The sequence below is a fragment of the Microtus oregoni genome, unplaced genomic scaffold, assembly GCF_018167655.1.
Source record: "Microtus oregoni isolate MIOR12 unplaced genomic scaffold, Mior012 000049F_ref0000343, whole genome shotgun sequence".
Taxonomy (NCBI): Eukaryota; Metazoa; Chordata; class Mammalia; order Rodentia; family Cricetidae; genus Microtus; species Microtus oregoni.
The window spans coordinates 411,372-539,366 of record NW_024543223.1 but is presented as its reverse complement, the minus strand read 5'-3'; the positions used below and the strand labels follow the sequence as shown (position 1 = coordinate 539,366).

The following is a 127,995-nucleotide window of genomic DNA, read 5'->3' as shown; positions in this document are numbered from 1 at the left end:
ATTGTGCCAGTAGACCCAAACAACAGTCATTTATTCTTACTTTAGCCAGTTATGAGTCTCTGCTGTAAGCATTGCCCATTTCAAAAAGCAGCTTCCCTGACCAAGGCCTACAGCTAGGACTTCCGTAGCACAGACGTTTAGAACAGACTGAGGGCTCCCTGCTGGGGAGCAGGCCTTCAGTCCAGTTAGCAACAGGTGTGCGACTGTTGTATCTCCAGCACATCTTGCCTGGAAGACTGGCGTTAGCATGCTGCCTGTGTACAGTTGAGAAGGATCACTGGTAGCCATTTGTCAGAAGCCTGCAATGCACCTGGTGCCGTGAAAGCCAGCTAATGGGAGGAACCTTCCAGCCCAGCCCTTTCCAGACTTACCAGGCCCCACAACATAGCTTGTGATGTCTTCAGCAATAAGGACTGACATCCAGTTCTAGTTGTGATTTGTAAGGCATCGGGGGTCCCTGGCCATCAGCTACTAGAAAGAGAACTTCTCTCTGTATAACAGCTTCCAGCTATCCTGGAACTCTCTATGTAGACCAGGCTAGCCTCAGACTCCTCTGCCTCCCAAGTGCTGGTATTGAAGGTGTATGCCACCAACACCTGGCTTGTTTTTACATTTATAAACAGTCTGTTATAGAGTTTTCTGTCACCTTATTGGGTATTATCAGCACCTTGACCACAAAATTCCTGCGAGCTCTCCAGCTGTGCCTGGACCCTGGTAGACTTATTCCTGCGAGCTCTCCAGCTGTGCCTGGACCCTCGTAACTTATTTTCATCCTAGGAAGTTATTTCAGGGGCTGCTCTAATTTGTAAGAGACTCGGAGGTTAATATACAATCAAACTTTTTTTTTTTTGGACACGGTATCAATAACTTTATTTTTGGTTTTGGTTTTTCGAGACAGGGTTTCTTTTTTTAAAAAAAATATTTTATTTATTTATTATGTATACAATATTCTGTCTTTGTGTGTATGTCTGCAGGCCATAAGAGGGCACCAGGCCCCATTACAGATGGTTGTGAGCCACCATGTGGTTGCTGGGAATTGAACTCAGGACCTTTGGAAGAGCAGGCAGTGCTATCTCTCCAGCCCAACAGGGTTTCTCTGTAGCTTTTGGAGCCTGTCCTGGAACTAGCTCTTGTAGACCAGGCTGACCTTGAACTTATAGAGCTCCATCTGCCTCTGTCTCCTGAGTGCTGGAATTAAAGGCATGCACTATCACTGTCTTTAACAGTTACCACTAATAACTTTTTAATAGTTTTTTTTTTGTATGCAATATATTCTGATCATGGTTTCCCCTCCTTCATCTCCCACATCTTTCCCACCTACCCAACCCCATGCATTCTTTCTCTCTGTAGAAAGCAAACAGGCAAATTAAAAAATGACCATAGAAAAGAAAAAGGGGGGATTGGAGAGATGGCTCTGCGGTTAAGAGCATTGGGTGCTCTTCCAGAGGAACTGAGTTCAACTCCTAGCACCCACTGTCTGTAACTCTAGTTCAAGGAATCTGACACCATCATAGATAGACATACATGTGCAAGCAAAACACCAATGCACATAAGATAAAAATAAGTTATCTTTTAAAAAAGGAGCATGAATATATGCAAGCACATGAATCAGAAACCATACTGTGTAAGCAAAAGATCAGTGAGGTCAGAAATTCCCAGACAAAACATTGAGACAAAAAAAACCTCCAAAACACCACTGAGTTCATTTTGAGTTGGCTGTCTACTACAGGACATGGGGCCTGCCCTTAAATGTGGTTTGTGTACCCTGTGAGACTCCACTGGGGAAAGTTTTCCTTTGCAAGTGGTTGTCAGTTGGAGATAGCTTCTTGGTTAGGGATGGATCTCGTGTTCCCTTCCCACTCTTCAGTGCAGACCCTGTACATGTTGCCACAGTCTGAGTTCATATGTAGGTTACTCCTGTTGTGGCTAGAAGGCATTGTTCCCTTGGTGTCTTCCATCCCTACTGGCTCTTAAGCCTTCCTACTTCCTCTTCTGTAAAGTTCCCTGAGCCCCAAAGGGAGGAATTTAATGGAGACATCCCAGTTAGGACTGGGTGTTCCAAGGTCTCATTCTCTGCAGTGTCCAGCTGTGGATCTCAGCTTGTTCCCATCTACTGCAGATGGAAGCGTCTCTAATGGTGCCTGCGCACATCACTGATGTATGAGTGCAGCAGTTGGGAGTCATTTTATTGCTACATTCCTTCAGCAGAACAGTAGTGTTTGGTCTTCCCCTACATCCATGGATACCTAGTTCCAGGTTCTTGACCTCCCCAGCAGCGTCAGCATGTGTTCCATCTCGTGGAGTGAGACTTAAATCCAATCAGGTAGTGGTTGGTTACTCCCACAACCTGTGTGCCACTATTGTACCAGTGTATCATGGAGACAGGTCACCATTGTAGATGGAAGGGTTTATAGCTGGTAGCATGCAGCATACCTCCCAGGACTATGAACACTGTTGATTAGGGGTGAAGGTTCTAGTTAGGCACCAGCTCAACTCCCCCCAAAAGTGGACAATCAGGTACGTAGGCACTATCTTCAGCAACAGAACCTTAGCATCAGTTTGTAGAGTAAACAGTAGCCTTGGCTGAAGGCTGAGTTGCCTGGGGTTTCCATGGGCCCCTTTGGCCAATAACCCAATTATATGTAACACATTCCTAGCACTGGAGTTTTCATTGGTGGCGAGAGATGTCTAGTTGAGGCTTTGTTTCCCTGCTAATTGGTGATTTCATTTAGGTTTGTTTTGATTTTTAAAACAGGGTTTCATTGTCTTGAACTCACAGACATTCACCTGCCTCTGCCTCTGTGCCCTGGCTTAGATTTCTTTGGTGTGTGTGTATACATATATATGTATTTATTTATATATGTATATATATATTAAGAATCTTCTACTGTAGCAGGTTTCTATATGCCCTCTCAAATGTCCCTTAGTTTTAGCTGTCCTCCCCTTATTCCCACTTTTCCTCCCTCCCTCTGTTCAATCCTTCTGTTCCAGAACCCCCCATAAATCTCTCCATAAATATATATTCTATTTTTCCTTGCCCAGGAGATTATTCCCTCCACCCTAGTCTTTATACCTAACTTCTAAGGTTATACAGAGTGTGGCAATGTCCATTGAAGGCTTAAAAACGAACATTCACATACATACACATATTTGTCTCCACCCAAAATGATTTTTTCTAGCTTCATCCATTTTCCTGAGGATTTCGTGTTTTTTTAACAACTAAGTAATATTCCATTGTGTAAATGTACCACATTCATCTGTTGTTGTTGGTGTGTGTGTGTGTGTGTGTGTGTGTGTGTGTGTGTGTGTGTAGCTTTGGAGCCTGTCCTGGCACTAGCTCTTGTAGACCAGGCTGGCCTCAAACTCACAGAGATCCGCCTGCCTCTGCCTCCCAAGTGCTGGGATTAAAGGCCGGCGCTACCACCGCCCAGCTCACATTCATCTGTTGGAAATCTAGGCTGTTCCCAACTTCTGGCTATTGTGAATAAAGCAGCAATGAACAAGGTTGAGCAGATGTCTCTGTAGCAGGATGTGGAGTTGTTTGGGTATCTGTCCAGGAGTAGAATAGCAGGATCTTGAGGTAGATCTATACCATCTTTCTGAGGAATCTTCTCACTGATTTCCATGGCGGCTGAACAAATTTTCACTCCCACCAGCAGTAGATGAGTGTTCCCCTTACTCTACATCCTTACCAGTATGAGTTTTCAATTTGTTTTATTGATCTTTGCCAATCTGATGTGTTAAAATGAAATGTCAAAGAAGTTTTGATTTGCATTTCCTTGATGATTAAGAATGTTGAACATTTCTTTAAGTGTTTCTTAGACTTTTTTTGTTTCATCTTTTGAAAAATCTCTGTTTAGCTCTGTACCCCATTTTTTAAAAAATTGGATTGTTTTCTTTTTCTTTTTCTTTTTTTTTTTTTTTTTGGTTTTTCGAGACAGGGTTTCTCTGTAGCTTTGGTGCCTGTCCTGGAACTAGCTCTTGTAGACCAGGCTGACCTCGAACTCACAGAGATCTGCCTGCCTCTGCCTCCCTAGTTCTGGGAATTGGGTTGTTTTCTTGATGTCCACTTTTTGGGTTTTTTTTTTTAGTTCTTTATATACTATAGATATTAACCCAACACTGATGTATAGTTGGTAAAGATCTTTGCCCATTCTTTAGTCTGCCATTTGCCCTAATAACTATCCTTTGCAGTACAGGAACTTTTCAGTTTCATGAGGTCCCATTTAGTAATTGTTGTTTTAGTGCCTGAACTATTGCCATTCTATTCAGGAAGTCTTTTCCTACTGCCATGAGTTCAGTATTATTCCCCATCTCCTTTTCTACCAGATTCAAGGTATCTGACCTTACGTTGAGATCCATACTCTATTCGAGTGAGTTTTGTGCAGGGTGACAATTATGACTCTATTTGCATTCTTGCACATGTAGCCATCCAGTCTGACCACACCATTTGTTAAAGATGCTCTCTTTTTTCCCCAGTGGTCCACAGGTATGTGGACATATGTCTGGATCTTCAGTTTGATTGCATTGATCAATGTGTCTGTTTTTCTGTCAATACCATGTTGTTTTTACTATTGTAGCTCTGTAATACAATTTGAGATCGGAGTGGTGATACCTCCAGCAATTCTTTTATTATTCAGGAGTGTTTTAGATATCTGGGGTTTTTTATGTTTCCCTATGACGCTGATCATTGTCCTTTCAATTTTTGTAAAGAATTGTGTTGGAGTTTTGTTGGGAATTGTGTTGAATTCTATCTATCCATGAGCACGAGTGGTCTTCCATCTTTTGATATCTTTTTAATTTCTTCAATATCTTAAAGTTTTTATTATGTCTTTCACTTGCTTGATTAGAGTTACCCCAAGATATTTTTGAGGCTATTGTGAAAGATGTTTCCCTGATATTTTCTCAGTCCCTTTGTCATTTTATATAGAAAGGCTACTGATTTTTGTGTGTTAATTTTGTATCGTGCTACTTTGCTGAAGGTGTTGGAGTTTCCAAGTGGAGTTTTAGCTTTATTTATGTATACTACCATATCATGTACAAATGAAGATACTTCGACTTCTTCCTTTCCTGTTAGTTTTTTTGTTGTTATTGTTTTTGTTTTGTTTAAGTTTGTTTTGGTTTTTCAAGACAGGGTTTCTCTGTGTTTGCTGTCCTGGAACTTGCCTTGTAGATCAGACTAGCCTTGAACTCAGAGATCTTCCTGTTTCTGCTTCCCCAGTGTTGGGACCAGAGGTGTGCACCACCACCACCCAGCTCTTCCTTTCCTATTCATATTCTCCTGATCTCCTTCAGTTGTCTTTTTGATCTAGCTAAGACTTAAAAGTACTGTGCTGAATAGGTATACAGAGTGTGAAAATCCTTGGCTTGTTCCTGATGTTAGTGGAAATGCTTTGAGTTTCTCTGTTTATGTTGGGTGTGGACTAGCTGTAAGTTGCTTCTGTTATGTTGAAGTATACCCCTATACCCCAGGACTTCTATCATAAGGGGTATTGGATTTTGTCAAAGACCTTCTTTTCTGCATCTGATGATATGACCATGTGTTGTTTGTGTGGTGGGTTACATTTATTCGTCTATGTGTGTTGAACCATCCCTGCATCTCTGAGATGACTGTGTGTGTGTTGGTGGTGTGGTGGGTTACATTTATTGGTTTATGTATGTTAACCATCCCTGCATCTCTGAGATGACGCCTATTTGATCATGGTGGATGTTCTTTTTGAAGTGTTCTTGGATTTGGTTTACAAGTATTTGATTGAGAATTTTTCCATTTTTGTGCATAAGGGAAATTGGTTTTTAATTTTTTTTCTTAGTTGGACCTTTGTGTGCTTTAGGTAGCAGAATAATTGTGGCCTATTAAAAAGAATTGGGCATTGTTCCTTCTGTTTCTATTTTGAGGAATAATCTGAAGCGTACTGATGCCAATTCTTCTTTGGAGGTCTGGTAGAATTCTGTGCTTTTCTTAGTTGGGAAACATTTAATTACTGCCTCTGTTTCACTTGGGGATTATGGGTCTGTTTAAATTGCTTATCTGGTTTTGATTTAACTTTAGCAGGTAGTATCCTCATGATTCTATGGTTTACTTTAGTGTCTGTTGTGATGTCTCCTTTTCATCTCTTAATTTTCTTAATTTTTATTTCCAGTCTTTTTGTTAATTTGGCTTAAGATTTATCAGTCTTATTGGTTTTTCTCAAAGAACCAACTCTTGTTTCATTCTTTGTCATTTTTGTTTCTATTTTATTGATTTCCTACCAGCTACTCTACTTGCCTTTTGAGTGTTAGGGGTTTGTTTTTTTTGTTTTTTTTTTTGTTTTTTTTTTTTTGGTTTTTCGAGACAGGGTTTCTCTGTAGCTTTGGTGCCTGTCCCGGAACTAGCTCTTGTAGACCAGGCTGGCCTCGAACTCCCAGAGATCCGACTGCCTCTGCCTCTCGAGTGCTGGGATTAGAGTGTTAGGTTTTTTTTTAAAATTTTTTCTAGAGCTTTCTGATGTGCTACTAAGTTGCTAGTATAAGATAGATTTCTCCAATCTTTTACATAGGCACTAGTGCTATGAACTTGCCTCTTAGAACTGCCTTCAAAGTCTCCCATAGGTTTGGGTATGTTGTATTTTCATTTTCGTTCAATTCTAAAAACTTTTAAATTTCTGTCTTACCAGTGATGATGGCATACACCATTAATCCCAGCACTCGGGAGGCAGAGGCAGGCAGATCTCTGAGTTCAAAGCCAGGTTGGTCAACACTGTGTGTTCAAGGACAGCCAGGGCTACACAGAGAAACCCTGTCTCAAAGAAAAAATAATAATAATCTGTCTTGTTCCATTCTCCATTCAGTAGTGAGTCATTCAGTTTCCACGAATTTGTAATATTTCTGTTGATATTCAGCTTTAATCTGTGCTGGTCAGATATGATGCTGTGTTTTTTCAACTTTCTTGTATCTGTTGAGGATTACTCTGTGTCCAGGTGTACTGGCTGGTTTTGTGTGTCAACTTGACACAAGCTAGAGTCCTCAGAGGAACGAGCCTCAGCAGAGGGCATGCCTCCATGAGATCCAGCTGTTAGGCATTTTCTCATTTAGTGATCAATAGGGGAGGGACCAGCTCATGGTGGGTGGTGCCATCCCTGGGCTGTTGGCCCTGAGTTCTATGAAAACCTGAGCAAGTGAGGCTGTATTTCAGCTGTGTCTGTGCATGGTTGCTGCTGCCTCACGGACCACTCCTGGGGTGGAAACTGTTCCCACCCCAGCACCCTTTCTTCCAGAGAGCAGTGCGCACAGCTTCTCATCCCTAAGACATGGCATTCCCCTGCACTGCTCCTTTGCCCAGCTGAGAAGACAGATTCTTAAAGCTTCCTTTTTCCACTTCTTCCTTCTGAACTTTATCTTGACACAAATCTTGGCCCGTTTGCTTTCAAGTGGCCCAAACAAGCCCATTTGCTGCCTTTTGCCCCATCCCTTCCCAGTTCCTTTAGCACTTTATGAACATGACTTACCTGTCAGTCTAAATCACTCAGAGCCTCTTTTGCCAAGACCATGAAGCACTGTGGGGCTCAGCAAAGCCACTGAAGCCTCCTACTAGTCCAAAGTTCCTGCTGAATCCACTGGGCTCTCCTGTGTTCACAGTCTTGCCAGACCGGATACCCCGACTATCAGAAGACAGCTTGCACATGGCTGCTTCCTTCAGTAATGCCTGTCCTTCCTCTCTTGTCCTCCAGCCCTGGATATTCTTGGAGACTTCAGCTGGCAATAGGCTGACTGAGTAAACCTAATGTCTGTATAAACCAGTTCTTCAGGGGCTGCTCTCCCTCCAGTAAATCCCTCAGCTCGTATATAGTCTCCATCTTGAGAATGAATGAGCAGGTGCAGCAATCAATGCCCTGCATCCCCATGTCCCGTGGCCTCGAGTCAGACAGAGGTTCATTTCTTGTCTAAAAGTTCCCAGTATTTGGCAAATAGAGGCCAGAGGATCTGGAGTTCAAGGTTAACCTCAGCTATGCAGCAAGTTGGAGGCCACCCTGAACTCCATGAAACCCTTTGTCAGAAAATAACTGGGCTGGAGAGATGGCTTAGTGGTTGAGAACACTGGCTGTTCTCCCAGAAGAACCAGGTTTGATTCCCAGCACTCACATGGCAGCTCACAACTGTAATTCCAATCCCAGAGCTATGATCCCCTCTTCTGGCTTCTGTGAGCACCAGGCAAGTGTGTAGTACACAGACATACATGCAGACAAAGCATCCATACACCTAAGACACAGTTTTATAAAATTCAAAGTGATGGCTTAGTGCTCGAGGGTGCTGCATAGGACTCCCCTTTGGTTCCCAGCGCATACATTAGGCAGCTCCCAACTCCAAAGGGTGTGACACCTGATTCTGTGGACACCTGCATTCAGGGACACATTCCCACACACAGACACCTAATTAAAAAATAAATAAATAAAAACAACCAACAAAAACTGTAATTCAAAGAGTTCAAAGGCAAATGTGTTCCCAGTTCTTGTGCTTTTCTGTGCAGGACCATTATCAAGGACTCTGCATGCTGAATCGTGGGTTTTATTTCTTCCGCTTTCAGTCAGACCTGAGGAGTCCTAACACGCCTACCTCTCCTCACTGTCCAGTTCTTCCCGTGGGTCTAAGCATTTGGATACCAGGAAGTGCTCTTAAGCACAGATTAATTTGTGCTACCCAGGCACACACACAAGCCGCAACAACTGGACAAACCCATCTCACCCTCGCCACCCCCTCCTGCCAATTTAGATAGTGGTGTGGGGACAGCACCTTCATTGTCACGCCTCCCTTAGACAGGCACACTGAGTAGAGTTGAACCTCCAGTGCCTATCTTGTCACCCACTGCACACACAAGAGCCAGCACAGCCTGCTCACAGTCCCATATCCTTTGCCTGACTTTTGTCAACAGCTTAGGGGAGGCATCCCTGAATTCATGTCTTGGACCCCATTCATAAAAGAGGAATAGCAAACTGAAGACAACAGCCATCATAGGAGACTCCCTCTCCATGGACACTCCATCTTCAAACGGAGCAGCCTCAGTGGGTGTCTTATCGCCTACCGCAGGAACAGCGTAGCTGCTTCTCCCAACTTATCTTTGGTTCAGTCATGTTCCTGTTTGGGTAGCAAGTGTTGTGTGTCTTCCTGGGAAGAGTGAACAGTAGACATTCACCCAGATAGGGTACCAGCAATGGAAAGAAAAGAATTCTACCCATGTCTAGCATGGTAAAGCCATGGATTTAAGGAGGATTGCTTACAGGAGCAGACAGTTTACAGCTGCACCAGCTGCTGAGGAAGTGTCCCTTCCTCCCCCAGCAAATGACAACCATTTCTACCATGCACCACCTTCTTGGCTGAGTTATGAGCCCTCCCTCCCTTCAGTGGGGACCAGCCACAGCTGCAACCCAGGGAGGAGTCCACACAGTGACCCACCACCAAGACCTCACAAACCTCACACTAGCTGGTTGCCAGGGAGCTCTTTCGGAGGGTTACCTTCTGGTCCCAGAGGCTAATGTTTCTAGAAGGTTTGCACATGTACTCCATCAGCCCTGCCTCCTGCCCGCCTCAGACACTGCTGCCCACTGGTCTGACCACTGCATAAAGAGAGAAAGTGCCCCTCTCCACTGCTCCAGCTCAATCTGTGTGCCAACAGTGCTGCTCTGGGGACTCCAGCATCCAGAGTCAAAGCCCGTGGGTGCACATACTCCATTGTGTTTTTTTTTAAATATTTATTTATTTATTTGTTATGTATACAATTCTGTCTGTGTGTATGCCTGCAGGCCAGAAGAGGGCACCAGACCTCATTACAGATGGTTGTGAGCCACCATGTGGGTGCTGGGAATTGAACTCAGGACCTTTGGAAGAGCAGGCAATGCTCTTAACCACTGAGCCATCTCTCCAGCCCCCCACATACTCCATTGTTAACAGAAAGTCCGGTCTTGAGAAGCCCCAGGCCAACTGAAGAGAAAGACTGTCACCTACCACTTTCCTCCCCTGACCCAGCTTCCTGAGTACACCCTTGGGGAGCAACTGTGGGGATCGCTACTCCCACAGCCTGCATGTTTGAAGCTCCGAGTGCCTTGTAGGCCCCCTCCAGTTTCCACTCCTTCTCTGCTGAAGCCAGGAGAGTGTAGACACAGGACGACTGTCCTCCATGGAGGATGAGGACTTCAGCAACCTCATCCTTGGTAACTCTCCTCAGCCTACACCTTCCTCTCAGGTGTGGACAGAACCCCACCACAGCTCTGCCTACACCTACAGACACTCAGTAAGAATGGCCCCAGCATGAGGGGAGAAGAGCCTACACCTACAGACACTCAGTAAGAATGGCCCCAGCATGAGGGGAGAAGAGGCCTGAAGGGAACAGGGGAGTCTACACAGAATATGGAAGGATGGAGGGAATCCTAGGGTGGCAGGAGATGCTGTGTGGAGAGTCTGGAGAGATGGCTCAGTGGTTAAGAGCATTTACTGCTTTTCAGAGGACCTAGGTTTGGTTTCCATCACCCACACGGTGGCTCACAACCACCTGTAACTCCAGTTCCAGGGGATCCCTTCTGACCTCTGCAGGCGCCTACACATAGGTGGCACACATACAAACACTAAGACATGCACACAAAATAAATTTTAAATGATAAGAAAAGGGAGAAGAAGGAGGTTAGGGAAAGAGAGGTTAGGTTAACCAAAACTAAAGATGAATAAAAAAAAAAAGAGGAGTGGAGGGAGGGGGAGAAGGGTGGGAGGAGGGGGAGGGAAATGGGAGGCTGGGAGGAGGGGGAAACTTTTTTTTGTCCTTTTCTCAATAAAAAAAAAAAGAAAGAAAAAAAAAGCCGTATGCAAGACCATGCATAGCAGTTGCACGCTTTTGATCCCAACACTTGGGAGGCAAAGGCAGGCAGATCTGAGTTCAAGGCTATCCTAATCTATATAAGAAGTCCTGGACAGCGAAGACAACACAAGAATCAAGAGCCAGGTGGTAGCACACACCTTTAATTCCAGGACTCAGGAGGCAGAGGCAAGCAGATCTCTGTGAGCTCAAGGCTAACCTGGTCTACAGAGTGAGTTCCAGGACAGCTAGAGATGTGATACAGAGAAAGCCTGTCTTGAAATACAAAAAAAGAGGAGGAAGAGGGAAAAGAAGAAGGTGCCAGGTGCCACCATATGGAAAGCCTACTAATTTTAATAATTTTAAAACTAATTTTAATATTTTTAACACTTTTTTTTTTTTTTTTTTTTTTTTTTTTTTTTGCTCTTGGTGGCTCACCCTGTTGCTGAAGACACCACACATCCACACATCTTGGTTACAGGACAAAGAAATCAAGCTGACTGAACTGGAAGCTTCTTCCCTGCTGGCAAATTTTCACTGTGCCAGAAGGTGTTATGCAGGCCACCAGGCAAAGAAAGTCACTGAGGGGGGTTGCCCACCTGCGGATCCTACATTTGTTACTACCAGTCTGTGCAGTGAGGCAGCAGTGCATGATTGTTATGAAGGTGACCAGTTGGTTACAGTTTGAGCTGAGACTCACTCCCCAGGAGGAGTTTGTCCACGGCACAGCTGTCCACGGCGCTGCTGTCCATGGCACAGCTGTCCTTAGCACTGCTGTCCACGGCACAGCTGTCCACGGCACAGCTGTCCATGGCACTGCTGTTCAGGGCACAGCTGTCCACGGCACAGCTGTCCACGGCACTGCTGTTCACGGCACTGCTGTTCAGGGCACAGCTGTCCACGGCACTGCTGTTCAGGGCACAGCTGTCCATGGCACTGCTGTCCACGGCACTGCTGTTCAGGGCACAGCTGTCCATGGCACTGCTGTTCACGGCACAGCTGTCCACGGCACTGCTGTTCAGGGCACAGCTGTCCACGGCACTGCAGTCACGATGCTGCTGTCCATGGCACTGCAGACCTCAGCCCAAAGGCAGAGGAGGTCATAGGCCCTAGGACTGAACCTGCTTTTGTTTTGCTGAGCGGGCATATTGTCAAACTAACTCCTAAATACTTGTGCAGACTTCTGCCTTGATTAGAGAAGCTTGTTGTTTTTACAGCAAACAGCAATTACTGCAGATTCATTGCTGCTCAAGGTGCTGGGAATAATGGCTGTTAAGTGCTCAGCTCTGAGCTCTAAATGGGACATATAAATCCTCATCCCTGTTGCTACTTCCAGTTGATGGTTGTTTCTGGAGCTCATTCCCTGGGCATGAAGATCCACCCACCTCAGGATTTCTGGGCAGTCCCTGTCAGTGGATGAACATGAGGGATGTCTTCCGTGAGTCCCAGTGATGCCGCAGCCACACCCTGCCGCATACTCCCACGACCACTGGCACAATAACGACCTGGGGCCTCACTCCAGGCGCCTTCAATGAAGGGAGTAGGAGGTGTACATCTGAAACTGTGATGGGGCTAGCTGAGGCTAAGCAGACTAGTGTGCTGGATTGCACGACGCCCTGGGTTTCATTACAGCACAAAAGAAAAAAGAGGACACCACTCCTCTCCCCAAAGGAAACCAATATGGTTATCTAGCATCTAATATTTTCCTTTTAGCTTTTTTGAAATGGGACCTTACTATACAGCCTTGGCTGCCCTAGCGCTCACTATGTAGACCAGGCTGTCCTCAAACTCCATCAAGGGTATCTGTCTGCCGGGCTCTAGCTCTCAAGTGCTGGGATTAAAGGTGTACACACCACACCTGGCCTTCTTTCCTCTTTGAGAAAGGGTCTCACTGTGTTTCTCTGAATAGACTGGAACTCTTTATGTAGACCCTACATGCTGCCCTTGAACTCAGAGACTGCCTGACCCTTGCCTTCCAAATGCTGGAATTAAAGGAATGTGCGACCATGCCTGGCTTGATTTTTTTTCTATATTACATACAAATTGTGTTGCTAAAATTCCTTGGACGAGGGAAAGAATATAGACCCCTCCTCCCAAGATCCCATGGCAAACCAAGTGAGGCACAATTCCACCGCAGTTCAATCTGGGGGAAACTAAGTTTATTCCGTTTTTATCTGCAGAGATGGGTCACCTGGCAGGGGTGCCACACTGGAGATCTTTGCTTTCCCATAGCTGCACGGATGGAGGCGTCCCCCAATACTCCCCCACCTATACTCTAGCCTCTCCATGTGCAAAGGAAGAGTTGCAAACAACTGATGGTGAAGGGCACCTGGATACTCAGGGAGGGTCTCCTGACCACGCCCCCCTGCACCTGGATGCTCAAGGGAGGGTCTCCTGACCACGCCCCCCTGCACCTGGATGCTCAGGGAGGGTCTCCCGACCACGCCCCCCCCTGTACCTGGATGCTCAGGGAAGGTCTCCTGACCACGCCCCCCTGCACCTGGATGCTCAGGGAGGGTCTCCTGACCATGCCTCCCGGGGCTGCACCTGGATACTCAGGGAAGGTCTCCTGACCACGCCCCCCCAGGGGCTGCAAACTGCCAGCAAGCCCATCTGGGATGATCCTTTTGCAAAGGGCACAGCTGATCTCCCTGAGGTGGTGGTTGCTTGGCCCAGGTGTCAGTCATATACAAGAAATGGAACACACTGCGGGTGTTTATTTTACTCTTTTGGCTCTTTACTCTTTGTAGGGGGTGTGTGCCACCCAGCTCCCAAATAAATCACACAGAGGCTTATTGTTTCTTATGAATGCCCAGCCTTAGCTCGGCTTGCCTCTAGCCAGCTTTTCTTAATTGAAACTATTCCGTCTACCTTTGGCCTCTGGGCTTTTATCTTTCTCTGTTTCTGTACAGCTTTCTTTCCTTCTTCCTCTGTGTCTGGCTGTGTGACTGGGTGCTTGACCCCTGATGGCCTCTCCTCATTCTCCTTTTCTTGCTCCTCTATCTTTTTATTTCTCCTCCTATTTATTCTCTCTGCCTGCCAGCCCCGCCTATCCTTTCTCTTGACTTGCTATTGGCCGTTCAGCGCTTTATTAGACCATCAGGTGTTTTAGACAGGCAAAGCAGCACAGCTTCACAGAGTTAAACAAATGCAACATAAAAGAATTTGCATCGTGAAACAATTTCCCACAGCATGAGCAAACGTGACACATCTTCAGCTTATAATCTACAACAATGTCCTGCCCCACACCGCACTCCACCTGTTTTCCTGTCACTGAGATGACACAGAGACGTCCCTGTGTCCTACTCCGGGGAAGAGAATCCAGTTAGCACCAGCCTTGGGTGATTCAAATGAACTTGTCATGGGTGTCACCAGTACTATTAGTCAGACATATTTTTTAGAGAAACAACTGATAGAATTAATATATATTAGCCGCAAGGTGGTGGCGGCGCACACCTTCAACCCCAGCACTCAGGAGCGGAGAGGCAGGCAGAGCCCTGTGAGTCCAAGGCCAGCCTGGTCTACAGAGAGAGTTTCAGGATAGCCAGGGCTACAGAGAGAAACCCTGTCTCAAGAAAAAAAAAGTTAAGAGAGAAAAGAAAAAGAATTAATATATATTAAAAGGATTTAGGGACTGGAGAGGTGACTCAACAGTTAAGAGCACTGGTTGCCCAATACTGAGGACCCGGGTTTGATTCCCAGCACCCACATGGCAGCTCACAACCTTCTGTAAGACTGGTTCAAGGGGACCTGGTGCCCTCTCTGATCTCTGTGGTCACCAGGCACTAATAAGGTGCAGAGACAAAACACCCACACCCACACATAAAATAATTTCTGGCCATCCATCCTGGTGCTAACAGCCGAGAGGATTCCTGGGGAGCCACTACTTTTCAGTCCACATCAGAGGACTGAATTTGAGGGAACTGGGCTCTGACGGCGGCAACAGACAGCTGTGGCTGTGGCTGTGTTCGCCAGCAAGAGGCGTGGGCAAGCAGGCAAAATGCGAAAGCTCTCACCCCAACCTCCATACAGCTGGGCCACTGCTGGAAGGCGACACCAGCATTTAGGAGGTCTTCCCAGTTCAGATTTAATCGAGAAAGCCCTCACAGTTGTGCCCAGAGGCTGGCCTCTCAGTTGAAGCCAGATCCAGTCAGGTTGCTAACCAAGATAAACGCTTATCTGCAGAGACAACTTGTTCCTCGTGTGCACAGGCAGATCAGCTCCACTGACAGGAATTTCTGGCTCACAGATAGGTACGTTGGTAATTCTGACAGCTGTAGCTAAATGACCCTCCATTGATACTCCACGCTGGCAGGCGCCAGCTTCCCACATCCCTACAACAAACTGGCCGGTGAAAATCGCTGTCCTCCTGTGTCTGTTTTCATTTAGTTACTTGTTTGATTCATCTGGACAAAACTTTTTCTATTACTCTTGTGTGCCACAGCGCGAGTGTGGAGGACAAAGAACAACTTTCCGGAGTGTTTTCTCTTTACCATGTGGGCAGAACTCAGGTCCTGAGGCTTGGAGTAGGTTACCTTTTCAACCAACTTATCAGCCCTTGTTTTCTTCTTAGGGAGGCAGGGTCTTATACAACCCAGACTAGCCTCAAAGTCCATATGTAGCTGAGAATACCCGAACTTCTGATCCTCCTGCCTCCACATGCCAAGTGCTAAGATTCCAGGTGCATGCTAGCACAACCAGCAATCCTGTGTTTAAAACTTCGTTTAGATTTACTTACCTTTCTTTATGTGTGTAAATGTTTTTCTGCATGTATGTGCACCATGTGGGTACTTCAAAGGTCTGAAGAGGGCGCTGGAGTTACAGATGGTTGTGAGCCCCATGTGGGTGCTGGGAACGGAATCTGGGTCCTCTGCAAGAACAAGTGCTCTTAGCCATCTCTCCAGCCCCAATATTGTATTTTAAGTGGGCCTGCATTCATGTATTTCTAGGCAATCTCCCATTTCTGGGGAGCTGGCTCATCCCTTTTGCCTATTTTTTTTGTTTGTTTTTCGAGACAGGGTTTCTCTGTGGTTTTGGAGCCTGTCCTGGAACTAGCTCTTTTTTTTTTTTTATTTATTATGTATACAATATTCTGTCTGTGTGTATGTCTGCAGGCCAGAAGAGGGCACCAGACCTCATTACAGATGGTTGTGAGCCACCATGTGGTTGCCGGGAATTGAACTCAGGACCTTTGGAAGAGCAGGCAATGCTCTTAACCACTGAGCTATCTCTCCAGCCCCCTGGAACTAGCTCTTGTAGACCAGGCTGGTCTCGAACTCACAGAGATCCGCCTGCCTCTGCCTCCCAAGTGCTGGGATTAAAGGCGTGCGCCACCACTGCCCAGCCCCTTTTGCCTATTTTCTGTGTGGTTGTTGGTTACTTTCTAGTGATTTGTCTTCATTTCTCCGCATTTTGTTTGTTACTCCCATTTCCTCTTCCATGTCAATATTGTGTTTTCTTTCTTCCTTTTTCTGTGTGTGTGTGTGTGTGTGTGCGCGCACGTGCACACAACTCTGGGAATGGTGCTTGGATCCTCTGCAAAAGCAGCCAGTGCTCTCCACCATCTCTGGGTTTTATGTAATTTCTTATATTTCTTTCTAGTACTTGTCTGGTGTGAGCGTTTGCATCTCGCTCCCACTCCATCTGGCCCTGTAGGAATGAGGTAGGGCTCCAACTTCCCCTCCCCCTCACGGTCCCCTAGTCGCCTCCACACCATGTAATGAATATTCATCTTTCCCCACAGATCTGCAACACATTTTTATTATATACTGAACTTCTACATATACTTCGATGTCTTTCTGGACTCCATCCTGTACCAGGAAATTTCACTACTTGCTGTCTTCTGCAAAGTGTGCCTGTCAGAGCTCGAATTAACCCTAGCACTCAGGAGGACTCAGGAGACAGAAACAGGCAGAACTCCGTGAGTTCCAGGTCATCCTGGTCTATAGAGTGAGATCCTGCCAGAAGAAGAAAGAAGGAGGAGGAGGAGGAAGAGGAGGAGGAGAACCGGGGAGGAGGAGGAGGAAAGAAGAAGAAGAAGGAGGAGGAGGAGGAGGAGGAAGGGGAGGAGAAGAGGGGGAGGAGGAGGAGGAGGAAGAAGAAGAAGGAAGAGGAGGAGGAGGAGGAGGAAGGAGGAGGAGGAAGGAAGAGGAGGAGGAAAGAGGAGGAGGAAGGAGGAGGAGGAGGAGAAGAGGGGAGGAAGAGGAGGAGGAGAAGAGGGGGAGGAGGAGGAGGGAGGAGGAGAAGGAGGAGGAAGAGGAGGAGGAGAAGAGGGGGAGGAAGAGGAGGAGAAGAGGGGGAGGAGGAGGAGGAAGGAGGAGGAGAAGGAGGAGGAAGAGGAGGAGGAGAAGAGGGGGAGGAAGAGGAGGAGAAGAGGGGAAGGAGGAGGAGGAAGAGGAGGAGGAGAAGAGGGGGAGGAAGAAGAGGAGAAGAGGGGGAGGAGGAAGGAGGAGGAGGAGAGGGGGAGGAGGAGGAGGAAAAGGAAGAAGAAGAAGGAGGAGGAGGAGGAGGAGGAGGAGGAGAAGGAGAAGGAGAAGAAGAAGAAGAAGAAGAAGAAGAAGAAGAAGAAGAAGAAGAAGAAGAAGCAACAAAACAAAACCCCAAAACCCAAAACACACATACACAAAACAGCACCTGCTTGACCTTCAGAACTGGCTAGTGTTTGGAGGGAAAAAATAGTGTTTTTATTTAGAGTTCATCAACTGTTTACGTTGTTTTTAGAGCTTTGGCATCCTTATAATGATCTCAGTTAACACTGAGGGGTTGAGGAGAGCCAAGGGGTAGGGAACTTATGTAGGTTGTACAAGGCTCTGGCTGTGATCTCCACCACACACGCACACACACACATACACACACTTGTGTTAGTTTCATTGTTTTGCTTCTTAGACAGGTTCTCCTTGTGTAGCCCAGGCTGAACCAGCATTCACAGAGCTCCACCTTCCTCTGCTTCCTGAGTGCCAGGACTAAAGGCATACACCACTATGCTTGACTGCACACATAAAATTTTTTAAATTAAAAATAATAAAATATTTTTTTAAAGAATCATTTAGAGAATGGTAGAGGGGCATCCGACCTCCTCCTCTGGCCTCAGTGCACACATAGGAGGCTCGCGCTAGCATGCATGTGTGTATAACACTCACACAGCACAGGAAAAGGAAACAAACAGATGTGCTTGGTAAAGGCCAGGTTACAGGGACACATCTGGTTATTCCAGAATTCAGATGGCAGAATGATTCCAGAAGTTCAAGGCCAGCCTGGCCTACATCGTTCCAGGCCAGCAAATGTTATACAACAAGACCTGATCTCAAAAGAAAGAAAAACACTTCTTGAATATTCTAGTACATGTATTGATTTCTAACTTCAGGAGGTTACACGACACTTTGGGCTCAAACAAACCAACAAAATAATAACTAAATAAACTTTGTTTATACATTTCTACTGTGCTGGGATTAACAGGACCCTTGCACATGCTGGGCCAGAAATCAAGCTGCCTTGATTTTGCTTCTTTCCTTCCTTCCTTCCCCACTCCCCCAACTCTCTGCACAGGCAGCCCCGGCCTGAACTGGCATCCTCTTCGCGCAGCCTCCCTGGTGCTGGCTGGAGGCCTGAGTCACCGCTATGCTCAGCTTCCTTCTGATTTTCCCTTTGTCCTCCCAGAGCTGGGGATACAGCCAGAACCAGGCTAGACAAGTGCTATGCCACCGAGCCACCCCCAGCCCTAGGCCCCCAGATTCTTCTCTCTGGAAACAAGTCACCGACCCAGGGCTCTGGGAGACAGAACACGGCAGGGGGCGGGGGGAGGGCAGGGTACATACAATCTTTGAAATTCTTCTGAGAGAAAAATAAGTTTATTCTCTTGGGATTGTTTGCATATTCTAGCATTTTCATCAGTGTGGACTTACGGATCAGTTTTTGTGTTTGTTTTTTGGTTGTTATATATTTGTGTGCATGTGTGTGGGGTCAGCATGCACACGTGTGAAAGTCAACTCCATCTTTCTTTTTGAGATGGTATGTCCAAGCCTAGGATCCTCCTGTTCCCCCTCCACATGGGATTACAGGCACACTGCCTCACCCAACTTTTGATGTGGAGCTGGGCATCGCAGCTCAGGTCCTCAGCCTGCAAGCACTTTGCTGACTGAGCCGTCCTCCCAGGCCTTGTTTTGTTCTTGCTATCCAGCCTAGACAGGCCTTGAACTCAGGATCCTCAGCCTCAGGCTCCTGTGTGCTCAGCTCACGAATACCTGAGCAAGCCGGCCACATCATTGTACCTCCGCTGGAAGGGCTCCAGGCCCCAGGAGCCCTTTCCTGCCCTACTCTGTCCCTTTGACACACCATCCTTGTGCTAATTTATTTGTTTTGGCATTTCCTTTTTTTCCTGACTGCCCAAGCTATTCTGGGCTGTGTTTGTCCTGTCCCAGCCTTACAGCAGGTCATTTCTCAAAGAGCCTGGTTCCTGTCACTGAACACAGAGTACGGAACCGAGCCCTGGATCTGAGTGTGCTCCTTACTATTCAGAGTGTCACTTAGGTCCTCACGACTGACAGAACGGGAAAGCCTGGGTGCCCGCTCACCATGTAGACACAGCATCCTGCGGCCGCGTCTTTACTTTACGTATAAGATGGAATTGTTTTCTCTGGGAAGATTTTCGTTCCCTAATCTCATTGTGTCCCACAACTCTATGAGGTCCGGATTAGGAATTTTAATAATTTAAACTTATTTTCCTAAATATTTATTTCGAGACAGGGTCTTGCTATGCAGTTCCTTGTGCTCTGGGGTTACCCATGTGTGTGACCACCATCAGCGGGGTTACCGTCCCTTTGAGAGAGGTGGGAACCGAGGCTCCGAGGGCTTGAGCAGCCTGCAGAGACGACACAGCTCTGGAAGGAAGATCTGCCTGCTGAGGGCTCTTTAGCACCTGAGCTGACTCTTTGTCCCTTCAGGAGGGTGAGGCCACCGTGGATAGGAACATAGTGCCTGATGTCTGAGCAGTAGGGGACCCCCATTTAATGCTCAGGGAGGTGAGTACGAGCTGGGACAGCTGGTGTGGTGTCATGATTGTAGGCAGAACAGTGATGTGGCCTGGGGGAGCCTAGGCCAAAGGCCCCTCAAGCTGATGCAGGCTGAACCCCAGGGAAACACTGGAACTGGGCTCCCCAGAAAGAAACCATATGGTGCAGGTCAATAGGATAGATCTGAAGATATGTCTTAAAAAATCAGAGTGTGACCTTCACATTGCTGCCTGAGAGGCGAGGGCAGCAAACTGGGAAAGGGAAGGGCCTCCCAGCCTGGCTTGCTCAGCTGCTCCCCCAGGCCACTCCACTATCTGGGGCTTTGTTTCTACGGGCTTAGCTTAGGAGACATGACAGCCTCCCTCTGGCTCAGATGGGCAGAGAGCTGAGCTCAGCTCTTCACTACACCAGTCTGGGTAAGTGTGAACTGCTGTTGGTAACTCTGGTGTGCAAGGGATTTGTGGGGTCCTGGGGGCCGTCCCAAGGATAGCATCTTCCACGGTTCTAGGAATACGCAGGCCAGGTATAGCACTGCACACGTGACCCCAGCGCTCAAAAGACTGGCACAGGATTAAAATTTTGAGGCCAGCCAGGCCAAAAACAGACATCTGGGCTGTGGTTGCACATGCCTTTAATCCCCGCCCTTGGAAGGCAAAGGCGGGCAGATCTCTATGAGTTTGAGGCCAGCCTGGTCTACAGAGCTAGTTCCAGGACAGGCTCTAAAGCTACAGAGAAACCCTGTCTTGAAAAACCAAAATCAAACCAAAACAGATAAACACTGGCTTCAACGTCTCACTGGGGGCCAGACGTGCCTCCACAATGTCGCTAGCGACTCCAGAGGAAACCCACCATGGGCACTCAGCCAAAAAAAGGAATCTGACGTTTTAGTTTTAGAGAACTCCAGCGCTGGGCCCTAAGACACACACAGCCCCAAAGACCAGCCTGGTGTCTGCCCTGCTCCCCGCCGTGTGGTAAGAGGAAGGGAATTTATCTACTCGCTTCTTTGTTTCTGGAAGCAGCTCGTAAAATCCTGAAGCCTGAAAACCTTTAAACGGAAGAGGAGTCATTCTAGGGAAACTCAGCAAGAAGGGGAAGGGGGCGGGGAGCCAGCTGTCACTTGTCTGAATGTGAAGGCCTAGACTGTCGCTGCTGTACAGTCCCTAGCGGCTGGAGCAAGAAGGAGCCAGACCAGGCCTAGGTCCGCTCCGGGACAGGAAGATAATCCAGCCTCCAAGCACTACCCCTGGCAGCTGACACCTGCTTCCTGTGGGAGGGTCTGCATTCTCCCCCTTCACAGGTTAGTTTCTCCCGCCCTTTCTTCCGCTAGTGCCTTTAGAGCCCTAGTTCAAAGTACTTCTAGAGCCTTCCGGCTAGACTTGCAGTACTTGTTGAATAGGTGACTGAATGACCGCCTTGGTTAGGGGGAGGTCACGTGTCTGCATTTCGCAGTATCTGGGTGGAGGGCAGAGGCTTGGAAGTTCTTCCATATGTGTGGAGATGGCAGAGCCAGATGGAGGCTGGGCAACCCAGACTTTCCAAACTGTCAGAGGAGCTTCGGTGCTTGCCCCGTTCGGATGGCATGATGTCTCCCTCTGAGGGATTCTATGCAGTAACCCGTGAATCTGGATCTGTTTCTGCATCTCCAACCTCTTGAGGCAGTGGTTTGGGGCTGAGCTTCTGAGCAGAGATTTGTGTGCGGGCTCAAACCCTTCTGTCCCCACCTCCCCTCAGGCTAGTCCTCTGAACCCTGTTCTTCTGGTCATTTGCCCTCGTGGGTGTAAAGAAGGTGGAAGGGTCTCAGAGGAGATGCAGGTTCGGACTAGGGTTCCGCTGTTCTTACTTGGGGACGCCCCTCTCCAGCCTCAGTTTCCTCCTCCCTAAACCAAGAATACCAGGTTAAGGTTTCAGGTTCAAAGATGACGCAGGGTAAAGCTCAGAAAAGGACTTGGCGCTTAGGGTCTCAGGCCATAGGAGGAAGCCTTGAAGCCACGGGTCAACGCTGCTGGCGGGGACGGAGATCCAGGAGATTTGTCCAAGGTCACTCAGCCCGAGGCCGGGTCTGACCCCAGGTGGCTTGATTCCCGGGACCTGGGCTTGGCCAACAGCCAGGTTGCAGCTAGCGGTGTTGGAGGAGCGGAAGGGGCTTCTGTTTCAGAACGGTTGAGGGGAGCACGCTGTCCCCTGGGGGACTAGGCACTAACGGGGCTGCAGACACTGAGCCCTGACCCTCCCCGGGAGGGGCGGGGCGGGCAGTTACCTCATCGCCGCCTCCGAGAGGCCCTGCTCGCTCGCCTGCTCGCCCGCGCGGCCGGCTGGGGCGCGGCTCCCGGCGCCGGAGCGAAGAGGACAGAGCTGCGGGCGGGGGCGGGTCTGCGCCGCGCCGGGTGCGCTCTCCCAGCGGGGCTGCGGGTTTGTCTGCCCGCTCGATCCTCGGGCCTGGCCTCTTACTGCCCAGGTGCTGCAGGCGGCGCGACGCGGGTGTCTTCGGCAGGGCGCGCACGGCGCGGTGCCGGCTCATGAAGCTCCCCGGCACCGGGCGCGGGGGCGCGGGCCAGCCATGGGCGGCAGCCTGCGTGTGGCTGTTCTGGGTGCTCCGGGAGTGGGCAAGACTGCCATCATCCGCCAGTTCCTGTTCGGTGACTATCCCGAGCGCCACCGGCCCACAGATGGTCCTCGCCTTTACCGGCCCGCCGTGCTGCTCGACGGCGCTGTCTACGACCTGAGTATCCGCGATGGTGACGTCGCTGGCCCTAGCTCAAGCCCCAGAAGTCTTGAGGTAGCGGTTCGAAGGTGGCCAGGGGTGTGTGTGTGTGTGTGTGTGCTTGGTGCCCACGTGCGTGTCCACGTGGACTGACCCAGGGCGCCCCAGCGTGTTACAGAATTAAAGAGTATGTCTTGCAGTACCGCATGGGAGCCTCCTGCACTAGCCTAGAGGCACCCGTGGCTGTTTCTTGTCACCGTGAGTTCTGGTGTCTTTCTTGCCTGCCTGGGCTGGTGGCGTGTGGCACAGTACTGTCTGAGCTGAGCCACTGTGATAGACTGAGCCAGACATAGATACAGGAGCATCTTTTCTAGAGGGGGTCAGTGCTCCCTCATTCCTGTGTTCTGGATCAAAAACTCAGCGATTTGTGCAAAGTCCCAGACAGACTACTAGTCTTTGGCGCTGGATGCCTTTGAAGACTTCTCAGAGGGGTTGGCAGTTGAGCAACACCTGGGAGGCTAAATGGATAAAGGAAGCCGTAAGAATATTGCAAGGGGAAAGAGCAGCAGGTGCTTAGGCCAGAGGCATCACCTGTTCAGCTGCACCGGGACAGTCACAACATCTGCTGGCTGGTGGAAGGCCGATTCCGGGGTCCGCAGCGGGCAATTAGAGTAGCAGTAGTTGTATAGGTTGCGGGGATATTAGTCTGACGGGAGGTCCCGGACGGAGGGAGAGTTCGGGACTGACAAGATCCAGGCACGCCCGGGAAATCTAGACTGAGGGAGGGTGCATACAGAGTTTGGGAGGTGATGGGATCTGAGGAGGAACCATGGGGTTTTGGAGTACGTCCAGCTGTCTCTACCCCCAGGAGTGGCCAGACCCTAAAGAATGGAGCTTGCAGGACACAGACGCCTTTGTGCTGGTTTACGACATCTGCAGCCCCGACAGTTTTGATTATGTGAAAGCCCTGAGGCAGCGCATAGCAGAAAACAGGTGAGACTTGGCTGGCGGTGGAGGTCTGCTTAGGGGAGCGGGTAGTTCTGATTTGGGTGTTTTGGGATCATACTTTGTGCCCTTGAGGCCTCCCGCTGTATGAGGTCTTTGGAATACCCGGGGGTCTCTGGCAGTAGGAAGGGACCCGCCTGCATTTGTACACATGAGGAGGAGGCCATGGAGTCTCCAGCACTGCGTCTCTCATATCCATCCGGCCTCCAGGCCCGCAGGCGCGCCAGAGGCCCCCATTCTCGTGGTAGGCAACAAGCGGGACCGTCAGCGGCTGCGCTTCGGACCTCGTCGTGCACTGGCCACTCTAGTACGCAGGGGCTGGCGCTGCGGCTACCTCGAATGCTCAGCCAAATACAATTGGCACGTGCTGCGTCTCTTCCGAGAGCTTCTGCGTTGTGCTCTAGTGCGCACACGTCCTGCGCATCCGGCCCTACGACTGCAGGGGGCGCTGCATCCAGCGCGCTGCAGCCTCATGTGACTGGAATGGACAGGGAAATCTCATAAAAGCAGGCTCCCACCCAGTTTCCTAGCCGACAGGCTTTTCTTTGAACTTGATTGGACCCAGCCAACTCCCAATCATTCAACAAGATCAATTTTATCTGAGACCTTATTGGGTCACAATCGCTGATGGAAAGGACTGGAATATGAACATGGCTGGAAGCATTCGTACAGCTCCTGGCGCTTTACTGCAAATACCTTCTGGTTTTGGCTTTTTGAGACAGGGTCTCAAGACATAGGCCTGACTGACATTGAACTACAAAGATCCACCTGCCTCTGCCTCTCCAGTGTTGGACTATTGGAGCTACTTTTTAAGTCATGCCTTACCAGGTAATAAAAAACAATTTAAACGCACAATTTAAGGGTTTCTTGTTCTGGAATAGGCAGGTCGGAGCACTGAGGTTTAGCCTCGAGGCAGTTAACTCTAGAATCCCAGCATATAATGAAGGCTCAGTCCCCAAAAAACAGGAGCTGGAGCAAAACTTTACTGTCAGAGGTTCTGTTTACTGGACACCAGGCTGGCCCAGTATCCTCTAAGGCATTCAATAATATTAGTAATTAAATAGCAACACTCATCCCTGAAACCGGAATGTACAACAGGTGTCTCATTGTGCCATGTGGTCCCGTGGGGTCTGGTCCCATGAGGTCTGGTGCTCAAGAGGTGGAAGGGGGTCCCTGATGCAGAGGGTAGGTTAAGGCCACAAAGAAAATGGAATGGGGTATGGGTGCGGCTGAGCCGGTCCATCACATTCAGGAATCTGGTTGGGTCCTTGGGGTGACCGACTGCAGGGAATGCCAAGCCCCGAGCTCCATGGGTCCTGATGGGCGGCGGGGTCCCCGAGGTGTGGGGATGCGTGAAGGTTTACGGTCTGGTTGTGTGTCCATCCGCCCCCTTGCCAAGGTCAGAGACGGTTCTGGGCCAGTTAGAGAGCTGGTTGCATCCACTGCCCCCCCTACAGCAAGGCAGGGGCTGCCTTCATCAGAGGAGCTGGACAGAGCTTGGCTGCGGGGTGTAGGCAGCCCATTGGCTGTGCGGCCTGATTCCCCGGGTTGGCCACACTTGCCACCCAGGACACTGAGTGATGAAGATGAAGAGCTGGACGAACAGTAAGCAGAGTCCGGAGCTGGGGGGTCAGGGGCTGGTCCCATGGGGGTACGGCTGGCGGCAGCCTCCAAGGCTCGGGAATTGGCCAAGAACTCCTCTTCCAGTCGCCGGAACAGCTGCTGCTCCTGCTGTGGATCAAGCTGCAGCGGTGTGCGGAAAACGCTGGCGGGTGTGGCAGCCAGCTCTGGGCTCGGGCTGGGGCCCCGGGAAGGGCGGGGCGCCGCAGGGCTGCGAGCACGTGGAGTCTGTGGGGTGCTCCTTCCAGAACCCCCCGGCCCCCCGCCACCCCTGCCCCGGGCTATCCACGAGTGCTGCCCGTCTTGGTCCCTCCGCACCATCAAGACCGCCTGTTCCTCGCGGCTCTGGCTACGGGCACGACGCACGGGGCTGGAGGCCGAAAGCTGAGCGCCTCGGCCTCCCGGGGTCATGCGGGGCCGTCCCCGGTCCAGCCGGTCTCGAGACTGGCTGCGAGGGGTGGGCGGCCGTCTCGGGGAGGCGGGGAGGCCAGAGGTCAGCCGGTGGCTGGGCTGCTCCCTCCTGAAGCTAGTGGCCATGTCGTCGTTGCGGGCACCCAGGGAGCCGCTCTTGGCCGAGGAGGCTGAGGAGGAGTCACTGTCCCCGGAGTAGCGGCGGGAGCGGGGGAGGGGGGGCAGCTGATCTCGGGGCCTGAGGCGGGGAGCGAGAGAGATGTGCATCACTGGCGCGGGTGGAGAGAGCTGGTGAGGCTTGGGCTTGGCCAGGGGACTTCCAGGACAAGTGAGTATCCCGGGTGAGGCCGCTACTCCCCGCCCCAGGTTTCCGAAGTCTGGGTTGGACGGGCCACCGCCTGGAGCCCGCCCCAGCTGTGTTGTTGGTTTGTCTGGGTTACCATGGAGATGGAAAGCCAGGCCCGCCCCCACGCACGGGAACTTTTCCCAGGGTGTGAGTCACCGCGCCCAAGCGGACGCCCCTCCCCCACCAGCCCCGGTAGCTTCTCTGCCTTCCAGCTTCTCACCTGAGCGGGACCTCAGGCCCCTCCTTTGTGCTTCGCAGGCTGACGGGGGTCATTTCTGGCCGGGAGCCCCGGCGTTCACTTCCAGGGACTGGACTACCAGGGCGGGGACTAGGAGTGGGTGATCCCCTCCGTGGGGAGAAAGTCCCGGCCCTCTGTGAGGGCAGACGGTGGGCTGTGGGGATGGATGCTGTGGGTGAGGGCAGGGCCTCAGAGACCAGTCCCTCCCTGCCGGTGGCCTACACTCCCACCCGGCACTTACCAGTGGACGAGCAGCGGCATGGGTCATGCTTGTCTAGGTAGTGCTCCAGTGTATCCCAACCGCCACCCACGCGAACCATCACGTGGCTCCTCAGCACCTGCAGGTCAGAGGGCAGGTTAAGCGGGCCTCCTAGACACGCCCTGGGTGGCTAGACTTGGCTTTTCCGACCCCACTTACCCTCACAAAGATGAGCAAGCTGGAGTCTCCTACTCGGTACTTCCCCTCCGAGACCTTGATCATGGGGAACTGGTCCGGGCAGGTGCAACGACCCAGGATCTCCCTTACCTGAGGCCAAAGACCAGAGCCTGAAGGTCAAGGATCAAGTCCCTCCTTCTGGGGCTTAACAGCAGCAGCAGGACAGGAGGAAGTGCCCACTCCCTCCCACACAGGACCTTTTGCCAGCTCACTGTCGGGGCTCTGAGAACTCTCGAGAGTTCTGGAAGCCAACCAGAGAGGATAGGGCTGCAATCAGGTCAGGGACTGTTCTCTGGAAGAAACTCCCTGAGAAGCCTTAAGCCCAGGAGAGTCCTGGAGCCATCCACAGCCAAGCCAGGATGCGCACAGGAGGCCCATGCTCCCATCTGAGCATCCCAACCAGGGGCACCATGTGGAACACACGCACCGCACCGACAGGCACAGAGGCCTGACAAGCATGCATGTCAATGGAGGCCAGGCTGCGGTGACAAGCTGGCTCTGTGGGAGTCTATCCTCCCTACCAACAGAGGCACCAAAGGGAATGGGCAGGTGGGGCCTTGGGTGACCCAGGCCCGGGCTGGGGGTGGGTGTGGACGGCAGCCACACAGCGCCTCTAGAAAGGCACATCGTGGTCCAGAGCTCCTGATAAGAAGGAAACTCTCGGTCCAGCTGTGGGGAGTGCGGGGGCGGCAGGGACACCTAGGTCTTGGGAAAGGAGGAGGGAGCTGGAAGCCTGGACCTCCTATGCTCCAATAGCATTTCCTGTTCCCAGCAGCAGCCATAACGGGGCTAGGCTTTCCATCTGGGCACCAGAGCTGAGGTCTCCCCAGACACCGTTTGCACCTAGCCTAGGCCGGAGGCAGCAGGCGCTCAGCCTGAGGTCTGTCTAGCACCCGTGTGCCAAAAGATGCCCCAGTCAGTCCTCCAAATGAAGCAATGCACCGAACTGTGTTGCTGCTGACTGAATACAAAAAGAAGAGCTCATGCCAGAAGCTGGGCTTTTATCTGCTCAGACACAGCTGGGCTGTGTGGTCTAACTCTGCCTCTCTGGCCTTATCCAGTTTTTTGTGTCCAGGTATACACCCGGCAGTCACCATACATACCACCCTTTCTGTGGGGCAGGCTGCAGAGAGTGGGCCCCCGGAGGCTCAGGGATGGGATGGGCATTAGCTCTGCCATCTGGCCCCCAGGTGAGGAGGGTGGGCAGGGGCCACCCAGTGTGTGTCTCAGAAGACTCACCAGCTCATCGAGGTTCCGAAGGTCATTGGGTGTCATACGGGGTGTGCGCGTGTGAGCCCCGGATGCAGTGACAATTTCAGTGGTACCCTCTTCAGCAGCAGGGACGCTGGATACCTGAGGGGCAGCCTGCAGCTCCTGCTCAATTTCCTGCTCAAACTGTACCAGCCTCGGGGCTAGCAGGCCGAGGCGCGCTCCGCGCCGGGCCACCTCCAGCAGGCACAACACCACACTCTTCTCGTTCTTGCGCAGCACCAGGTCCTCGGTTTCAAACATGAGCACTTCAGGCACCCCCAGCTCGGCCCGGCACCAGCCGATGAAAGTGGCCACGTTGTCTCGGGCCAGGAAGGAGCCAGGCGCAACACTGTGTGCCTGGAAAGCTACACCTCGGGTTGGGCGGGCAGCAGCCAGAGCGCGGGCAGCCTCGGTGACAGCGTTGGCATGTTGGCACAGGGTTGTGCCTGTGGCCAGCCCTGTGAGGAAGCCATCACCACTACCGGGTAGACCTAGACCGTACAAGGCATTGAGCCAATCGGCCAGGTCTTCCTTCATGGCTTCCACGTAGGCCTCACTGGATCTGAAGGGCCGCACACTCTTGGCCGCAGAGCCCGCGATGCCCGCCACTGGGTCCGCCATGCCCAGGGCCAGTGGAGTCACTGTAGGCAGGAGACAAAGGTCAGGATTGCCGTGGAGACCCGCATGGACTCTCCCTCTGCAGCCTGCCACTGTGGCTACAGTGCCATGGCCTGCTCCAAAGCGCTCAATGAAGTTCACACCATCTTAGTGTTTGTTTGCTGTCTGGCTCTGAGGGGTGGCTGGCACCAGCGGGGAAGAAACGCCACTTAAAGACATGTGGGCAGGGAGGGCCAGGAGAGGGGCCTCGCCCAGGCAGGACCACAGAGGGGCAGTTTCCACGGCTCAGCCCAGAGCCCTCACGAAGTCCCCGCCTTTTCCTCACCCCTCCGCTAAGGGCCGCGCCACCGGCTGCGCGGCGACGCTATCTCCATTCTACAGATGAGGAAACTGAGGCGCAGAAAGGGCAGGCGCTGGCAGAAGGTCGCGGAGCAGTGGGTGGAAGAGTCGGGTCGCCCAGGCAGGCTCTGACTTCTGGGAGAAGCCGTCCCTGGCCGGTGCCTGAAAGACCCGGACTCCGAATGAGCCCCGCGAGCCTCCGCAGTGCTCGCGGCCTGGTCCAGAGAGGGTGCGTGGCCGGTCAAGGTCACACAGCCCTGAGAAGCGGAGGCCCCGCACCGCCCGGCCCACCTCCGGGCACCCAGGACAGGGATCCTGGGAGTCCCCGCGCTCACCTGGTTCACCTCGCCGCCCCGCGGAGCATCGCCCCGGCGGGGCCGGAGCCGGGCCGCGCCGCCGCACACAGGCGCCGCCCGAGCTCGCAGCATCCCGGCGCCGGCTCCGCCCCGCCCCCCTGGAATTCGGATCCGGCCAGGAAGGGGCGGGGCCGCGCTCTTAAAGGGGCCGCGCTCTTCTCGACCCTTAGACCCCGAGGCGGGCGAAGATGCCTTCTTGACGATCTTTCACTCTTGATCTGCCACCTCCTCAGTCCTGGATCTCCCGAGGAGGAGTTCGGACTCTTTTAGTAGTCCTCCCTCCGCGACAATGGCCTTCCCGGAAGCGATAGGGGCCCGGACTGCAGAGTCACCTCCTTCCCTGGTGGACCTCTGCAGGCCAGATAACCCGATGCCCTTCCTCCAGGATGGCCTAGAGACAGTAGTTTAGGGGACCAGACATTGGGGCTCAGGGATAGGCAGGTGGGTGCGGGTTAGGCTACGGAGGGGGCGTGGCAGGGGCAACTCCACGCCTGAGGAGGAGCGCGGAAGATCTGGGGAATCCTGCCCCCTACTGTCGCCCAACGGGCTGGGCACCGCCTGCTACTTGGATGGCCACAGCTTTCATAAAGCTCCCACTGTGCTCCCTAGACTTGTAGACTGTGGAATCACCTCTAGGAAGGGCATCTCCAGGAGAGAAGCTGAGGGAATAGCAGCTTGATCGTGACTGTTACACTCTCAAGGATCACAGGCATTTGTTAGCACCTACTGTGTGCCAAGTCTCACCCAGCTCAGTTGTCAGGAAAGCAGCCCCTGGTTTGAGAGAGGAAGAGGTACTAAGGAGAAGAGTCTGGAACCTGTGGGTGTGTGGAAAAACTGTAATTTTAACTCGGGTCAAGGAAGGAGGTGAAGGAGGAATCTGGGAGATATCTAAAGGAAGAGTTTTTCACACTGACGGAGCCTGTCTCAAAAAAGTAGGGAAGGAAGGAAGGGGGGAAATAGGGAAGAAAGAAAGGGGGTAGGTTTGCAAGGCTGGAGTGGTAGAGACATGAGGGCAGGTCATACAGGACCTGTGCTTTTCAAAGGACATTGACATTTTAGATGGGGCTTATTATTATTATATTGTTATTGCTGGGCGGTGGTGGCACATATCTTTAATCCCAGCACTGTTGGGAAAGAGCTGCTAAACAGCAACCAGCAGGGAGGGAGGAAGGGAGGGAGAGTCTGGAGGTGGGGAATTAGATATGGAGACTAAATTCTAAGTGAAGGAATTGAGAAATGACCTGGACTAGAACAAGCAGTAAGGAGCCATTGTACCCAGCAATAATCTGCTACAGACACTTTTTATTACATCTGTGTGTGTGTGTGTGTGTGTCTGTGTGCACGCATGCGCACATGCCAGGATATGTATGGAAGGCAGGCTTTTGGGAGTTTTTTCTGCCTTGCACCATGTACAGTCCTGGAGATTGTAGCTTGGTGGCAAGAGCTCTTATCTCTTGAGTCATTTTGCCAGCCCCATATGATTTTTGTAGATCTAGAGAAACTGAGGACTGGGGAGGCTGAGGTAAAAGTGCAGCCAGCAGCTGTGCAGGAATTTGACTCCTCCTCCTTCAGGGTTCTGGACACAGGAGAGACGCACGACAGACTGAGGTACAGATACCACAAAAGTTCAGTTTTTATTGGAGTTACGTACAGGAGCAGAAATGACTCAAAGACATCAGCATCACCAAAGCCTGTTCAGCATGAGTGATGGCTCACAGAGCTGGGAACCTGGAGCACACTGCACAGCCTGCCACAGGTGCCTCAGTTGCTCTAAACCTCTTCTAGGCAGCTAGCTCAGCGGGTTTCTACTTCTTTCAGGTCTCCTTTCAGCTCAGCTTGTCTCAGAGTCTTCTTTGCAGCCTGACTCTGCTTACCCTGGTGGGGAGAAAGGGGCCTAGTGAATTTGGTCTGTTTCAGGGACTTCCTGAAGCTATTTTGAGTTATCTTCTTGCTTAAAAATAGCTTCCTTGGAGGATGGAATGTTTCAATCTTTTTAAAAATATTTTATTTATTATATATACAGTGTTCTATCTGCATGTACACTCGCCGGAATCAGATCTCATTATAGATAGTTGTGAACCACCATGTGGTTTTGGGACTTGAACTAACCCAGGTGTTCTGGTAGAGGAGCCAGTGCTCTTAACCTCTGAGCCATTTCTGCAGCCTGGAATGTTTCAATCTTGAAACTGCTTCTTAGTTAAGCTCACTAAGCCTTAATGGTTTCATCTGTAAAATAGGACTGTAGTCATCACAAGAGTTAAAAATAGTACTCGGTGTGGCTTGGTGATGTCTACCAACCTTCTGAAGGGAGGAGCAACAAAGACAACTCTTCCAGTCCCTTGAGCTGGGGCTTGTTTGCGTCTTGCTCCACACGGCAGCCTTTAACATTGGGATTCCCTGACATGGCAGCAGTGAATGCAGACCTCATGGATGTGACCAGAACACTGGAGGACCGTGATCAAGGTAGCCAGCTCAGGGCCACTGTGTAGCCTTGGGTTTCTTGCAGATCCTACACATACAGCAGAATCATCTAGAACAACAAAAGGGTTGTGTTCTGGGATGCCTCGAGGGACAATAATCTTGAGGCAATGGCTCCTGGTATGAACACACGACCATTTTCCTATTTGTTTTGCAGTAGGGTCCATGATGTTTCCTAGCTGGCCTTCAACTGAACAGTATAGCAGTTTTATTGCACTCACTGTGTGTGTGAACATGACCAGCTTCCTGTATTCTGTAACAGAACAAAGCAAAGGCTTAAGGCAGTCCCCTTGAGTGGTACCCCTACATCCTTCAGAACTGAGGCAGAATGGGTGGCAGGGAAGTTAACTGCTGCCCTGAATTCTGATTGCACTGAGGGATACTCCCAGCCTCTTCCCACATGACCCCACTTTTGTCAAGACCTGTGATGTGTGGCCACAAGACTATTTCAGAAATTCTATTTGCTGTCCTTCCTTTCCTCCCTCCTGGCATCCATCGGTCTTATGGATTCAGAATCTATACTACCTGGGTGTTTAGGCACATCTCCAGTCAAAGTGTTCCACCACTGAACCCTATCCTATCTCCAGTCTTCAGTATTTGTGACCTCAATTCATGATTGTATTTTAGCCTCCTGAGTCCTGGCCAGAGTGTGCACCAACACACTTGATTAAATGCTAAGTTCTTTAACCTCTCCAATCAGGTGTTTGGAGTTAACATGTTAAGACATTTGACATGGTATCTGACAGCTGTCTGAAGGCACTGACTGTGTGGTGCTTGACTGTAGTGATCAAGAGCTGGGTGTGGGTGAGGCACTAGTCAAGATCAGGTTTTGGGAAGGGTGGATCTGCCTCAGGCATGGCAGTTTTTAAATGTTTGGATGACCTTAAGCTGCTCTGGCCTGAGAAAAGGGAGCCCAGTTTGTGATGTCCAGGAATGTAGACTAATATGGAAGCTGGTGTGGGGTACTAATGGTTAAAGAACCAAGGCCTACTTCTGGTCAGACTGAAGCCGAGGCAGCTCTTGTAAGAAAGATGCCAACTGAGTTACAAGTACAGGGTAGGGACCTGGCATGGTGGCTCAGACCTTCAATCCCAGCACTTAGGAGGCAGAGGCGGGCAGATCTCGAGTTCAAGGCCAGCCTGGTCTACACAGGGAAAACCTGTCTCAAAAAACTAAAAGAGGCAGGGTGGGAGATCAGCTGGGTGTGAAAGCCCTGAGTCAGGAAGGGGGCAGGAAAAAGGAACTAAGACTGACCTGTTGGCACTGCAGAGGTCGCGGCGATTTAGGTCTATTGTCTCAGTGAAGACACTGAATGATCCTGTGGGCTTGGCTAAGTGGAGTTGGGATGACTAAAGGCCTGATGGCTGGCTCAGTCTTCCACAAGTAGGGGTGCAAACGATGCAGTAAAGCCTACCTTCCACCTCACTCTGTAGGCACAGGTTTCCAAAGGTTCACCCTTTCAAGAACACCCCTAAGTCAACTGTTCCCATCCAGTAAGGGCTGGAAAAAACTAAACAGGAGACTGCATTAACAGAGGCTGAGAAGGATGACAGTTTATAAACATTTGGAATTTTATTTAAAAAAATCACAACCATGAACATTGTTACAATTAGAGGCCCTCTTGGTTCTCCACAATGATACTGAGCATGCTCACAAGGGGTTCCCACTGTTAAGTCTTAAAACAACCATCTTTAAAAGGAAAAAAAAAAAACTCAGCACACTACCATTTAACTTGTTTTAATGTTTGTTCACAAATGGTGAAAATACTAAAGTACAGACAAGGAATAATCATAATGTTGTGGCCAACATTATAAATATGGAATTATAAATTTAAAACATTTTCTGGTTTAAAAAATAAATCTGGTCGTCAATGCAGCTCTGCAGGTCTCTTTAGTAGGGCCGGTCTCTACGTTCCTGACGGTGCTCGCCTCTGCAAAGTAAAGGGAGGCTTTAGTTAGAATGAGGAAGAAAGACAGAGCCCTATGAGAGCCCGGGTGCTCCAGGAGACTCACTGCAGCAGAGGCTGGCAAGGGCAGTGCTCTCCCCACCACATACTTATCCATTTTCCCAGGTCCTCCACGTCCGCCTCTTCTTCCTCCCATCTGTTCCATCAATGGTCCAGGAGGACCCCCAGGACCACCTCGTCTTCCTCCACCAAAGCCACCTCGGTCCATGCCACGGCCACCTCGGAAGCCACCTCTGTCTCCACCTCGGCCACCTCTGAACATTCCTCCAGGACCACCACGGTCCATAAGTCCACCTCTTCCTCCCCGCATACCACCAGGGCCGCCTCGGCCACGATCACCACCTAAGGCAGGAATAGTGGCAGTAGAGTCAGTCAGAAGAGTAGAGGCTGAGGCTCTGAGGACACAGTGGTGGATCTGCTAATCCTTCTCCTAGAGCAGACACTACTCAATCACCAGGAAGCTGAGGGGCTCCAGGAAACCTCTACCTACCCGGAGGTGGGAAGGGTGGCGGGAGGAAGCCCTCAGGCTTGGGGGCCTTACACTGGTTGCATTCTGTTCTCCAGGCAAAGTTCTGGTTTCCACAGCCCCTGCATAAAGTTGTACACAGCAGAAATCACCAACAGAACAGAGGGAAGTAGAGAGAGCCACACCATTCTATCCACAATCATGGGATTCCAGGCATGAAACACTAGGTCTGCACAAAGTCTCAGGCAGCGAGCGATGCACCCCAGCAGCTCAATCAGATCCATACCCTCAACAGTACTGCCCGAGTGGGAATGGGGTGACACCACTAGCAGGCTCTCAGTCTGCAGGGGGAGGTACATACGGATTGGGACACTGCCAATCTCCGGCTCGGTGCTGGACATTTCCTCCTCCAGAGGGGTTCCCTCGGGAGCCCCGTGGTCCTCGTGGGGGGAAGCCTCCTCTGTCTCCTCCACGGCCTCCCATGCGACCCATGGGCCCTCCAGGACCTCCAGGGCCACCAGGACCTGCAACAATAGTCAATAGTCACCTCTTCATTCCAACTTTGCTACAGGAAATTCTTCCACCGGGCCCAGAGTGCTGGCCATGAATGCTATTCTTTCTGTGTAATTCCATCCAAGCAGAGGTTCTCTGGAAGGAACTTCCACCCCCTCTAGCCAGTTAACACAATAGTACAAACACGCAATGTTGGCTCAATCGTCTAGTATCAACTTTACACACCCTTTTCTTAATTTGTTGCTCTATTAAGTTTCTCAAGGGCAAAAATTACTGGGGGAAAAAAAAAAACCAAACCAACCCTGTTTAAAAAGTAACAGAAAAGTGCCCGATTAATACCTCCACGAAGTGGTGGTGGCATCCCTCTGCCCTCACGAGGTGGCATGCCACCCCGCATGCTGTTCATTGGAGGCTTCTTTCGGGCAAGAGAAACTTTAAGTTTGCTTCCTTGAAAATCTTTTCCTGGAAAAAGATAATAGAACATCAGTGATCCTCACATTTCAACTCTTCTCTCTTCAAGCAGACACTTTACAACAAATTCCCCCTTACCGAACTTGTCTACCTCCGGAAGCATAAAAACCTGCTCTCTCAAATCTCTAGGATCTTTCCTGGTATGATTGGAGATATGTCACAGTTGGTAGGGTTTGTTTAACATGTACAAAGGTTTGGGTTCAATCCCTAGCTCTGAATAAGACTGAGCATGGTAGCCAGCTAGCTAATGCTTATAATTTCAGTATTTGGAAGCAGAGTAGGCCTGGAAGATCAGGAAGCATAAGTCATCAATAGCCGCATGTGGAGTTTTGGCCAGCCTGGACTAGATGATAAGCCAGGAAAGAAAAATGGAGAGAACAAAGGCTGTTAAAGATATTTATTTAAGCAAGGTATGTGGCATACTCTTGTAATCCTAGCATATGGTACAGAGACTGCCACATTTGAAACCAGCTTGCCCACACAATGAAAATGTTATTTAAAAGACATCAAAGGCCTAGGAATAAAACTCAGCACTCGTGAGGCAGAAGGATCTGAGTTCAAGGCCAGCCTGGTCTACACTAAGAAACCCAGTCTTGAAGATTCCCCGCCCCAAAGATGCAACTGCCCTAGCCTAATTATCAGAACTTGGTGCTGGCTGTTGAAACAATCAATGTATATTGGGACAAAGACATTTTCCCTCCTGTGTATGTCTCTCTCATGGCACTAGAAACCGAACCCAGGGTCTGTACACATTAGGTGAGCTTAAGCAAGGCACCTTTGCAATAAAACACACATTAAAGGGATATTCTGACCCAGGGGTAGTGTCTGTGTGCTTTAACAGTTGAAGAGGAACATGATGAGCAACTTCTGTAGTAGACCATCTTAGTGTTTAAGCTCTCAAATTCCTCCCTCCTCCTATACTGTGGTCCAGAAAAGGTTTCTGCATCTAGACTCTATTTTAATGGTTTCCAGTATAGCATATGCTCTCTCGGAAGGTCACACACACACACAACTGCTCTAAGTTCCTAAATATGCCTGAGTGAGCAGAATTCAGAGCAACAAAGAGCACATCATACCATCAAACCATTCCACAGCAGCCTTGGCAGTTGGCGGATCTTCATAGGACACTGTGGCATCACCTTTAGGCTTTCCTGTCTCCTTATCCAAGTAGATGTGGATCATGGGTTGCCCAGTTCTCTTGTTCATCTACAGATAAAACAATAATTAGGATGTGACTATACCACCCGAGCCTTAAAGAAGTTCATAGTTACAGGGCGGTGTACTCCTTTAATCCTAGCACTCGGGAGACAAAGATAGGTGATCTGATCTCTGTAAATTCAAGGCCAGCCTGGTCTACAGACTGAGTTCCTGGACAGCCAGGACTACACAGATTAACCCTGTACCAAAACGAAACAAAACAAGCCAAACATTCACACACATAAATTGCTGAAAAGCATTTCTGTCTTTTTTTTCGGGGGTGGTGCTGGATATTTTTCTAGACAGGGTTTTTCTGTGTAGCCCTGGTGGGATTAAAGGCATGGGCTGTCACTGGCTGACCAAACATTTTTATCTCATTGAGCCATCTTTCACAGTATTAAGACTTAAAAAAAAAATTATATGTGGCCGGGCGGTGGTGGCGCATGCCTTTAATCCCAGCACTCGGGAGGCAGAGGCAGGCGGATCTCTGTGAGTTCGAGACCAGCCTGGTCTACAAAGCTAGTTCCAGGACAGGCTCCAAAACCACAGAGAAACCCTGTCTCGAAAAACAAACAAACAAACAAACAAAAAAAAAACACAAAAAATAAATAAATAAAAATAAAAAAAATTAAAAAATAATAAAAAAAAATATATGTATGTGTGAGCCTTCAGAGGCCAGCACAGGGTGTCAGATCCCCTGGAACTTAAGTCATGGTTGTGGTTCACCATGTGAGTGCTGGAAACTGAATATGGTAAGGCAGCAAGTGCTCTTCATTACTTAGCAATGATGCAAACTGGGGATAGTTGCTCATGCCTATAATCTCAGCACTCAGAAGGGTGAGACAGAAGGATCATCACTGGTTCTAGGTAAGACTGGGCAACAGGGAGTGAGACACTGTTTCAAAAATCCTAAAATTATACATGTGTCAGTCAATACCATTTTTTGTTTTTGTGACAGGGTTTCTCTGTCTACCCCTGGCAGTCCTGGGACTGCTCTGTAGACCAGGCTGGCCTCCCAAGAGGCCACTGCCTGGCAATCAATACCATTTTTAAAAAACACAGGAAAGAATACAGCAAAAGTCATATAAACAAAACGTCATTTAAAAAAGATTTTATAGCCCAGAATGCCTGCATGTATGCACGTGTATCTCATGTATGCAAATAATCACAGAATCCAGAAAAGGATGTCAGATCCCCTGGAACTGCAGTTACATAGGGTTGTGTTAGGACTTGGGAAAGATGCTCTTTAACTGTTAAATCACCTATCTACCCAGCCCAAAATGAATGAGCATTCTACCTGTGAATGTCAGCATACTATTTATGTGCTGGACCCCTTGAGACTGGAGTTACAGACAACTGTGAGCTGTCATGTGGGTGCTGAGAACTGAACCTAGGTCCTCTGGAAAAGGAACCAGTGCTCTTGACTCCTAAGCAATCTCTCCAGTCCCACAAAACCGATGGCAAATTACTGACTTAACCAGAGTTAATTATTAACCCAATTAATACTAGAACTCTATGTGCATGTACACATGCATGTATCTATCAGTCTGTCTCCATACAGCCCCGCCCCAAACAGTTGGCTGGATGGTGCTAGAGTACACCTTTAATCCCAGTACTCAGGAGGCAGAGGCAGGCGGTTCTCTGTGAGTTTGAGTTCAAGGCCAGCCTGGTCTACAGAGTGAGTTTCAGGACAGCTAACCCTGTCCTGAAAAACCAACCAACCAACCACACAGAGACTGACAAGCTGGCTCAGCAGGAAAAGGTGCATATTGCCAAGTCAACCTGAGTTGATCTCTAACATGGTGGAGAACTCACTGATTTACAAGTCATCCTTTTATCTCCATATACACATTGAGATGCACTTTTAAATACAACAAACTAAACAGAAGTAATCAACAGACCCCCTGTCCCCCAGGATCTCCCTGTGAAGCCATGGCTGGCGCCAACTCGGAGGTTGGCCTGCCCCCTGCCTCTGGAGTGCTGGGGTTAGAAGCATGTCACCACACCTGGCTAATAATCAACATCTCAAACATAAAATATAAGTACAGAATTTGGACTTTCACTTTTGCCCAGAGTGGATAGGACAACAGAAAATATAACAGCATATGGTGAATGTCTGTGTATGCATACACATAGAGAACATGGGGTATTCTTACAAAGGACCTGTGTTCAATTTACAATACTGATGCCAGACTTTGCAACTGCTGGTAGCTCCAGTTTCACCAAAGATACCCTCTTCTAGCCTTCTTGGGCGCATCTACATGCATGCAATTCAGAGACAAACACTCAGAGATGTTATAGATGGGGTTAAACCTGTACTGCAGACTGGACAGCAACTGTGCAAAGAGGGCTGATCAGACAACTGACACAATCCCTGCATCCTACAAAGGGGAAGGAGAGACATGACCCTCAAATTGACCTCTGACCTCTAGAGATATCCTGTGGATCGTGTATATATACGCCCACATTTACACAAACATATGGATCTTAACTGTAAAGACAGACAATACAGAAGAACCTATTTTCCTGGCTATGGAGACTCAGAACAAAGCTGTCAGACAAATCAACCAAGTGCACCAGTCAGCCAATAGTTACATATGGGTAAACCTTTCAGTAAGATGTCACAAGGGCCCGTAAACAGGAAAAAGAAAAAGAAGTCAACAAAGAGCAGATCTGATAGCTAACAATATTTAAACCAAGAACTTCTAGTCCAGCCAGGTGTGGTAGCAATGTGCTTTTAATCCTAGCTCTGGGGAAGAAACAGGCAGGATTATCAGCCTAGTTTACATGGCCAGCTTCATGCCATTCATCTTTAAAAAAACAAAAACAAAAAAACAAGCCATGGCGCCAGGGAGTTAGTGGCGCACGCCTTTATTCCCAGCACTCAGGAGGCAAAGGCAGGTGGATCTTTGAGTTCCAGGTCAGCCTGATCTACAAAAGTTAGTTCCGGGGCAGTTAAGACTATTACACACAGAAGCCTTGTCTTGAAAAACCAACCAACCAACCAACCAACCAACCAAACAAAAAAAAAAAAACAAAAACAAACCAACGACAACAAAAATCAAAGCAACCTATAAAGAACTTCTAGTCACCAAAAGAATACAAGTACATGAACAAGAAGATAAAGGCTGAAAGAAGGTACTTCCAACAGACAAGGATTAGCACTCAATCTATACAGGGCTAGAGTTCGTTTATTAGTTAAGAGCACTGGCTGCTCTTTTTTAGAACAGTTGGGTTCAATTCCCAGCACCCACATCGCAGCTCATAATTGTAATTCCAGTTCCAGGGATATCTCACCTTTCTTCTCTCCTCTGAGAGTACCAGACATGCACACAGTGCACACACAGACAAAACACTTATAAAATAATAAGTCAATCTTTTTGCTGCTGTTATTTTTGAGATAGGGTCTCACTATGCAGAACAGGCTGGTCTTGAACTCATAGAAATCTACCTGTCTTTGCCTCCAGAGAGCTGGGATTAAAGGTATGTCACCATAGCTGGGCAGCGCTGGCTCATCCCAGCACTCAGGAGGCAGAAGCAGACTGATCTCTGTGAGTTTGAGGCCAGCCTGCCTACTCTTCAGAGTAAGTTCCAGGATTGCCAGGGCTGTTACACAGAGAGACCCTGTTGTGTGTGTATGGGGGTGGGGACGGGAACACACACCCCAAGAGGGATCACCACACTTGCCCTAATTTACTAGTGTATTATATTTTCAGAATTTGGCTGCTTAATAGGAATGTGAAATAAAACATTATTGAAACTATATATTTTAGAGATGAAAATAAAATTTAAGTCTAAGGATGAACTCAATTGTAATAGGCCAAGTAATTAGAGTATATATCTAAATCAGGTGTGTGGTACACACCTTTAATCCCAATACTAGGAAGGGAGAAGCATGTGGCACTCTGTGAGTTCCAGGCCAGCTGGAGCTTCATAGTGAGACTCTGCCTTAAAACAAAATCAAAATTCATAAAATTCTAATTGTTTGTTGTTGTTAAATTCCCTATGTGACTGGGTTTTTCTGAGCACTCCAGACTTGCCTTGAACTCAGACATCCTAGCAACCCTTCAATTCTTATTGAAAAATAAATCTGTAAGCATTTAAATGCCTCTAAGTATTACACAGTTTATTCCTAGTGTTTGTATAAGCATTTGAACAATTAATAATTTGAAACCATGTCTCCAAGTAATTAACTATTCAGGGAATATCAAGAAAAACCTATGTTTATTTTTTTTCCTTAACAGAAAATGACAAGTTTATCTTTAAATTAAAAAACAAACAACAAAACAGCAGATTTAATAAAAGAATCAACAGTTGCTTAGCATTTTTCATCATAAAAACTGGCTAAAGTTGGTGCAGTAGTACCAGACTATAAACCTGGCACTTGGAAGGTGGAGGCAGAAAGATCAGGCTATCCTGTATTAAGAGAACTTGTTTGGGGGGGGATGGGGGTGGGAGAGAAGACGATAACAATAACATCCCCCCCCCCCAACAGAAACCAAACTAACAGGAGAAGAAGCTATTTATTTTTGTAGCCTTAAGGGCCTTGTGCATTATATTATGTACATCAGGCAAGTGTTCCATCACTGGGTTATAGCACTCAGGCCTTAACACAGGGTCTTACACCACACAGTGTTTTAAGGAGTAAACTACAAGGTACATATCCATCGACAAAAGAGTCAGGGAACTTCATCAATAATTCTTGGCATGGTTTTGCTATTTCAAACATGTCTTGTTGGCTCAATTTCTGCTGGATCACTTGATCACTAGCCATTTACCTTGACAACCCCACATTGCTTAAAGAAGTCTGCCAGATCATCCAGGGTCACATTGTCATTTAAACCTTGCACATAAATTGCACTGTTGTCAGAATCTTCATCAGGATCTATAGGAAGGCCTTCCAGAGAAAATAAGATAAAGTAGAATTACTGTCTGTATTAATAGTGGGGAGAGATAAGCTGACCTCAAACTGCTAATTCTCTTTTTTCAAACTCACCCCATCAGGAGCTAAGAATAGGGACTTCTTAAGCAACTGAACATTTTATCAAACAATATTCATAACAAAAGCAAGAGAACTACCAATCATACTGACAGTAAGATGGAAATTTTTGGTTATTTTAAAACAATTGTAAAAGGAAGCCCCAAGTTGTCTGTCTTTGCCAAGAATGGCATCAGTCTATAAGGCTACTGAATTCTCTCTCTGTCCTTTTTTTTGGGGGGGGGGGCAAGGTTGCTGAACTCTTATTTCTATGGTATTTACTCAAAATAGCACAAAGTTCAAGAACTCCAAGTTACCTAGATCAAGATCTGGTCCTTCATCCATGGGTCCTGCCAACCAGGAAAAGATCATATAAGATATTATTAGTGCAAGCCTTGCAAGCTACAAATCTTACAAACACACACAGCTATCTACTACACCACCATTTGATGGGGGACTCATTAATTCAAAATGACCCGCACTGCTAAAATGGAGCAGTGCCCCTTTAGCGTTTGTGAAGTTTGCTAGGGTTTCTTTTTCCTTTGCTCGTTTGTTTCTAAACCATTAACCAAATACACTCTTAATGCCTTATGTGCCAAATTAGTGTTAAATTAAAGCCAAAACCTTTCCTCCACATAAACCAAATTAAAGCTGTACTCTCCCCCATATTATAGAAGCAGTTGCTCAATACTTCAAGTTACCCTTTGTTTTGTAACCATAGGTTAACCTTATAACCCCTAAGACAATGCCGGCAGTACCCATTAGTCTCTTTTGTATAGATCATTTTTAAACCACTTATGAAACTAGTAAAAATTATAGTTTTCTAAAAACTGACTGTATTTTTTTTTAAACACTATCCATGGTAATACTCAAAAACTTACCACCAGGCTTATTGAAGCCACCTCGCTCTCCAGCGCTGCTGGGGGGATAAACGAAGAAATGAAGGCCTTTCCCTTTAAAAGCCAGTACCGCTCTGAGCCTTGCGGGGCTCGTGGGGAAGAAGGGCACTGGCTAAACACATCTCCAAACAATGCATCTCTCTCATCTTGTCACTATGCCTTTCTTCAGGGCAGCTTGCTCAAATTTCCTTAATATACAACCTTGCTTGTTTGATTGGACACACCAGTGTGGCTGATTTCTTTCATGTCAGGGGCTGGTATTAATAGTGCAATACTTGGCAAATTAAGGAAGGAAAAAAAAACCCTAGACCCAAACACCCACCCCATCAGCTGAAACACCAGGGAGCTTGGTATAGATCTGTGAAGGCGGAGACAATTGCTGTGATGAACCTTTCCACGTTCATAAAGGTGCACCCTCAACCTCTCCCAAGGGAGAGCCAAATGAGGCCCTAGGCTTCCTAACAAGTAACAGTATAATAGAGCAGGAGACAACCACATTAAATGTCTACAACACACATCAGAGGACGCATCCAGCCAATCTTCAGCATAAAGCCATACAGTCCAGGGCCCTAATGGATTCAACAGTTACTGTGAAAGGAGAATTTACAACAAATACCAAGGCTCAGCGGACTGGGGGTGCAACTTTATAGACATACCAGTTAAGAAGACTATGGCAATATATACACTATAATACAGAGAGGAGAGGGAAGATGAGTTGTCGGGTTTTTTTGGGGAGAGGAGAAGGCAGCACTTTCTAAAATTAAAAAAGGTAGCTCCCCAGTGGGAAGACCTGACGTTTTCTTAACCAGTATTGCACCTTTAATACCTAAATATACAATTAATTTCAAGCTGTTGCATGCAGCTTTGCTTCTCTTTTAAAAGTACACACCATAAAATGTTCTCTCTCTTCAAACACAAAGTTTACACTTTAATGTTACACAATTCTAGAGTATTATACCTCCTCTGGTTCATTACCAAACAACAAGTATGCAGTTACCAAAGTTACAGAAGGATTCCATTTATACAATGAATACATTTTGTTTAAAATATTCTATGTATATTTTTCCTCTCCATATGGACACCGTGTCTAGTCCCACTTTTCATTATGCTGCCGGCTGAGTACTGAGTACGGGTACTTTTTAAGTATTGAAGTGTATACAAGGCTCTCACTTTGTAACCTGTAGCATATAAATGCGACAAAGCATGTTAAAAAGTTTCCACGTTTAACAGCCAATGAAAATATCAAAATACTGAGGCAATGAAAAAGGGCATGTTAACAACATTGAGCGCCTTACCTGGAGCAGACACTGAAAACCATCACCACACCACAATAAAAAAAGGGAAAGGGAACTGTCCCGTGTCCTGTCCTCACAGGATCCAACAGACTGCTTCACAGTCTGTTAAAAACCTATGGGGCAGGCCATGGTCTCTTCTATGGCTCCAGGAGAGACTTCTCATATCCAGAAAGATGGGCCCCTCTAATAGTAGTCTAACAGAGTCAGTAGAATCATTACTTCTGGAGTATTAAGATGAATAAACTTCAAATTGCTTTTGCAATTGAAAAATACTAAGAATTCTAGGTGATTTGAGACGTGATGATAGTAATTTCAAGTGTCTATGTCTATTTTAAAACATCCATAAAGACGTGAAACCTTTATAATGGAATGATATCCAAATCAGAAGACCAATTTTTACTTTGTCAAATTATTCATAAAAATTTGCATGTTATGAAATAGCTTTTTCCAATAAAGATTTCACTTAAGACTTTATTAAAGTTATGCAGAATTAAACAAAACATTAACTATCTTTCAGCAGTATAAAAATTTGCTAGTACGTGAATAGGTCAAATTCATCGTTTTGAAGTTTGTTTCTACAAAAAAGAATTGCTAGCTTTTTTTGAAGTTACCCCAATCAAATTTATATTCACTACAACATTCTGCATAACTTTTTTACTAGTTTATATAGGGACAGAACACACACATAACTAAATCTGGATTATGTTAACCACTAACATCATACCTCACCTTCATCAAAGTATAGACACCAGAAAGGAACGAGGGATGGAAGGAGGGAGGGAAGGGAAAGCAGAGGCAGCAGGGTCACGTTACTGATCTAAACAGTTTTCTAAACCAGATCGTGGCATCAATCACAATGGTCAAACCAATTTAGACTTTTAAAATCTCCAATAGGGAGCGATGCTACACTCATACACATTACTCTGTAAAAAAGTTATTAGATTGTTCTGTGCTCCAACTCAGGCCATGGTTTAAGAGTTACGGGGCCAGTCTTCATCATGTTCAACAATTCTGGGTACAAACACTGGAAAACAGCTGCATCCTTTTTCTGCAGTACATACACCAAATATTTTAAGACAACCGTTCAAAGTTCACTAGTTAAAACCTAGGTTGTTAGATGGTTGTGTGTGTTCCATCCCAAATCTATTACCCAAAGAGGTTCTCACCTCTCAATACCATGAAGGGGACTGAAAGCTCTAGTTTCAAAGCCATTATTTGTTCACCCCAACCCAACAAAGGTTACTGGCAGGGAAAAAAAAGCAAACTGCCACTTAAATGACATTTCCATGTTTTAGAAGATAGCTTGACCTCAACAGATTGTCCATGGAAATGTGGAATAAATTTCTTATGTCTTTCAGTCCCTTCTTCCCATTGAAAATCCTATGGATGAAGCAAAATTAGGTAAAAGGAGAAAAGGTTTGCTCTTACCCCATTCCACCGCGTCCTCCTCCCCGCCCACCTCTGCTCATGCCTCCACGATCAAATCCCCCTCTTCCCCTGCCCCGGTTATCAGGGCCACTCATGCTCCGGTTCTCTCCTGGTCCGGAAAATCCTCCAGACTCCTGCCCATAAACACCCATGCTACTGGGGTGGTCCTGTCGGAATGAACCTGAGGAAAAGAGTCACATCTGTAAGTCACGGACATTTATACCACTGCCTGACACCCTCTCTTGGAATCATGATCCCCTCAATTATAAGCAACTGTATATGTACTACACTGGAAGTACTTCTACCAGAAGGCTCCCTTAAAGAACTATTGACGACTCAACAAGGCCAACACATTCTTGTACAGCCAGGCTATAATAAACCCTTCCAAAGGGAAAAGGTGTCTTGGAAAAAAAAAACACATTCACAGGTTTGGGCCTCCAAAAGCAGTTCTTTGCACCACCCTCCAGAAATAAAAGTAGAGCCGGGTTTTCTAGGACTCTGAGTTATATAGCAAGGACCCTTAGTTATTCCAGTAAAAAAATCAGAGATGAAACAAAAGGGACAGCCAGGGCTACCCAGAAAATCCCTGTCCAAAAAAAGCAACAAGTGAGGCAGATATCAAATAGTTAATAGAGATACTTTTAGGTTTCAGTTACTTCTCCAAATATAAGTATAAGCACAGGGACTCCATGGTAGAACTTGTTTTTAAGATCCTGGGCTTAAACCCCAGCAGAAAACAAAACAAAACAAAAAAATCAGTTCCACCCCACTCATATCCTAAAGTTTTAAAAATTCCTCCAAACTACAGTAAGGACTCTGTTCCTCTGCTTTACGGATTCACACAAAAATCAAAATACACAGATTTTACTTGGCTATCAGAAACCCCAGTAGCCCTCTACAGCTACCTTTCCACTCTTAATGATTTGGGGCAGGTCCTAAAGAATGCCAGCCCTACTCTCTGAGACAGCCCACCCTGCTGACTGAATCCTACTGGGGCACCCAGACTATTCTCCAGGATGTTATGCCTCATACTCATACCCCAGACCCCAGAAGCAAACAGTGGTAACAAACAGCCCCCATTTTCAGAAACTCCAAGCACAAACACTCATATTTATTTCTCTCTCTTAGCAACTCACTCTGCTGCCCGTAGCTGCTGCTCTGTTGGCTATATTGACTTGGAGCCTGGCTGTAGGATCCAGTCTGAGGGGGGTAACTAGTGGGAGGCTGCTGCCCATAGCTGCTTTGTTGACCATAGCTACTCTGCTGTCCATAGCTGCTCGGTTGCCCATAGGTGTTCTGCTGAGAGTAACTGCTCTGATCGTAACTAGTTGGCTGTGAAGAGGAGTAGCTGAAAGAAAGAAAGAAAAAAAAAGTTTTCAGAAAGGAAAAAAAAAAAAGGCATGCTATTTTCCCCAAGACTCCAAATACAAGACATTTATGGGTATCCTAATAGTTACTATTTTCATTGTCATGAGTCTTACGATATGCGTAGCCCAGGCTATTCTTCCACCTACACACAACGTTTCTGCCTTAACTTCACGAGTGCTGGTATGCTTCACTGTATCTGGCCAAGGCAACATTTTTTTTGTATTTATAATAACAAAGCTTTAAATGGAAGAGAGAAAATTAAAACAACTCATGTATGTTCTGAGCTGCAGATTAGAGCTCCCATTTAAAACAATATTTATTTTGAACTACATTTAAGGCAAATCCAGGAGATCAGATGGGCAGAATATGTTGTATATGTGCCCTTAGAAACAACTAATGCAGTGAAAAATGACACTGAAAGTAAGGACAAAGACTCAAGTGAGGTATTTGGTTCCAAGAACGCCTTCCTTTCTTTTTGTAGCACCAAGGCTCCAAACTAGAGCCTCATACACTAGGCAAGAGTTTTCTACTCCAGTCATCTAATAAGCTGAGTGGTGACTATGATGTTCTGAGTCACGGTTTTATGGTACAGTGTGAACATGTGTGTATGCCACTCCTAAAATACCTGTTTTTCCTTCAGACTCAAAATTGCTTTGTTATAGTTTCAATCTTTTAAACATCCTTAGAAGTCTAGGAATAAACCTTAGGGTTGTTCTATCAAAGATGTTGTATCAAAGTCTCTGTGAAACTACCCAGCAAGTAATCTATGTATCTATACATACTATTAAAAATAAAACAAAACTTAGCTGGGCAGTAGGGGCACAAACCTGTTCCAGAACTTGGGGGCTAGGGGCACAAACCTGTTCCAGAACTTGGGAGGCAGAGGCAGGAGGATTTCTGAATGAGGCCAGCCTGATGTACAGAGCGAATTCCAGGATAGCTAGAGCTACTCACAAAACCCAAAACCAACTAACCAAAACACACACACACACCCTAACCCCAAACCAAACCCTTAAAAGCCTCTCCAAAGCCAGACTTAGTGATGATATGCCTTTAATTCTAGCACTGGAGAGACAGGCAGATCTGAGTTTGAGGCCAGCCTGATCTACAGAGCAAATTCCTGAAAAGCCAAGGCAACAGAGAGAAATGCTGTCTATAAAGAAAAAAAGAAACAAAAAACCTAATGCTCAATGAAGCATAAATATGTGCATTTGTTACACCTTTCCACAGCTGTTAAAATGCACAACTACGCACACCAGTTCAACTTTCCAGAGCAACTGTTTTTTTTTTTTTTAAAGATTTATTTATTTATTATATATACAACATTCTGCCTCCATGTATGCCCACACGCCAGAGGAGGGTGCCAGATCTCAGTACAGATGGTTGTGAACCACCATGTGGTTGCTGGGAATTGAACTCAGGACCTCTGGAAGAGCAGCCAGTGCTCTTAACCGCTGAGCCATCTCTCCAGCCCAAGAGCAACTGTTTTTAACGTTGACAGGTATGGGCCTCCTTTCCAAGAAGAGTTATAAACCCTGCCCATTGGACTGACTGGAGAGATGGCTCAGAGGTTCAGAGAACTGGTTGCTCTTCCAGAGGTCCTGAGTTCAATTCCCAGCAAACCACATGGTGGCTTACACCATCTGTATGTAACGAAACCTGGTGCCCTCTTAGGGCAGAACACTGTATACATAATAAACAAATAAATAAATCTTAATAACAAGAAAACCTGCCCACTTCTGGTCCTTGTTGTTTTCAATGTGTTAACCTATGAAATAGATGATCAGGAACTATTTTAGCAAATTAACTTTTAAAGACTCAATTCTGCCAATTCATCGGACGCTTACTTCAAATAAGACATAGGTCAGAAAACTTCAAGTTTTCCTTATTTTAAAGAAACCAAAATTGGACAGTGTAGCTACAGTGGTTAATTTAATACAGAATATGAAGGATAACAGAGTTTGAGCTGGAGTAGTTCAAAGGTAGAACACCTGCCCAGCAATGAACAAGACCCTGGATTCTCTCCCCAGCACTGCAATGGGTAGTGGGGAGGGAAGGCTTGTCCCTACTTTACTCATGGTGACTGTATTTGAGAAGACAGTTTCTATGGTTCTATGAAGATCGTTTCAAACATTTCTGTTTCTCACACTTCTAAGTAAATTGCAAGAGCAAAAATAAGTGTTTTTGGTCAGTATTTAGAGAATAGTTATTAAGATAGATCCCAGACACCACTATAGAAACCCAAAACTGAGGTATGAATATTAACTATTATGCAGACAAGAATTATCAGAGAGTCAGAAAACAAATCTTACCAAAGGAAGCCAATGCTAGGTGGTTAACAACCTGAAAAAAATACCTGTCTTGTTATGTTATTTACTTGCCATAAAGGAGAGACTGACCTGGTAGGAGGATAGGATGGAGGTGCGGTGACTGGCTGCATGGGGTAGCTCCCAGGTACCTGGGGATAACTGTAGTTACTCTGTCCATATCCTAGGCTGGGCTGGTTATAACCCCCTGTGCTAGATTGAGGTTGACTAGTCTCAGCGGGCTTGTTACCATCCTGTGGTCTAAAAGGAGAAATAAAATAGTCAGACTTAGTTTCAATGACCCCAAGCCCCGGGTTAAGAACCCTACAGTTCTGTGAGCAATAGGAAACATAAAGACCAAGCTTGAAAAAAGAAAATAAACCCACTATCAGTCCATCAGTATTTGCTGGAAGAGAACACTAAGGGAAGTGAACCGTGTACTTCATTTATTTTGTACCTTTTGGGGGTGGGGGACTATTTGTTTTTCAATACATGCTTCTCTGTGTAGACCAGATTGTCCTGGAACTCAAGAGATCCACCTGCCTCTGCTCCCAAGTACTGGGATTAAAGGTGTGCGCCACTACACCCGGCTGGACTTCATTCCATTTGTAGTATTAGTAGTTACTTAGGGACTTTTCATCATGTTATATTGAGTAAGTAATGGAGGGAGGAAAGAAGAAAACACTTTTCTTTTTTAAAGTGAACTTCTGAAGATAAGAAATTTGAACAATGTAAACTGAAGTTTAATTTGTAAGGTCACAGCACATCATACATTTTGAGTATCTGTGGGTTTGAGCCACTAGTAAGAAACAGATCAGAAAAGACACTTTCTAACTTGGGCTGCTATAAACTCACTTAACCTTCCACAGCAGTCTCTACAAGTCAGGGATGCACCTCCCATCCCATGCTCAGATTAACTAACTCAGGACCCCCAATTCCTCAAGGCCCCAGTAGTTTACACTGAGGCAGTAGCTATCTCAAGCAGAGCCCAAATCAGCAGGTGGACTAGGGAAGATGCAAAAGTACTGGTTTCTTCACTGAGATGAAATGGGTTGTAAAGTTATAAGGTTCCTCTTTCCAGTGAGAAAGGGATAGACTGTTGATCAAGAGACAGCTAGCTATTCTTAAAGGTAGCCAGCTCAGAAAACTTAGCTTGGGGGTGGGACACAAAACGATGATCTTTCAAAACCCAACTAATACACAAGTAGTATATTCCATTGTGGCTTGGATATACAAACCACTGCATGAGAGCATCACATGGGACGTTGCATATTTGATAAAATTCTGTAATACCTAAGTCAATTGCAATGGGACCTTCTAGGGACCAGCTGGTGAAATATATAACTACTGTACAGGCTGTCTATTGGATATCAACTACAAGTGGCTCTGATTACTCACTGTGCATTTTAGAAGTAATTTCACGAGTGTTTGCCAGAGCTAATGTCTTACCTCTACAGCAGATAAAAAGTCTAGGTTACAAGTTGATCTCTTGTTTATTCCCTAAAAAGTCTTCATTCAAATCAGAATTCAGTGTTCCTTCAAGACTGTATGCAGAAGCCACCTAAGTGCATTGTCTAAAGCAAAGACCTGAAATCTTCTGTTAAGTAATAATATACACCACTTATCTACCAACCAGCTATGGAGTATGAACTTTATTGGACTCTTAATATTTACCACATAGCTGGGTACCCATGAATTTATTTGTCTATGACTTTCGGTCCAAATCACTACACCATATGGAAGAAATTATGCTTCAACGGAGGCAATAATTCTTTCTAGACATGGAAATACCCTTTACTGATAACTGGATCATATACTACTTCTGACTCACGTGTAACCCACCCATCCTATCAACTACTGCATTATTTCCTAAAGGAAAAGGAGTTACCAATTTACAGGGTAAATAAACCAAAGGTAAGTATCAAAAGTATAATCCTATTGGTAGTTAAACAATGTGGGAAAACATACTCACTTTTCTTGTGTTTAGAAATGTAAAACAGTCTCTTCCTTCCCCTAAAGTAAGTTCTGAAACCAGGCAACTGACAGTCCTCATTTTTGGTCCCCAGACAGTACCATTTCTTTACCAGAATACCTGTCTGCTGTGCTCCAGCACCCTGACTGCTGTAAAGACTGTGAGAACAGTCAATACCCAGGGTATGTAAAGAGCCATCAGAGGAAACTAAGTCATGGACAGTCTAAGTATACAGAGTTACTCTTTCCTTCATATCCAAAGCTGACATATCAGAGGAATACGCAACTATTGGCTTACCTTGTAGGTGCAGTGGCTGCTGGCTGCTGGCCATAGGCTGGGTAGGCAGGCTGGGTGCCATATGCAGACTGAGCTGCATAAGAGGCCTGGGTTGTGGTGACTGTAGCAGTGGTGGTGTCATAAGCACCAGTGCCATATCCTTGGACAGGCTGGCTGTAGGCCTGGGGGGCAGTTGGAGTGCTATAACCTACAACAAGAGAATTGGATCAGACTCAAGAATCAGACTCCAGGTCCTTTTAGTCAAGAGGGCTACCCAAACAACTCATATACAGCCTACTTTAAAGCATCAAAAATTGAATCCCTATATTCTCCTTGCAGGAAGAGTAGCAAGAAAGGAGTGTTTAAATTACTGTTTTTATTACATCCATTTTTTTTTTTAAATTAAGTGTGTGCACATGGGAGCTCACCACGGCACGTGTGGAAGCAAAAGACAAATCTTGGGAGTTGGTTCTCTCCTTCCACTACACATGGATTCTGGTCATCAGGTTTGGTGGCAAGTGCCCTTATCCACTGAGCTATCTTACTGACCCAAAAATTTTAAAGTCTTAGGTACTGTTTTTTAGAAACCCATTCATTCATGCATGTGTTTTGCCTACATGCCTGTCTGTGCAAGTGTCGGAAAATTGAACCCTGGTCCTCTTGAAGAGCAGCCAGTGCTCATAAATGCTGAACAATCTCTTTAGCTGTTTTTTTGTTGTTGTTTTAGTAATGTATTACTTCATCTCTTTTCAAACTGTTATCTACAAGAGAGGTAAAGTGTGCTTTTTTGTTGGTGGTGTTTTAATATGGGGTCTCATGCAGCCTAGGCTGTTCTTCGAGCAGAAGATATCCTTCCAACCCCCTAACCCCAAGTCTCTGGCCTCGGGACTACAGACACACCATACCTAGTTTATTGGTGCTGGGGAACACAGGGATCCATGAATGTTAGGCAAGCACTCTACCAACTATGCTACATTTCCTACCTCAAGACAGAATACTCTATAAAAACCCATTGCCATGGAGAACAGGCTTCTTTCTACCCCCATGAAAATGAACTTGACAGAAGTTTTTATTTCTCTGATTATAGACCCATCTTACTAGATTTCCTGAACAAGTTTCTCAACTAATTAAAAAAGAAACAGATAAACCCTCTCAAAACAAGAAATAAAATGCTCCAGAATAGGAGGTAAAAAGCAAATGATATAACACTTAAAAATAGCTACGTAACAGTCAACAGGTACTAGATTATGCACTAAAATCTACCGTTTTAATGGCAGTATATTACATAAGCTTAAAGTATCACAACCTTTCCTGGTACTGGATCTTTGTTTTCTTCGTAATCAACGGGCTCCAGTAAATGATGCACTTTAAAAGCTCAGTCCAGATGCCAGGATTCTCATCTAAAGAACCCTATTCTGCCAGGCGGTGGTGGCGCATGCCTTTAATCCCAGCACTCAGTAGGCAGAGGCAGGTAGATCTCTATGAGTTCAAGGCCAGCCTGGTCTACAAGAGCTAGTTCCAGGACAGGTCCCAAAGCTATAAAGAAACCCTGTCTTGAAAACCCAAAACAAAACAAAAACCCCAACAACAACAACCACACACACACACACAAAAAAAACCAAACCCAAAACAAAACTCAAAAAGAAACCCCAGCCGGGCGGTGGTGGCACACGCCTTTAATCCCAGCACTTGGGAGGCAGAGGCAGGCGGATCTCTGTGAATTCGAGATCAGCCTGGTCTACAAGAGCTAGTTCTGGGACAGGCTCCAAAGTCATAGAGAAACCCTGCCTCAAAAAACAAAAACAAACAAACAAACAAAAAACCCCAACACAACAACAACAACAAAAAAAACAAAAAAGAACCCATTTTTACTAATGTTAAAAATGATTTCTGTGTGGGAGCTAGAGAGATGGCTCAGAGGTTAAGAGCACTGCCTGCTCTTCCAAAGGTCCTGAGTTCAATTCCCCGCAACCACATGGTGGCTCACAACCATCTGTAATGAGGTCTGGTGCCCTCTTCTGGCCTGCAGACATACACGCAGACAGAATATTGTATACATAATAAATAAATAAAAATTAAAAAAAATGATTTCTGTGACCAACACTGCGGGATCACAAATACCAAACCAGCCTGGCCTACAAAGGAGAACATAGGAAAAAACCAAACAAACCCTCAAAATAAAAAACCCCAAACAAACAACCCCCCCAAGAAAACAAAAACAAGAGTTTTAACACTTAAAAAAAAAATCTTGAACTAAGACTACTTAATTTACTTTATATTTAGGACTAGCCAAGAGAGTATCCAAAAACCAAACCAAACCAACCTACAAAAACAAAGACAACACCAAAAACTGAGGTAGTATCATTAAACCATCCATGCTTGCTTACTGTAATCCTTTCTTTTCTACCTCAACTGACAGACTTCTGGGATTACAGACATAAACAACCATGACCAGCTTCAACTTACTTTTATTTCTTTGAAGCAGGGTCTCACTATGTAGCCCAGGCTGTCCTTGAACTCAGACAGGAGCCTGTCTCTTGTTTTCCAAGTACTGGGATTAAATTAATTAAAGGTGGCACCACCATCTGATTCAACTCTTTTAATCTAACAGTATCATTTTTTTTGTAGCATGAAATCCTTTCTTCTTAAACATCTTTAAGAAAAAAAAAAACCTCTAAAATTATATACAAAGACAGTAGTTTCCTGTCTAAACTGGTGAAAGCCACTAATATATATATATTTTTAACTTTTTTCTTTCTTTCTTTCTTTCTTTCTTTTTTTGGTTTTTTTCGAGACAGGGTTTCTCTGTGGTTTTGGAGCCTGTCCTGGAACTAGCTCTTGTAGACCAGACTGGTCTCGAACTCACAGAGATCCGCCTGCCTCTGCCTCCTGAGTGCTGGGATTAAAGGCGTGCGCCACCACCGCCCAGCTTAAAATATATTTTATAAAAGAGCCCCGAACACTTTTGAGATCACCTGAAATGGCACTGCTTTCTTTTGTAGTAAGAGGAATAGAAAGAACCCAGAGCTTCACACACATGCTAGGGAAGAACAGTACCACTGAGCCGTGTCGTGGGGATAATCCTTTTGTACACTGTGAAGATGTTGCCGCTGTTTTATCTTGCCTGCCTAGGCACATTCTGATTGGTTTAATAAAGAGCCAAACGGCCAACAGTTAGGCAGGGAAGGATAGGCGGGATATGCAGGAAGAAATAGGAACTCTGGGGAGAAGTAGGATTTGGCAGTCAGATACACAAGAAGTAGGACGAACAGCACTAAGCAGAGGTTATCAAGCTATGTGGTAGAATGTAGATTAACAAACGGGTTAAGTTTTAAGAACTACTTGGGAACAAACCTAAGGCAAGACTAAGCTTTTATAATTAATAACAAGTTTTCATGTCATTATCTGGGAGCTGGTGGTCCAAAGAAAATCTAACTACAGTCCTATGTATTTTAGAGTTCTTAGCAAAGTTCTAAAGTTAACCATACACTGTACTCATTTAAACTACAACACAAGTCCACCTATCCAATTACTCTTTATATGACTTCTCCTTACATGATAGTAAGAACCACAAAAGTTCAACAAAAACCAGACTGATCAAGACAGTAACTTATGTCTCAGATCTGCAGAGTAAGAGCCTGTATAATATTGCTATTAAGAAATGGCAATAAATAAAATAGCAATGTTATATTAGTACTAGATACCAGGTTAATTAAGTAATCTTTTTTAAAATATTTATTTATTTATTATATATACAATATTCTTTCTGCGTGTATGCCTGAAAGCCAGAAGAGGGCACCAGACCTCATTTCAGATGGTTGTGAGCCACCATGTGGTTGCTGGGAATTAAACTCAGGACCTTTGGAAGAGCAGGCAATGCTCTTAACCACTGAGCCATCTCTCCAGCCCCCAATAAGTAATCTTTTAATTAATCTGTAGTACCTACATAAACACCCAAGCAAAATAAACAAAAATCCATAAAATGACAAGACACTAACAGCACATCTGTGTGATTTTGTCAGTGAAAAAGGTGGTAAGAAACATGGTACAAAATTTTGTTTACACTGAACAGCAGAAAAAAAAACCCATAGCTTAAGAATTGTTTGAATCATGTAAGTGAGATGCAAATATATAGTACCTTTCTTCTGGAGCTTCATTTAGAATCCTAGAAGAGAACAGTGTATTTCGATGCATTCCCTTAGATAGTTATTCACTGATTTTTATGTGTAAAGGCAACATGGGGTTCAGAAAAATATGCCTGGATTCAGCTTCCTACACACTGGTTCTTAGAGCCTAAAAGCAGTTGGCAGGAGTTAAGTGAAGTATGAGAGGTAACTTAGAATCACTTACCATGCAATAGCCTGCCTGGCTCACTAAAGCTACCACTTTCTGTTTACAGTGCTCTATAGTTTCTGGGCTCACAATCAGGACTAGACTTTCTATTATGCTTAAAATCACTTTGTTACAACCCTGTTAAATGGCTTAGGGATAGAAAAGGCTAAACCTAAATCATGTTCTCAAATCTACAGCTTTAGTTTCAGTTCTCATCACACCTGCACTAGGTTAGATACACACTTCCATCCAAAGACAGTAATTAAAGATAGTTAGCAAATTCTTACCATGAAATCCACAACAGTGAACTAAATGCCACATATTTCCCCTTTAATTCAGAGTTTAAATAGTTGGAAGATAAAGTCTTTATATCTCCAACATTGTATCACAAAGCAAAATATGCCAAAGCAAAAATATGGTCACTTTTCATATATATACCATATAATGACTCTTAGACCAGCTTTCTTTTTTTAGTGTCCTGGAATCTTATTTTATGTTTAAAACACACTATGTCCTTAAAAAAAATTCATAACACTTTTAACAGAAAACGGATTAAAATAATTTGTAACACTTAAAACAGAAAATAAAATGTGCCTGTGCTATACAATGGATAAACATGTACATGCAGGGTGGTAGTCTGTTCCTTAAATAAATCTAATCATGCAATCTAGCTTTCAGGAAGCAGGGAAAATCAGTCGGAGTAATATCTTTGGGAAGGCAAATGACTTTAACAAAGGCTTGATCAAAGTTAAGTTCAATAGTATAAAACCTTCCCCCAATAATAGAAGGGCATGGATCTGCAAATGGCACCTGAAGCAGCCTTTTTCATTAGCACCTTTTGTGTGATGTTAGAAAGTCTGGGTTTAAACAAATGAAACACCTAAGGGTTAACATTACAGGGTTAGACAAGATGGAAAGCATTTCCCATGCAAGAATGAGCAGGATAGTCAAACCTGTACTGGTCCCTTCTACTGTGGAAAGCACAAAGCAAAAAGTAGAGGGTACACTATCAGATGAAGCAAACAGATGTGAAAACCATTTTGTTTTTCCTTGAGACAGGGTTTCTCTGTGTAATAGCCCTAGCTGTCCTGGAACTCACTCTGTAGACCAGGCTGGCTTCGAACTCACAGAGATCCACCTGCCTCTGCCTCCCAAGTGCTGGGATTAAAGGCGTGTACCACCATGCCCAACAACCATTTCAATTTCTAAGCAGCTCAGTTTAAGAAGGCTAAATCCTTAGGATTAGCACAATCTTTCACAGTAGTCCCATTTTGTTGTATATTATACAGGATATAAAGTTTTAATTTCTTTTGGAACTTATTCCACCCACATTCTATTGAAATACAGCCCTCAAGAATTTAAGGGCAAGGAAAAAAAAAAAAAAACACTTCCTAAAATAAAAGATCCCCAGATGTCAACACATGAACCAGAATATATACCTAAAAGAATAGGCCTTTCAGCAAATACCCTCGACATTATCACCAAGTCTCTTTAAGGCTGGCCTTACCAGTGGGAGGCTGTCCATAAGAAGTCGCATATGCAGTCTGCCCGTAGGTGGCAGTGCTCTGAGCCTGGGTATAGCTGACATCAGTAGGCTGTCCATAGGTTCCATAGCTTTGTTGCCCATACGCCTGCTCCAAAGAAAAGCATGTAGCTTTGTAAGAGAATTCTGTATTTTAGCAAAATACAAACTGATTTATTAGTTCATAAACTGGAGAAACAAGTAGAAAATACTGCTTTCTGAAAAAAAAATTTTAAAAATAAGACAAATCTTAAAAATTCTGAGTGTTCAGAGGCAGGCAGATCTCAAGTTTGAAATCAGCTTGGTCTACAAAGTTCCAGGATAGCCAGGACTGTTAAACAGATAGACCTTGTCTTGAAAATACAAAAATAAGTAAATGGTATACATTCATGTTTTAGTAAATCTAGAAATAAATAATTAGGTACTGAGTGATGGTGGAGTACGCCTTTAATCCCAGCACTCAAGAGGCACAGGTAGATAATCTCTGTGAGTTCGAGGTCAGCCTGGTCTACAAGAGCTAGTTCCAGGACAGCCAGGCCTGTTACAGAGAAACCCTGTCTTGAAAAACCCAAAATAAACAAACAAACAAACAAAAAATGACAAAGTCTCAGTTAACTGAGCTTAGCAAAATGCTCTCAAGAGCAATACAGGCACAGGTATGTAACTGACAGCACAAAATGAACATCAAGAAAGATAATTAAGGATCAGAAAGTATCCTGCCATATTTAAGAGCCAGATTTTCAACATAATATGAAAATAAAAGCTCTTAACCCTATTTCAAGAAATTGAACCAGAACAGTTTTTATGAATGTTAGTTTATCAAAATTACTGATTTTAAACTTAGACATCAATACCTAAAACCAGACAAGGAATAACTTTTTTTTCCAGATACTAATGTTATTTTATAAACTTATTTGAAAGATCAATTAAATGTGAAACATGACTTCCAAATGTTTCCATGGCAGTTAATATCAACATCTTAACAGATTATTCCAGAATTAGAGGTATTTTTTTTTAAAGACAGTTTTACTGTTTTTGTCCTGGAACTTGCTATGTAAACCAGGCTGGTCCACCTGCCTTTGCCTCCCCATGTTGGGATTAAAGGCTTGTGCTACATGCCCAGCTGAGATAATTAATTCTTGAAAATATAAACAATATATACTTTCTAGAATCTGTTACCTTTGGCATTTTCAAGTGTTGGTGGCTGAAGTCAGCATATCACACATTCTACCAATGAAATAGTCTCCTACCTCCTGGTCAATCCTATACCACTCCCCCAAATATTTCTGCAGTGCTGGTACACAATCTACCACTGAACTCCAGCTGAGAAGTATTTAATTACTTAATTTGACTGGTGGAAGGCTGCATATGTACATATCATGCACGGTGTATATGCGAAGGTCAGAAAACAATTTAGAATTTGGTTCTCTCCCTCATATGTGGAAGTTGGGGGAATCAAACTCAGGATAGGTGGCAAGCTCTTTTCCCTCAAAGAGCTATTTCTCTTGCCCCTGGCCTAGGTTTTTACACAGACTTACATATTGGCAAAAGCCGAGGAATAGTAATTTTAAAAGCCGACTCCAGTAGTCAATGTGCAACTACTCGCAAGTTATATAATAACTATATATATATATATATATATATATATATATATATATATATATAATTTTCTCATCTACAAAAGGTCAAAACAAAAGATGATCTTCCTCTGAAGAACTGCAATGATGACTAAATTAAGCATAATAAAATATATAGACGAGACCAAGACTACAGTGAAATGCTTATTTTGAGCCTAGAAGTTAAAAAAAGCCTATTTTCAGTTTTTTTTTTTTGGTTTTTCGAGACGGGGTTTCTCTGTGGTTTTTGGAGCCTGTCCTGGAACTAGCTCTTGTAGACCAGGCTGGTCTCGAACTCACAGAGATCCGCCTGCCTCTGCCTACCGAGTGCTGGGATTAAAGGCGTGCGCCACCACCGCCCGGCCTATTTTCAGTTTTAAAATGGTTTCATTTACAACAAACCCTCATTGTAAAAGATTAAAGTTACCGAGTTTTTAAAGATTAGAAAATATCACTACTAGTTACTTGCATATAATTTTTAAAAAATATCTGCTAGCTACTGTTTTAGTGGTCAACGAAAACATCTTTTTGTTGTTGTTGTTGTCTTTTTTTAAGATAGGGTTTCTCTGTGTAGCCCTGGCTGTCCTCGAACTCAGAGATTGGCTTTCAGAGTGCTGAGATTAAAGGCATGTGCCACTATAGCCTAGCTAAACTGAAACATCTTTATTGAAAATATAACTACACATCCTTGTCTTTGGGATTACCTGGGTGGTCTGTGCATATCCTTGAGTTGGCTGGGCGGTGTAAGCACTGTAGCTGCAAAAAGAATTAAACACGAGAATTGAATACAGAACATCTGACTGTGCGACTATATCCTTTATAGTTACAAAACATTAAATGTGGACAAAGTACTGTTGCAGAAGGCTGACTTACCCCTGCTGGGCTGCAGCTTGGCTGTAGGTACTATAATCTAGAAGAAACAAGAAAAAAAATTATTAGTATAGACAAGGAATAGTAGACAAGAGGAATAATTCAGGCAGCAAAGGTTAATTCTTTAAATATATCATTTCTCAACACCAAACCAATTAACTTACGTCAGTTAAATGCACAAAGTCTGAATATGGTGCTAACTAATGAGGTCAAGATCACTTGAGTTGGCAGCGATACCTTACATATCCTGCATACTCCCATGACCATAACCCATCTCAACCACAAGCTATCAATTCAAACACATGATCATTATCTCAAGGCTAATAAAAACTAAGACCACAAAACACGATCAACTTTACAGTCATAAAAAAGGACCCTCACAAAAGTACTAGAATCCACCCCACTCCCCTGCTTTTCTAGACAGGGTTTCTCTGTGTAGCCCTGGTAGTCCTGGAACTCACTCTGTAGACCATGGTGGCCTCAGGCTCAGGTTCAGCTGCCCCCTCCCACTAAAGGCGTGCAGCACCAGTCCCAGCATTTTTGTTTTTGAAATAGGGTCTCTCTAAATAAGCTCAAACTCTGATCCACCTGCCTCTGCCTGCCTCCCCAGGGCTGGGATTACAGAAATGAGCTACTATGTCCAGCTTCTATCAATCAGTCTATCACTTTAGTAAGACCACCACAATTCCCTCTAACATTACAGGGAAACAATGACAAAAAATTCAACAGCTATTAAATCTAAAAGGGGCCTGTTATCAGAGATTTATCTTCATAGTAATGAAAAAACTAGAAACCCCAGGGAGGCCAAGGTAAAGGATGGAGTACATCCATGGTTGGAACACACGCATATTCTCACGACTATAAGGTGGCACCTGTGGATGCCCTGGGTTCCAACTCCAACAGCATGCACACACAACTGAAGCAAGGTTAACAGAATCCTAGAAATTGGCAAGGATGAGAAAGCACTTAATAGGCCTAGGGGAAAAAATTATTCTAGGCTCACTATTGTCATTTCCAAAAACTTGAAATTATTTCAACCTAAAAAAGCCACAAATTTTCTTCTCTCTAAATAAGTCCAGCTATCATTTTCTTTCTCATATGTAATTTATACTATATCAAAAGGAATTAGCTTGGTGAGGTGGCATATGTTTTTAATGTCAGCACTCAGGAAGCAGAGGCATGTGGGTTTGAGTTTTAGGCCAGCATGGTCTACATAGTGAATGTGTTCTAGCACAGCCAGAACTATGAAAGACCCTGTTTCAAAAACACCAAAAAGGGACTAAATTTAGTCTATACAGGTATCAAGTGATGAAAATAAATGCTTAAAATTTCAAATCACCACTGAATTAAAGTTCTGCAAGTTTGGGGGCATTTTTTTTTTAAGGCAGAGAAAATTTTTTTTTGTTTTGTTTTTCCTTCCATTTTTTGAGACAGGGTTTCTCTGTAGCTTTGGAGCCTGTCCTGGAACTAGCTCCCTTAGACCAAGTAGGCCTTGAACTCACAGAGAGGGCGTAACAGGGTTTCTCCGTGTAACTGTTCTCTGGCTGTCTTGGAACTTGCTTTGCAGACCAGGCTGGTCCTGAACTCTGCCTGCCTCTGCAGTTTGAGGTTGGCCTCAAACTCAGATCCACCTGCCTCTGCCTCCCAACTGTTAGGATTAAAGGCCTGTGCCACTATTACCCAGTGAGCAAATATTTTCAAATAATTCTACCTAATTATTTTCCCTTTATAAGAATACATATCTTCTTTGGTGTTCAAAGACAGCACTGCCATTAAGAGAGAACAAAAGGGTCCTTTCTTTTCCAATCAGAAAGCAGTCAGTCCCTAATCCAAAAGCAACAGTTGACATCTTTATAGAGGGGATCTTCCCCACTCCATGCAATCCAAAGCATGCTTCACAATATCCTGGCCAAGAGTACTTTCCTGAACCCATCTCTTATAAGCTGAATTTCTTTCTACCTTTTTGCACCTCATGTGACTATTTCTCTCCTCTAGACCCTTAATTTCAGAGCCTGCTCATCAATGTCATCAGTAAGCTGTCCAAAAGATATCTACAACAAAAAAATGTTCAACAAAATCCTATTGCTTTTTTGAGACAGGATCTGACTACATGGCTGGCAGACCAAGCTAGTCTCAAACTTGCTACAGACCCTATACCGCTCTCTCTACAATTTAAATGCTGAGAATTACAGGTGTGTGCCACCGTGCCTACTAGTTACTTTTTTTGTTTGATTTTTTTTTCTTTTTTTGGTTTTTCGAGACAGGGTTTCTCTGTAGCTTTGGAGCCTGTCCTGGAACTAGCTCTGTAGATCAGGCTGGTCTCGAACTCACAGAGATCCGCCTGCCTCTGCCTCCCAGTGCTGGGATTAAAGGCGTGCGCCACCATCGCCCAGCTGTTTGATTTTTTTTCGAGACAGGGTCTCAACATGTAGCTCTGGCTGTCTTGGAACTCACTACATAGACCAGCCTGATCTTGAACTCTGCCTGCCTCTGCTCCCCAAATTGTAGGATTAAACTATGGCTATTTGTCACATTCTTTATATGAAATAAAAAATTGTAAAACACCTCCTTCCATGTAGTGTTTGTAAAATACACCAACAAAGCATGTAAACCCAAATATTGCAACCTTCATTTTGTTGAGGTTTCTATGTAAAAAATGATTTTGAGTTACTGGCATTAAGCTCAATGTTTACAAAAGACTTACACAAGAGCAGTTATGTAAAACTGGCAAAGCTGATACAGAACAGCTAACCACCTCAGATCAGCATGAAACCAGAGGATTTGGTGGGAGAAGCAACCCCCAACTCATGTTTATCTACTTAACAGCACACAAGCCTCCTACTGTCTCAAACATGACACTGAAACAATGGCCAGATAAGTTAACAATCAAAAAACCATGCCCAACTATACAGTGAAAGAAGCAGATAAAGGGTATGATGGGTGGGAAGGGCTCAAGAATGCTGGCAACGTTATTCTTGTTCTGACAGTAGTTATTTGGGTATTGTAATTCTGCTTTATTGAACATACTCTGTAGGCACTATTGCACAAGATGTAGATGAGGGGGAAAACCATTATTCCCTAAGGCAGCGGCTTACAACTCAGGGTAGTCATTAGCCAAGCTGTAGAGATTTGGAGGTTTAGGCTACATAATGTATTAAAGTCAGCAAGGGAGATTTCCTGGTACCCAAAAGCTTTAAGGACTGAAGAGCTCAAGAAAACTTTTTTCCCCCCAAGACAAGGTTCCTCTGTGTAGCCCTGGCTATCCTGGAACTCACTCTGTAAGACCAGGTTGGCCATGATCTGCTACCTCTACTGGAACTAAAGGTGTGTGCCACCACCACCAGGCATCAAGAAAACTTTAGCTAAACTATTTTTCAGGAAAGGACGCTAAGTCCTAAACAAGTTCCCTCAGCAAGGGCAGGACTATGGATATAGCAGAGCATGGCTTTTTTTAAAACTTTATTTAACTTTATTTTATGCACATTGGTATAATAACGATGTCAGAGTCTCTGGAACTGGAGTTACAGACAGTTGTGAGCTGCCATGTGGGTGCTGGGTCCTCTGGAGGAGTAGCCAGTGCTCTTAAGCACTGAGCCATCTCACTGTGCCCCAGAGCATGGTTTCTAACTCGAATATGGTTCGTGGCAGTCTTCAGCAAAAAGGATTTAAACACAGATGACTAAAAAGTGCCAATGATCTACCAAGCAAAAATCTGCAATTGCCTTCTTGGGCTTTAGCGGGTAAGAGAAGCGTAGAAGGAAGGCTCACTGCTGAAATCATTTCCCACCAGAATGTACTGGGCTGTAGCTTCTCAGTCTTTCTCTTAGGGACACTCTTGGTAGCCTGGCATCAAAAGCCAGCATTTACCTGTTTACTGACTTACACCGTTGGCATCGCCAAACTGTGATGCTGGAACTTTTCCCAAGGACAAAGGACCCAGAGCTTCTCTTGTCTTCCCCTTCGATTTCTCCTACTGTCTCCAAGGCCACATATCAGACCCCTAATTCCTCCAGACGAAAAAAAGATCGCCACTGTGCACCAAACTGCTGGTGAAGCCTAGGCTATACTCACTCGCTCATTAAGGACCACAACACTCATCGCGTCCCCGAGCTCCTAGCCGCCCACTTTCAAAGTCCGTCTTCTTTCCCTGGCCTCGATAGGACCAAGAAAGAAGCCTGCTGGTTTAACGAGCAGGTCTACAGAAACGTGCTGGGTGAGGCTTTCTGTTTCTCCTGGATCAAAAACGCTAAACCCTTCTGGTTGAGTATCTGCTTCCCGGATCCAGACGGGCCTGGTTATACAACCGATGCCCGCGCCAAACGCTTGCTGAGCAAGGGACCCCGGGAAGCCACTGCTTTTTGGGTTAGGGAAGGTAGTGGGGTAACACATGATCAAATCGATGCCTCCGAAAGGATCTGTGGGACCCACTAGGTCTAAAGGCCGAGCGGGCTTTAGACCTCTGAGGTCGAGGCTGCGAGCCCTCCCGGGTGCGCCGAGCCAGGCCTGGAGTATAATGGGGCTCCCACTCATAAGCCGGCGCCCCTCAGCTCAGACAGTTGCGACGCCTTTTTGTTTGTTTTGAATCTGAGTTTCTATTCAAGAAACACCCTCAGGCTGGCAGCGGGAGGAGAGGTTACCGGGGCCACCGGCCGCGGCTTCTCGAGCCGCTACCCGACACCCCACCTCACGCGCCTTGGGGTCATGGGCCCGAGGCCCAACCGCGGTCCCCTCTGGGCCTCGGAGGCCGTAGGCCCCGCCCACGTGGCGGGAGGCCCGGGGCACCCGCACCGACAACCGCCACACAAAGGAGGCCAAGGCGGGCCCCGCACGCCCCAGCTACTGCGAGGCCCTCGCGCGCAACGCGGGCGCCGGAAGGTTCCAGAACCAGCCCGCCTGGTGGGGGAGGGGCGGGGGGAAGGGAACGCGGGACCCCCGAGCTCGTCGGGTGGCGGCGGGAACTCCAACCCCTCTCGGCAGCTCCACTCAGTCATCCCTGCCACCCCCAGAGACGAGCGCCCCCGAGTTTGGGTGTCCCAGCCGTCGCCAGCGCGACCGCGATCCCACTCCACTTACCCGTGGACGCCATTTTCTAGCCTTCCTCCTCGTTCTCTCAACGTCCGTCTCCCTCTCGCGGTCCCCCTAGGCGCCGCACTGCGCAGGCGCGAAATCCGCAGCCTCGGACGCTACCATAGGGCCAGGCCGCGGGGGTGGGCAAGGAGGTTTGAGCCAGTGATAAGCCGGTCCTTGGCGCCTGAAACCGGCGACCCAATCCTCTCCAAAGAGCCGGACGTGACGCGCGGGTTAAGAAAAAACACCTCAGCGGCCAGCGCGCTCGTGAGCGAATGTCCCCAACAAACCTCGGGGAGCTTCTGCACGAGGGTCGGGGTTGGAATGGTTACGCCCGCTGGCTCTAGGGACCGTCTCCGAAGAGTCTGTCCTGGAGGGAGACGGAGGCTGGCGGGAGGGCTGGGGGGGCGAAGGAGGGGGAGGGATCCCGGCCTGGAACAACTGCTGACTAATCGGCAGGCGGGATCACGCGCCCGTGTGTGCGCGCTGTGGGTTTCGGGCACCTAGGTCTCGGCCTGGAGCTGGCGGCCAGACTCCCAGGCGGGGCTCCCTCCACCCGGCCTTCCAGGGTAGGGGAGAACGTGCTTCGCAGAACCTTGGACGCGTGGCCCGAGAGAGCGGGGGAGGGGACTGAGGTCGGTCGGTCGGCTGGGTAGGGAGGCCGGCAATGCCGCGGCCGGCTCTAATAACGGTCGGAGTTGGGAAGCCCTGTAATCATCCTCCAGCCAGTACCCTTGTTTTAACAGAATAGAATAACCCAGGCCCACGAGATCGAGTACTTCCCCCTAAATTACAAAGCTGAATTCGACCCCGGGACTCCCCCCCTCTGTGCACCACCCGGAAGCATCTTCCCTGCCCTTGACTTCCCAGTCTGCCCTGGCTTCCCAGTAAGGTAGGCAGGGTGTGATGGTGCAGAACTGTGAGAGGTCCCTGACGAGGGCTCCAGAGGGCCACCGAGGCGGACTGTTAGCGAGTGAGGAACTGTCTTGTGACCAACCCCATGGACGGATTCAAACAGAAGCATGGCGGGCGGGCGAGGACTCGGAAGAAAGCAGGGCCCATGTGGGAGCAGTAGGCGCGTCACACCTTTCGAAGGATGGGAGTGGTTTCCCCGCTGAAGCTTAACGCCGCTGGGCTCTCCGATTCCCTGGCGAGAGGGGAGCAGATTGTCGTGGCCCCCGGTTTCCTATTTGTTGTAAACTCACTTCCTCAGATGAGATCCAGGCACCTGTTAGCTAGGGACTCCGCGTCTAAATAGGGTGCCCGTGAGTGTGGAGAGCTGCTCCATGTGCTGTGTGCTAGGAGCAGCAGCTGGGTTCATTACTTGATTCTTACGAGTTCCATTTTATTAATTGAAGATTCGGTTGGAGATAGAGGCGCAATGATACTGCGTGCCTAAGATGTGTGAGGCCCCCGTTTCCGTTTGCAACATCAAGAAAGAGAAGAGACTGATCCAGAGGACTCGAGACCTGGTTCCGAATGTCCATGGATCAGTCCCTTAGTGCTCAGGGATGGAATGGTTGTGAGAAGCTTCAATTTAGGTGACCCTGCCTCCAGGTAAGGGTGAAATGAGCCTGCTTTTCTAAACCCAGTGCCACAGGGGAAGGGCAGAGTTCACCCCAAATCCAGAGTTTACCCCAGCAGGATCTGGAGCCAGCTAATATGTCTTTCAATGAACACATTAACTGGAGATTGAGAGGGAATGTTAGGTCCAGATTGCGGGGACCCCCCCCCCCCCCGCAAACCACCATAGAGTCTGCACTCGTATGCAAAAGTGCAAAGAGCCTTTAGCCGGTCTGTGGTGGCGCACACCTTTAATCCCAGCGCTCGGGAGGCAGAGGCACGCAGATCTCAGTGAGTTCAAGGCCAGCCTGGGCTACAAGAGATAGTTCCAGAATAGGTTTCAAAGCTACAAGGAACCACGTCTAGAAAGACAGGGAAAAAAAAGCCTTTAATCAAGCTCCAGGTTGGACCATCCCATCTATTTTTTTTTAAAATGCGTGTGTGATTAAAGGCGTGCCCCATCAATGCCCAGTTGGGGTGTTAGGTATTTCCCCTTGGATGGTCTGTTCCCGGGTGGTCTCTGTTGAGCCTCTTTTCCTCCATTATTTCAAACCACTTGGGAGAAAATTCAAACTTTGTTCATTAGGATAAGATTCACAATGTGGGAAGGCGCATCAGAGTAAGTTGGAGGCTGTTTGTTGAGGGGATGGAGGTTAAGGACTCTGCAGGCAGAGATCTTCACGGTTCTGTCCTATAGGAAAGGATCTGCTTTCTGCCCTGAGTCATCCCAGGAGACTTGAGAGCATTGCTAGGGAGAGCTCGCAGGGCCTGCAGGCAAGGCTGGGTGTGAGGAAAGGGAAGGAAGAAAAGAAAGGGAGCATGACTGCTCCCAGAGTGTGCAGACCCTGAGCTGGGCCATGTGGGGACGGGAGGAAAGGAAGAGGGAGAGATGAGAACCAGGTGCAGCAGCCAGAGGGCCCACCATACACAGCAGGTAATCAAAGTCCCTGAGCTGGAGAAGTTTAGGGTGGGGGTATGCCAGCCAGGAGGGCTGGGGACCAGGGGACTGCTGGGAGAACCTGCCTGCCAGCATCTGCTTTGATATGTTAAATAGGAACCTCAGCCATTCGTCCTGGTTTGAAACCTAACTGGAGAAAAGCTTTGCTGGTTGGGCAGGGTATGACCTGTTTGGGGACCTGAGCTTGAACCAGCTGGGCCTTCACTTGTAAACTGTCTGCCTTCCGTAGTAATTAGGTGGTGCCTGGGTTTATTGGGAAAGAGCTGGGGGCCAAACTAGGTGCAATGGTGCAGATTGATGATCCAGTATTCAAAAGTCCAAGAAGACACTGGAGAATCTCACATCACAGGCTAGCTTGGGCTCCGTGTTGAGATTTTTTTTTTTTTGGTTTTTCGAGATAGGGTTTCTCTGTGGTTTTGGAACCTGTCCTGGAACTAGCTCTTGTAGACCAGGCTGGTATCAAACTCACAGAGATCCGCCTGCCTCTGCCTCCCAAGTGCTGGGATTAAAGGCGTGAGCCACCACCGCCCGGCTTGAGATTTTTTTTTTTAAACAAAACTTTTTTTAAAAATATTTATTATGTATATAGTATTCTGGGATGTTTGCTTACGTGCCAGAACAGGGCACCAGATCTCATTACAGATGGTTGTGAGCTACCATGTGGTTGCTGGGAATTGAACCCTAGGCCTCTGGAAGAGCAGCCAGTGATCTTAACCTCTGAGCCATCTCCCCAGCCCCCAAACAAGCAAAATTTTAAAAAAGAAAAAGCTGAGCCAGGTGTCGCCTTTAATCCCAGCACTTGGGAGATAGAGGCAGAGGCAGGCGGATCTCTGTGAGACCAGGCCATGCTGGTCTACAAGAGCTAGTTCCAGGACAGGCTCCAAAGAAACCCGTCTCAGAAAAAAAGGAAAAAAAAAAAAAAAACAACTGTGGGCCTCCAGTCTTTTCCCTTATGATGCTGTAAGCAAAATGTGTTGAGTTTTTTTGTTTGTTTGTTGTTTTTTTTTTTTTGGCTGACCTCTAATTCACAGAGATCTGCCTGTCTCTGCCTCCTGAGTGTTGGGATCAAAGGCATGCACCACTACTACCCTGCAGCAAAAGGTGTCTTAATCACCATTTCACAGACTGGGAAACTTGCCCACAGGCACACAGCAGAAGGCTGTAGCAGAAACCAGGGCTGGAGAGGGAACAGTGCCACAGTTATGAGCCACTTTGTAAGGCTTGGAATGTGGACTCCTGTAGTCCCACTTCAACCCCAAGCTGCTTGACCCATTGGTGGGTCTCATAAGGCCTCTTGTTCAAGGGCACCCGAGGCTATCCGGACTCCCTGAGGCGTGGAACACTAGAAAGCGGGGTGGGGGGTGGGGGAGCAGAGTCCAACTTTTCTGGTCCTGTATCTTCCACTAAGACACTTTCAGGGCCCACCAGACTCTCATGTCACCCAGGCTGGTTTTTCAACTCCATATGCAGCCAAGATCTAAATGTTTCTTTTATTTTTACAGCACTTGGGGAGCAAATCCAGGTGCCCATGTATGCTAGGTAAGCACTCCTGCTGCGTCTCTACTGGCCTTGGTCTCCTGAACCTCCTGCCTCCACCTCCTGAGTGCTAAGATTACAGGTGTGCACTACCACACTGGCCTCATCAGGACTTTAAGCATGGCCCATGGCCACCCCAGGCCTGTGGGCAGGTAGGATAGAAACGTGGCTGATAAGCACACAGGTTGGGCTTGATAAGCACACAGGCCAAGCTACTGGACCTGCCTCTGCTGGTTCAGTTTCTGCCTCTGTATAATGGGGCCATTGGTAAAGTAGTTGGGAGGGAGTCAGATAAAAGCAGCAAGGATGATTTGTTACTGTTTTTGTTTATTCCCAGTGTACAGCCTCAGGACCACCTTTGACCACCATCAACCAAACTATGCATGTCTGGGACTCTCCTGGCTCTCTGTCCCGGGCACTGCCCCTTGCCTCCTCAGTCCTGATGCTCCTGATGAGCTGCCTGTGGTTTTTGGGGGCTGGCCCCAGCCTCACATTGGCTCCAGAGCTGCTGCTGGACCCGTGGCAGGGTGAGGACCAGCTGCATGGCCCTTGGAAGCTAGAAACTCTAGGGCCTGAAGCCACTTAGTGGAATCAATGTGCAGCTCGTGATGGTCACAAGAATAGGACGCAGTGTCGCAGGGCAGGTTAGCTTACAGACATGCCCAGTTCGTCCATAGTTGAGAAGGAGGCAGAGAATCCTGTACAGAGGGCAAGGTGGAAAGCTGTGGGTGGGAGTTCTGATAGTGTCCCTTTCTGACAGCTTTCCCTGGAAAGAAGAAGTTAAATTTCTGCCAAACACGTACTTCCCACAAAGCCTCCGGTTTACATCTGAGGAACCCAAATGATGTTCAGAGAGGTTAAGCGATTTTTCTAAGGTCTTGCAGCTCTGTGGGAGTGAGAGGTTTTGGCAGGCAGTTTTCATTAGAACTTGTGCTATTAACCAGATGCAAAAAAAAGATTCAGTAACTGATAAACAGCTTCACTGTGCCTGGGGCATAGCACCACTTGGTAGCTGGTGGCAAGTGAGAAGACTGTGTGTTGGTTCCCTTCAATATACCTAGAGAGTAGCTGTGGTGTTGAGAAGCCTCTGGTCCCATCTACTGGCTTCTGGGTGGGGGAAACTGGCCTACCAGGTCGCCCTAGCAATGGCTAATCCAGCCCTCTAACCTAGCACCCTTCTTATTCTCAGTGCATCGGCTTCTGACCCATGCTCTGGGCCACACCGCACTGCCGGGCCTGCTCCTGAGCCTGCTGCTCCTGCCCACTCTGGGCTGGTGGCAGGAGTGCCATCTAGGCACTCTGCGCTTCCTGCACAACTCCGCCCTGCTTGCCCTGGCTGCTGGGCTGCTGGCTGTGCTGCTGGCAAGCCTCGGGGTGTCCAATGCAGCCGGAGGCTGTGGATATATGCCTGTCCATCTGGCCATGCTGGCAGGGCAGAGTTACTACCCTGGATGGCGTCAGGGGACATTGCCACCATGGCTGCTCCCATGGCTACTGCTGGCCCTGACCCTGCTGCTCAGCTCTGAGCCGCCCTTCCTGCAGCTCCTCTGTGGCCTTCTTGCTGGCCTAGCCTGTATCCTTTGCCTGAGCCCAGGGACCATGTGGACCTGTGGCCAGGCCTCCGGGGTGCCTTGGAAAGAAACGGTGTAAAGAAGTTCAATGTCAGGTGAACACCTGCTCCTGGCACATCTGTGCCATGCTCTGGGCTGGGGACAGGGCTCATGGCCAAGAAGAGGTGTCGGTTACAATCAAAGGACCCCATGGGATGCTTGGAATAGCTGAAGGGACCTGGAAGTCACTAACCTGGATCCTGTGTGAAGGTGGCATCAAAGCAAAGATTAGCAAAGAGGAAGGCTTAGGATGGGAGTGAGTGTGGGACTCTGGGAGCAGAAGGCCAACTTAGGGCTCATAGTACGGGTATCTTTGCTCCCAAAATATGGGAAAATAGCTACCATTTTTGGTGGTGATCATATAACCCTTCAGGCAGTCACAGGGAACCATTTCAGAATCCAGACACCAGCTACTTAAGTCTGGCTGACAGTAGGAGGACCTATCTCAGGTACACAGGGTTATGCAGTAGCCAAGAAAGTGGAAAATAAGGTTTTGGGAAGGCACATATGGTTCTTCCCGGCTGAGTAGTTTCAGGTAGGCAGTTTCCTTTTGTTCTCAGCTTCATCTGCTCATGTGGTCCTGGGGGATGCATCAAGGGGAGTCGCATGGGAATGCCCAGCACACTCTCCTCCCCCCAGTTCAGTTTGATTTTCCTTGACCTGCCGCCCTGCCCTGGGCAGGCAGACGCTGCTGGGGCCTTCCGGTGGCTGGAGCTCTCCGAGCGGAGATTGCAGGTGTTACAGGACAGTGTCCTTTGCAGGACTCTGGCCCAGTGGTGGCCACTGAGGCTCTTTCCCACCCCAGGCAATCTGACTGAACTGCCTGTCACTTATCCTGCTGTAGTGAGGTGAGGGCGATGCCAGGGGCTCAGTATTGGGTGGTGGAAGTTGTGACAGTGGCTGGCAGCCCAGGCCATCCGCCTCTCCCTACAGGCCTGCTACCCCTGGACCTCCTTACCTTGCTTCCCCAAGCTCCTGGTCTCACAGTGATGGTTCTGCCCAGCTTCCACCAGGCGTGGGACCCGTGCAGCCGGCATGGAAGGACTCCGAGAGGAGCCTGAAGTGGGCTGCGTCCAGCTTTGCCCCAGGAACCCCGATGTGGGCAGCCCTAGATGAGCAAATGCTACAGGAAGGGATCCAGGCTTCACTTCTTGATGCGTCAGCTCAGGGTCCTCAGAGCTTGACATGGTTGCCCAAGTCCTCTGGGTCTTCTCTACGGTAAGACAGGGTGGGCAGGGGTGTGTCTTCCCCGTGTGGGAGCCATGCATGCCCTGACATTTCCTCCTTTTCCCCACTGAGCAGGCTGCAGCAGCTAGAGCACATGGGATTCCCCACTGAGCAGGCCGCAGTAGCCTTGGCAGCTACAGGGCGTGTGGAGGGTGCAGTGTCACTGCTGGTTGAAGGGCTGGTAGAAACCGAGGCCGTAGCGACTGAGGGGAGGAGTGGTCCTGCCCACTGCAAGGGCACTGGACCCTCATAATCCAGGAAAAGAGCAGAATCTTCGGCCTGACCTGAGTCCTTGCCCAGTCTGCTGAGGGCATCCCTGAGGGCAGGAGTGGGCCCCAGCATGTTCTAATACTTTCTGAGAATAAAAGCTAATGTTTCCAACCTGGCCTCCTGAGTGGCAGTTGTGTCTGGCTCTTCTGTGTTGGCATGGGGAGGATGAAGGAATGAGTGGAGAAGGAGTGAATGGGTGGCTGGTGGCAGGAGGGTGACTTGTGTCTAGGCCCACAGGCCTCCTGCCCCAGTATCCTCAGCCTAGGTGGACCCTCTAGCTGCAGCATATAGAGACCAAACTGGGTAGGATCAGGCAGGGGCGTTTATTGTCCAGTACATAGCAATCCATGGCATCTGCAGCAGATGCTTGGAGTGGGAGTCCTTTCTATACATCCCATCCCCACATGGAACACTGGGGAGTGGGGATGGGTAGAACTGATTTCAGGAGCACCAACCATTCAGTCAGGGATTAAGCAGCCTGGACTCAGGTAGGAACTCAGCACCAGAAAACAGGGCTCCCCAAGGTCTTAAGGAGGGGAACAGAGACTTCTGCCTCCATCCATGCATGTCTACAGAGCCAGGCAGAGTCTCAGGTCCCTACTTTAGAAGACTGGAAGCCTTGTACCTCCACCCATTCCTCTTTTCACCCTATTCCACAGAGGGAAATAGGTCTGACGTCTTGAGTAGACTTCCTCTCAGGGCCCAGTCCCTGCTTCGTCTGTCATGTACAGGCTGACATCACTGAGACCTGCCTGCCTATCCCTATGGCCAAGATGGCACAGGGGTCCCTGAGGATATTAATAAATAGGAACTGGCGGTCTCTGGAGGCAGCTGGCCAAGTCCAGGCTAGGGGAGGAAGCCTGGTGTGGAACCCTGAAGAGCCACCACCATCCTCAGCTCCTCCTGTCGTGTCTCCTGGGGGTCACGATCTGGTAGTTGGTTGGGTGTCCTCCCCTCTTGCCTCGAAGGAGGCTGGGGGTACCCGTGCCATCAGGGCCTACCCCGGATCCCAGCTCTGGTTCTGCCGGAGGGAATAAAGAGAAAAGCTATATTAGGGGGTGCATTCACATTCATGAAGAGTGGGGGAACCCACTTTGTGCCCTGGGAGGTAGCAGGGTACCCTGGCATCCTAGAGATGGAGCTGTGGGAAATAAGGGTACAGAAGGCTGGTTAGTACTTCCCCACAACCTCTGCGTCCCCAGCCATCTGATGCCTGATTTGTCTAATGGGGATGGCCGGGCTCACCACTTTTACATGCTTGGCATATGAATAATGCTCCCCAAGTAATCAATTTGGATTGATTTGGAGTGAAGGTGAATTCTGCATCATCCAAACTTCATTGCAAGGAAACCAAACTAGAGAAGAAACTCTCTTTCCTTGGATTATAGCACCATTTGGAGGAAGGGCTTAGTAGAGTCAGGCTTTGCCCCGGAGCAGCCTCAGGGAAAATGGACCTGTCTGATTTCTAAAACCAGGGACATTTTCAGATAGACTCTGAGGCCCTAGATGGCATCAGCAAAGCCTGAAGTCAGTTACCAAGGGAGTTGTGGTGAGATAAGCCCAAATCTACATATAAGCTGAACCCCAAGCATGAAACAGCATGCTTGCCCCCCCCCCCCCCCCCCCCCCAGGAAACTAACATCCTTCAAACCCCAGAGGGTGCTCTCTTGTCCAGGAAGCCCAGCCCATGCATATCCTTTGGTAGCCCCTAAAGCCAGGGAGAAGGTCAGGGTAGGCGGTTTTTCTGGTGGGGGAGAGCCTCGGGATGGGGACTTGGCCAGGCCTTTCCTTGTTCCTAGGACAGACAGTGGGACGCTCGATGATGACTGCTTCCCACAGAAGGTGCGGCTTAGGGGTGGGCCACTAATGGGGCCTGGCTTTTCCCAGGTGCCTTGTACATCCTCCAGGGGCTACCAGGAGCTTAGCCAGCTAAGGACGGGGTCACCGCGTCCCTATTCAGCTCCTCTACGCTATCCAGCTGCCCCTTCTGCTGTACCACGCTGAGAGGAGGAGCACCTGGAAATGTGCTGAGAATCTGGAACTTGGGTCTTTGCTCCAAATGGTCCCTCAGGTCATTTGGAGGCAATGAGGGATGAAGGACAGGTGCCAAGAGGCTTCAGGGGAGGGGCTTGCTATGTCTCCATCAAGTCTCATCAAGGCTGCTGAGGCCAAAGGAGGTGTAGCAGATAGTCCCTGATGTTTCTAGAGGTCAGAAAAGCCACACGGCTAACGGTGGGGATTAGAAATGGACCGTGTCAAGCAAAACCTGACAAAGTTTTGCTCAGTAGCCCAGGTCAGCCTCAAATTCGCTATCCTCCTGTCTCAGCCTTCCAGTGCTGAGATCTTAGGCACATAGCCACCATTCTTGGCTTGGACATACACTCCAACCTCCAGATCTTGTCTCACATCAGACTTCCTGACAGAGTTGTCCCTCCACCTCCACCAGACACAACCATGTATCTTCTATGACCCCCTACATGGTCCCCTCTTCCAAGAAGTCACCAATGTCTAGCAAGAAGGGCCCAATCCTTGGGTACTCCCTTTGAGTGTCTAAAGTGACTGACGGACAGCTCCCCAAAGCCCAGCTACTTTGACGGGCATCTCCCCAGAGCCCAGCTACTCCGCAGGGCCCAGTGCCCATCCAGACCTAGCGCCAGTAGGTGCTTCCTGGTTTTGCTGACCAAAGGATTGGTTTTAGCCCCGACCCAACCCTCCTCCTTCACACTTAAGGCCTTTAGGGGAGGTTGGACACAATCTGGAGGCCTCTGGGCAATGATGTGCATGAAGGAACAAAGGACAGCCAATGGGTGGGGCCTCTCGGTGGGCAAACATTCCTGTGAAGGGCCAGCCCCATCTTCCCACACCAAAGCTTCACCCCAGGAGCCAGGTGCAGGGTGGAGGGACTGCCCCTACCCTGAGTCAGAAGCCTAACTGCCTTTCAGGCTGCCTGAACCAGCCTTCTAGAACCTTCCCAGTACAGCTCTGCTTGGTGTTCGTCTTCACCTCTCAGAAATCTCGAGGGAAAAAACTCTGTAGACTTCTTAATCTCTGATTCTCCTCTGCTTGGTCACTCACCTATGATCCTTGCCTTTCTGGGCTCCACTGAAATATCACCTCCAGGAAGCCCTCCTGGACTGTCCCCTCATGGTGACAACTGACTAAGGACTTGTACACACGAGGTAAGTGCTCTACCATGGAGCCATGTCCCCAGCAGGCCAGAGGCATACCTATGCTCACTACTCTTCTTGGCTTTTGCTATCGGTGCCAGCCCCCACCCCCACCCTAAGCTACGCCAGGGCAGGGCTACATCGTTTGGTTATGTTGGAGCCCGGGCCGATAGGTGGCTGCCAGAACACGAAAGCTGGTTCGCTGTGCCAGGTTCTATTTCCTTGATGAAAGGAAGGAGCAATGTCTTCTGGCCCAGACCAAGCACTGGGAGACATCATGCCCAAGCCTGCCTCAGGCCCTTCCTGGGTGGGTTTGCCCCTGCCTGCCCGCCCCGCCATTACCTGGCCAGATGATGGCTTCCAGCAGGGTGACCCGTCTGGCCAGGAGCTCCAGCTGGGCCTGCTGCTGCCGGAAGCTCTGTAAGCTAGGAGCCTGATGGGAGATTGAGAAGAGCAGACGGTGCCGAGTGTGGCCTCTAAGGGCCGGGCTGGGAGCCCAGTGGTGGGGGACACAGAGAGAGGCTGATGGACTTCAGGGCAGGCAGGGGTCTGGACCAGTGTCCATCAAACCTCATTGTACCCCTAGGAGGTGAGGAGAGGGCGTGCCTAGCTCCTCAGGTAGCCAGGTGAACGGGAACTAGGAGGGTGAATGTCAGGCTAAGGATCTGGCTCCCTTGAGCCCTGGTAGGGAGCTTCAGGACACACTAGGACTACAGTGGCAATGTGAAAGGGATACAGGGGCCAGGAAGGTAGGTCCTGTGAAAGTCTCCAGAAATTTATGGGGAAACTGGTCAGAACTGGCAAGTGGTCTATTACCCAGAGTTCTCTGGGTCCTGAGTCTGACTCTGTCACCCACAGTTCCCTGCACTTTTAGAATCTAGCTGCATTGCTCACGACTTGTCAAGAGTTGAAGCCCAAGTGGTTTACAACCTTGATCCATAATTCTGTGGGCTTGGGCTCTGACTGTGTGTGACCCATGACCCCAGTATGGCTAGAGTTTGCTTGTTAACCTTAATGCCTCACTGATCAGAAGTCTGGTTTTCTTTTTTCTCTCTTTCTTTTCCTTCCTTCCTTCCTTCCTTCCTTCCTTCCTTCCTTCCTTCCTTCCTTTCTGAGACAGGGTTTCTCTGTAATGGCCTTGGCTGTCCTGGAACTCACTTGTCGAACAAAACCAGGATGGCCTTGAACTCACAGAGATCCTCCTGGCTCTGACTCTCAAGTGCTGGGATCAAAACCATAGGCCACCACACTTGGCTTAGGAATCTGGTTTCATTGCCCATAACTCCTTGCAAATCTCATCCTCCGCTGTCTCCACGTTCCTGAAGTCCTGTAACTATATCACCCACACTGTCTAGAGAGAGGCACACGGATGGGTTCAGGTGCAGGACCTTCCCCTGTAGAGCAGGAAAGGGTTGGGTAGCCTCTGTAGCCTAAGCTTCTTCAGCTTCAGAACTGGACTCAGGCCAGTTACACCCCAGGACGGTTTGGGGAGGCTGGTAAGCAGGGGCTGGGCTGGCCGGCCGTCTGTCTGTCTCTACTCACCATAAAGCCCAATCATTGTTTCCAAGATTAAAACCCTCTCAGCTAAAATCTTCAAAGCCTCGCGTAGTTGGTGCAACCCCTCCCCCTGTGGAGAAAGAGACAGATGCAGCCGTGATGGAGGGTTGGGAGGGGACCCCACAAAGCCTGCCAGTGGCCCCTGCCCAAATCGGGACAAGCACCTGTAGCCCTGTACCACCTGCCACAGCCCAGGACCCACGGACAGCCAAACAAGACAGAGAGGGACAGGAGGGAGGCAAGGCAGGAGGAAGCGACCCCTGAAGACCCCCTCAGAAAGTTCCACTTGATCCTAACTGGCTGCAGATTGTGCCACTCTGGAGGGCAACTCCTCTGCTTGCCCCACAGGCTGCCATTCATTTGTTCCCAAGGCCCTGGGGAGCCAGCTTGTCCTCTCATCTCCATTCTCATGTCCTCTGCCCAGTTCCTGTGACATCCCTGCCACCATCTGTACGCTGGGGGCTCTCTGCTCTCTCCTTCCTCCCTCCTCTCTTCTCTCACTCTATTTCTTCCCATTTTAAATTCTTATTTTTTTTATATTTATTTATTATGTATACAATATTCTGTCTGTGTGTATGCCTGAAGGCCAGAAGAGGACGCCAGACCTCTTTACAGATGGTTGTGAGCCACCATGTGGTTGCTGGGAATTGAACTCAGGACCTTTGGAAGAGCAGGCAATGCTCTTAACCACTGAGCTATCTCTCCAGCCCCTAAATTCTTAATTTTTAAACATCTTTCTCTTTACTCATAGTCTTCAGATTGACTTTTTGCTTTAAGCCATCACGCCGCCTCACCCTAACGAACTCTATCAGGGAGAGCAAACTAGTGATTCTGTCCCCAGTAGAATGGGGAGTAAGTGAAAATCAAAAGACTTCAATAGCATTGCTGCTTAAAATGAGGCTGAGCTGAGACCCCAGCTCCATCCCCTTCAGGAGACCGGTCCCACATTCTCTCTGCCAGCACCAGTCCCACATTCTGATACACCTTGGGGAGACCCTGCAGCCCAGCCCCTCCCAGCAGCAGCTGAAGGCATCAGTGTGTTCCCAGGGGTGTGGCAGTGGGTCTACCAAGCCCCAGGGCTCTCCACTTCCCCAAAGCAGAGGCTCATTCAGAGAGCTCTCTCGGACTTCCAGTTTATTCTCTCCTTCCCTAGCACTGGGTCCATGGTCTTCACTTCACGTTCCCTCCCTAAACAACTTCCAAAATTGAGTGTTTTCCAACAGAGCACCAGGATGGTGAGACAAACCATCCCAAGCCTGACAGCATCTAGAAGAGCCTCTCGGCATTTAGGATAGGACAGGCGAAGGGATGCTTAGTATGCACACATCTCCGTGTGTGTGTGTGTGTGTGTGTGTGGTGTGCACACACGTGTGCCCGTGAGGACTTATATAGAGGCCAGAGGAGAATGTCTTCCTCTTTGTTCTCCATTATATGTAAGATTTTTATTACATTTAGTGTGTGTGTGTGTGTGTATGTGTTTATGTGTGTGTATGTGTTTATGTGTGTGTATGTGTTTATGTGTGTGTGTGTATGTGTTTATGTGTGTGTATGTGTTTATGTGTGTGTGTATGTGTTTATATGTGTGTGTGTGTATGTGTTTATGTGTGTGTATGTGTTTATGTGTGTGTGTATGTGTTTATGTGTGTGTGTGTGTGTGTGTTTATGTGTGTGTATGTGTTTATGTGTGTGTGTATGTGTTTATGTGTGTGTGTGTGTATGTGTTTATGTGTGTGTATGTGTTTATGTGTGTGTGTATGTGTTTATGTGTGTGTGTGTATGTGTTTATGTGTGTGTATGTGTTTATGTGTGTGTGTATGTGTTTATGTGTGTGTGTGTGTGTGTGTTTATGTGTGTGTGTATGTGTTTATGTGTGTGTGTGTGTGTGTGTGTTTATGTGTGTGTAGGCCTCATCGTGCCACAGTGTACATGTTGAGGTCATAGGCCAACTTGTGGTCACAGCATGTGTGCAGACAACAGAGAACAAATTAAACGAATCGGTTCTTCCTTCCCATCACTCGAGTCCTGGAGACTGAACTCAGCCCTCAGCCTTGTGGGAAGCATCTTCCCCAGCAGAGCCACCTTGCAGGCCCCTTCCTCTTATTTTCTACATTAATCTTTGAGATAGGGTCTTTTTAAAAAAATATTTGCTCTGATTGTTTTATGTATGTATGTATGTATGTATGTATGTATGTATGTATGTATTATGTTCTGCCTGTGTGTATGCTTGCAGGCCAGAAGAGGGCACCAGATCTCATTACTGATGTTTGTCATCCACCATGTGGTTGCTGGGAATTGAACTCAGGACCTTTGGAGGAGCAGGCAGTGCTCTTAACCACTGAACCATCTCTCCAGCCTGAGATAGGGTCTTAAGGTGAACCTAATGTGTGCTGTCTCAGCTAGTCTGGCTGGTCTTTGGGCTCTACCTGTTTCCAGTTCACCATGCTAGGGTTACAGGCATACGTGCGATGCCTGACTCCTGTGTAGTACTCCTGTTTGTGCAGCAAGTGCTCTTACCCAGTTAGCCATTTTCCTACCCCTTTTTATGTGATGTGTGTATGGTGTGTGCATGCATTTGTACACGGATGCTCACATTTGTGTGCACACACGCATGTGCATGTGTCTGCAGGCTAGAAGTGGACATCAGGGTTTTTTCTATCTATTTATTGAGGCAGCCTCTCTCAACTGAACCCACAGTTTGCTCTGGTAATCCTGCTTCTGTCTTCTAAGCTTTGGATTTAAGGGTGGGCATTTATGTGGATCCTGGGAATTCAAATTCTGTTCCCCACAGGGCTTGCTATCTCTCCAGTTCCTCCTCCCTCCTCCCCTTCTGTTTTGAGATATATCCCTCTGTAGGTCAGGTTAGCTTCAAACTCACAACAGTTCTGCTTCAAACTCCCATGAGCTGAAACTCCAGACATGAGCCCCGACACCTGGCTCACCATCTAACCCATTGAAGCAATGATTCCCCATAAGAACACTGAAGCACCTAAGAGGACTCCCAACACGTCCATTAGGAGCTTGTTCATTCCCTGGGGCATTCCTTATGCTCCAGCTGTCCTGTTAATATAATAAAGATTGAGCTACTCATGGGTCACTGAATTGCCATTTCAGCCTGGGGTACTGGGGTCACTACAGGTCACAAATGCAGAGTAATCCCTCTTTGAGTATCATGGAGCAGGATGCGAAAATGGATGATCCTGGGGCTGGGGAGATGGTTCAAAGGTAAGAGCACTCCCCAATAGCGAGGACCTGAATTGGAGCCCCAGAATTCATGTAAAAAGCCACCTAATGCTCATAACCCCAGTGCTGGACAGGTACAGAAAAAGGGAGGTTGCTGGCTGCTAGCCTCGCTGAAAAATAGTGAGCTCCCAGGTCCATTCACAAGGGAATAGGGCAGAGAATGATACATGTGCACACAACCACACACTTGTATACACACAGGCACAACACACACAATCACACACTTGTATACACACAGGCACAACACAAACACTGCACACACAATCACACACTTGTATACACACAGGCACAACACAAACACTGCACACACAATCACACACTTGTATACACACAGGCACAACACACATACTGCACACACAACCACACACTTGTATACACACAAGCACAACATACACAATCACACACAACCACACACTTGTATACACACTGGCAAAACACACACAATCACACACTTGTATACACACAGGCACAACACACACAATCACACACTTGTATACACACTGGCAAAACACACACAATCACACACTTGTATACACACTGGCACAACACACACACACTGCACGCATTTGTATACCACTGGGACAACATACACTGCACACAACCACACACTTTTTTTTGTTTGTTTTTTGAGACAAAGTTTCTCTGTGTGACAGTCCTGGCTGTCCTGGAACTCACTTTGTAAAACAGGCTGGCCTCGAACACACTGAGATCCACCTCCTGCCTCTGTCTCCCAAGTGCTAGGATTAGAGGTGTGTACCACCACCACCTGGCTTACAACCACACACTTGTATACACACAGGCACCACACACACACACACACACACACACACACACACATACACTGCCTTGCTGCCCGTCCATGCTCCCACTGGTCTCTGAACAGGCTGCTCACAGCCTTCTTGAGTCCTTTTCTGGCTCCAGTCCATCTATCAGGCATTCAGAGACATACTTTGCAAACAAAAACCTGACCATACCATTCCCTCTACTTCTTTTTTTTTTGTTTTTTTTTTTTGTTTTTTTGTTTTTTTGTTTTTCGAGACAGGGTTTCTCTGTGGCTTTGGAGCCTGTCCTGGAACTCCCTTTGTAGACCAGGCTGGTCTCGAACTCACAGAGATCCGCCTGCCTCTGCCTCCCGAGTGCTGGGATTAAAGGGGTGTGCCACCATCACCCGGCCCCTCTCATTCTTTAATTTTTTTTTAAAATGATTTTTTTTGAGATCCTTGAGTATCTCATTCTGTAGCCCAGGTTCACCTTGTGGCCATCCTCCTGCCTCAGTCATCTGAATGCTGGGATTACAAATGTGAGCCACCATGCCTGGGTTCAGAAATACTAAAACAATGTCCCAGTGGCCACCAAGGTTTGAATTCTTTAATGCGGCCTCCTAGTTTTTGAAAGCCTCTAGCTTCTGTCACTTGCTGCCTGTCAAGCTGTCACTCTGCAGACATCCCAGGCTCACTCCGACCCCAGGCCCTTTGTACAGACTGCCCCTACTTCTCAACTACCCTGTGACTGGTTATGTTCCCTTCATCGCCAATACACTATAGTCCCAAACACAGCTAAATTCCTTTTGTCCTGTGACTGGTGACCCCGGCTCATGGTGACTTCTCCTGGGGACTGAATCTGTGCTGCCCAGCCCTGAGCTTGGCATACAGAAGAGAAGCTTCGGGAAAAAGCAGTGGGTTCCCAGGCCCCCTCGGGGGATTTGCATGTCTCAGCCTGTTTCAGTTCTGGCCCCAGTTTGCCATCAGTTTGCTCTGAAGAGCCGGGCCTCAGTTTCCCTGTCTGAACAAGAGCTTCCCTCTTAACTAGGTAGAGTAACTCAGGCCAGTCACTCAGCTCTTGCAGTACATGACTGTGACCACCTGGTGACACTGCTGAGCCACAGCTAAACTTGGCAGATAGCTCAGAAAGCTGCACTACCCCTAGGGGGCGCTGGTAGGTGCAGTGTATCTGTAGAGTGTCCACAGGCTATTTCCACTGTACTAGGATCCCTACCTCCCTCCAACAGAGCTGGTCCCTCAGCCCAGAAGCCTCATGCATCTGCAGCCCAGCGAAGCCTTTCCCAGGCAGCAAGCAAAGGAAGAAGTGCAGGGGGTAAAAGAAGGAAGGCGGGCAGGTAGGGGTCCTGCTACCTCTTGGAATCCTTCCCATAGGTGGTCCTAGGTTCAAGGTCTCACCTGGGGTAACCCAAGGTTCCCATGCAGAGACAGCTCAGCCTGGCTCTGCTGTGACCTGGATTTTCCCCGTGCCTTCCGGGATGGGTGAAAAAAGCCCGTTTTCTCACCCAGGGTCTCTGGGAGAGTGACGGGAGGCAGAGGTTGCTCACATGGGAGAGTGAGGGTGGAGAGGGGGGAAGCAAGCATCTTGGAGAGGTAGCAGGGCCCCCACAAGTCATGGGCTACACGGAGGCAAGCTCGTGCAGGATGAGGACTACACGGCTGTATCCATCACTGACTCCATGACCACAAACAGGGAAGACATGGCTTGTGGCTGGTGCTGGCCACACTCTCAGGAACAACAGGAAGGCGCAACGACACCTCCTAAAGAGTACCCAGGCTGGCTTACTCGACCCTGCCTATTTTCCAAATGTCTCCCATGCCAGCAGTGGCTGCCAGGTTGTGTGTGCATCAGGGCATGATTCGTTCTAGGCTCATGCGTCTTTAGCAGAGTAGACTCTCGGGCCCCAAATCTGTTCATCAGTTATCTCCACTGACCTTGAAGGTCCCCAGGACCTCACATGCATCATAAGATTTTTGAGTGTGTAAATCGTAAGTTTCTGGGTCTCTCTTTCCGTTGCTCAATCCCTGCTAGGTATGTGACAGTTTCTAGGCCTCCCTTTCTCTTGTTCACAGTTTGCTTTGTAGCTGGTAGCGTCTAGATCTGCCTCATCTCATTTTCCACGGTTCTCTGTGCATATGACAATTTCTAGGTTTCCCTTGGGGACTGCTTGAAGTATGTGATAGTACCTATTACAGATCTTTTGGGTACAACAGTTAGGTCTCATGACCTCATTAACTATGCCAAACACATATATAATGGTTTCAAGGTTTCCCTTCCCATACTTCCTAGAGTCTCTATGTGTATGTTGGTTTCTAGGTCCCTGTCCTTTGTTCCATGAATCCTTTGTCCCCTGTGCTTCCCTTTTTTTGTTTCCTGACTTTCCTAAGGTCCTTTTCTGTTTGGGTGTATTCTGACTTCTCTTTCCCCTTCCTTCCGTAGACAACAGGACAAAGCCAAAACCTTTGACGGGGGGGAGGGGGGGACGGGGACCCTGGAAGTGGAGATGCAGTCTGGGTCACCGAAACTGCCCAGTAGAAACAGGCAGATCCTCCCGGGCTTGGAAAGGCAACAGAGGGTAGGTGGGTGAAGACAGAGACAGAGACAGAGAGCATGGGTGGGGGCCGCTGGGAGGGCTGGTCCTGCCTAGTGGGGGTACCAGGAGGGGTGTGGGAGCAGAGCTCCTGCAGGTATGTGACTAGACACACTCAATCCCAGGATCTACTGGGGACAGAATTTTTTTCCTGAGTACCCAGGGCATGGGAGGACAGGAGGAGGTAGGGTAGAGGAGGGGAAGATGGGGAGGGCAGGGGGAGATAAGGGAGGGCAAGAGAGGCAGCAGAGGGCAGAGAGAGGCAGGGGAGGGCAGGGGGAGGCAGGGTAAGCAGGGGGAGGCAGGGGAGGGCAGGGGGAGGCTGGAGGAGGCAGAGAAGGCAGGGGAGGGAGGCAGGGGATAGCAGGGAGAGGCAGGGGAGGGCAGGGGGAGGCAGGGGGAGGCAGGTGCAGGGATGCAGCTTACCCAGTGACTCTTCTCACCAGGGTCTCCTTTGGGGCCAGGTTCTCCCTGAAAGGAGAGTCAAAGTCAGAAGCAAGGAAGAGGGGGGTGGGGGGGCATGAGGGAGAAAAACTCAGAACAATTCAAAATGACAACAGGGGCAACTTCCCAGCATAGGTGGGTTAGATCCTTGGGGGAGAGAGGAGCGTGGCACCCAGGGAGCAAACGGCTGGCAGACCTGAGCAGACTTTCCTCACCTCCCATCACATCGGAGGCAGAGCTTGGAAACACCAGTGATTTTCCGTGAAATCGCAGAAAACCCAGGCCTTAAACTAGAGCACACAGGCCAGGGCTAGGGAAGCTTTCTAGGACCAAGAACAAAACCAAAATGGATTTTCTGTGATAAAACTGAATTTCTGAAAGAGTGAGGTGACGTCTGTAATTTAGCCATGGGCACTCAGCACTTCTCACAAGAACAGAACGGAGTTCTTCAGGCATTACCACTCTCCTCCAACAACGCATATGAGAGTCACTAGCTATGTGAAGAACAGGAAACGGGAAGCACATCTATGAGAGAAATCAGTCAACAAAATCAGATCCATAGCTGACTGGTGTTGTCAGCAGAAGACAGGTATTTACTATATCCACGACGGGCTGGAAAGCCGGCTCAGAGCTTGAGAGCACTGGCTGCTCTCGCACAGGACCCGGGTTAGATTCCCAGCACTCACACGGTGGAGCACAACCATCTGTAACTCTAGTCCCAGGGGATCCAACACCCTCTGCTGACCTCTGCAGGCACCAGGTACACATGTGGTGCACAGATATACATGCAGGCAAACACTCATACATATAAAATGAAATTTTAAAAAAATAATAAAAATCTATGACAGATATCTGGATGATCAGGATGATTCTGCAAACCTGAGCACCAGAGAGCCTAGTGGTTCGATTCCTGGAATCCACAGGGGAGGGAGAGAGATGCCTCCTGAAACCTGGCCTGTTTTCCATACATGCTCCCACCATCAAACACACACATAACAATAGTAAAGAAAATAAATAAATTAAAAATTTTTTTTAAAGATTTATTTTGTTTTCCAAGACAGGGTTTCTCCATAGCTTTGGAGCCTGTCCTAGAGATCCGTCTGCCTCTAGCTCCCGAGTGCTGGGATTAAAGGCGGGCACCACCACCACCCAACCAAAACTTTTTTTTTTTTAATATTTATTTATTTATTTATTTACTTATTTATTTATTATGTATACAATATTCTGTCTGTGTGTCTGCCTGTAGGCCAGAAGAGGGCATCAGATCTCATTTCAGATGGTTGTGAGCCACCATGTGGTTGCTGGGAATTGAACTCAGGACCTTTGGAAGAGCAGGCAATGCTCTTAACCGCTGAGCCATCTCTCCAGCCCCCAACCAAAACTTTTAAAGAGATATGTGCTCATGAGTGGTACACCAACAGAGGCCAGACGAGGGTGTTGGGTCCCCTGGAGCTGGAGTTGCAGGCAGTTGTGAACCACCTGACAGAAGTGCAGGGAATAGAACTTGGGTCCTCAGGAAGAGCAGTTATGCACACTTAACCACTGAGCAATCTCTTCAGTTCCCTAAAAAAAATGTTATAAAAGAATCATTTGGGGGGACTGGAGAGATGGCTCAGAGGTTAAGAGCACTGATTGCTCTTCCAGAGGTCCTGGGTTCTGTTGCGAATTAGGTGAGTACAATAAATAACAAGGCCAGCTCAAGAATAACAGTTATATTTTAATGGTTAAAAAGGGGAAACTCACATTACAAGAGTGGGAGGTCCGATGTCCTATCTGTCAGGCGGGCACCATGCAGAGAGAGCAAGCGCACCTGAGTCCTCCCCGTTTTTTCTCCCTGGGGGTCCAGGTCGCCACGCCCTTAATTATATGTGATTGATTGACAGAGTTTCCCCATCAGAGTTCAATTCCTAGCAACCACACGGTGGCTCACAGCCATCTTTTTTTTTGTAATATTTATTTATTTATTATGTATACAATATTCTGTCTGTGTGTATGCCTGAAGGCCAGAAGAGGGCATGAGACCTCATTACAGATGGTTGTGAACCACCATTGAACTCAGAATTGAACTCAGGACCTTTGGAAGAGTAGGCAATGCTCTTAACCACTGAGCCATCTCTCCAGCCCCCTCACAGCCATCTATAATAAGATCTGGTGCCCTCTTCTGGCATGCAAGTATACATGGAAGGAATGTTGTATACATAATAAATAAATAAATCTTAAAAAAAAAAAAGAATCAGTTGGGCTAGACATGGTGGTACATGCCTGTAATCCCAGCTTTTAGTAGGCTAAGACACAAGGATTGCCTGGTAGGAGTTCAAAGCCAGCCTGAGTTAGACAGTGAATTCCAGACCTATCTAAGCTACAATAGAGATCCTGTCTCAAGAGAAAAATAATATAAAAACAAACAAAACAAGAACTCAACTAGGATTGATATACTATGTGACAAGATGGAGAATGTGAAGAGACATAAATTGTTTATAAAAAATCAAAGGGTGTCGGGCAGTGGTGGCACACACCTTTAATCCCAGCACTAGGGAGACAGAGGCAGGTGGATCTCTGTGAGTTCAAGGCAGCCTGGTCTACAGAGTGAGTTCCAGGACAGGCTCCAAGGCTACACAGAGAAACCCTGTCTCAAAACAAAAACAAAAACAGATAAACAAAAAAGGAAATCCTGAAAATAAAGTCTCATGAGACGTGGGGCCAGTGAGACGCTTTAGCAGCTAATGCTACTGCCGCTAACCATGAACATCTGAGTTCAACCCTCTGGACCACAGAATGAGGAGAGAATCAACTATTGCAAGCTGTCCTCTGATCTTCACTTGTGCCATGGCATTCCTGTGTGTACACACGTACAAAATAAATAAAATGTGATAAAATATTTAAAATTCATTAATAGAGCTAACGAAAGATTGTACAAAAAAAATTAACCAATTTTGAAGAAAAGCTGACTTAAACTGAAGCGCAAGGGAAAAAAGCATGCTTTTAAACACTGGGCCGGGGAGACCTCCTGACGGGTATGTGCTCTGCAAGAATGCAGTCTGGGCCCCAGGCCATCACCGTGTGTAACTGCCGTTCCAGGCAAAGAAGACAGTGGGCCAAGAACATTTCCCATTTCCCCTCGACACATTGTTTTCCTTCAAATTTGATTTCAAAACAAAGCAAAATACACTTTTTTGTTGTTGTTTATTTGTTTTTTGAGACAGGGTTTCTCTGTAGCTTTGGTTCCTGTCCTGGAACTAGCTCTTGTAGACCAGGCTGGCCTCGAACTCACAGAGATCTGCCTGCCTTTGCCTCCCTAGTGCCGGATTAAAGGAGTGTGCCACCATGCCTGACAGGAAAACCTACTTTTAAAAATTATTCATTTTATGTGTATGGGTGTTCTGCCTACAGGCAGGTCTGTGAGCCAAATGCGTGCCTAGTGCCCAAAGAGACCAGAGAGGGATCTGGACCCTTGAGTTATAGATGGTTGTGAACTGCCATAGAACCTGGGTCCTCTGGAAGAGCAGCCAGTGATCTTAACCACAGGGTCATCTCTCCAGCCGCGGAGAAACTATACCTCCTGAAACTAATCTCTAGAGTTTCGTGAAAGTCTGAGCTGCCTGGGAAAGGGGATATTCATTCCCAAGTCCTCCTAGTTCCCAGAACACAGGGTAAGGCCCAACTGAGGGCATGTCAGAGAGCCCCCTGCCCAATACCTTAAAGACAGAACAGACATCGCAAACCACAACAAAAACTCCAGCTCCCCACAACAACCACTGCATTATTAAAACCTGTCTGCCAGTTTCTGGTTTGTCTACTTGTCTGTGTGTATGTGTGTGTGTTTGTCTGTAGCCCAGGCTGGCATGAAACCATTGATGCTCTGCCGGGGTCACAGGAGTACGGCGCCATGGCCAGCTTTACCGCAGTTTCTTTAACTCAGAGCATCATGGCCACTGCTCAACACAGAGACAAGGCACACTGGAACAGTTCAAAGACACTGAACACACATCAGAATAGAGTCACAGATGGCAGAAATGTTGGGATTACTTTAAAACCGACTGCTGCCGAGGGATGCAGTAGCACACATCTCCAACCCTGGGACTCAGGAGGCAGAGGCAGGAATAGTAGGAGTTCAAGGTCTTCCTCAGTGTGGTGGCTATGTTGGTTGTCAACTTGACTGCAGCTGAAATTAGCTCAAACCCCAGAATGGCTGGGCACTCCTGTGAGGGAGTTTTTGCTTAATTAAATCATTTGTAGTGGGAAGATCAACTACTAATCCAGATCTTTTTTTTTTTTTAAGATTTATTATGTATGCAGTGTTCTGCCTGCATTATGCCTGAAGGCCAGAAGAGGGCGCCAGATCTCATTACACATATGGTTGCTGGGAATTGAACCCAGGTCCTCTGGAAGAGCAGCCAGTGCTCTTAACCTCGGAGCCATCTCTCCAGCACTCATCAAGATCTCTCCATATGTATTCATTCTATAAATTCTGTAACTCTACAGCACTCTGACTAATAATACACTCAGCTACATAGTGAGTTCAAGACCAGCCTGTGATGAACTAAACTGTCTTAAAAAATATAACTTACTGACTAAAGTCATATAGTGTATGGGGTGGTGTAACAAGGAGGCAGAGGCAGGTGGATCTCTATGGATTTGGGGGGGGGGGTCAACCTGGTCCAAATAGCAAGTTACAGGCAGCCAGCCAGGACTACATGAGATTCTTTCTCTAAACCAAAAACAAACAAGCCCCCAGGCATATAAAGCCCTCAGTTTAAAGCACAAAGGGGTATGATGGGGTGCAGTAGAGGCTTGCCTTGCATGCATGAAGGGCTTCCTCCCTCTGCAGTGGCCTTAGGTGACCCATGAAAATGGCTCCCTACTCTCTCGACCTAGAATCTCCACAAAGCCACGCAAATCAAGAGGTTCCAATCTTTATGTTCATCTTAAGGACACTGTGAGGCTGCCCAGGCCCCCAGGGGTATACATAACCCAATGTTTTCCAGGCATCTGGAAGATGTCACCTTACAGAAATAGCGTGGGCCATTCCAGGGGTATTACACAATGTTGGAAGAGCCCAGGACAAACAGTGGGGCTGGACACCAGGACACTAGCTTTAAAAAGTGTTAAATTTTAGTTATACATGCTTTTTAAAAGGCAGTCACGCTGAACTGAAAGATCAGTGAACACATCTAGGCGAACAGTGTACCAACTACTGGCTCATGTGACTAGCCATACATGAGCTCCTCCCAGCCCCCGCCAATACATCAACTCCCCTGCCACACGGAGACAGATGATCACACTGAAGAGGAAGGCATGGTTCCTCAGCAAGATGGAAGATTGTCCAGAAGAAAAATGTCCCAAGAAACTGAAGAACCAACACTTAAAGGACGGGGATAAATTTGGCATAATCTAATGCAAATAAAAGCAGAACGTGGCAAAGGATGAAGAGGCAGAGGTGGGGCTGCGGGGACAGCTCAGTCGGTGAGGTGTCTGCTACACCAGCATGCAAGCTGAGTGTGGATTCCCAGTGCTGAGGTGCAAAGCTAGGTGTGTACAAGGCTAGGTACACACACACACACACACACACACACACACACACACACACACACGGTAGAAGAATATGTAAGAGTAAAATAGCAATAGGCGACCAAGTAGAAAATAGTAGCAAATACGGCAGACATCAGCCCAACACTATCAACTACCCCTTGCTACATCAGTGGTATATGTGCTGGCTGGTTTTTATGTCAACTTGACACAGGCTAGAGGTACTTGGGAAGAGTGAACCTCAGCTGAGAAAATGATCCCATCGGATCGACCTGTAGGCATACCCTTAACTAGTGATTGATGTGGGAGGACCCACATCTTCTCACTATGGGCAGTGCCAGTCTGGTGGTCCTGGGTGCTATAAAAAAACAAAACCAAAAACGTTTATTGTCAGGCAGTGGTGGCGCACACCTTTAATCCCAGCACTTGGGAGGTCGAGGCAGACAGATATCTAAGTTCGAGGCCAGGCTGGTATACAGAGCAAGTTCCTAGACAGCCAGGACACACAGAGAAACCCTGTCTCAAAAAAAAAAAAAAAAAAAAAAAACAAAACCAAAACTCAACAAATCTCACAGACTAAACAGTCAAGCAGATACTCACATTAAATAGAAAGACATAATAAAAATAAATCTTAAGAGGCCAGATGGGGCTGGAGAGTTAGCTCAGCAGTTATGATCACTTGTTGCTCTTCTAGAGGACTCTGAGGCTGGATTCCCAGCACCCACATGGTGGCTCACCGCCATCTGTAACTCCAGTTTCTGTGGATCCAGTGACCTCTCCTGACCTCCGCAGGAACCAGGGGTGGCGCACATACATAGAAATGCAGGAAAATCACTCATACACATAAAATAAGGAAATCTAATTTTTTACAAAAGGATCCAATAAAGTGCTTGCTGAGTTTAGACTTCCAGCACCACATGGCAGGCTGAGCATGTGGCTTTACCTGCTCCTAGAACTGGAGCGCAGGAACAGGAAGATCCTGAGGTTTGCCCATTAGGTGAGCTCTGGTTCAGTGAGGGACTTTGTCTCAAAACCGAACAAATGAATGAATGAACAAATGAAATGGAAAGCAATAGAAGGCGCCTGATATTGACCTCTGGCCTCCAACATATGCACACACACACAATACACACAAGATTAAAAACTAAAATGTCTTTTAAGTTGTCTCGGTCCCAGTGTCTCCTCACAGCAGCAGAACAACAACTCAACAGAAGGCAGTAGGGCACAGCTACCCTGAAAGACACATTGGCAGTTTCTCTGATTTTTTTGGCAGGGTTTTGTGTATTCCATGCTGGCCTTGAAATCTGAAGCTGGGGATGACCTTGAACTTCTGATCCTCCTGCCTCCAACTCCTGAATGCAGGGATTGCAGGTGTGCACAACCACGCCTAATTCATGTGGTGCTAGAGATGGAACCTGAGAGCCTTGTGTCTGCTGGGCAAGCATTCTACCAACTGAGCGGCATCCCAAGTGTAACCCTGGCAATTTGTTAAAAACTAATCTCTGTGGTCCAGCAATTATGCTCATCGGTCTTTTACCCAAATGAGCTGAAAACTTTGTGCCCCCACAGAAACCTGCCTATGGGTGTTCATACAGCACTGTTCATAATTTCCAAACCCTGGAGACAACCAAAGCATCCTTCAGTGTGCAAATGGATGAACAAATTAATACACCTAGACAACAGTGTTATTCAACACTGAGAAGTCACAGGAAAACATGAAAAGGCTGAAATCCGTATTAGTGAGTGAAAGAAGCCACAGGAAAAGGTTATATACTAGAAGAGTCTAACGACAGGACAGTCTAGAAGAGGCAAAACTATGGAGAGGGTGAAAAGATCAGAGGCGGTCGGTAGTCAGGTAGGAAGGAAGGATGGACAGACAATGCATAGAGAGTTTCTAGAGCAATAAAACTTTATTGTACTGACTGGCAGTACTTGGATGTTATGCCTGTTACAGCTTTCAAACCCTCAGAGTGAACAAATCTAAGAAAGAACGAGATCCTTGTTAGTGCAGGTCCGTCCAGTGTCATAGAGGGGTTGTCAACAGAGGAGAGGGTGTGCACGTATGTGTGGGGTTAGAGCTTTCTGCACTTTCCACTGAACCTAAGGCTATTATATAACATTTGTGTTAATTTTATTAATTAACTCCCAAATCCTGTAGGAGGCATAGAGGTCTTGGTGCTCACAGATGTGCAATAGGGGAACTTGGAATGTTAGCTCAGAGTTGTTCCTTCAAGGGAAGGAGTGTAAAAGCCATTTCCCACCCAGAGAGCCGGAGCAGACCTGCTGTCTAGCCTGGTGACCTCTGAGAAGTCTGTGCAGCTGAGATCTTCTGGCACCAGACTCTTTTCCAGGTCCGCTTTCATAGACTTGTGTTTTCAGTCAATCTACAGAACCTACTTTACGGAAGGTGTCAAGTATACTTCACAAAGGGTTTCTATGTAGTCATGTGTGTATTTAGCTCCCTTTGTAAGCTTTGCTGTGGACATGGGATTGAGTTCGCCAACCCCAGAATAGTTTTCACCAGGCTGTGCAGTGTTTCAATACACCCAAAATAAGCAACTCCCAGGATGTGAACCAGCACCGGCTACTGCTGCACGGAGCTGCCTTTTTGCCTCCTGTGGCTTGTGGCTCTGCTGCCCATGAAGGTACAGAGAGCCCCACACAATCCCCATGTACATTGTTACTATACCTGTTTACAGATGACCAGAAGAAATGGTGAGCAAAGAAAAACTGCACAGGTCCAGGAATCTTAAGGAACCCAGAGCAGGTGAGACACAAGAATACCACACCATACCACACCTAGCCACATCACTGCCATATCTACTGAAAACCAAGGCTAAAGAGAAATGTTAAAAGCAAAAGGGTCACACACACACACACACACACACACACACACAGAGGGTGGGGGAGGAAGAGAGTGAGAAGAATAGTGACAACTAATTTATTGTGAGAAACTATATAAGCAAGAAGGTCATAGAGCAATCATTACCTTTAAAATGGTACAAGATGATAATTTTATATCCAGAAAAAATGTCTTTTACAATAAAACAACAATAAAGAGTACCTTAACCGGGCATAGTGGTGCATGCCTTTAATCTCAGAACTCCGGATGTCTACATGTCTACGAGTTCAAAGACAGCCTTGTCTACATAATGAGTTCCAGGACAGCCAGATATAGAGAGACCCTGTAAAGCCTGTAAAGTATCTTACTATTGATTGATTTTTTTTTTTTTGGTTTTTTTTGAGACAAGATTTCTCTGTGGCTTTGGAGCCTGTCCTGGAACTCCCTCTGTAGCCCAGGTTGGCCTTGAACTCACAGAGATTTGTCTGCCTCTGTCTCTACCTCCTGACTGCTGGGATTAAAGGCATGCACCACCACTGCCCGGTGGTTTTTAAAATTCTTGTTGATGAATGCTTTCCCTGCATGTATGTATGTATGTATGTGCACCATGCCCGTGCAGTGCCCATGGAGCCCAGGAGTTGGCACTGCATGGTTGTGAGCCACCAAGTGACCCTGGGAACCAAGTCCAGAGCCTATGTAAGACCGACAGCAAACAGCAGGTGCTCCTAACCACTGAGCCATCTATCTTCCCAGTCTCGGTTTTTTGTTTGTTTGTTTGCTTATTCTTACTTTTATTTTTATTTTATGTTCTTTGGTGTTTTGCCTGCATGTGTATCTGTGTGAGGGCACCAGAAGGCCTGGAACTGGAGTGACAGACAGTTGTGAGCTGCCGTGTGGGGGCTGGGAATTGAACTCAGGTCCTCTGGAAGAACAGTCAATACTCTTAACCTCTGAGCCAACTCTCCAGCCCCACCTACTTGTTTTTTTAAGGCAGGGTTTGTAGCCTAGGCTGGCCTGGAACTTACTATATAGACCAAGCTGTTCTCTTGAACATTTGGCCTCATCCTCCCATACATTGGGAATATACGTATGTGCCAGCACGCCTAGCTTTCTCATTTATTATCAATTAATTAATTAGTTAGCTAGTTATTGCAATGGTTTGAACTCAGAGCCAGACAAGAGCTCTAACACTGAGCAACACACCCATCCCCTAAAAATAGTTTTAGCTAAATTTAGAAAAGCTAAAGGATGTTCTTTAGGCTAACAGGAAATGCTATCAGTGGTATATGGTTTGGTTTTCATCTTCAGCGTGGGAACAGTGCATGCATCAGATTGGCATGTCTGTGGGGCATTCTGATGGCTAACAGGGCCCAGTCCACCGCAGGCAGTGCCACCCCTGAGCAAGTGCTCTGGGTTATAGAAAGCTGGCTTGAGCACGTCCCAGTGTAACCATATAGGTCATATTCCGTCATGCCCCCTGCTCTAGCTCCTGTCTTCAGCTTGCACCCCAGCTTCCCTCAATGACGGATGGTAACCTGTAAGCCAAACGAACCTTCTCTCTTCTCCAGGCTGCTTTGGTTATGACGTGTATCACAGCAACAGGAAGCTAACTAGGACCGACAGAACTCTGGATCCACAGAAAGGTACAGCATTAGAAATGAAATAGCATCAGAAAACCAAAAAGACTACAGCCATCCCTCTGCATTCACATGGAATTCATTTTCCTGTGGGTACCAAAACCCACAGGCATTCAAATCCCTCAGTGAAAGGCTTAGTCTTGTATGCCACCTGCAGGTGGAGAGAAGAGTTCATCTGCCTCTAGATTCTTTATACCAACGTATTGTATACTGTATCATCAGCCGTACGCTTGCCACTGTATGGCTTAAGAACTAGTACCCCTGAGCCTGGTGAGGAATCCCGGCTACTCAAAGTGCTGAGGCAGTAAGATCGCAAGCTCTTCAACCTTGGCTTGCATGAGCAATTTAGTCAGGGGATAGAGTAGGGGCTGGAGAGATGGTTGGGTGGCTAAGAGCACTTGCTACTCTTCCAGAGGACCCAGGTTTAGGTCTCTGTACCCATGTTGGGTGGCTCACACCACCTCCATCTCCAGGACATAGGACACCCTCTTCTGGCCTCCAAGGACCCCACCACCAGCACTGTTAAACGCTCACACGCATATACACAAAGATAAATATAAATCTTAATAAAAAAGATGGCTCGGGATGTAGCTCAGTGATAAGGTTGCTTGCATAGCATGTGCATGGCTCTGAATTTGATCTCCAGCAACCAGAAAAAATGAATAATGATTTTAAAAATCTGTACATGGTCAATATGGGTTCAGGATTTTGAGGTTTTTTGTTTTTTTTTTTTTGGTTTTTCGAGACAGGGTTTCTCTGTGGTTTTTGGAGCCTGTCCTGGAACTAGCTCTTGTAGACCAAGCTGGTCTCGAACTCACAGAGATCCACCTGCCTCTGCCTCCCAAGTGCTGGGATTAAAGGCGTGCGCCACCACTGCCCGGCTTTGAGGGTTTTTTTGTAATATTTTCAAACCATAATTTTTCAAACCATAGCTGCAGAATGTGCAGTGTTTAAATTTGTATCTTTTTTTTTCAAGACAAGAGTTCTCTGTGTAGCCTTGTCCTGGAACTCGCTCTGTAGACCAAGGCTGGCCTCGAACTCACAGAGATCCACCTGCTTCTTCCTCTGCCTCCTGAGTGCTGGGATTAAAGGTGTGTGCCATCACTGCCTGGCTATCTTATTTTTATTTTTTAATGCTAACTGACTTTAAAGCGATGATGACGACGACGATGCCAATGACATGGGCGTGCGGATGTTTGTAGCTTCATAGATACCCACTAACGAAGCTGCTCAATGCCCTGGGTTCAATTCTCATCACTCTCAAAAAGTGTTGTGGGGCTTATAACAAATGTAGAAGAGCACAGAGCGGTGACAGCACAGGAAGAGGATGGGACTAGGACCACGCACACCTAGAGCACCTACATCCGTGTGGGACACACACTCACAGTTGGCGTAATACTGAGGCATTATGTAATTCATGTAAAACGTGGTGAAGGAAGGACAGTGTTGTTCTTAGCAGCTGTGATCAAACCAACAGAAACAGGGCTCGCTACAGAGCTATCAGTGGGAGCAACAACCCCCAAAGTACTCTCTTTTGAGGGAGGCAAGTGAGCCCGCGGCTCAGAAGCAGAGCAGTGACTAACTGCAAAAGAAGACCAGGAGAGGAGCAGAATAGAAGAGCAGATAAACAGATACCAGCTGTAGATGGTGACCTAAACAGAACTCTGTCGATAATTGTGCAGATGACGAAAACATCAATGAACTAAATGGCAGACTCTGGAAACTGCAAGCCTCATGTTATCTACAAGAGATGTACTTTGAATACGTTGGCACCAACATGCAGAGACAGCAATTATTACAGCATTGGTGTGGTGACTCTAACAGACGACAGAACAGAACTCAGGGTGAGTGTTCTAGAGATGTAAGTGTCAATTCCACAAAGGCAAAGGCAGCACTGAAATCCTAAACATGTATCTGCTTAACGACAAAGATTCAAAACACATAAAGCAAAAATTGACTATATTAAGGAGAGAAATAGACAAATCTACATTCAGAGATGGAAAAGGAAAGAGAAATATAAGCCAGGTGGTGGTGGCTCATGCCTTTAATCCTAATACTTAGGAGGCAGAGGTAGGCGGATCTCTGAGTTTGAGGCTAGCCTGGTCTACAAAGCAAGTTCTATGACAGCTAGAGCTGTTCCCCCCAAAAAAAAAAAAAAAAAAAACCCTGTCTCAAAAAGCCAAAAAAGAAAAAGAGAACACAAAAAAAGAAAAGAAAAGAGAAGAGAGAGAAAGAAATACAGGGCCAAAGAGTCACGCAGAGAAAGAAATGGATATAGAGCCACAGACAGACAGATTGAAAAGGGTAGATGATGGGTCCCAGCAATAGGCAGCAACTGATGGAAGGAGCTCTGAATCACACAGGAGAGTCAGGTGCTCCGGGTTCAGGAGCCTGGGATGATGGGATTCTGGAGGGATGGGTAGGGGGAGAGTGCATCACTTACCGGCAATCCCATTAACCCTTGGGGGCCAGGTTCCCCAGGCAGTCCCTATATAAGAGGGGGAACAGAATTAAGTTAGCTGATGGCAGCTATCACCTAGGACCCCACAGCCTCCCCAGATTCCCCCACTGAGGTCACTGGTGTACTCACTTTCTCGCCTTTCTCTCCTGGGTGGCCAGAGGGTCCTTTGGGTCCAGAAGAGCCCGGGGTTCCCTGAACAATAAGACAGGGCCTCAGTCTTGTGCTGGGGTAGGTATATAGACAGGAGATGGGGACAGAGGAAATGGGAAGGGAAGCCCCAGCTTGGCCCAGGCCTCATAGCAGGCTCAGTACACAGCAGGCTGGTCAGACATCCCCACCCCATGGGCCGGCTGCAGCCTGAAGAATCCCCCTCCGCCTCCAGGGATAATAGTGCTTCTTGTTGGGTGAACTGAGTTAAGAAGATTTATGGCAAGCACTTTGCATATCAAAGTACGCACTGAACAGCCGGATGAACAGACGGGAGAATGGAGTTACGCATGGATGATAGAACCTGGATAAAGACTTACCATGTGTCCAGGACTCCCAGGGGCACCCGTGGGGCCAGGAAGTCCGGGAGGACCTGAATAAAGCAGGATGTCTTCAGGAACAGAATGGACCACAAGACTAAGGAGTTTCCCAATAACCACAGCCCTGCTCCTTTCTACCAACCCCTACCCTTACCCCAGCCTGGATTCAACTTACCCATGGGCCCTGGGGGGCCTGGAGGGCCTGGGGATCCAGTGGGTCCTTGGGGCCAGTGGCTGCCGGTCTCAGTGAAGGTGTTAGACAGTAATGGATCTCCTGAAGGGGGAAAGACAGCAAGTGAGTGGAGCTGGGGGAGTAGGCCATCAGCCATCGCCTGTCACTTCTGCTACATTGGCTCTGACTGCCCTACAGGACAGCCTGCAACACAGACAGGGCCACCAGTACCTGCTGCCAGGTACAGAGAGGAAGGGAGCCTGGGTTCTAACCCTACCACAGTCTGGTTAGCGACATTAAGAATGCCTCTCTCTGGGCTGGAGAGATGATGGCTCAGTGGTTAAGAGCATTGCCTGCTCTTCCAAAGGTCCTGAGTTCAATTCCCGGCAACCACATGGTGGCTCACAACCATCTGTAATGAGGTCTGGTGTCCTCTTCTGGCCTGCAGGCATACATGCAGATGGAATATTGTATACATAATAAGTATAAAGAATGCCTCTCTCCTTTGCTGGCCCCGTACAGTTCCATGCTGAATGAAAGAGAGAGAGTGGAAGCTGCCTTTTGCCAACTGTCTACTGTGTTTCGGGCTTCTGTGCATTGAGGATCATGGGGTCCCAGAAGCCTGGCATTGTTGCCTACACACGAAAGAAACAAGGACACTGAGGCTAGGAGCAAAGACAAAGAAGGTGAGATGAGAATGATAAGTGAGAGAACGAATAAGGAATGGTACCCAGTCATTCGCCAGAGATGGAGCTGGGTGGTGTGGGCACACGCCTTTAATCCCAGCACTCGGGTGGATCTCTGTGCGTTCTAGGCCATCCTGGTCTACAGAGTAAGTTCCAGGAAGAAAGAGGAGGAGGAGGAGGAGGAGGAGGAGGAGGAGGAGGAGGAGAAGGGGGAAGAAGAAGAAGAAGAGGAAGAGGAAGAAGAGGAAGAAGAGGAAGAAGAGGAAGAAGTGGAAGAAGAGGAAGAGGAAGATGGAGTTGAAATTGCCACAGTGCACTCCCTTGCTCCAGCCTCTGGTAGCATGCGGGTAGGTCAGGCCAGGCTACCTGCAGGAGATGCCTGGGATCCATGCTGGTATTCAGTTGGGGAGGGGCTGGAGCCACCCTGTGCAACAGAGGCCCAGGGCTGTGACATTGGGAGCTCAGAATTTGAGTCTTGAGTTAGGCCTGGAGCTGCCTGGCACTTTGAGGGGCTGAACTGCAGCCAGCTCTGAGGCATGGGGAGGGCCTAACGCCAGGTTCTGAGCAGGTGGGTCTGAAACCACTCCCCATCTCCCCAGTGTGTGAACACGGCATGCGATTCCTCCCTGGCCTCAGTGTCCTTCCTTGGTGAACAGAGATTGGCAGTACCTGCTAAGCAGGGTGACAACTGGGCAAGTTCAGCATGCAGGTGACACAGGATGGATGGCCACAGGTACCAGGGTTATGGCTGCTTCAGATTCAGTTACCCTACCTCAACCCCCCGGGACCCCAGGGGGACTTACCATTCAGGGAGATATGGGCGTGGGGTGGTCCAACAGGGGCTGGGGGGCCTGGGGGCCCAGGAGGTCCAGGAGGTCCTGGAGGGCCCATCTCTCCAGGGATGCCTGCAGCTCCTGTCTGGCCAGGACGCCCTGGGGGTCCCTGTGGACCTACAGTTAAGAACAGGAATGGATGGGCATATGGGAGGCGGGATAAAGATGTCGGGGGTAGTGGGGTCTGCCCTTGTCGTTCATCTGTTACAGGGACGAACGAACACAGCATCGTGCCCTCTGTCTCAGTCAGGCTGTCCTGGGCTCCCTCCTGGAGGCCTTCCAGACCTCCCAGTGTCCTCCAAAGAACCCTGGTCAAAGGGGCCGGGCACTGTCATTTCTCATCTGCCTAGCTATCCTCCATCCTGGAGGCAAAGACTGGGCCAGTTCCACCCAGTACCCAGTTCAGGGTCTGCTGAGCGGGGTACATGAGTCAAGTGGACCAAGACAGTTTCACAGCCCAGGAACGAACAGGTACCACTGCAGGGCTGCTGAGCAGGGGCCAGGGAAGAGGACCGGGCCTGACTGGAAGTTTCCAGAGGACACTGCAATTTCAGTGCTGGGTATACCCAGGAGAACAGAACAATTTTTGTTGTTCACAAGAAAAATGTATCCTCAATGCTCATAGTAGTATTATGTAGAGCAGTCAAAACTAGAAATCATATGCCCATTAACTAATGAATGAATAAATAAAACATAAAAAAAGAGGACCAGGCCTGTCCACTTTGACGATGCCAATGAAAGCATCCTCTAGTCCCCCGGCAGGAGGGATGCCTATATAAGTTGAAGAGAGTCAGCCTTGGGGGCACACGCCTTTAATCCTACCACTTGGGAGGCCAAGATAGGTGAATTTCTGAGTTCAAGTCCAGCCTGGTCTACATAGCAAGCTCCAGGCCAGCCAAAGGGCATAATGAGACCCTGTCTTAAAGCACAAAAAACAACAACAAATAACAACAACAGCAACAAAAAACCCAAATCTCCAACCAACCAACCAATACAATACAAAAAGAAGCTTGGGAGGCAGCCCCATGGGCACTCACCTGGTGGGCCTCTCATCCTCATTGGGTCCTGACTGTCAGTGTCTCCCTTGGGCCCAGGCAGCTCCCAAGGATCAACTCTGTCTGAAGAAGAAAGACCATGAAGCAGCTCTGTGGTGCTTTTGACCCGACCCCATCCTGGTCCCTCAGATAGATCCTACTATCTTGAGGTAGATATGCACCCCCTCCCATTCCCACAGATCCTAGTAAACCTTGGGCTGAGCAGTTAGGCAGGGGTCAGCATCCCTGCTGGGCCTGGGAGAGAAGATCCCAGATCCCCCTCCCTTAACTGGAACTGTTTGCTTCCCAGACTCCAACGGTCAGGAATCCCCAAGGGCTTCCAGTCATGGCCACTGGAGAGCTGGGAAAACCAGTGCCCTGAGGGTCAGAGGGGCATTTTCTCCACCTAAACTATCACATGGGGGTATATACCCTGCTTTACTCCTTACCCTGCAGGTCTCCATCTCCAGGACTGCCCTGGGCAGCTGGGGAACCCCAAATCAGGGCAGAGTCCTTAGGGGTAGCTGGGATTGAGGACACAGTCCGCTCTGTGACACTCAGAACAGCTACCTGTGGAAGAAGACAGAGATGGGGTGGGCTCAGGAACTCATGAGGGACAGTCCAGCCTTGGCCGTGGGGGTCAGGAGGCCCAAGGAGCCAGCAGAATCCAGCTGTGAGTGGAGACCTTGGGCTCACAGGGGTCAAGAATGTCATCAGAAGTGTCACACTTCATAATATGCCCTGGGGAACAGTCATTCTGTCCTGTTTCTGCCACCCACGTTGAGCTCTGTGATCATGGGATCTGCTGGCCATAAAAGTATGCTGCTTCTGTTAAAGCTCCACAGGAGGTTGGGAGGAGCTGTGTGCATGTGTGTGCGCGCACGCATGTGTGCATGCTGAAGACTGGCATACCGCCTCCCGCATGCCAAGCAAGTGCTGTACCATTGAGATTTTGCAGGGGTACTGGGAGGGTCTGACCCCCGCCCCCGACCAACATTAGGGCCTAGGACAAAGAAGATTCTGCAGATATGCCAAGCTCCTGACCCTTGGTCAGGAAAAGAAGAGATGACCACTGGCGGTGGTCTGTCCTCACAGCGGGTGGTTTGCAGTTATGTAACTGCTCCTCCTGCTGTGATATGGCTTCCAGATTTCCCTATGACAGCTAACACTTTACTAAACTTCTCCGCATCTGATCAGGACAAGTTCCCAGAGGAGGGCCATAACAGAGAAGAAACAGCATGTATCCATGCACGTCCAGAAACCCTGGAAGAAAAAGATGATTAAAACATGGTAGCTGCTGGGCAGTGGTGGCACACACCTTTAATCCCAGCACTCGCGAGGCAGAGACAGGCGGAGCTCTGAGAGTTCAAGGCCAGCCTGATCTACAGAGTGAGTTCCAGGACAGTCAGGGTTACACAGAGAAACCCTGTCTTGAAAAACCAAGGAAAGGGCTGGAGAAATGGATCAGTGGTTAAGAGTACTAGCTGCTCTTCCAGAGGACCCAGGTTCAATTCCCAGCACCCACATGGCAGCTCACACCTATCTGTAACTCCTGTTTCAGAAGATCCAAAGCCCTCGCATAGACGTGCAGGCAGAATACCAATATACATGAAATAAAATAAATAAATAAATTAAAAAAAAAGTGGTATCTTAGGAGCAGTGAGATGGTTCAGCTGGGAAAAGTTCCTACAGCCAACCCTAATAACCTAAGTTCAATTCCCAGGACCCACACAGTAGAAGAAAACAGCACCCTCAAATTGTCCTTTGCCCTCCACACACTCACACACGCACAAACAGCACTCTGACATGCCCACTAAACACAAATAAATAAAATAGTTCTCTAAAAAGGTGTCAGCTTACGGCTGTAAGCCCAGTTACTAAGGAGGTAGAGACAGTAGGATCTATAGTTCAAGACCAGCCTGCACCACACAGCAATACCCTGTGGGGGCTTAAAGAAAATGACCCCCAAAGGCTTGGCAAAGCGACTCAGTAAAGTCCTGCCACTGACTTGATGGACCCACAGGTTGGATGGAGACGACCCCACATACACACAATAAACAAACACATGATTTAAAAAGATAAGTGGGTCTCTAATAGAAGGCCAGCCTGGTCTATACAGTGAGTTCCAGGCCAGCCAGGGCCACGGGGTAAGATCCTGTCTCAGAGCCGGGCGATGGTGGCTTACGCCTTTAATCCCAGCACTCGGGAGGCAGAGGCAGGCGGATCTCTGTGAGTTCGAGACCAGCCTGGTCTACAGAGCTAGTTCTAGGACAGGCTCCAAAGCCACAGAGAAACCCTGTCTCGAAAAACTAAAAAAAAAAAAAAAAAAAAAATGATCCTGTCTCAGAAGCTGCTGGTTTTCTCTTTGGGACTCAGGCAGTCTCTGCAAATGGTTTTCTGGCACGTATTCTAGATTTCTGAGTTTTCCTGACCCTGTGTTTACTGTCTTCATTTTGTAACCTTAAAACCCTTCTTGAGCTAACTTGAGATATATAATGGGCATTTTCATTTATGTATATGGTGTGGAGGGGCAGGATAAAGGACAAAGGTGAGAGGCAGGAGAGGCTGTCATTGTGCTTGGGGATGTGCCTTGACTTATCTGCCTGGAACTGGGCCTCCCAGAGGGATGGTATGCCAGGCTATAGCACCGGGCAGTAGCTTCATGGCGAGGGCAATTGAGGAGCAGAGGGCAAAGAGCTGGAGGGACATCAGGCAGGACAGGGCCATGACTTCTGGAAAGCAGTCTGCCCGAGGGTGGAAGCTCAGCGGATGGGCAGGGGGTACAGGAAGGAGTGAGGAAGGCCAAGGTCTCCAAGGCCAAGGGCAAGAGGGAGGCTGCTCACTCACCTTGGCCTCCAGCACCTTCAGTCTCTCGGTCAGCTCAGAAACTTTGCTGCAGTTGAGACAACCTATGGGGAGGGGAAGGCTGGGCTAAGGCGAGAGGTCTAGGTCCCCTTAGGGGCCTTGCCCTTAGGGGAGACAGGTACCTAACAACCCTAACTACAGGGAAGCAGTGTAGGGCTGGGCTGCAGAGTCACTGTAGGCCCAGGTGGACTACACCCCTCGGGGTTCTTTCTATTCGAGAAGCCTTCAGAATGGAACAATTCTCCCAGCACAGGCTCTGGGGCCCAGTCTGGTGGTCTCAGCATCCAAATGTCCAACTCCAAAGCCATAGGCAGGAAATCCTGTTGTTTCCTACTGGGTAGGGTGGGACCTGGGCTCTGGGGATCAACAGACCACAATCGGATGCTACTGGCCTCACAGGTAGCACTGTCTGGCTGTCACAGAACCACACTCCAGCTTCTCTGTCCATTGGTTTTTTTAAATGAAGCCTGTACAAACTGGCTACTCTGGTCTTCACCGTGGCCCCGTGTGTTACACAAATGCCAAACAGGAGGCACCTGAGTTTGTGACAAGGTGCAGTGAGTGTCCAATACAGTAACCCACACAGCTCAGAGCAGCCAGGCCCGGTGCTGCCCACTCCTGGCTATGGCACCTTGGACAGGGCAAGGTACCACTTGATCCTCCGTGTCCTGCTCAGGGGAGTAGACTGAACAAGGTCTTCTGGGCGTCGTGGGGAGCTATGAAGCTTGGAAGCATCTGGCTGAAGCTTCAGGCTCCCCAGTACAGAGAGGAAACTGATGAGTTGGGCATAACAACAAAAGCCCAGGGTCACAAGACTCAGGGTGGCTGGCCCAATTCAGACTCCCCTCTAGGAACGCCGTCTGCCTCAAGGCTCTCTGTCCGGGGGATGAGGTAAAGTAGTGTTACCCTTGATCCTCTACTGCTGGACCCAGTAGACTTCCAGGGACAATCACCACACTCCCCTGGGTCCACCCTGGTCTCCTCCACCCCAGAAGTCCCCACGAGGCTGCCCCAGACCCACCTGAGAACGCTGTGGGCCGCATTGCCATCCGTCGCATGCTGCTGCCTGACCACGTAGGCTCCAGGAAGCCAGGGGAGCCTGCAATGGAGGGACAGTGGGCTAAGAGTTTGCTGACCTGAGCTAGCCTTGCTCCATTAGAAGGCACATCATGCTGTTGTTGCTCCAGCAACGATCTCTGCTCCCCTTTACTCACAGAGAAGCACAGGGAGCTGGGTAACTTCCTTGGGTCACACGGCAATAAGGAGGCAGGACCTAACAAGGTGGATGGCTGGTCAGAGGGGCTGGCCCTCTGTGAGGGCCACATATAAGCTGAAGGTTTCCCCAGGGACCCAGTATATGACAGAGCTGAGAGAGTAGAGCTAACAGACAAGCCCAGCTCCCAGTTCCTGAGTGATCTGCCGTCTCTGACCTGCTCTTTGCTCCCATCTGTAAAACTCAGCAGCGAGGCCTCTCTTCTTATTTGGCAAGGCCAGGAAAGAGTGATGCGTGCAAAGGGTCTACTGTTCATATACAGGGCTCAGGTACACAGTAGATGTTCAATAAATGATTGCACGGTTGCTATGCTTGCTCTCCATACCCCACTTAGTAAGACAATACTGAAGTGGTATGTTTTAAATGAAAGCCAGGGAGAGGCTGGCTGCCCATTCCAGGAGTCTACCCACTCCACACCCTGGAGGATTATTCAGCCTGGCTGGTCTGGTTTCTTGGGCCTGGGTTTCCACACAGCTGGAGGGACAGACTGGCCAAGCCAAGGCGGAAGGCGCAGCTGGAGGGCTCTCCAGCCGACAGCGCTAACTGCCCTCCTCAGCCCCCTGTGCCTGCCTTTTAAGGCCATGAAGTGTCATCCTGGGGGGAGACAAGACCCAAATAAGGCACCAGCCTGGCTGTTTGGACATGGGCTGTGGGTTGAGGCAGGGAATGAGAGGCGCCGGCAATCCAAACCAGACGGGTCTCTCTGGCCAGCCCCCAGCAGGGAGGCTGCCTGGCTCTGCTGTGTGCACATGGGATTTTTTGCTCAGGCAACTTCCTTAAGAGTCCCAGGGACCTGCAACTTGCTCAGGTATGGGGGCGCGGGGGGGGGGGGGTAAGAGCCTCCTGCAGGATACAGGAGTGGGGGTTTGCAGTCCAAGACAGTGGCACAGATGGAAGTTCCTGGAGAGAGTGGATTCCAGCGTGAAGTGCCCAGTGCATTGCTCTAAAAGAGGCAGTCACGGCAGTTAACTTGTGTTTAGTGAGTGCTCATACACACACACACACACACACACACACACACACGTACGCACACACATCCATTCCTGCACATCCTAAGCACCCCACATATGTCTTGTTTTGGTTTTACCATTACAAACTGGGACCATATGGTTCTAATAGGTGGGCAATCAGGCATCCTCCTCTGGTCCCAGGAACAGCCAAGTGGATGGGTGAAAAGACCCCTCCCTGCTTTTCTACTGGGGAAACCAAGGCAGAGGGATGAAGTGACTTACTCATGGTCCCCCCTCTGTTCTTCAGTTCATGACCAAACCCAAGCAAGGACCAAATCCAAACAGGGACTGTTTGCATGTCCACCTGGCAGGAAGGCTAGCATCCAGCAGGGGACAAACCCTTTGCAGCCCTTTATCTTTCTGTTCCAGGTGAGAATGCAAAATGCCACTTGATTATCTTTGCAAAACAAGGACCCAAAGCAGCACCAGTCTGTCTTTTTCTTTCTCTTCCTCCTCCTCTTCCTCCTCCTCCTCTTCCTCCTCCTCCTCTTCCTCCTCCTCCTCCTCCTTCTTCCTCTTCTTGTGTGTGGGGGTGATGTCTCATAGAGCCTACACTGACCTAGCACTCACTGTGTGGTCAAGAATTTGAATTTGTGGTCCTCCTGTATTCACCTACTAGGTGCCATGATTACAGGTGTGTGCCACCATGCCTAGCTCCCAGGTGTCATGATTACAGGTGTGTGTCACCGTGCCTAGCTCCCAGGTGTCATGATTACATGTGCCACCATGCCTAGCTCCCAGGTGCCATGATTACAGGGGTCACCATGCTTAGCTTCATTTCCTGATTTTAGAGGAGATTCTCCCTAAGTAGCCCAGACTAGCTTTAAATTTTTAATTCTACTGCCTAATCCTTCTTACCATTAGGATTAGAGGTGTGCGCCATCATAGCTAGCTTCTTTTATTTAAAAATTTATTTTTTTAAAAAAAAACCCAACTATCTCTTCTCATTTTACCATGCCAAATCCAGTTCCCACTCCCTCCCTTCATCCCACTCCCTCTACACCCCCCCCCTACAATCCTCAGAAAGGGTAAGGCTTCCCATGGGGAGTCAAAAAAGTCTAGCACATTGCTTTGAAGCAGGACCAAGGCCCTCCCCACTATATCTAGGCTGAGCAAAGAAATGGGTTCCAAAAGCCAGAACATGCAGTAGGGATAAATCCTGGTCTCACTGCCAGTGGCCCCACATTCTTTCCCAGTCATACAACTGTCACCCACATTCAGAAAGCCATGTTTGGTCCTATGCTGGTACCCTCGCTGTCAGACCGGAGTTGATGGGCTCCCATTAGCTCAGGACCCAGGCATCCACAAGGATGACCCCAGCTAAGACCCTAAGCAATAGAGGAGAGGGTGCCTGAACTGGCCTTGCCCTGTAGTCAGATTGATGACTATCTTAACTGTCATCATAGAACCTTCATTCAGCAACTGATGGAAGCAGATGCAGAGTCCACGGCAGAGCACTGGGCTGAGCTCCCAATGTTCAGTTGAGGAGTGAGAATATGAGCAAAGAGGTCAAGACCATGATGGGGACACCCACTGTTCCCCACAGCGCTTTTGGTGTGGGCATACCCTCGGAGACATACTGACTAGAGCCGCTCTCCAGATGACCACCACCGTCTGTCCCTTGACTTCAGCTCCTGCCCCACCAGGACAAGGACTCTTTCCATCTTGTATCTGCCAAAAGTCCTACAAGCCCCGCAGGACTACAAGCTCCTTGATTAAACTTTTGTCCGTAAACACACTCATACCTCGGGCAAGCAAAAAATAAGCTCCCAGCAAGCACAGTAGCAGGCAAAACAGTGCAGGTGATGGCCACAGCCGCCCCGAGGACGAGCTCACAAATGCTCTAGTGGCACACAGGCTGTCTCTGAGCTGCTGATCAGTGCACCTGCAGCTGCAAATCATTTTCCAAACAATTCAGTTTGGGACATTTAGCCTAGAGACGGAAAGAACTGGAAAAATGAAGAGAAGGGCTGTGGATGGCTCGGTCCGGAAAGTGCTTGCTGTGCAAGCTTGGGGACCCGAGTTCAATCCTTAGCACCCGTGTAAAAACTGTGTGTGGTCGCACATGCCTAAGCCCAGTGCTGGGGGATGGAGGGAGGATCCCTAAGGCATGGTATGGGCCAGCCAGGCTAGCTGAATCAGTGAGCTCTAGGACCAGTGGTAGACACTATCTTAAAAGAAATGTAGAGAGAGAGTAAGGGAGACACTCAATGTCGAGTTCCAGCCTCCATGTGTGTATACATGTGCTTGCCCACGTGTGTACACATACATTACACACACATACACATACCTACATGCATGTACATAATTTGGACACCCCCACACACATATACATTCACACACACATACATATACACATATACGCATACACATACATGTATACACACATATGTGTACGCACACATATGTACATGCACACACATACCTGGAGCAGCAGTATAGACTGAGTAGCTAAAAGTGATTATGAATTCCAATTAGTAAAGTAAGTTCAGTTGGACCTTGTGGTGGGCACCTGCAATCGCAACACTCGGGAGGTAGAGGCAGGATGACCAGGAATTTGAGGTCAGCCTGGTCTGCGCAGATAGACCTAGTCTCAAAAATGCTTAGGTGGGGCTAGAGAGACTGGCTGTGGTTAAGAGTGCTTGCTATTGCGGGGCGGTGGTGGCGCACGCCTTTAATCCCAGCAGAGGCAGAGGCAGAGGCAGGCAGTTCTCTGTGAGTTCGAGGCCAGCCTGGTCTACAGAGCAAGTTCCAGGAGAGGACAGGTTCCAAACTCCAAAGCTACACAGAGAAACCCTGTCTTGAAAACAACAACAACACAACAACAACAAAAGCAAAAACAAAACTCCCCCAAAAAGGAAAAGAAAATAAAAGGAAAAAGAAAAAGGAAGGAAGGAAGAAAGGAAGGAAGGAAGAAAAGAAAAGTGCTTGCTGTTCCTCCAGAGGACTCCAGTTTGGTTCCCAGCATCCACATTGTTTGGATCACAACTGCCTATAACTCCAGCTCCATGGGATCTGACACTCTCTTATAGCATCTTTGGATACCCGCATTCTCATGTGTCTATGTACATGCATACACATGTATGCACGCACACGAGCACAAACACACAACCAGATTATAAAATTTGTTTTTAAAATATTATTTTGGAGCTGGAGAGATGGCTCAGTGGCTAAGAGCGCTTGTTCTTGAAGAGGCCCTGGGTTCAGTTCCCAGCACCCACATGATGGTTCACAAGCCTCTGTAGTTCCAGCTCCAGGAGATCTGGGCACATACAAACACACAAGCAGAAAGCCCATAAAATAAGTAAATCTAAAAGAGAAAAATGTCTGGGTGTAAGGCTAGGGGTGTGGGGTGTGGTTAGTTCAGTGGAGGATTGCTGACCTAGCACAAGCAAGGCCGTAGGTCCCATCCCCACTGGGTAGTTTAAATGTGATCGGCCTCCATAATCTCATAGGGAGCAGCACTATTAGGAGGTGTGGCTCTGTTAGAGTGGGTATGGCCTTGTTGGAGGAAGTACATCACTGTGGGGGTGGGCTTTGAGGTTTCCTATGCTTAGGATATGACCCAGGGTCTCAGTTGACTTCCTGTTGTCTACAAGATGCAGGACTCTCAGCTTCTACTCCAGCACCACATGCTTGGGTTGGGTGGGGGCGTCCTGCTATGGTTAAGATATTCCATCACTCCCATTGGTGTTTGGTCAGAGGCCCTAAAGCAGGCTCACGGTTGAGGCCCTTCTTGCCCTGAAAGACTCCTCCAGCCCCATATTGTATACTAGAAGGGCCCTAGGCTGGTCCCAGAACCCCAGATCCCACTCACTCTGGGGCACTTCCCACTATCTAGGAGGTCTCCAACTGTCTGCCTGCATGTATACATCCCCTGCCCCAATTCCCACATCCATGGTTCCTATGCCACCTCCTCTAGTAAGGCCTCCTAAACAGGTCAGGTTGCCCATCACTGCCAATGCCCTGCTAAAGTGCTTATCGCTCAGTGTGCTGACTCCTGAGGCTGCTGTGCTCTGCAGTTTCTAGCCCTGTGTTCCCCTTCCTGTACCATTGTCCTTCCACATAGCAGGGCATGGAAGAGCACCAAGGCCCAGAGAGGAGGTCTCTGCCCTCTCCACACAGCAGGACCAGGTGGGCTGGGTTCCGACCCTTCCCCAAACTGGAAATGAGGAAGAAGCAGTTTGGGGGTCTCTGGGCTCCCTCAGCCCTGTGACTTTTCCTGCGATAGAGCAGAGCTGGGGGGAGGGGCTTCCTGGTTCACATCTGACCCCCCAGGCCCACATGGCTTGGTGACCACACAGACCACACGGCCACAGCCTTCCTCGCTGGGTCATGTCTCCTGTGTGAATTTACTTTGCAGATGTAAATATTTGCTGACTGCCAGCCGGTGGCCTAAGTCAGGGCTTAGGGTCAGAGCTGGGGCTCTGAGCTCTAAGAAACCTCCGGCCCAATGAGGGGGCCTCTGAGAAGGCTTGCTATGTTCCTGGCCTGGTCAGGGTGGGTGAGTTTCATTCATTATATGCCCACTCTCTGCCAAGCCCATTCCAGGCACTGGAGCTGAAGGGTCACACTGGCAGTGGGGCCAGCTTAGTCAGCCTCCCCACGGAGCACCAAGGTGGTCCCAGGCAGACCAGCTAGCCACTGTCAAGGCCACAGGGTGCAGGGAGAAAGCCAGTGTGGCACAGGGTGAAGGGTGTGTGCGTGAGAAGCTGGGTGTTATGGGAACGTAGGACAGCAGTGGCCTGCTGGATTAGCAGGGAGGAGGGGCTGGCTGAGCATTCTAGACAGGAATGGGAGTGGACGGGTGTTAGAAACGGGCGGGATGACAGAATATTTAGCCCCGGGACTCTGAGCCTATAAAGCAGAGGCTTGGCTCTGTACCTGGCACCTGGCTGGCATAGGCAGACATAGAGAGTGGAGAAGCTGAGGGGCCCTGGAAGGGCGTGGCCACACCCTGTCCCACATCTGCTCTGAGGCTTTGAGGCCATGGACTCTTAAGTGAATGTCCACCTCTGGTTCCCCGCCATCGGGGACAGGGGCCGTGGAGGTTCTAGGAGAGAGACATACATATTGGAAGACAGTGAACCAAAGAAGAGAAACAGAGGCCACATGTCTCTGGGGAACCCATGAACAGAAGAGGGTGAGCCCCAGCTTCTCCACCTTTCTGTCTGGGGATGCTAAGGCCAGCCTCACGGCACCCCACCCGTCTGATCAAGCTCCTCGGGGAGTCGTCAGCTGTGCTACAGCAGAACTCAAGCCTCACTCCGGAGCTGGCTTGACCTGGCTTTCCCCTCTCTGAGCCTCACTGTGGTGACAGAGGACAGTTGATGGCTTTCCTTCCCCATGTCACTGTCATTGCAGGAGGGGCTGAGACAGGATGCCACTGGAGAGAACCGGGTCACAATACTTACGTACTGTGTGACCTTGTGCAAGACCCACACCCTCTCTGGGCCTAGTTTTTATCTATGGGATTGGTGGACAGAGTTATGGAGTGAAAGGGCAGGGAAGGGCAGTTCCCCCCTCTGCACAGGTTTAGGCACTGACCCCTCTTCCAGCCAGGGCCAGGGCCCTGGCACTGTGCCAGCTCTCTGCCTGCCCTGCCTGTGTAGTATATTTTGGCTTTGGATCTTTCTTATCCATTGTTTCCACAAGTAGGTGGCCAGGCAGAGCCTGAGCCAGGCCATTTTTAGCCATATTGCCTCCTCCTAAAATCTGGAAGGACCAAAAGATGGGCGAATCTCAACCCTGGCTCTTTTATGCTGTGTGACCCCAGGCTGGTCCCTTCCCCTTTCTGAGCCTCACAATCCCCATCTGTAACAAGGGACCCTCATGGTGGTCATGAAGAATGTTACTGTCACAGCATGGACGTCCCCTTTCCATATGTGAGGAAATGGGTCCCTGTATCTGCTGGGTCACCATGGTCACCCCCAGCATAGGCTGCAGAGAGGAGAGGAAGATTTATCTGGAGTATATGAAAAATGCCAGGCACCACTGTCCACTTTTTTGTAAATTCTGGAATAGCAATGTTTCCCTTCCTCTGTAGCTGGAAGTGAAGCTCTGGGACCCAGGGTCATGTCACAGCTATGGGATGGCCACAGGAGCAGCCAACAGCAGGGGAAGCAGCTGGGGGAAGATGGCCTAAATCCAGCTGTGGGAGGAAGGGCAGAGCCCACGGTGAGCCAGCAATGTCCCCACACCTCCCAACTCCAGTGCCCACAACAGTTTTCCAGAATATTCGGACTGAGCCTCTCTTCTCCTTAGCCCTCCTATCCCATCCGTCACCGTGAAGCCTGACACCACCTCGCCCCAGGAACACCTGGGAAAACAGACTCCATTCTCAGACTCAACATATCACGGGTGGGGACCCTGAGGCTCGGATGCACCCGACAGCCTGGTGCCCTTTACTGACGCCCCCACATACACTCCATTTTTGTTTTGTTTTGAGATAGGGTCTCACGACGTATTCCTGGATGCTAGAACTCAGAGATCCGCCTGCCTCTGCCTCCCGAATGCTGGGATTGAAGGTGCGCACCAGCATACCCTGTCCTCCCCACCCCCGAGTGCTGGGATTGAAGGTGCGCACCAGCATACCCTGTCCTCCCCACCCCCGAGTGCTGGGATTGAAGGTGTGCACCACCATGCCCTGTCCTCCCCACCCCCACTATGAACAGGCACAGTGCTCAGAGTGCAATCCTCCAGGCTGGGCTCTTGCATAATGCCTGGGGGGTTCCGAGCTAAAGGTTCCACAGCCAGTGGGTGGCGAAGCTGGCTTGGCCAGGAAACCCCAGGTACCTGGTGCCCAGGGGACTGTGAAGGCCCCACAGAGACAGCGGGAAACATTGGAAGTGGTCTGGCACACAGCCTCCAGTCTCTGCCCCCACAGCTGCTCTATCCTCACCTGCTCACCAGGGCCCCGGGGACACAGTAGCCATTGTCTGATAAGGCCTCACCCGACCTCCCACACCTTGGGGTTTGCCCACAGTACCCCTGTGGTCTCCTTGGCAGCCGCCCCCAGCAGCTGGCTTTCCTTTACCCTTGGGGCCCTTCCATCTTCTCTGCTGGTGGGGAAGGCACTGGTCCAGGCTTCTACCCCTCCCATACTGACTGCATGGTTCCCTCAGTAGGGGTGTCTGATCTAGGGCTTGCTCACCCCGTTTCTCTGCAGCTCCACTTGAGACCACTGCCTCAGAACTGGCAAATCTTCTCCTGTGTCAGCTCATGCGAGGGATGGAACCCAGAGCTTTGCATATGCTAAGCAAGCACTATGTCACTCATCATGGACCCTGGGCTACAATCCCACCTCTCTGCCTTCAGTTCCCCATCATGAGTTGGGGGAGGGCGGCTTCACTCAGCTCCTCACTCCCCTGAGGCAGAGCCCCACTTTCAATGTCACTGTTTGTGCTAAAGCCAGCGCCTCAGGTTTTGGGCCACTCTGTCCCCAATAGGGCCAAGCCTGGGTATGAAGTTCTTTATCGTCTCAAACCTGCTGCTGTGAGCTCAGCCACGCAGTGAAGCAGGCAGCAGCACAGGAGGCAGGAAGGCCCAGGGAGAGCTGCAGGCTCCAACACCGAGCCACCCCAAGCTGAGCACATACAAGGGCAGTGTGTGAAAGGGTCCCTCTGGATGGGACACATTCTGTACATGGGGAACACAGATGACTGTACCCCAAAGACCCAAGACAACAGAGCCAGGGAGACAGCATTTCAGTCCCAAGTCTGCCACGTAGCTCTGGGCACCCGCGACTTCACAGGGTCTTAGACTCTTCTGCCACAGGGTGGGGAGCACAGCCCCCCTTTCCTAACTGGCTCAGATAAATGATCTAGGCTTTGCTATCCTGTGGGGACATCTGGATGACCTCCCCAGTGCAGTGCTTGGATGTTGAACATCCCATAAGCTGAGATGCTGAACCTGTGGTCCTCAGGGCAGCACTATTAGTGGACCTTGGAAAGGCTGGGTCCATGGACTGGGGATGGAGCTCGGCTGGTAGAATGTTCGCCCCACACACATGAAGCACTCGGGCATGGTGGCGCACACCTATAATCCCAGCACTCGGGAGGCAGAGGCAGACAGATCTCTGTGAGTTTGAGACCAGCCTGGTCTAAAGAGTGAGTTCGAAGACTGAGAAACTCTGTCTCGAACTCCCCCCGCCCCTGCAAAAAAAAAAAAAAAAAAAAAAAAAAAAAAAGAAGAAGAAGAAAGTTCAAGACTTACCTGGGCTACTAAAAACTCTATCTTTGAAAAAGGAGGTGGGGCCCAGCAGGATTCTTTTAGGCCACTGAGAAGTGCGCTTACAGGGGCACTAGCACCCAATCCAGCCCTTTCTGCATCGGCCGTGAGATGTACTCCTTCCCACAGGCCCAACGCTCTAAGACCAACCAACCAGTCGGGCTGGAAGCTCCAAATGTGAACCAGAATAAACCCTATTGCCATGTAAATGCATTGCATGAAGTATTTTGTCCTAAAACAGACGTGTGGAAAGCTGGCTCACACAGGTTAGAAGAAAGGCCTCGGGATGGTACGACTAGAAAGAGTGAGGCCATCTGGGCCCCTAAGAGGCCAGCCGTGACCATGAAGGGGACAGAAGGCATCATCTGGACGGGAGGCACTTCACAAATGTCCCAGGCCCCAGGCTTTCCTACCTTCCTCACAGGTCACCCCCGAATGTCCAGGGCAGCACCTCCATTCGCGGGTGGTCACTGTCTTGTATATCACTTTGTATGTGGGCCTCACCACCGTCCTGTAGCTGAGAGAAAAGCCAGGAGTGCCAGCTCAGCCTTCCACCAGCTTTCCCGCTCTCCTGTGATGTCGTCTTCCATTTCCACCCTTGGATTTAGCTCTTTACTCACCACCACGGCCACGGACTAGCCTGCTCCTCACTGTGCAGTCAGAGCTCTAGCACGATCCTCCATGCAGAGGCCCTGAAGTTCCCCCTACACAATGCTGCCTTTGTCTCACCTATCCCGAGGCCCCCCCGACTTCCTGGGCACTCCATGCAATCACTCAGGTCTTAGCCCGTGCTGTGCCCCAACGAGAAGAGCCAGTTCCTTCCCCACCACAGTGCCACTCACCTGCTCCCAGGGCAGCCCATGGGCCACGGGCAGTTCTGCAGCACTCGCTGGAGGTAGGTGCCATTCTGCACATGGCACGAGACAGTGCGGGTCACCACGTAGGAGCACCAGTTCCTAAGACAGACCCACAGAAAGGAAGTTCAAGTGGCAGGCCCAGGACTCCAAGCAGATCTGTTCTCCAGAGCCCTGTCTCCAGGCAGGGAGACCCCTGGGTTCTGTGTCTTTTAAGTGTGGTAGCTACAGAGCCTCTAGTTCTTAAGAAAACTTAATGAAGCCGGGCGGTGGTGGCGCACGCCTTTAATCCCAGCACTTGGGAGGCAGAGGCAGGCGGATCTCTGTGAGTTCGAGACCAGCCTGGTCTACAAGAGCTAGTTCCAGGACAGGCTCCAAAACCACAGAGAAACCCTGTCTCGAAAAACCACAAAAAAAAAAAAAAAAAAAAAAGAAAAGAAAAAAAAAGAAAACTTAATGACCCCCATGCTAGGGGCTCCCAGGAGGCCTCAGGGAATGAGCTACAGGGGCAAGATGGAGCAGGGCATGATCATCACGGCTCTGCCTCACTTCTGGTCTCTAACATTGAGTTTCTGCCCTCCCCCCCCACCCCGTCCCCTGCCGCCCGTTGAAGCCTTTTGGAAAGAAGCATACCTTTCCAAAGTTATTTAATCTTCACCTGTTTCTTAGGAAAAACATTTCCAGTCAGGGGTTAAGAGGCAAACCCTGGGGTCACCTGGCACTGAGGCCAACAACCACCCACTGAGAACACTGGAGACTCCAGAACCTCGGTCTCCCCATGTGGGAAACTTCAGTAAAGGAAGAATTCCTCACGTGCCTCAAGTGTCACAAGCAGGCTCCCATCAGGGTCTGTGACGGACAGCACTCGGCCCCAGAGGCGGTTTGACAAGCATGGCTTATCTTAAGGTTGTGCACACACAGGAACACGTGCAGGGAAGCGGAGCGTGGGCTAGGTTCTTTCCCTCTACTTTATTTTTCTTTGTTTATTTAAGACAGGATCTCATTAGGTATCCCAGGCTGGCCTCAACAATCCTCCTGCCTCTGCCTCCTAACTCTGGGACCACAGGCATGCGACATTTTCCAAGCTCCCGCCGTCTGGAAGGGCACTTGTTCCGTAGCTTTGGGCTGTGTGTGAGAGCCGGTTCTCAGGTTAGCCTGCTGAGGCCTAGCCTTCTGCCATAGTCTTGTAGCTGCTCAAACTAGTGCCAGGTTTGAACCATGCCCAGCATTGTGACGACACTCACTTTCCTTGCTCCTGTCAAGCCTGACCATCCCATCCATCAGCTGTCCCTTCCCTGGACCTCTCTCCCCTTGGCCGGTTCCAGGGAGGCCCAGAGGATGAGGGCACTTCCTCAGCCTCACAGACTGAAGCTTTCTCTTCCTTGTAGGTGGAGTGGAGCTGGGGCAGCTGAGTGGGGGGTGGGGACTGCTGGACTGGTGCAGGGAGGGGACAGGGACATTCCAGGTGCTCAGTAGCCCTCAGCCTTGCCTGGGGTCAAGAGCCCAGAGCAATTTGTTGGGGCTCAGGAAGGAGGAGTTGGTGTCAGGTGGCCTTTCTCAGTCTGGGCTATCTTCCCTGCAGACTACTCTTCACGGCCTTGAGCCCAAGGTCAGCAGCTTCCCAGGCTGAGGCCTTCACAGAGCCACAAACCATGTCTCAACCAACACAGAGCAGATGAGAACCAATGACTCTGGAATCAAAGGCCAGGCCTGGCCAGCTACATTCTTGGGCTCAAATCTGACTCTGTGCCCCCAGCTTGGTGACATGTTGTCTTCTCTTCCCAGGGTCTCAGTTTCCTCTCTAAAATGGAAGAACGTCTTTCTGGCTTAGTAGAGAACCATTTAAATACCCATAGCATATAGTAAGCCCAGTGTGTGCAATTCGGCATCTTGACGGGTCAGTCATCTGTGCTTAGAACATTGCATCCTAGCTCTCTCACGGAGGCGACATGAGCATCAGTGAGGTAGTACCTGACCTCTCACATGGCATCCACGGATGGGGACAAGCACAAACCAGCGACCTAACTCTACATGCTAAGGAAGGTAGGGAATGGAGGGTTAACCACAGCAGGTTCTGAGCATCAGGAAGAGAGAGGAAGCAAAGGAGAAACATGGTTGGCTCCATTCACGGCACTCCTTAGATGGGTGTGGTGGTTTGACCTGCATTGTCTGTGCTCTGGAGGCTGAGGCTGAGGATCGGTTGGCTAGCCCAGGTGACAACGCAAGACTCCCACCTCAGAAAACTAAAATATAATGGCAAATGGCTCAGCTGCAAATGCCTGATGTTGAATCCTTGGAACCCACGTGAGGGTAGAAGGGGAAAACCAACTCTCCAAAGTTGTCCTCTGACTTCTACACATGTGTGACACACACACACACACACACACACACACACACACACACACTGTGGACAGTCTAAGATCATGCCCTCTGTATGTTTCCACACAAACAGTGTCATATAGTCTCACCATGCACACCCGTGCACACACACACACAAACTGGCAGAGGCAGGCTCAGCAGGGCTCACATGCATTTGAGCTTCTGGGCACACGGCACACCCAGCCATGCTCTACATGCGTGAGAATACCCCTCCCCAGCTGTGAATGAGGCAGGGGCAGTCCGAGAACTGTGGAGACTCACAGTGTTCCCAGTTATTTGCCACATGCCAAACTCTGCCTGAATCCCCTGTGTGGACACTTGGAGCAGTAGCTGACCAGACATTTTATACAGGAAGGGATACTCAAGCCAGGAGGAGTGCAAGGTCAGCGGCAGCTGCCTCCACCACCTGAAGGAGCAGAAGCCCAAGCTCCGACCTCGCCCACTTCCAGGCATAGCAGGGGGTTTGACTTGGTTTTTTACATCTTATTTGTGTGCGTGAGCATGTGTGTGTGTATATAATTGTATGCATTCCTATGCATGTATGTGTGCATGTAAGTATGTATGTGTATGCATGTATGTGCACGTACATTTGTGTGCGCATGTGCAAGCATATTGTATGTATATGCATGTGTGTTCATATGCATGTGTCTGTGTGTATGCCAAAGTGTGTGAATGGAGGTCAGAGGCCAACTTGTGGGAGTTGGTTTGTTCTTTAATGTGGGTCCTTGGAATTGAACTCTGGTCATCAGGCTTGGTGGCAAGCACCTCTACCTGCTGAGCCATCTCAGTGGTCCCTGTAAGCTTTTTGCAAAGCATGTATTGAATACGGTCTCTGCTTGCCATGGAGCTCAAAGTTAACCATGACTCCACATTGTCCTGCAACCCCTGTTGCTTCCATCCTCAGTGCTGCTCACACCTACTGAGCACTCATGGGCCAGGCTGCCCCTTTTCCACTTCTGTTGTTTAGGATCTATTTGCAGAGCTCCACTCCCTTATTCTGGCGATTCCTGTTCACCCTTCAAGGTCCAGCCAAGACTGAGGTCTCCTCAGCCACGCACAATAGCCCTGAGCTATATTCTCTCCCATGAGACGAGGGCATAGGTAAGGACCAAGTCCATACAGAATTCAACTCAGGGATGTTTGTTGAATGACTGCGTGACTGAGAACACAGCAGCCTGGGCAGAGAAGTCAAGACCCAAGGCTTTCAGAGAGAGACATGCAATCAATACTCAGACACCCTGCCGTCTCTGAGGACTGCCTTCCCTGAGGTGTGGCCAGTGATAGAGGTGCCCAGAGGCCAGGTAAGGCTGAAAGGTGGGTCACGGGTAGGGGCTGGATGGAGACAACACATCCCTTCCTGGTCCTCCACCTCTGCCCACTCAGCACCTCCAGAACCTCCAGAGGCCACTGAGAGGGGCAAAAAAACAATCCAAACCAGCTCATCCTGGCCCCAGCGGCCAGACCAGAGGTCCTCCCAGATGTCCTCCCAGCTGTCCTCCCAGTGGACCTGCGCATCCGCCTGTATGGAGTGGCCCAGGGGACTTTGTCTCCTCAGGGCCCAGGGCTGCGATCCGGAATAGCGATAGGAACTAATTGCAGAAGGCAGCCAAGCAGGCCAGGGGCCAAGGGCCATTATGAAAAGGAGAGGAAAGAACTGAGACAGGCCGGTGGGGGTGGGGTGACAAGAGCCAGAACCAGAACCGCACCGGGGTACAGCTCCAGTCCTGTGATGTAGTTTCCTACAGCTGTCAGTGACCCTGGGACATGGTCGCGCCTGGCTCGGACCTTGCTATGCCCATCTGCAAATGGGGAGAGCAGAGCAGCTTCCCTGCAAAGTGCTCCGTGAGCCCTACCTCTGGGGACAGTTCCTCCTGGCCTGAGGTGTCACAGTCAGCCGTCGCTGATGACAACCTAGTAGGAGGGGCCGGGACATCAGCATCATGCTGTCTTCACAAGGTTCCACAGGCCTGGGGTTAGCCATGTGGGCATAGAACTGGCATCTGTGAATGGCTGGAGCCATTCAGAGAAACAAGACTGAGGCTGGGAGGGATGTCACAGGGGCAGAAAGCAATCCTACTAGGTGGGGGATAGGGACTGGCAGCAACAACAGGTTCCAAGGTGGTTCTGCACAGCCCCTGGACACCCTAGCTGTAGGGGGCCTGAAGTCTCACCACATTCCTGGGGTTGGGGTGGCCCCTTGGATGCTTTCCCAGGCCACCCCCTCCTCAGGCACAAAGCCTCTTTTCTGCCTTCCATCCCTCAGCTGCCAAGGGGTGCCTGGGGCGCTTGGCTGGGAGTGAAGGGAGGGCTGATCGGGCGCGACATCCCCATGCTGTCTCCAAGATGCTGGGACAGGGCCATGGGGGGAGGCCCTGGCAGCTGAGGACCTCAGTTAACTCCAGTTTGAGGTCCCTACCCTACTTAAAGTTGGTCACAGTGGGGATCCACGTACGTGGCCAGCACTGATTTTCACTCTCAGAACAAACCTTCAAACACAAGAACAGCAAAAGAGGAAACTGAGGCTCGTGGCCATGGTCTGGCCCTGTGTCTATAAAACGGGGGTGAGGGCACAGCAGGAAGGGCTTTGTGACCCTGACATTGTGACTGCAGTCTGTACAGAGATGGAGGAACAGACCCCAGTGAAGGCCAGAGACCTGCCCACAGGCAAAGCTCCCACACAGGACGCCCTGCGGCTCTGGGCTGGCTGGTGGGGAATATGGCCATAAGCTTTCTCTTCCATCACCCTGTCTGACCCTGGAAACCCCAAATTCCTAATCCCTCTCAAGTCAGCATCTGGGATTCTGGGGGCTTGCTGTACGGGCTCGGACAGGTCATCTCTGTACCTCTGTTTCTCTAAAAAACAGACCATAAGAGAAGGAGCCTTGGATGGCAGCTGGGGAAGGTTCTAGAGGCACCAGAAGTAGGAAGAGGGCCAAACCAGCTGAGGCTGGCACACTGTAGGTGGTGCTGTGACATCTGCCACACGGCTGGCTGTCCCTATGCCTCTGCCACTTCTGCCCTCTGAGTCTGCTCATGTCACCTGCTCCTGGGGACCTGCTGGCCTCTGACCACTGAGAAAGGGGAATTTCTGAAAGGAATGAAAGACTGAGGCCGCAGGGGGCCGGGGCCCTGGAGGCCGGTGAATAGGCTGAAAGGACTAAGAGGCCCCGCTAGTCCACATTGTCTGTCCCGGAGACAGAAGCAGGGACTGCAGGCCGAGCAGGGGCCAGAGCAGGTTCAAATTCTGCCATCAAGCCCAGGGGAAGATGTGAATCCCGGCCTTTTCACTTATAACCCACGAGGCCCCATCTCGGCCATCACCGGCCTCAGTTTGCTCCTCTACTGAATGGGGGCAGATTTTCCTCCATTCTTCAGTCCTGAAAGACACCATCTAGAAAAGGCCCCACAGGACCTTGTCCTGGGAAACACTCCACAAAAGCCGGCAGAGAGTCACAGGCTGCTGGAGTTCCAACCAAATGCCAGGTCCCAGGGGAGCCTCTGACACTGACCCACTGTGCAGACTCCACCCCAGTCCTTCCTCCAAGCGAAATAAATAGCTGGGGCACTAAAAAAAGTCAGCAACAGGGAAAAGGGGAGGAGATCCCTGAAGCGCCAGGCCCACAGAAGTCCTGAGGGGCTTTGGTTACAGTGCCATGGGGTTTATCTTCTGGGGGCTCTGGGATCTCAGGGGAGGAGTAGGGGAGGCTGTCTGTCCTTTCATACAGGGGTAGGTGAGCGGGTTCTCCAGAGCACCGGGCGCCTAGGTCTCCGCCCCCACAGTTATGGTATGGGGATGAGAGATGGAGCCCCTGCTCCAGTCTCAGGCTGCCACCAATGTGGGAGACAGGTCCCTTGCTCCAGTCCCGGGATTGCACGGAATTGAGGTCAGGTCCGCGTCCCGGTGTTGCAAGGAGCTGGCTGGGGTCGGGTCCCTGTACCAGTCCCGGGTTTGCACGGAATTGAGGTCAGGTCCCTGTCCCAGTCCCAGTGTTGCAAGGAGCTGGCTGGGGTCAGGTCTCTGTCCCAGTTCCAGCGTTGCAAGGAGCTGGAGTCCTGTTCCCTGTCCCAGTCCCGGGATTGTTCGAAGCTGGGGTCGGGTCCCTGTCCCAGGATCGGGGTTGCTCCCAGGCTCGGGGTTGCATGGAGCTGGGGTCCAGTTCCCTGCCCCAGTCCCGGGATTGCACAGATCTAGGGGAGACTTACCTGCGAACCGAGAACCGGGCGCCCGGGACGCTCCACGCGGCGCCGCCTCCCGGGAGCAGGAGCCCGAGGCAGAGCAGTGTCCAGGCCCGCGGACCGCCCATGCTGTCGTCCCCGCCGCTGCCGCGGTCGCGCAGAGCCGGTTCCGGGCTGAGCAGGGCGGGGGCGCTCGGCTTCGCCCGCCCCTCGCCCCCCGCCCCCGCCAACCCGGAAGCCGCCCGCGCCCCCGCCAGGACGCCCTCCAGGTGCCCACCTGAGCCACAGACCGGGAAACCAAGGCTCTGGCCGCGGTCCCCCCAAGCTGCCAAGACCCGAACCCACCACTCCTGAGTAATCACGCCCGGAGGCACTCCGCTCTGACATCTTTGAGGAACCGGGTTCCCGAAACATGCAGGATCCGCCCATCGACCCAACAAAGGCTTCCTGAGCTGTGCCATTGTCCCGGGCATCTCACCCCGCATATCCTGCCCTGAATGAAGCTTTTCATCACTCCATGCTGGGCGGGCAAAGTTGTCCAAGTTACAGATACGAAACCCAGGGCCCGGGCACTCTCTGGGCACCCCCTAAGTGCAGTGTCTCTGTTTTACAGATGGAGACCCTAAGACCCAGAAAGATGTCACCTACCCAGAGCGAACACTCTGGCAGTGACTGGCAGAGTCGGTCTTAGGGCCCCAATCGCCGCAGCTCAGTGTTGGGACCACTTAAGCACATACATAGTCAGCATTAGTGTGGGCCTCAGTTTCCCATTTTGTAAGGACTGGCTGAGAGTGGAGAGTACGGGTGGGACTCAAGCATGTTCCATGAGGCATAGTAGGTGTGTGTTTGTGTGGGCACATGATAGGCTGTTTGTATTTAGGCATGATGCTGTGTGCATGCATGGTGTTCTATACATGTATGTGCTGGATCTGTGTGCATGCATGACGTGTATGTGTGCGTGGGCAGTGTTGCTGATGTATGTTTTGCACAGTATTGGGAATTGAACCTATAACCTTGACTCTATCCCCAAAGTTAGCCCTGTTTTTGTCACAGCAGATCAGCAACTTAACTCCACCTCTACATGCTCGTCCCACTGCGGGGCCTACGTCTGTCTGAGGTCCCAGTCAAGCAGCCAGGATCCTCCATCAGCCCAGGGACACGGAGAGCACGCTGGCTGCCCTGCTTCCTACCTGGTGGGAAGCAGCCAAGAGACCCCAGCAGCTATTAGCAGTATGTCTGGACACTCCTGTAAGTTAGGACACCACATTCCCTAACTGACCCACCGAACACTCGGATGCTCCCTGCAGCTCTGGACTATTTCACACCGGGACAGGGCCTGACTTGCTGAGGTCGGAACCCCATAGTCTGCAATGTTGATTTATAACACGACCAGGCTGTTCTGTGCCCACTGAGAGCTGTGTGACCCAAGCCGTGTTTCCCCCATTTTGGGAAAATGACCTGGCATTGGTTTCTCTGAGGTGGCGAGGGCTTGGAAGCTGATATGACGGTCAACAGTGGGCTTTCTGGTTCTCTCTACAGAGGTGCAGAAAGCCGGGATGTATTTCCAGGGAGGGGCTTTTGGTTTAGTGGAGGTTTCCATGTTCACTGAGGAGGGCTGGGAGGGGCTGCTGACTCGAAATCACAGGTTGAAGCCTCCTCCCAGAAGCCCAGTCCCCTCACTTGCCAATCCCATATCCTAACTGCCAGCGACGATGTCAACTCCTGCCATGCCTCAGTGCCCCCAGCTGACCACAGGTCAGGTGGCGCTAAGCAGTTTGCCTGCTCTGTCTCTGCCCAAGCTTCTGCAATCTGGGAGTCAGCAATTTGTTCCCAGGTATAGGACTCAGGGCTGCTGGAGAGTGGGGGGGTAAGGCCCTGTGCTAACGACCAAACACTACTACCTCTTTCAGCCAAGTCCCACAGGAGGAGACTTCTTTGGGGTGAGGGAACTTGGCACAAACTTGGGCTCCCATCTGGACTGAAGAGGACAGAGCACATGCAGACATGCAGGGACCTGATAGGGGACACACAGATGGACCTCCTGGGGCTGGCCGTGGGGTGTGGGGACAAACCGTCCACCCAGCATTGCCCAAACAGGAAATGCTTTTCTTGCAAACAAACCTGGGCCATGGCCTCTTTCCCTTGGGAATTCCATCTGGACCTCAGCTCTGGACTGCCCCTGACCCCGCTTTGTCCTGTGAGACATTCTCCTAGCCCAGGGTGCACTGAAGTCCTGACTCCAGCAGCAGGGCAGGACGTGACCCTAGCAAGTCTGATTCGTATCCACCAGCCCCAAGAGTTCAGGCTCCATAGATCTGCCATCAAAGTCTACTCAGATAAAAGGCAAGGGCTTCTAGATCCAGGCTGGGGAAGGCGCCAGCTTGGTCAAGGAGGACTGGCTGGTGTGTGTGTGTGTGTGTGTGTGTGTGCTGGGGGGCGCTGGGCGAAGGAGGCACTCTGGCTGGCCGGCTGGGTGAACTCGGCCCACTGGCTGCAGCTGCCCTACAGTTACTTCTGCTCCGTGAGCTGCTCTTCTTACCCAGCTGGGGCTGGCGGGCATGGGAAGGAAGTGTCAGGAAATCATAAATTAGAACTGAGGGGCTTCCTGCCCTTCTCTGGAACCCTCCAGAGGAGCAGCCTGGGCTTTGAGGGGGTGCTAGAGAAAGCACAAGTCACCAGGCGGGACAGCACACCTCCCCTGTAGGGTCCCCAGTCATCTACAGGATCTTTTCCAGCCTCAGTTTCTCCAGTGGAAGATGAGGGTTTGGAATGTGCTGTTTAACTATGGAGGGGGGAGATAGAAGTCTTCTGACAACATCTGCTTTCCCGTCTCCCTCCGTCTCGGTCTTTCCCTCTGGCCTGCATCCTCCACACACCCTCGCTGCCCTTGCTGGGGTTCCTTGCCCTGCTTCTCTTTTCATACTACTCTGCAAGTGTGGACTAAGGAGGCTCATTCTGTGACAGCATCTGATGAGGAGAGAGGAGAGCTTCTTGGGTGCCCATACTGCAGCATGAATGGTTGATGTACTTAATGTCACTTAAAGTTGGGATGGAGGGCCATTGACTGAGAGTCCACCTGATTTAAAGTCTCAATCAATAGCAATAAGGTTGATCAGAAGGCTGTTTGCTGACCAGGGGCCCAGAAGTGTGTTCTGCAGTGTGGAAAGGTGTCCATGTCCCAGCCCCAATAAGGTCAAGAGCACTCCTGTTGGATCACAAATGAAGGTTGGAGCTCCCCAAAGTTAGCTGGATATGGAAGAGGAAAGGACAGGGAAGAGGTGGAGCTCACACCAGAGAGCCTGAAATTGCTGGTTGCCATGTCAGTCCCAGGTGGCACTGAGAACCTTCTCTGCCTGACACCTGCCCGCCCCCTCCGGAGTGGGTGGGTGCAGATGGTTCTCATCAGTGAAGGAGGCTTGGGGGGGACTCAGAGGAGGAAAGATGGTCGGGTGGAGGGACACACACCTGTAACGCTGGCACTTGGGAGATGGAGGGAGAGGAGCAGGGATTCAAGGCCAGCCTGGGCTTCGTGAGACCCCCATCTGCATTCCTGCACACACACCGAAAATAAGAAAAGAAAGAGAACCGCAAAGCAGAGATGGCAATGGAGTGAGCCAGAGATATGCAGAAAAGGGAACGGGGGTGGAGTGTGTGGGGGGGAGAGACAGACATGCAGGAAGGGGGTGCTTTGAATAGAGGATCCCAGGTTGGTGTTAGTGTCTGTGGGAGCCTGGGAGCAGGGCCAGGGTGTGCTGTTGGTACCATGAAGGCTTTGGCTTCCCTTGACCCCTCCCAGCTCCCGGGGTGGCAGTTTGCCCCTGTCTGGTAGTGGCTCTGGCTGCCTGGGGCTGGTCGGTGTCATCTCAAGAGGTTCTTTAGGTAGTCAAGCAACAAAAGGCATGGATCCTAGCCCAGGACTTGGTCCAGGGAGGCTGAGACAGATGGACAGCTGGATGGGCAGGGTCTAGACCCTTGCTGCAGGCTCTCTCTTCACCTCCAGCCTGTGGGGTTGCCCTGGTTCCTCTCTCTCTTGTCCTCTGGTCCAGTACAGTCTACTTGTACCCTGTGGACAAGGTCCTGTTCTCCACAGCTTCTCACCTTGTCTCTGACCTCCCAGGCCTTGGGTTCCTTCCAAAGACAGAGGACCCATGTGAGGCAAGCCTTGCTCTCCCCAGGGAGAGAGCTGTCTTGCATCTGTCTGGGCACATGGCAGCCAGTCTCCCAGTCCCCAGCCTACTGAGAGCACTCCAGCTGACCGGAGTAATCTTCCATTTCTCTCTCTGCCTGCAAGACCCGCTCCTTCCTCCCATCTCAGCTCAGCCATCTTTCCCTGACGTTGTTCTAACTTCAAAGGGCCGCGCATCCCCTGGCCCTCCCCAGTCACAGCGCCCCCTGCTGGAGTCACCTGCACGTCTGTTGGCTTCCCTGCTGGGTCACAAACCCGCAGAGGTTCTGGACCCCGTTGGCAATCTTCCCAAGAGTTCTAGAAAATATACAAATCATGCAAGATATGTTCAGCTACAAAAACCTGCCACAGAGGAAAACAAAAAGAAACAACATTCATGTACAGTCTATGGTCAGATCACAGAAGCTGCTTCTGGGACGGGTGGTAGTGGTGCTTGCCTTTAATCCCAGCACTCTGTGCAGGAGGCAGGTGAATCTCTGTGAGTCCCAGGGCCATCAGGGATACATGATGAGATGCTGTTTAAAAAAAAAAAAAGGCTGTTTTTTTTTCTCCACATGTAAAGAGCTCTTATTAACCAATAACATTTGACTGATGATGCAACAGACACATGGACTAAAGTTGTGACAAATGGTGATTTCAGAATGCAGAAGAGTTCAATAGGACAAAGGCAAAGATGCGAGCAATAGAGAGAGCAGCTGCACCAGACCCTGTCTCTAGCGACAAAACAGATATGGAAACTGCGGTCAGGTAGACTCTTGCAAAACTGCTGTCAGGAGCTTATTTATTTTAATAAAACGTGACAGCAAGGATGTGAGGTCATGTCATCTTCCTGGGTGCTCTTTTTGGAGCATATCAGTGCATAGTTCAGTATTAGCTGTGCCTCCCTACCCCAGCTGTTTTACAGTGAGAAGTTTCTCACGGCTGGGTTTGTAAAGGGCACAGGGAACTGGCTACCCCAAATGCCCATCAGGAGAGGCTGGAAACTGAGGACCCCTCCCACAAATTCCTACCCCTGGCCATGGGATACTGTATCACCATGAAGATCAGAGTGTATCTAGCATGGTGCCACACACCTGTAATCCCAGCTGCTTTGGCAGCAGAGGCAGGAAGATCCCAAGTTCTAAAGTAACTCAGTGAGACTCTGTCTCAAATAAAAAGTAAGACTGGTGGGTGAAGTGGCATAGGCCTGTGAGTCCAGAGCTTGGAAAGCAGAGACAGGAGGATTGCTTTGAGTTTAAAGTCAGTCTGGGCTACATAAGACCCTGTCTCAAACAGCCAGCCTTTGGTGGGGCGCTTGCCTAGCATGCGGGAGGCCTGGGTTCCACCCCAGCACCGTGAAGAAGAGGCAAGCAGACAGCGATACGCACTTACCTGAGAAAAGGGCTGAGGGCTGCGGCACAGAACAGGGCGGGCCAACTTGCACATGGCTGAGGGGGAGTTCAGTTCCAAGGGGTTGGATGCAGAATGCAGAAGATGCAGAGGCACAGACAGGAACCATTCAGCCATGGAGAAAGGCCTGGGAAAGTCTACCAGATGTCTCTTTGAGGAACGCACTACTGGGAATTGTGCGGCAGTGACGTAGCACCACCCCCGAGACCTCCGTTCTAGAGCCTCTCACTTACCACCCTGAACTGTACTCGGGACGTGAAATCCACAAATGTGAGCGCATGTGATTAGCCACAACGGAACATGGGACACTGGTGTTGTGATGAGAGAACTGAAACTCTGTGCCCTGTGATAGCATCAGGGCGGTGCCACAGTGGACCTGGTTTAGGGACTCCATGCCACTTGGTGTCTATGAGCACAACCCGAGCCTCAGCGAGGCCGAGCAAGCGAATCTCCCCCACTGCATTTTTATCACGAAGCACCTGCACTTCCTACAGATAAAATGTCATTACTGTCTCAGGCAGGTGCACTGGGCTGGCAGCAGCCTTGTTAACTGCGTGCAGTGACTGCTCACAGGGACACCACCTGGCAGCGTGGTGCTCAGAATGCTCCTTCGTGTCAAACACGCAGGGCTAGGAAGACTGCAGGTAGGAGGATCATGAGTGTGAGGTCAGGCACATAGTGAGACCCGGTCCCCAAACACCAACGTCTGAGGGTACAGCTGGGAGAGAACATGCACAGTCCTGCTTCTGCCAGAGCCCAGGTTAAGTTCAGGACACACACACACATGCGCACACGCGGGCACACACTCACACCCACACACACGCGGGCACACACTCACACCCACACACACGCGGGCACACACTCACACACACACAAAGCAGATCAAAGTGTTTAGATATGGAGCTATTCCCCAAGAGTATTTATTTATTTTTATTTATTTATTTATTTATTTTGTTTTTCGAAACAAGGTTTCTTTGTAGTTTTTGGAGCCTGTTTTGGAACTAGCTTTTGTAGACCAGGTTGGCCTCCAACTCACAGAGATCCGCCTGCCTCTGGCTCCTGAGTGCTGGGATTAAAGGCGTGTGCCACCACCGGCCCGCCTCAAGAGAATTTTTTAAATAAAAAACTTAGTGCAGTCGCATGGCGGCCCTTGCGCTGCCACAGAGCACGTGTGGAGGCTAGAGTCCGTCCTCGCCACCGCCTTGTGAGTTAGGTCTCGCCACCCTCGAGCTTCCCAGAAGATGCCTGTTTCCCCTCAACCTATCACTGCATCCAACCTGATTGGTTTTTTTAAATTGTTTCTTTTATTTTTTGTTCTTGTGATGCAGTCATGTGTTGGGGGGGGATCTCTTACTATCCTGGGCTCTGGTGCCTGGTGACAGCAGCCTGGAAGGGCACCTGGGACAGATGGGGCAGGCAGGGCATCACCTCCCTGGGCTGACTCTGTTGTGGAGTATTTTAACTGGGCAAAGGTGTGTTGCATTTGCTTATGCTGCAGGATATGACTTTAACTGTGTAAAGGTGTGCTACTTTTGTTTCTGCTGGATTTGTTTAATTATGCAAAGATGTGTTGCATTTGTTTCACTTTTCCTGCCTAAGGTTGATTGGTCTAATAAAGAGCTGAATGGCCAATAGCTAGACAGGAGAAAGGACAGGCGGAGCTGGCAGGTGGAGAGAATAAATAGGAGAAATCTAGGTTCAAAAAATAGCGAGAGGAGAGAATGAGGATATACTGGGGCAAGAAGCCAGGCAGACGCCAGCCAGCCATAGAGAAGCAGTGAAAGTAAGATATACAGAAAGAAAGCAAGAAAGAAAGCAAGAAAGAAAGGAGAGAAACCCAAGGCAAAGGGTACGTAAAGAGAAACAGGTTAGTTTAAGTTAAAAGAGCTAGCCAGAAATTTGCCTAAGCTAGGCTGACCATTGAAAACTAATAAAAAGTCTTTGTGATTTGGGATCTGGTCAGTGACCCAAAAGAAAAAGTCTGGCACATGTCCCTAAGGAGGTGCCCCTTACCCAGGACCCTGTGTGCTGGTCCTCAGCAGACCTCGCCTAGGGCTCCCAAAGCTCAAGGCTCATCTGAGACTTCTTGGAAGCACAGGGGAGAGAGGATTGTGACCGGAATAGAAGGCATGCCCTCAAAAGCCTGACCAGGATTTCTCTACTACCCCAACTCTACTGGGGAAACAGAATTGGTGTCTTCCCTGGCTCCAAGGAGGGAGGAAAAGGAAGAGAGAGGGAGTAGGAAGCCATGCCAAAGGAGGAGGTTCAGTAGACAGAAATAGGATATAGAAACAGAGACGAGAGAGAGAGAGAGATGGAGACAGGACAGAGGTGAAGCCTGGGTATCAACCACGGAAGGATGCAATGGTGGGGGCAGGAGAGCCAGAAGCAGGGCTGTCCAGGTTAACATTCCAGGGTGCAGGCTGGAGACCTTTTCTGGTCCTGCTGCGCAATCACAGCCCTGGAGGAGGACTTGGCGCTGGAGAGGGAGGCCAGGGAGTAGAGGACCGCAGCCTAACTGACAGTAACTGAGCCAGGCTCAGCCTGGATTTAGCCCCAGGACCCTGCACTGTGCCCATTTCCCCACCAGCAATAGATGTTAGCTATCTGAGTTGCTGTAGTCAGTCCTGGTGGGGTGTTCCCAAGACACAGCTTACCTGACTTGGGCTACTCTATTGAGAAAGCTTGTGGCCGGGGAGTAATCCGACGCAGATGACAGCCTGGGACCCACTTGGTCAAAGAGAAGGGTGAACCTGCGCTGCACCTGTTTCCTTTGCTGTGTGGCTTGTGTCGAGGTGTTTTTCCTCTC

General features: G+C 49.0%; 5 protein-coding genes across 26 annotated transcripts; 2 read left to right on the top strand and 3 right to left on the bottom strand.

Moving 5' to 3' along the window:
• The first annotated feature begins 20,581 nt into the window (after window positions 1–20,581).
• Rasl10a (RAS like family 10 member A) lies at window positions 20,582–24,519 on the top strand. Of its 4 annotated transcripts, none has more exons than XM_041636457.1 (4): window positions 20,582–21,121; window positions 22,316–22,600; window positions 23,394–23,518; window positions 23,653–24,519. In XM_041636457.1, the coding sequence occupies exons 2-4, from the start codon at window positions 22,382–22,384 to the stop codon at window positions 24,032–24,034; spliced, it is 726 nt and encodes a 241-aa protein (XP_041492391.1). In that variant the 5' UTR covers window positions 20,582–21,121; window positions 22,316–22,381; the 3' UTR covers window positions 24,035–24,519. The 4 variants fall into 4 exon arrangements, with proteins under 4 accessions (XP_041492391.1, XP_041492390.1, XP_041492389.1 ...); XM_041636456.1 differs by having other exon boundaries at window positions 20,586–21,121; window positions 22,280–22,600; window positions 23,653–24,515; XM_041636455.1 differs by lacking the exon at window positions 20,582–21,121 and having other exon boundaries at window positions 21,261–22,600; window positions 23,653–24,515.
• LOC121436494 (GAS2-like protein 1) lies at window positions 24,512–29,279 on the bottom strand. 2 transcript variants are annotated; one of them, XM_041636454.1, is made up of 7 exons: window positions 29,125–29,279; window positions 28,776–28,951; window positions 27,821–28,473; window positions 26,564–26,671; window positions 26,387–26,483; window positions 26,128–26,299; window positions 24,512–25,799 (listed from the first exon to the last, which is right to left on the bottom strand). In XM_041636454.1, the coding sequence occupies exons 3-7, from the start codon at window positions 28,451–28,453 to the stop codon at window positions 24,779–24,781; spliced, it is 2,031 nt and encodes a 676-aa protein (XP_041492388.1). In that variant the 5' UTR covers window positions 28,454–28,473; window positions 28,776–28,951; window positions 29,125–29,279; the 3' UTR covers window positions 24,512–24,778. The 2 variants fall into 2 exon arrangements, with proteins under 2 accessions (XP_041492388.1, XP_041492387.1); XM_041636453.1 differs by lacking the exon at window positions 28,776–28,951.
• A 3,891-nt stretch (window positions 29,280–33,170) lies between these two features.
• Window positions 33,171–64,232, bottom strand: Ewsr1 (EWS RNA binding protein 1). 5 transcript variants are annotated; one of them, XM_041636249.1, is made up of 18 exons: window positions 64,172–64,232; window positions 59,102–59,138; window positions 58,933–58,984; window positions 56,598–56,721; window positions 56,044–56,061; window positions 50,780–50,966; window positions 48,604–48,771; window positions 45,973–46,184; window positions 44,837–45,017; window positions 42,096–42,133; window positions 41,532–41,564; window positions 41,015–41,133; window positions 36,116–36,245; window positions 34,908–35,030; window positions 34,417–34,579; window positions 34,080–34,177; window positions 33,679–33,931; window positions 33,171–33,553 (listed from the first exon to the last, which is right to left on the bottom strand). In XM_041636249.1, exons 1-18 carry the CDS (start codon window positions 64,182–64,184, stop codon window positions 33,514–33,516), a joined length of 1,989 nt encoding a protein of 662 aa, XP_041492183.1. In that variant the 5' UTR covers window positions 64,185–64,232; the 3' UTR covers window positions 33,171–33,513. The 5 variants fall into 5 exon arrangements, with proteins under 5 accessions (XP_041492183.1, XP_041492184.1, XP_041492185.1 ...); XM_041636250.1 differs by having other exon boundaries at window positions 42,096–42,130; XM_041636251.1 differs by lacking the exon at window positions 56,044–56,061.
• Window positions 64,233–64,327: 95 nt separating this feature from the next.
• On the top strand, window positions 64,328–71,445 carry Rhbdd3 (rhomboid domain containing 3). Of its 11 annotated transcripts, none has more exons than XM_041636258.1 (9): window positions 64,329–64,432; window positions 64,912–65,057; window positions 65,524–65,722; window positions 68,189–68,225; window positions 68,560–68,749; window positions 69,412–69,795; window positions 70,518–70,680; window positions 70,766–71,050; window positions 71,135–71,445. In XM_041636258.1, the coding sequence occupies exons 5-9, from the start codon at window positions 68,602–68,604 to the stop codon at window positions 71,310–71,312; spliced, it is 1,158 nt and encodes a 385-aa protein (XP_041492192.1). In that variant the 5' UTR covers window positions 64,329–64,432; window positions 64,912–65,057; window positions 65,524–65,722; window positions 68,189–68,225; window positions 68,560–68,601; the 3' UTR covers window positions 71,313–71,445. The 11 variants fall into 11 exon arrangements, with proteins under 11 accessions (XP_041492197.1, XP_041492192.1, XP_041492190.1 ...); XM_041636256.1 differs by having other exon boundaries at window positions 64,412–64,528; XM_041636257.1 differs by lacking the exon at window positions 64,329–64,432 and adding an exon at window positions 64,593–64,734.
• Window positions 71,446–71,645: 200 nt separating this feature from the next.
• LOC121436515 (EMI domain-containing protein 1-like) lies at window positions 71,646–119,759 on the bottom strand. 4 transcript variants are annotated; one of them, XM_041636485.1, is made up of 15 exons: window positions 119,639–119,759; window positions 113,045–113,158; window positions 112,616–112,719; window positions 102,712–102,789; window positions 101,673–101,734; window positions 99,275–99,395; window positions 98,829–98,909; window positions 97,762–97,908; window positions 96,276–96,374; window positions 96,101–96,153; window positions 95,703–95,765; window positions 95,556–95,600; window positions 83,090–83,134; window positions 76,039–76,123; window positions 71,646–72,350 (listed from the first exon to the last, which is right to left on the bottom strand). In XM_041636485.1, the coding sequence occupies exons 1-15, from the start codon at window positions 119,737–119,739 to the stop codon at window positions 72,223–72,225; spliced, it is 1,326 nt and encodes a 441-aa protein (XP_041492419.1). In that variant the 5' UTR covers window positions 119,740–119,759; the 3' UTR covers window positions 71,646–72,222. The 4 variants fall into 4 exon arrangements, with proteins under 4 accessions (XP_041492419.1, XP_041492418.1, XP_041492421.1 ...); XM_041636484.1 differs by lacking the exon at window positions 76,039–76,123 and adding an exon at window positions 74,839–74,929; XM_041636487.1 differs by having other exon boundaries at window positions 112,616–112,713.
• Between the last annotated feature and the right edge of the window lie 8,236 nt (window positions 119,760–127,995).

Excerpts from the sequence above, each read along its gene's own strand:
- LOC121436494 (XM_041636454.1), bottom strand. The coding sequence starts at position 28,453 with ATGGCGGACCCAGTGGCGGGCATCGCGGGCTCTGCGGCCAAGAGTGTG. Across the intron at positions 26,300-26,386 it reads ATGCCGCTGCTCGTCCACTG|CCCACCGTCTGCCCTCACAG; the intron begins GTAAGTGCCGGG and ends CCATCCCCACAG. Across the intron at positions 25,800-26,127 it reads GGGCCTGAGGTCCCGCTCAG|GCCCCGAGATCAGCTGCCCC; the intron begins GTGAGAAGCTGG and ends TCCCCGCCTCAG.
- Rhbdd3 (XM_041636263.1), top strand. The coding sequence starts at position 68,602 with ATGCATGTCTGGGACTCTCCTGGCTCTCTGTCCCGGGCACTGCCCCTT. Across the intron at positions 68,750-69,411 it reads GCTGCTGGACCCGTGGCAGG|TGCATCGGCTTCTGACCCAT; the intron begins GTGAGGACCAGC and ends TCTTATTCTCAG. Across the intron at positions 71,051-71,134 it reads TCCTCTGGGTCTTCTCTACG|GCTGCAGCAGCTAGAGCACA; the intron begins GTAAGACAGGGT and ends CCCACTGAGCAG.
- Ewsr1 (XM_041636249.1), bottom strand. Across the intron at positions 34,178-34,416 it reads GATTGGCAGTGTCCCAATCC|GGGCTGTGGAAACCAGAACT; the intron begins GTATGTACCTCC and ends AACTTTATGCAG. Across the intron at positions 33,554-33,678 it reads GGACCTGGGAAAATGGATAA|AGGCGAGCACCGTCAGGAAC; the intron begins GTATGTGGTGGG and ends TTTACTTTGCAG.
- LOC121436515 (XM_041636484.1), bottom strand. The coding sequence starts at position 119,739 with ATGGGCGGTCCGCGGGCCTGGACACTGCTCTGCCTCGGGCTCCTGCTC. Across the intron at positions 96,154-96,275 it reads AGGCCCCCCAGGGCCCATGG|GTCCTCCCGGACTTCCTGGC; the intron begins GTAAGTTGAATC and ends TGCTTTATTCAG. Across the intron at positions 72,351-74,838 it reads GGAAGCCATCATCTGGCCAG|AACCAGAGCTGGGATCCGGG; the intron begins GTAATGGCGGGG and ends TCCCTCCGGCAG.
- Rasl10a (XM_041636457.1), top strand. The coding sequence starts at position 22,382 with ATGGGCGGCAGCCTGCGTGTGGCTGTTCTGGGTGCTCCGGGAGTGGGC. Across the intron at positions 22,601-23,393 it reads CAAGCCCCAGAAGTCTTGAG|GAGTGGCCAGACCCTAAAGA; the intron begins GTAGCGGTTCGA and ends CTCTACCCCCAG. Across the intron at positions 23,519-23,652 it reads CAGCGCATAGCAGAAAACAG|TAGGAAGGGACCCGCCTGCA; the intron begins GTGAGACTTGGC and ends GGTCTCTGGCAG.